Source organism: Epinephelus moara, chromosome 8, assembly GCF_006386435.1.
Source record: "Epinephelus moara isolate mb chromosome 8, YSFRI_EMoa_1.0, whole genome shotgun sequence".
Lineage (NCBI taxonomy): Eukaryota > Metazoa > Chordata > Actinopteri > Perciformes > Serranidae > Epinephelus > Epinephelus moara.
Genome location: NC_065513.1, coordinates 30,096,310 through 30,213,712, shown reverse-complemented (window position 1 = coordinate 30,213,712; position 117,403 = coordinate 30,096,310). Strand labels below are relative to the sequence as shown.

Below are 117,403 nucleotides of genomic sequence, written 5' to 3'. Positions count from 1 at the left end.
AAATAATACTTTTTTAAATCTGTGTCAATGTGCAGACTTTCAGAGCCTATTTTTCTTCTGTAGGGGAGAACGGGGTTGATTGTCACATTTAGGTCTTATCCCCTAGAGGGCGCTGTTAAAAAATCTTGGTGCTGAAACTTTTAAAAATAGGATCAGAGTTCACCCACAGGGTCATTTCCGGGCTGCATTCAGCCCCGTCAAAATGTAGCAAAACATTGATTCAAATAAAAATGGCGACACATTCTCACTCCCACCTGGCCAAAGACTTTCCACGTCCAGATACAGCGTGCAAGGTACCCTGTGTGCGTTGGTTGTTGACATTCTGGGATGTCATGTCAAGTTCTGCCTGTTACATGCATTGTCTTATTTCAAAATACACTTCTGTTTTCACAGGAAATTTAACATTTACATACAGTCTCTCTCAAAATAAAAGAGCTACATCAGTACAATAACACAAATTGGTGTTTTTCCTCCATCAGCTAACGCACTTGGTTGGGTTCAGGCTACAAACGCATGTGGTTAGGTTTAGGAAAAAAGAACAAGGTTTGGCTTTACAATCTTACAGGACACGAACACCACTCTTCCAGGTGGAAGTCAGTGTTTGTTGGACCCATCCACCACCGCCCCTGCCCACCCTACTTGGACTTTTGCTGCCTTAACTTTCGTTCTTGTCCCGCCACGTTTCCCCCTAAAGCTGCTAAGCGCCTTTAAACTCTAATGGTGACTGGCAACATATCATGCTGACGTGAAAGCACAGTGTCTGACACCGCAAGTCACTGCGTATGCGCTGGATTTCGACAACCTCAGAGTGAAAACGGGCTGAAAATGGTGGTGCATTTGGCTGTCGGTGGCTTAGTGGATAGAGCAGGCGCCCCATGTACAAGGCTGCTGCTGCTGCAGCGGCCGGGGTTCGACTCCAGCCTGTGGCCCTTTGCTGCATGTCATTACCCCTCTCTCTCTCTCTCCCCCTTCACACTTTACTGTCCTGTCTATAAAGGCAAAATGCCTTTAACACCTCTGAAGCACCCACCAAATGAGAGAAAATGTACCCAAAATCACGTTGTACACTGTTTCATACCATTTAAAGGAACATGTCATTCAAAATAGATGCAAAACATTTTGAGATTGAACGTGCCCCAGGAGTAGGGTCATTTCAGTCACTTTTCAGACACTTGACATTGAGGCCAGAGGATTTTTCTGTTTCTGATGTCAGAATGTACATATCGGGGTGCCCACTAGCTCACCTGGTAGAGCAGGCGCCCTATGTACAAAGGCTGTGTGTTTAGTCTTATGTCTTAGTAAGACATAAGTCACAACCAGGAATTGACTTCCTAAAGACTTTGTTTGAGTCTTGAAAGGCAAAAACTTTGAATATATCAAGTTTTCGGTTCAAAAGCTGTAATTTCAATCTGGTTTTTGTTAAGATAGAACCAGGAACATTTAACATGTTTATTAGTGAGCTTGAGAGGTGCTGGTTGGTGGATATTGTTACCTTAGGACAGAGCAAGGCTGGCGGTTTACCACTGTTTACAGCCTTTATGCTAAGCTAAGCTAACTGGCTGCTGGTTGTCACTTCATATTTACCGACATGCAAGGTTTCAATCGACAAACCCTTTGCAAGAATTCAAAAAAGCATATTAACCAAAATACTGAACTCTATATAAGTAGGTTATTGAGACTTAACTTTAACTTGACAGCTCTGATTCTTGGCTGTGGACTCACTGTTGTTTCACCAGGCTGCATTAAAGATAATCACCTTCTCTGTTTTGTTCACTGAGGCTCCAGAAAAGGTTTGAGATCATAAGCTTGCCTCTGCACGCTGCGTCTCCTCCTGCAGAGAAGAAACTGTTCTTTCCTCTCTCTTCACTACAGACATAAACCACACTTATTACATTGTGGTCAGTGGAACTGTGACAACCCAGGGACTGACTGTCACACTGGGACCATATGAAAATTCTAGGCAGGGCAAATACATTGTAGCAGGGAACAGTGAATGACGCTGGGCCCCAACTGCATGTTTGGAAGGATTTGTGTGGCTTGTAAGCAATGTTAAATGTTGACGGTGATAAACTGCTGGAGGAAGTCCATGTAGATTGACGTAGGCCCTGCACAGCTCTGTTTAGAGTCACTTGAGTGGTGAGTAACAGTGGTATTATGCACAGGCAGGTTTGAAAAACATGTTCATGTTTTTATTTTATGTAGGATGGAAACAAATGTCTTTTCTCAGCTGACTTCTGGTGTGTTTAGGAATCATGTTTAAAATATTCCTGTTAGTCTAAGTCTGCTTTAAATCATGTAGCAGTCGGCTAACAGCTCCAAGAGTCCGTTTATCATGTTCTCTGTATGCCTTAAAGCACTGTGAGCTGCCTTTATGTATGAAATGTCCCATATTAGGTCTTGCACGCTGTAAATGTTGAACGCAAGATCGATAAAAATTGATGATCATTTAACTTGCTGTATTCAGTGACTTTTGTTCAGCTTCAATGGGATGCCTCTTTCCCAAATTCCTACACCAGGAGAGAGTAGTCTGTTTGGAGGGATCCTCGAGCCTTGTCTTTGTGAGGCCTTGCACATGTTCAGCTTCATGTCTTCAGTCTCTTTGTTTTAGATACTCTGACAGGGAACATGCATCCAAATCTGATAAAGATGCTTCAGTGAGTGGAGGAGCTGTGATGTTGAAAAAACATCCTACTGTGACTACTCTGCTCCATCCAGCCATCTTTTTTCGTGTGCTTATCTGGGGCCGGGTCACGGGGGCAGCAGGCTGAGCAAAGCACCCCAAACGTCCCTCTCCACAGCAACACTGTCCAGCTCCTCCTGGGGGACTCCAAGGCGTTCCCAGGCCAGATCAGATATGTAATCCCTCCAGAGTGTTCTGGGTCTGCCCCGGGGCCTCCTACCAGTGAGACGTGCCCAGAGCACTTCCAACAGCAGGCGCCCAGGAGGCATCCTGATCAGATGCCCCAACCACCTCAACTGACCCCTTTTGACGCAAAGGAGCAGCGGCTCTACTCCGAACCCCAACAATAAATATAAATACCACCAATGAAACAGATAAGCAATGTTGGCAACAAACTGCGCTCAAGATTGCACTGAGGCAAATAACAAACGTCAAATGTCTCCTTGATGCAGTTTCCAGTCTTTTTTAGCACAGCGTCAGTTTGGTGAGCTTGTTATGTGATTATTTGGACGTCTTTGTCATTCACTGGACCTTTTTCAGGGCCCTGCCATTTCTTTGTGTGGGCCTGGCGGTAAATAGCAGTTTGATAAAGTTCATCCAGTGCAGTTTCTGTCAAGGCTGTCAGAAATAATGGTGAGCAAAGTTCCCATAAAGTGTCAGCGTTGTTTAGGGTCTAATTGTGACCACCTATGTGTTTGACATGCGTCATCATGGCTTTTCAGGCTTTTCCCCCATGTTTTGCAGTGATTGTGACTGTGCAGCTCAAACATTATGAGTTTCACCACACTGGTATTTACTGCATTCCCACAGCATGCTTTTTCTGTTATTTTCTATACAAACCTTAAAAAAAAACAGCAACAACTCCTCTTCGCAGCCTGTTAACACCAGCTCTCGTTTCCTCCTTGGGATGCTGCAGTGGGAGTTTGTTGAGTGCAGCTCTTCACGCTGCCCTCCTGACATTCTTCACAGCCTCAAACTTCATACCCTACAGTTTGTCTCCTCGCTCACACGGTGCCTCTGTGCTCCACCACGGCCGAGCCACTGTGTCATTTGGTCGGCCCTGCCTTCAGCACTTCCTCTTTCCACACCAGATCTGTCTGTGTGTGTGTCGTCCTGGTGAGAACACTGTGGGAGGCAAAGAAGTCTGTAAATAGATAAGTGTGGTCAGGACAGCGCTCTGGTCTCAGGAGTAGGAAGATGTTCTTAGCTGCAGGGCAACTCCATGGGACTGAAGAGACACTGGGAAAGATGATTGGGTTTAATGGTTAGTGGCTGTGGGGAGGAAGTTACGCTGTCTTTGCAGAAATGATGCCATGATGCCATTTCTGGTGCGTGTGTGTACAGATATGTGTGTATGTGTGTGAAAATAAGAGCTGGTATAATTGTGTTAATTGCAGTAGGGCTTGAGAAATACAGCTGCACTGATTCTAAAACTAACAACAGATAAATCGTGTAGTATATATATATATACATATATATATATATATATATATATTTACCCAAAGAATAGGTTTATTGAGTTTTCAGAACTAAGTCAAAAACAAATCATACTCATAAATTCTAGTTTCACACATACAAATCTTAGCAGCCTAAAACCTTCCACATAAACAAATAAACATGGATAACAAACAACAACATAAAGTGCCTTAATAAGGTTTCGGGCCACCACACACCATCAGAAGAGGTTCAGTGCTTTTTAGCATTGATTCTTCAAGTCTCTGAACTCTACAGGAGGGATGAACACCATCCTTCCAACAGATATTCCCACATTTCAGTCAGGAACACTTTAGTCAAATAAAACTTTATTTCCATTTGTGGTATTATATTTGGTAGTATTGCTCTGTTCTGGGGCCTCTGCCTTTCCTAGGCCCACGCAGAAAGCCTGAGGCCTCTCCAACATTTCCACATGTCTACGTGGAAAGTCTTAAGGCAACAGCAAACCTCCCTGCCCTTCCATGCGCCTACATGGAAAGCCTAATGCAGGGAGAGCAGCAGCAAAGACCCCCCCAGTAACAGAACAGAGCAGCATCAATGACAAACAGAAATGACACCGATAAATCAGATACAGCATGAAAAGGAGGAGCTGGGGTGGAGGCAGGTTGCAAAGCATCTTGCAGAGGAAGTAGTAGGCAGGCCAGAGCAGTTTAAATAGGGCGCCCTGAATGAGATCTGCCAAATGGTTGCATAGAAAGGAATCATGTGATCTATCAGCTGACTCCCTTCCATCAATCAGCTGCTCCATCAGTTGATTGGGCTGTTTGAGATCAGCTGATGTAGCTGGGATGTGAGCTGAATTTGACATTGTGTCCTGCCTGAACTAACGCTATGCTCATTTTGGTGTTTTGCTGATGGTGGTGAGGAGTGTTGTCTGGGGCCGTCACATACCAAGGTGACAGTTGGCCGTTGGACAACAGCGGGCTGTCGATGAGCATCTGTCACCCTAGTTTTTGCACTGTATCCCACACCGTTAGATGAAGTTGGCCCTTGTTGCTTGATTGTTCAGCATGTTGAATTGGCAATTGGGTCAGTGGAGCCCCAATCTGATTAGCACTTCAGTTCCATTTATGAGAAGAGAAACATCTTGAATCTGTCCCACTAGTATTTAGGTCTCCCCTTTTTGAGTGAGAGATACAGACTACTGCTGCCTCCTGCTAAGGTGAGTTATTTCCTCTCATGCAGGCGTAGAACATATGTGCTTGTTGACTGTTGGCTGTAGTCTTTGCCATGTATTGAAGTTATTTGATGTCAGTTTGGTACATTTGGGCCTTCAGGGCCCTGATACACCAAGCTAAGTGTGTGCCATTGGTCAGTGTCTGGCCAGCAGTAAATGTCCGTCACCCTAGCTCCTGCAGTGTGCCCAGCAGCATTGGCACTTGTTTTTTGGCCAGTTCTGCATGTTAAATTGCTGTCGCGGGCCATCAGTGAGTGAAATCACTGATTGGCACTTGAGCTCAGTACACGAGCATTTTGAGCTCCTTAGCAGAAACAGTTTGTAATTGTTTGTGTTATTGTTCATTAGGTCTTTAATGTGCTAACTGGCTAACTAGCGCTTGAATCTGTCCTGTTGATTATCTGTTTTCCTTTTTTTGAATGACGAATACAGACTACCATCGCCTGCTGGTATGAAGAGTTACTTCCTGTCATGCAGGCCTTTAACAAAGTAACATTCAATAATGCCAAACAGATTCATTTTCATCCAGTCATTGCAAACCTAATGCAACTATTTTCTGTTAGAATACCTTAGCTCATGTTCTTCTTTCACACACGTTCTGCCAGTCCTTGAAAGAATCCAGTTAATCAGGGGTTAAAATGCTTCAGTCCGGTGAGGTAAACATAAACACACAGTAGGCAGCAGTGTGGTGAGAGACCTGGCATTTAGAAAAATAAAGGAGAATCCATCATTTCCATTTTTGTTTGGGGGGAATTCCCAGCAGTATCTAGTTTGATGTTGACAATGAAGTCACAGCGGGACACATGAGACACAAATAAAGTGTGACATAAAGGTGACACAAGACTTTGTACCACAAAAACAAAAACACAGGAAAGAAGAGCGTAACAGATGAGTTAGGTCACTCAGTCAGAGCGCACAGATCCTGCTGGGACAAGCCAACCATGATTAAAGGCTTTCGAAATAAAGACGATATATCATCAGGTTGCATTTAATTTAATCTAATAAACAAAAAACAGCAGGGCGGCTTGATCTGTGTGTGACTCATCAGCGAGCACACAAATACGTAAACTAGAGATGATCTTATATGGTGATTTTGAAGAGTGCGTTTGGCTCACCGTGTGCTTTACAAACAATTTGACTCTTTGCTTATCCGAGTTTTATTTATCTGACAAACCCTCTTATACTAATCTCAACATATTAATCAACCTGCACACACCAGGAATGATCCACAGCATCCCCTGACTCATTCCCCAAAAATCACATTAAGCATTCGAACCTGACTCACATCAACAGTGATACACTGCTGTTTGTTTCGCCAAAATAAACACAACTGTTGGATGCAGGTGACTCTGTGAATTGTGTTTGGACAACACGTCTGTGGTTGCTAACAAACAAAAGAGAAACAACACACACCAGCTAACTCAGTCTGACATTTGAAGACGGTTGTTCCTCGAGAATGTTGTTCACAATCATACAGCCGTAAAATATAGAAAGTGTACCTGAGGATATCAAGAGAGCATTGTTATGTGATCAAGTTGGACTTTATTGGACTTGTCTAATATTTGACAATATATTCTCCTGCTGATTATCTCTTTTAGCACATTCAAGGAGTGGCAGGCTGTAGCTGTCCCGCTTTCTGTACAGTCATGCTGGTAAACTTTACTGTGACATTAGAAGCAGCAGTTAAAAGACGAGTTACTGTAAACCTTCTATACAGTTCCGCATCTTTACAGTCACTTCTTAGCAGTGATAAAAAGAAGAAGGTAATGAAAAGCTATGCCGCTGCTTTATTACAGTGAACTACAGGTTTGTTGAATCAAACCATCCCTCTCTTTACTTTATGTGTGTTCACCTGTTGTGAAGCAGCTGCTGTAGCTGTACAAATAAATCTGTGTTATATACCAAAGCTGATGTGCATTTAAGAAACATGAAAATGCGGAGAGGTGAAAATGCATTTTTATATACTTTACACACTTGCTACCCTGGAAATCCAGAGTTCTCGAGAGAGCACAATTTGAATTTGCTCAGCGAGTCACTCTGGCAATCAGTAATGATGCTCATTACCCATGCCGTTGGAGCCGAGCTGCACCAATCACATCGGTGTATCTGATATAGGCGGGCCAGAGGTGAGCTAAACAGATGACGACAGCGCTGCGACGACGAAGTCCAGAATCAGTCGGTAAACATTGCAAGATGGCTACGGATGAACACAAGTTATTTGAAACGGCGTTGGTCGCTACAACGAACGAGTTAGACTTGGCTTTTTCTCTAAAAGAGGAACAGAAGACGGCGCTTGAATCTTTCCTTTGCAAGAAGGACGTTTTTGCTGTTTTGCCGACCAGATACATCTAATCTACCAGTTAGTTCTGCTGGTAGCTAAGCGCTAAGTATTGTTCTGATTGGTCGTAGTGTTATCCAATAGTGTGCAGTGATATTTTCAAATGCATGCGTGGTGCCGCCCTCGAGTTGGGCCATTTTCATTACTCATAGCCAGACCCTAAATCTTTCTAGATTTGGGTCTGGATTTCCAGGCTACACACTTGCATTAACATTTTGATATTCTGACAGGTTGCCAGTGAAGGCCTTTTGTGGTCCTTTTGCCTTTAAGTGCCTGTGCACAAACTAATACTACGCTAATATTAAAGGAGTTATGTACAACATTCAGCTCATACGACCTTGGAGTGAGACTGGTTTGGTCAGCACTGTTGGCATTGTTAGCACCGTTAGCTGCTAGCCGGCAACTCAGCCACCTCCCTGTTGAGAACCGTGTGCAAACAACCTGCATCAGGATCTGAATCACAGATATGCTTGTGTGTGTATGCCAGTGGGTAGGATTTAGGACCATCTGTTGTTATATCTACATGAGGAGCTGCTTCTCTCTCACATATCCACCATGTTGTTTCTACAGTAGCTGAGAACGGACAAACTGGCTCTAGATAGGACCATTTGAGTTTTCGTCTCAGCCCCCGTAGTGCTCCTACACGCTTGGCTAACGGGAGAAGTTCAAGTTCTGCGCCCTCACCCCTAGATGCCCCTAAATTTTACACACTAGACCAGTGGTTCTCAAGTGGTGTGCCATAGCACATTGGTGTGCCCTGATGCCAGGCCCAGTGTGCCATGGAACTTTGTAATAACCATACATTATTACTGCAATATTCAACTGGGCCTACACAAAGAGTTATGAGTGAAATTTTAATTGACTGTGTCGGTATGTTATGGGCACCCATATCCTAATAAAGAGGCAAACTTAAAAACCTTAAAAAATGTAATTTGATTTAAAAAACCTTCACAGGGAACCTATTTGTGACACATCAAAAGCCCTAATTAACAGCCAGTGTGAGGGATGATAACATTTAACAAGACTGCTTTATTCTACGGAGCAAATGACAACAAAGCACTGATGAAGATGACCTTCCACCGAAGAAAAAAAAACTGTCAGTAGACAGTATCAGGAAAGCTACCGGTCTTCTTTTTTCTTATTTTTATTGTCTCATGTCTTGATAAGGGTGTTTTGATGGTGGAGGTTGAGAGTACAAACACCTCAACACCTCACCTCAGTTTCCACTGGATTGAGATTTGACTCCAACGGCCTTAACATGTCATTGAAATCTTTTAGTGCTGATCAAACCATTCAGTGAGCTCTTGTTCCCTGTATGAAAGCATCTGAATTATGTTTCTTCTCTCCTGTATGCGGGTTTCAAGTTTCACGTCTGTGCATGAGAGAAAAACACTTACTGAGTGGTGCACTGTTGTGCCCTCCTGTGTCTGAAAGTAGTATTACATTGTATGATTTTTACTACTTTTTTAAATGTAGTAAATCTAAAACATTTTTAAAAAGTTTAGAAGAAGTAGGTCATGATGAGTGGCCGTGACATTTGATTTCTCCACCAGTGTTTATGAATCACAGGAGAAATAATTAACACATCTATAAAGACTACAGCGAGTTTATAGGTCACAGAGTGCTCTCTCTCTCCTCCTCCTCCTCCTCCTCCTCCTCCTCCTCCTCTCACTCAGTGTCTCTCTCCCTATCTGTCTTCCTGTGGCCTACAAATCCACAAAGAATGGACGGTTTCAGCAGAATGTCTTCTTCGGCTTCAGCTGTGATTGGACCAGAGGCGGGGGTGGAGGTAAACGGGGGGCTGCAGTGGCACAGGGAGTCCCTCTATAACAGGGAGAGGAGAGTGAAGCAACACAGAAAAACAACATGTGTGAAGGTTGTATAGGGGGAAATGGCACCGAGAGGTGGGGTAGTGTTGGCTTTTCATGCTCTTATACATGTTTTCATTTTCTGATTGAGGGTTCATTGCATTCAACACGTGGGGAACTTTTACAAACTCTGCACACACACAGAAACACATGCATGTGCAATGATGTAAAGCTGCAGAGAAACCGGTCAATAATCAGCACACAGCAACATTACCATAACTTGCAATGCAGTTTTCAATGCAAAAACATAATCTAAAGAACAATTTTCAGTGCTCTACCTGTGTTGCCACATGGCCAGAGGAGCATGTGACAAGTCCAACACTTTATCAGTTCATCAGGAGTTAATAGTTAACGACAACTTTATCAGTGTCAGCCCAGGTCATTCACATTACAAATGTGTCTCCCCACAGAAAGAGCCGTGCTTGCAAACTTCTAACTTTGCGCAGCCTCTTCCCCCCCACTCTCATGCCTCAAATGTGGCCTTTTTCCCAGCCCGATCCTCACCCCTTCAACCATTCCAGCCCCAGCCCACTGTGAAGTGAGTGAGTTCCTCCTCCCCCGCCCAATCAGCCATCACTCCTTCTCCTTTCACCGTCTGCTTCAGCCTTTGGTCCCTTTGTAACTTCATGGACAGCCCCAGTTCCAGCTTCAGCCTGCGACAACTAGTTGTGGCTGCAAAGAGAAAACATTTTTCAGTACAGCTGCTGGTCAGCGCCTGATACTCTAACTGGAATAGCTGGAATAACTCCAATGAAATGAGATATGGTAGACATAGACCATGTAAATAGATTTCATACAACTGAACCACGGTGCAAAACCACATGGCCTTACATGTAAGAACTCTGAAGAACAAAGAAGACTTGTTACAAAAGGGGCAAAGTTCTAAAATAAAAAAACAGGCAATCATATCCCTTTCTGAAAACTCCTGATCACTCCAAGCCTTCTTGGTCTCTTCATCGCGTGTTGCATAAGCCATTGGGTCAGTCAACATGATGTAATGTGGGCATGGTGAGCAGAGCTCCCTGGGGTGCATTTCATTGCTCTTCTCAGAACAGACTCGTGGTTCAATGTGCTCTTGGAATTTGGGGGTCTCCTCCATTGTGGAGATCTGCCACCTGACGCAGCACCTCAGTGACACTCGACACATCAGAGCTATTTCTGCTCTTACACACTCGCAAACATGTGGACAAACGCTCACTGAAAACACCATGTGCACCACACATGCACACTTTAACCCCTGTGCCTGGGGGAAGACGTTCAGAAGGTTCCTTTTGGTGCCTCTGCAAGTGAAACTACTACACCTTGTAGTAAACAGACCACTCCTCTCTAAATGCAGCCAGTACAAAAAAGTTTCAGTTGCCTGTGAGGACAAACTATTTTTTCCTGTTGGATGAATGACTGAGTGGTGCGCTTACAGTCGTCACCCGCCCACCAGTTTAAGGCACTGATTTTAGTAACCTTTTAACATTTTTTGGCTGCTCCGTGTGGTAACCTTTTACAAGCTAAAGGTCACAAACTCTTAATCTTTCTTGGTCATATTTCTCCTGTTTGTTTGAGAGCCTAGTTTTTATCAAGATGCGCAAAATACCTTTAAACCTTTTATTTGGCTTTGGCTTAGAGTTAGATGCAAAGATTGATATCATATTTCTCACACATGAAGCTACGACGGTTAGCTTAGTTTGCACAAGGCCTGGGAACAAGAGACAGCTAGCTTGGCTTTGTCTAAAGCTCATTAATTAAATGTTATATCTCATTTGTTTAATCTGTACAAAAAGCAAAGTGTAAAAACAACAGTTGGTGAGTTTGACTCCAGGAAGTCACCTCGCCCTTCCAAAAAATGTTTAACTACTACATCTTGCACAGATTAAACAGACAAGAGAGTAAATCTTAAGTGAACTTTAGAGGTGCTGGAGAGATTGATCATGAACAGAGGCTAGATGTTTCCCCCTGTTTCCTGTCTTTGTACTTAACTAAGCTAACCGCCTCGTGGCTTCATATTTAACAGATAGATTCAAACTATTCCTCTGGCCTGTGAAGTGAACTTTTCCCCTTTAGAGGAAATGATATTGTTCCAGCTCTTAGTTGAAGTTATATTATGTTTACACTCAGTGACATATCCAAACCCAAGATGCCATTTTATGGTTGCACCGTTCATGAAATGGAAACATTCAAAAAGTCTCAGGTCTTTGCACTCAAGCCCCAAACCCTAAACTTTTGAGTTTTGAGTCGTGAACAAGTCATAATCCATTTCACCAAATGTACAGCCATTTTAATGACCGTATAATATATTAAATTTACAAAAACCATGAATGTTCTTTCACAATTTGTACTTCTTTGTTAAAACAATTTCGTTGGACATTGTTGTGTCTCTGTCTGAAATTTTCGACCTATTCGTTTCTTTGTTGAGCACTGGCTAGTTTTTGCAAACTAAATTATCTTTTGCATAATTCTTTCAGTAACATAACTTTAGTTCTTCATGGCTTTCTCCTGCAGTTTGTTTGGATGCTGTTGGACTGGTTCAAACTAAATGGATCTGGGGAAGTAAATGCTGACTTGCTGGGAATAAAAACCATTAAAGTTAGCCAATTCAGGGAATGAAGGGAAATGAACAAATTCATGACACACATTTTTGATTAACACATGTTTTTGCTTGGGCTCGGGGGGATAGTATCAAGTATTTTCAACACAAAAGGCTCGTGTCCAAATTAAGTCACGAGTCACTGGTGTTAAAGTCCAAGCTGAGTTGCAAGGTTTTTTTGATTTTGTCGAGTCTAAAGTCATCAAATTTGTGACATGAGTCAAACCATGTGACTCGAGTCCACACATCTGAGCGATAATGCTAACAGGATGCATCGGTAGGAAAAAAAAAAAGCAATATATAAGTACGTAAAATAAGTAAACTGTACACAAACAAAGAGCAACACAATAAGCAAACAGATTAAAAACACAAAGCTGTATCATAAGAAAGCATCAAAATAAGCAGAGTGTAATAAAGACACAGACTGAATGGCTGACGTCACATTACTGACTGATGGAAGTAAAAAGCTACTGCACAGTTTAACCACAGCAACATTAGATCAGCAGAGTGATCTGTGCACCTCTGATTCAAGCTGATGAAATCCTATGTTGAACTATAGATTAGAGGCATTTTTCTGAACTTTGACTCTGTTGATAAACACCTATCTGTAACATTCCCCCTGAAACTGGATAGACCCAGAGCGGACAGAGCTACACACCAGCACTCTACTGAAGGTCAATATCCTGTATCTCTGTGTGTTGCCGTGCGTGTGTGTGTGTGTGTGTGTGTGTTTTAATGTGTGTCTGTGTGCAGTGCATTGAAAAATAAGATCAGCAGAGGACTGTGAGCAGGAGGTGTTACTGGTTAACCTGGATTAATGCAGCAAGCTACATGCAACAGTGGTTTTTAAATCCAGATTGTTGGACAAGTTAAAAAGCAGATTCCCACAAAAGAGGGGCCAGAAAGTTTTATTAACTTTAAGTAATTAAATTTTGTCAGTCACCTAATTGAGTAGTTCGCACAGATTAACATACACAAACCACAAATCTTTCCCTTCTGTTCTGAGGCCAACATAGGAGCTTCTGTCAGTCACCTCACATTGCACTGAGCCTCGAGTTGGGAGCATCGCCAGTCTTATATTTCAAGACCAACAAGAATTGGACAGAGGTGCATAATGCTGCACAAGCTTATCTCTTCAGGCCTTTGAAGATGGTTCCACTGTGAGGACACTGCAAGTTTGTAAAGTCCCTACTTGCATCAGACATTTCAAGGTCACATGAAGAAGACAAACACCAGAATGATTTGAGTTGTTGTAATCAGGCTGTATGTATCTGCAGGCGGCGGCTTTGCTTCTCCAAAGTCTGGTCTTTTAAGCTAATCCTTTTATGTGTTACTCCACTGCAGCCCACAATTTACCAGAAAGCAGTTTGCAGCACAGCACAAATGTTAAATCTAAATGTTAACGTAATCATTAAACTGGCAGATGTCTTGCTCTACAGCAGACCACATGTCCCTGTCCTACCTGAGCTGACTGCTGCCCATGCCATCCCCATTGATCTGTCAGGCAGACTCTGTTGCACAATGTCCAAACAGACATGTGGCAATTATACGTGAATTTGGCACCAAAATGAAATCCTCCCATGTTCATCCCGTAGTATAAAGCTGGCAAGGAGCATCTCTCCTCACTCTCCGGGTCAAAAGCGGGGTTCGCTGTTACCAAGTGCTTGGTGCTGCAACTGAAACTGGGAAGACGATGTCAGCTGGCAAGAAGGTAAAACAACATTGCTTGCGAGGACACTGCGTGTATACCACTTCTGTTACTCTGCAGAGAACAGAGATGTTGTCGATGCAGCATGCAAGTCTTTAACATCGTGCAATGTAATTACATACAGCAGGTCAAAGTTGTCCTGCTGGTCAATGGACTGTGCTGTTATGAGCAAGGTGTTTTCAGTGCAGGTTTTATGTGTGTGTGCATGTTGTGTGTGAAACAGCCAGACTGAAGCCGTCAGTGCTGGAGAGTCTCAGACTAGAAAACCTCTTTACCTCTGCACCTTTGCACCCATTTGCACCAACTGCAACAAACACTGCAAGGGCATACATGCATGACATTACATGTCTTATACTGTCTTTAATTCACATACATTTTGTCTGTCCTTCCTCCCTGTTGTATTTATAGCAATATTGAGTGATGTACAAATTATCAGTAAGCTTATGAACTATTCAGTGTGGAGCTCCAGTGAACAGTGTGCGTGGGTTCCTTTGCTCCCACAGGGTATCCTTGAGCGTCTGAACGCTGGCGAGGTGGTGATTGGCGATGGCGGCTTCGTGTTTGCTCTGGAGAAGAGAGGCTATGTGAAGGCCGGGCCATGGACTCCTGAGGCTTCTGTCACACACCCTGAGGCCGGTAAGACAGCGCACACACACACAAGTATTATATGCAAAACCACAGGGAGGGAAGATATGACAAATCTGTATGTTTCCATCAGTGCGTCAGCTGCACAGGGAGTTCCTGAGGGCAGGATCTAATGTCATGCAGACATTCACGTTCTACGCCAGCGATGACAAACTGGAGAACAGGGGTCAGAACTTGAAAATCACTGTGAGTACAGCCAGCTTCAGACCTCCACTTTCCTCCACACTGACTGTGGATTTATCAATAAACACGATGTGTCTGCCTCGTTCTTTCAGGGCGCAAAAATCAACGAGGCCGCCTGTGACCTGGCGAGGGAAGTAGCCAGTGAAGGAGACGCCATGGTAGCCGGTGGAGTGTGTCAGACTCCATCCTACCTGAGCTGCAAGAGCGAGACAGAAGTGAAGGCCATCTTCAAGAAACAGCTGGAGGTGTTCATGAAGAAGAACGTGGACTTCCTGATTGCTGAGGTGGATTCATGTCTAATTTCAAGTCATGTCAAAGCTGCTTCAATGTGATATATGATTACTAGAGCAAATGGGCACTCTGTGGTGACTGTGTTGTTTCTGACACGCAGTACTTTGAGCACGTTGAGGAGGCGGAGTGGGCCGTGCAGGTGCTGAAGACCAGCGGAAAGCCTGTGGCTGCTTCCCTGTGCATCGGACCGGAGGGAGACATGCACGGCGTCTCTCCTGGAGAGTGTGCTGTCAGGCTGGTGAAGGCCGGTACGTATTTAATCCACCCAGCACAATCTCACACTTTACTCTTTTGTCTTTACGCTATCTGATGCAGCTAACCATTTCCTTCTGTTATCTCAGGTGCCCAGATTATTGGAGTCAACTGCCACTTTGACCCAATGACCTGCGTGAAGGCTGTTAAGATGATGAAGGAGGGAGTGGAGAAGGCCAGGCTGAAGGCTCACTACATGGTGCAGCCCCTGGCATTCCACACCCCCGACTGCAACTGCCAGGGATTCATCGATCTGCCAGAGTTCCCCTTCGGTAATACATTTTTCTTGGACATCAGAGGTCTGGTGTGTAGGATTTAGTCGCATCTAGCAGTGCAACCAACTGAAACTTCCCCCATGTGCCAAGTGTGTAGGAGAACTACGGTGGCCGATGTAGAAAATATGAATGGGCCTGTCTAGAGCAAGAGTTTGGCTTGTCCGTTCTGAGCTACTGTAGAAACAAAATGGTGGACTCTGTGAAAGAGAACCCGCTCCGTATGTTGATACAGACAGCTCATTGTAAGGTAGCGAGAACCCATAGTTTATAATCTACCAGTATATCCCCCTAAATCCTACACTATGGACCTTTCAAAGAAAAAAAGCATCACCAGATGACAGTTGTGTACTTGGCAGCTTTTCTCAATTGTCTCCATTTTCCTTCCACAGCCCTGGAGCCCAGGATCCTGACCCGCTGGGACATGCACGCATATGCCAGAGCAGCTTACCAGGCCGGTATCCGCTTCATTGGTGGCTGCTGTGGGTTCGAGCCTTACCACATCAGGGCTATTGCAGAGGAGCTGGCCCCCGAGAGAGGGATAATGGCCGCTGCCTCAGAGAAACATGGGATGTGGGGCGCTGGTCTGGAGATGCACACCAAACCCTGGGTCAGAGCAAGGTATAACATCCACCATATTCAACACACTGACACGCACACAGTCATGTGAGTGATATTATTTTATGGATCTTTCTGCTGTGTGTAACCCGCGTCTTCACCTCCTACAGGGCCCGTCGTGATTACTGGGAGCAGCTCTCTCCCGCATCCGGTCGTCCCAAGTGCCCTTCCATGTCCACGCCAGAGGGCTGGGGTGTGACCAAGGGCCACGCTGACCTGCTGCAGCACAAAGAGGCCACCACCAGCCAGGAAATGAAGCACGTGCTGGAGATGCAGAAGAAGGCCAAGTCCACTGCATAAGCAAGGAAACCGCGGCACCCGTCCTTTCGGTTGGTCAACGAGAGAGGGACGAGGGGGAAGGAGTGAAGTCTTTCTGGGTCCAGTTTGGCGATAATAAGCACTTGTAACAGCGATGCTCCAGTTGTGGAGTATTACTTTGTAAACCCCAAACAATAAACCTGAGTTTGTCACTCAAATTTTATGACTATGTGTCGTCAGTGTTGAATGAGAGCGAGAGGGCTGCTGCAACAAACCTTTTTAAAACTTAAAAAACAGCTCACACTTTTAACATATGCATTGATTCAGAACTCAGTCCTTACAGGCATGTTCAAATTGGCTGCCCACTATCAAGTTGGACTTTACAAAATTCTTTATTCAGGGTCCAAAAAACAGAAAACCCACCCACTAGCAGGAGGACAGACAAACACACTAACAACCCCAATCAACCGGGACACTCACAATACTCTCATTCAGTTAAAGGGGGGAAGGGAATGAGTGGGCATGGCAGCTGTATAACTACTCTTGCCAATCAGAGCAGCTCCTTCTCAGACCCCTCCCCTGCTTCGGGGAGATTTATAGTGAACTTCTGCTCCGCTTCAATGTTGCTTCAACCTCTCAAAGTCCTGAGCAGTCAGGGGTCCACACAGCTGCAGGATTATGGCACCAGCAAAGAAGGTATGTGAGAACTCTTGTCCAGAGATGAGCCTGCAGAATGTCCATGTGGGGGATTCAAATGAGTCAAAATGTTAGTAATTATAATATGTTTAGTTTCTAATTGTGCAGACTCTTGAGCTCCAAATTTAAGAGAAGTGTTCAAGTTTTGAGATATTTGTGTGTGAGAATCATCTCAGTGCTCTGCAGGGGAATGGTGGAGGAGGGGAGGCAGGGGGACATTTTATGGTTGTGTTTTTGTGTTTATTCTGGGCAGAGGGATCTAGTCTTTCTAATGCATCTTCTGCACAACTGGCATATCAGGTCACATATCTGACCGCTGAACCTTTTTGAGCTGTTCATGGAGGCATAAGACCAGTAAGGCTACTATAAAGTGACTTGTAAAACATCCTGATGAAAACTCCTGGAACCCTCATTGTCACTCTCAGCAAGTCCAGTATTTATGAGGGTTTTCAGAAAGACTGTGCTCTCAAATCTGACCCTAAGTGTGGTTTAAGGTGAGGAGGATCTGGTGAGGGTTCATGACATGAGGGCACACCATGTGGAGCTTTTCACAGATTCAAATATGTGAATGAATGAGTGGATAAATAAATTAACAACTGCAAATATTTAGACAAAGCAGTGAATTCAAACTCATCACAGAGATTGCTATTTAGTCAACAGTTTACACTTTATGCCTGAATTTTGGTGTAAATGCATTTTGCAGATGCAGAATCAAATGTGAATCAAATAAACAGAACATAAGCGGAATTTTTTCAGATTTAAGTTATCGCAAAAAGTCAGATTTTTACTTTGACAGATCAAGCGTGTTGGAATCAAAAGGTTCAGGTCAATCAGTCATTAGAAGCAGTGCAGCTGTTCTCAGACGTGCAGCTGTCTTGATGACTCAGGCTCACTAAGAGAAGGGTGGCATGTGCACTGGACGAGGAAACCACTGTGGAGAAGAGGGGGAAATGTATAGATATTAGGGTTTACCTGAATACTTAGACGAAACGATTAGAGGTTACAGATAAGGTAGTTTTTACAAGGAGTATCTTATAATCTGAGTAAAGTGTTAATATCCAAACGTGAAAATTCTCATTTGAGTAGCTGTGTTTTAATCTTTTACTCTTGTAATCAAAAATTATCTGAAGCTCCTCAATTTAAGGTTTAAAATAACTTCCAGAAAGGTCCCAACCACTTTAGTATTAAGCCACACCCACCTTCGATTAAGCCACGCCCATTCCAAGTACAGATAGGAATACAGATAATGTAGTTGGTTGAGAAGAGACAGATACAGATAATGGTGTACTCGCTCATCCATAACGGATATTATTCTGCACTTAATTCTAGATTTCTAGTGTCTATATTCCTCTCGTCTAATTAGCATTCTCTAATGTAAAGCCAGGGTAGCCAGAGGTGGTTCGTAATGCTGCACAGGACCTGTTCCAAGAAGTGCTCAAAAAACTAAACCTGCAGACCCTTTGGCCTCATGGGCTCATCTTCAGCCTGCCTAGTAGTCATTCAGTCCACATCATTCTAAATATTCACTGACCCACTATCACAGGGAATTTTGGAGCGTCTTGACGCTGGGGAGATCGTGATCGGCGATGGAGGTTTTGTGTTCGCCCTGGAGAAGAGAGGCTACGTGAAGGCCGGTCCCTGGACCCCTGAGGCAGCCGCAGAGCACCCTGAAGCAGGTGAGCTCACCCTATTTCACCAACCTTAATACTCTGTTTCAACTTAAAATGGCTTATTCATTATTCTCTGAGAGTCTTCCATGCAAATGCCTTTCCTTGATGGTTTGTCTAACCATGCAAAACTGTTTGTTGGTGATTTCAGTGCGACAGCTGCACAGGGAGTTCCTGAGGGCTGGGGCCAACGTCATGCAGACCTTCACCTTCTACGCCAGTGATGACAAACTGGAGAACAGGGGCAACAAGCTCAGCTTCACTGTGAGTTAAATCACATCAAACATCTCACCCCTTTTAGAAAGCTGCGAAAGCGCTGCTCATCAGCTGTAGACCTATCTTTAAACCTGTAATCTAACTTTCCACTTACTATAGAAATGCTGATACTTGACTCCCACTTTTGTTTCACTGTAATTTGCCTTTCGTTCCACAGGGAGCTCAGATCAACGAGGCCGCCTGCGATCTGGCCCGTGAGGTCGCCAACGAGGGTGACGCTCTGGTTGCCGGAGGAGTGTGTCAGACTCCATCCTACCTGAGCTGCAAGAGTGAGACAGACGTGAAGGCCATCTTCAAGAAACAGCTGGATGTTTTCGTTAAGAAAAATGTGGACTTCCTGATTGCTGAGGTACAGATTTTAAAAAACTAACATCTCTTAACCATAGAAAACTGAATTTTTGTAGCATTTTCTGTTGAAACATTGTCCGACTGTGAGCTGATGTGTCTGTCCTGCAGTACTTTGAGCACGTTGAGGAGGCTGTGTGGGCTGTGGAGGTGCTGAAGGAGACTGGGAAGCCTGTGGCTGCTTCTCTTTGTATCGGACCAGAGGGAGACATGCACGGCATCTCTGCTGCAGAGTGTGCCGTCAGGCTGGTCAAAGCCGGTGGGTACAGCTTTCTTTGATAAACCCATGAGCATAACTTGTTACTGGAAACTGGAATCAAATGTAAGAGAAGCAGGACATGTGAGACTTAACTTTAAATGTCCATTATGTTACGTCTCCATTTGTAAATAATCACCTGAAATAAGAACTGTTGTGTTTTTTGTTACCTTAGCACTAGCTGTTTACATACACAGTGGATCTTCTTCCACAGAGTCCGCCATTTTGTTTCTACAGTAGCCCAGAATGGACATATCAGACGCTGGGTCTAGATATTTTTGCATCTGCCACCATAGTTCTCCTACTTCTCACTGCTAAATGCCACTTAATCCTACACACTAGACAAGGGATGTCAGTTAACCTTAACCACAGAGAATATTTTTGACCAGTTACACATGTTAGTTTATGGTTTAATTTTTACTTTTATTTTAAAATTAACTGGCTATCGTGAGCAAAATTAACAGAAACTGACACCCCTACACTCAGTCTTTTAAACTTGATGAACCCCTGTCCTCACATAACCTCTGGTGTGACTGCAGTGCTCTCCAAGTTGGTAAGGGCAAGATTTCTAACCAGTAGACATGAGATAAGACACATCTGTTCATAGTCTACTGGTATCATAAATGAATAAATACATTCCAACACTGTTTCCAGCTGTTATCAATGCCAAAATGTCGACCATTAAACGGAATCAGTGTCTTATAGATTCAACCCGAACCTCTTGTGTTTGTGCTATGCTTATCTGTAACAGTCAGCTCACACTGACGCATGTTGTCGTAGGTGCCCAGATTGTTGGAGTCAACTGCCACTTTGACCCAATGACCTGTGTGAACGCTGTCAAGTTGATGAAGGAGGGAGTGGAGAAGGCCGGGCTGAAGGCTCACTACATGGTGCAGCCCCTGGCATACCACACCCCCGACTGCAACTGCCAGGGATTCATCGATCTGCCAGAGTTCCCCTTCGGTAATAATACACTGCGCTAAATGTAAAATTTACCATTGCAGCAAGGTCAAGCATTTAATTAATAATATTAATAATATTTAATAATATACAACTGATTTCTAAATCTTCTTTCAGGTCTGGAGCCCAGAATCCTGTCCCGCTGGGACATGCACAAGTACGCCAGAGAGGCCTACAACGCTGGCATCCACTTCATTGGTGGCTGCTGTGGCTTTGAGCCCTATCACATCAGGGCTGTTGCTGAGGAGCTGGCCCCCGAGAGAGGCTTCCTCCCAGTTGCATCAGAGAAACACGGCAACTGGGGTGCTGGTCTGGAGATGCACACCAAGCCTTGGGTCAGAGCCAGGTCAGAGGCAACTTTTAATCTGTCGCTGAATATTAAAAATATGCACCTCAACTCAGTCATGTGAAACATCAGCTCCTCAGCACCAGTGACTAACTGGTTTGACTTTGCCTTTTCTAGAGCCCGTCGTGACTACTGGGAGAACCTGAAGCCAGCCTCTGGTCGTCCTCTGTGCCCCTCCATGTCCACCCCCGATAGCTGGGGTGTTACCAAGGGCCACACTGACCTCATGCAGCAGAAAGAAGCCACCTCTCAGGACCAACTCAAGCAGCTGTTTGACAGGACAAAGAGCCACTGAATCCGTATGTGTCTTTCAGACAGCTGGCAGCAGACCTGAGTCGTACAGCCGTGCCGTGCAGCTGCTGACGCTTCAGTGGTGGGCGCTATCTGTATACAGTGCTGCAGCAAACGTAATGTCAGGGGCCGAATCTTGACTTGAGACTGTTGCTGTTCTGTGCAATCTGTTGATTGTGAGCCTGTCTTTTGTATGTAGCCACAGGGGCATCTCAAGTCAGGAGTCGGCCCGTGTTAAGATCGGGACCTTTTTGTTTTCCATGAGTCTGGACCAGTTTGTTAAAAAACACCTAATAAAATGTGAATTGGCCACTTGACTGTTGATGTGTTTTCTTGCTGTGAATCATCTGTATTGGACATTGGACAGAGCTATTCAACCTCTGTTTTATTTGTCGCAGATATGTTGATACTTTACATTTCAATTTTCAGTTTTGGTAAATGTGTCACTATATAGGCACAGAAACAACTTGGTTAGGGTGAGGAAAACATCATGTTTTGGCTTAAAATACACGGTTTTGTCCAACAAACATGGCTGGAAATGTCCCGATGCCTCGTTAAAAAGTTCCTGTTGTTGCTACAAACACAGCTGGACATTTTTCTGAAAACTGTATCGTTATACTGACGTTGGCTCACAGAACATCTGATGATGAGGTGCACATTTAAACAGGATCCAGGAAGTAAACTTTATTGTAGTCATGGTAGGTGAAATGTTCTAAGGTGATTGTCGGATGTTTGGTTGTTGTTTTTTTTTCTATAAAAAGGAATATTAAGCAATGTTAGTAAGGTTACCATTTTTAACTCACGTCATTAATGCATCCACTATGGCATTACTCTTAGTAACAACAGTTAAAACTCAGGAAACTTAAAACAATAAACACAAAACAATCCGTCAGCTTTAAATGATACATACAGGATCAACAGAGTAAAACATCATAAAGGTGCAAAGTCCATATACCACTCACGTCAGTCCCCTCTTTATCCTGCCTGGTATGTTTAAAGATAAAAAGTCCCAGATCTGAAGGGCGCTGTTATGTAATCTTGGGTTGAGTGGTCTAGTCAGGAGTGACAGTCTGATGCAGGTGGGGTGGAGACTGGTGATTTACCAGTTCCAATCTCTCATTAAGAAATACAAGGTTTAGTCTCCCAAAACACGGCCTGCTTGGCAGGTAACTTGCCAAGGTCTCATGCCAGCCACCATCCCTGCCTCCATCTGATGGGAAACTCAGCTCATATACATGCAATCTAAACTACGTCACTTTAGAAATGTTGATATGATTCGTTTGAAACATAAAAATGTAACATATGTGTGGTTTGCAGACATCTTGTATAATGTCAGCTTTTTATTCTGGCGACTGGGCTGAACTATTATGCAGGGACATACGCAACATAGACTTGAAAATGTCAAAATAGAGCAAAGCTTTAATGAAATAAAATCTATCATTTAACTAAGCCCATATTAGTGACAGAACATTAAACAGCATGCACATATTAACACCAAGGTTTCTCTCTGCAGTCTGCACTATATATCATACAATGAACATGTCATAAATGTTTTGACATTATCTCATCTCACACATTAGGTCAGGGGCTGGGGATTAGCTTTATTGTTTATAAGTGTTGAATTACACATGAGTAAAAAAAGACATTAAACATTATAAGGCTTTAGAGAACCATGCAATAAATAATGGATCCAGTAGATGGCGGTGTTGCGCCTGACCGCACTTACAAAGAGCCTTTTTAAAAAAGATGCTCCACCAGCTTGCAGTAGTGGTAACACGTTGGTTTTATTATTGGGTGCAATAATTCAGCTGCTGGAATATTCTGTGTAGTTTTCAACTGTGGAATATTTTTCTGTATAGCCTACGACTTTATCATGCGCATAACTGTATATATTTCTTATGTTTAATATTATTCTACTCTTGTTTGTTTTATTGATGCATGTGTTGTATTTAAATTTCACACTTAAAGCCTCGGTCCAGCGATGATATATATATATATATTTTTTTTTTTTAATATCCTAAGCACTAGTGTTAAACGCAGAAGCATAATGCACATTTTTATTTATACTTTTATTTCATACTCTTATTCTTAGTTTTTATAAGTCTCTGTTCTTTACATCTGAGTGACTGCATTTTCTCCTCAGGGATCAATAAAGTATTTCTGATTCTGATTTTGAAGTCAGGATATCCTGCTTCTGCTGCTTTGATTTTGAGCACCCAGTTTTGTTTTGTTTTGTTTTGTAATCTGTTTAATGTCATGTGATTCCTATTATGTATTATGTAGGGCCAATAATTGCTTTTATTTAGGTTGTAAATATATAGCAGGGTGACTGATGTCTGTCTCTATTCTAGTATATGTAAATAGTATGTCTATGTGCAATGCAGCATGACAGATTCGTGCTTTAATCTGTGTAAAGCGCACTGTGAGTTTACTTCTGGTGACACATCTTCTCTCATAAACGATCTCTGCTGATTTCCTCGCCTCTGATTGGACGAGCCTTGGCCATTTGACCTGCTATCGATTTTTTCTTTCTCCAAGGCGGAGTGAAATTAAAGATAGGGGTATGATATTTGTCTTTGACCTAGCGCAGTACTCTTATATTGACATTTTAAGGTATCACAGAGACAATTTTAGTGCTCTGTAGTAGTTTTAAAGGGGATAAAAGCCTCTGGAGCCTCACCTGACCTCGGCTGGTTGTGCTTTACAGCGGATTAAGGTGTTTTATTGGTCTATTTCTGTATGTCCTTTTTGACAGGAAGCTAATTTACAGCCGGGAGTGACAGCAGGCTGCAGTAACGTTATGGCCTGAGGATTTGACCTCGCAGGGACAACCACAGGGTCAACATATCTATCTGCAGCCTGCCATAACCGCCAAAGAGATAAGGACAAAGAGGTAAAGTATCGCTAATAACAGACTCAAAATGTAGCTTTATTGTTAACCATATACTTACCGTATAGTCACACGTTAATACGATTAATATTATTGCTGTATTGTCTAAATACCAGTCTCCTATTGATGCTATTCATGTGTGTACTGTGAGAGGCACCTTACCCTCTCTGCAGCATTACCATGAACCGCATCCTCTGGACCACTTATGGTATAGACGCCACTGTTTGTAGTGACGGGGGCGCCATCTTGTGGTGTGTTTCCGCAGCTGCAACGAGCTGTTATACCGGAAGTGAACCCGTGAGGTCATCATGGGAAGCAAAGTCAGCTCCAAAATGGCAGCCCCCGCCGCCCGAGTTATCCAGGTAATGCTGCTCCTGATGTTTTTCATGACTGTAGACATCAGTGTGTTGAGCCCAGATTATTGTTGTGGAGTAAACATATCATTTTTCTGTTGTTTGGATCAAGTCGGTTGTTTTTGTTGAGGCCTTTTTAAGTGACAAATCCCGTCGTACCCTTGTTGGTGTCCTTGTTTAACCGCAAAACACACAGAGAAATGTTATGTACAGCGACAGAAAAGCTTTTCCCTGACTGAATTATTATCAGTGGTTATTGATATTTACCCTGTTATCCCGGTCTGTTAGTGCTATTTTACAGAGTCAGATCTACCCAGGATATAGGCTAACCTTAGCTAACTTTGTCCATACATGAGGTTTAGCTAAAAGCAGCTGTCAGTTAGGATAGAAACTCATTATTCACTATTATTCAGTCACTTAATAGTTGGTTATTTTGTGATGTTCTCTCACATAAACATGCCTGACAGCCTTTTTACTTGTAACAAATGTTAAATTCACAGCCTAGCAAGCATGTAAACAATGTTCGTATGGATTAGGACAGCATCTAATGATTATTTTTATATGTCATCAATTAAGTTTTTGATTATTTTTTGGTTGCTTGATGAATTTTAAAACAGTTTATAAGAGTACCTCTCTTTATTTTCCAGAGCAATGTTTTTTATTTTCATCTCTAAATTTGCTTTGTTTTGTTTAGTCCAGTCCCATTTCAGGATTTAAAGTCTTGTCATTTATAGATGAGCAGTTGCTGGTAATGAAACTCACTCCAATAATGCTACTATAAAATGTATAAAAGAAACACACGCAAGCTAAAATGAGGATTCCAAGACATGAGACACAACACACAAGATAGTGCAGAAGTCAAAATATTGAATGAAAATATGACATATATAAAATAAAAGACTTTGCTAGGCTGCTGGACAGCAGCGATAAAATGAATAAATTGTGATACAGTCAAGATAAAGAAGACAATATTCTCGTGAATCCCTGAGGGGAAATTCAAATTTTTTCACTCTGTTGTCATATACACACACATTCACAAACAGGACCTATACATGCATTAAATGGAGAGATGTCAAAGCGAGGGAGCTGCCTAGAACAAGGGCCAGAGCAGTGGGGGGTTCAGTGTCTTGCTCAAGTGCACCTCGGCAAACAGGCACCTCTCCAGCTACCTGTCCACGCGCCATACTTTCGCACAGGAACGTTACCATTAGCCATAGAGACTGGATGGTTTAACGCCACCCCAGAGGAGGACAGAATTTGTTTGTTGTGTAATTTAGGTGTTCATCACCATTGTAAATCGTTCTCAGAGGCAGATACCTCAAATATTCCACAGATGTTTGGGGTCACCTGACCCTTTATCTTACACAGTTCACACAGCTGCTTGTTTTTATGTGTGTTCGCAGGCTGTTCGGCCTCACGCTCCTCTGATCAAGTTCCCCAACAGACATGACATGGCACGGCCCAATGGTAAGTATGATGAAAGTAACTAATGGTCAGACAGTGGACATAGTCTTCCTCTTTTATTGTTTCACATTGAATTTGTTCTGTCTGTGCCCAGCATGCCAGATGTTAACATCACTTCAGGTTGAGATCATGTGTGTACAGTAAATCTGCAGTGTGGTTAGAAATGATTGATTTGAAACAGTGTAAGGGTAACTAGAATTTGACCCAACACATGAACTGTTATTGTTTTATGTTTTCTTAACTGATTATGTGTAATGTCTCCTCAATGCTTCTTGAGCTACTCTTATCAATACTGACTTTTTTCTTTCCATTTCTAGTCCTAGAGGCATTGAAAACGTTAGCAGTTGATTTACCACCGCACAACAATCCAGCGCCGCCTCCGTTATCAAGACCTCATGTACCTTTGACCCCCATCTCTGGCACGCCAGACACCTTGGCCTCTATTCAGCTACTACCTGCAAGGTACCGCAGGAGACCGGTGGCAGTGGAGGAAATGGAATTCATCCAGGTGAGGGGTCAAACAGAACACCTACAGCTTGAGGCCCAAACACACCAAGCCGATAGCAAAGAATTAGTGGCGATGGAGGCCAAATTGTTGCGTCGCCTCACGTTGCCTGTGTCTAAGCCAAAAAGTTGTACTTGAACACACCACAAGGACTACAGCCAACGATCAACTAGCATTTATGTTCTGCGCCTGTGTGAGAGGAAATAACTCAGCAGTAGTCTGAATCTGTCGTTCAAAAAGAAAACCGGAAGATCAACTGCATGGATTCAAGAAGCTACCTTTTAGCTATAAGCTACCTTATATTTACCTTGGGCTAGCAAACAGTAACACAAACCAATACAAACTGTTTCCACTAAAGAGCTCAAAGGTTAAAAGAAACAATTTTACCTAATATAACAAGATTGTTTTTTTAATCTCACTCCCTCTTAACATAAGCCGTTTGTTCGCTTTTCTCACTTCCGTTTCTCTTCTTGTGCACTGAGTTGAACTGCCAATCAAGAGTGATTTCATTCACCCACAGCCTCTTCTGTCTCTGATGCCGAATGATCACGCTAAATCAGCCGGAAAAAAGGCCGACAAAGGCTGATATGGGCCGACTAGTGCCAGCAGTGCAAGACATACCACAATAAGTAGGGCAAGAGATGCTCACCAACAACCTGACATTGACTAAGGGCTGATTATTGGCTTGGTGCGTCAGTGCCGTTAGACTGTACCCAGAGCATTTCACTCTGACAAGTTGGCCTTTTAACTTTGGTATCAGTGAGAACAATATAACCTTTGTCTTAGAGTCAAGATAAACCTGCATAGTTTTCTTTGGCCTTAAAGCACCCATAGAGTTCAACTGTTGTCTGCATTGATACTGTAGTAGGTGGTGTGATGTTTTACGATTTACAGCACCTTACAATAATTTTACAACTAGTTGGATAACTTGAAAATGTAAACTTAAACCTGTGCAGTCTCATGCCATGTTCCTTATTTATAGAAGTGTTTTTTCTTACAAATTTGTGTTCTTTCTGTCTTTCTTGGCAGCGTGGTGGACCAGAGTGACACGAAGCGACTCATTCACTGCAACCAAAGTCCTTACTTGTTGGAGATCAGTGTGTGTCTTTAACTTTGTTCCTCAGCACAAGACAACCTAATGCCACATGAGACATGATGTAGAATAAAGTATTGGATAAATCCTGTTAAAATGTACATACTTTTATTTTCTAGATGTTAAATCTTAATTGTATTTAAACGGATATCTTGGTTGTTATAACGCACAGCAAAGCCATAACCAATAGCGTCCAGGTTTTTCATACTCACTGTACTGTCACTACAGCTATTCCTCCAGGTTTCTTGTTTTTGTTCAACATTATATCCGCTTGGTTTTTCTTAATTTTGTCATTATTTTATTGAGCTTTACTTGCACTACCACCACACTTCAATCCAAGCACAAGGCTCTGGTGCATAGAATAAAATGATTTCATGCCTTTCACTGCAATCCACTAACTCGTCTGTTTGTTGGACCTAAACAAGGCTGAAGAGATGCTGGAAATCAAGTTGAATTATGACTAAGTGGAATGGTGTTCATGTGAACTACTGCTGGATTTAAATGATTAAAAGCATATTGTATTTTGAATGTGGTGTTCTTATCATGCTTGGCGTAAACGCTTAGACACAAAACAAGCAGAAGATAAGGACGTGAACATATTTAGGATTAATCTCAAGTATTTATTGTTGTTACGGTTGCTGGCATGCTCTATATGGTAAACATTAACAACATTGAAATTTCACAACAGTGCAGTATGACCAGCCACCATCCATGTGTCACAGGTTTTCTAACTATGAGATCAGTAAGCTGTTTAGCACTCGGATGAATATTGGCACAAGTAGCACAGACGTGACAGAAAGGCCAAAAGTGATTATACACTTCACCTGTCCATCTGCCTGGCAGATTGTCATTTTCACCAGAGCTGAGAGAAGCTCGTACAGTTTCAGTTTTTAATCATCTCCTCTTGCCGTGAGTTCATCGAGGAGAAGTCACACCCAGGTAAACACATATGAGAAAACAAAGCTGCATTAGTAAGCACATGTCTGTCTTCTGGCTAAAGTAAAAGAAAACCAGCTCCTAAACACATGAATGCCGTTAGAGAGCAATTCATGGCTTTACAAAAATACCTCTGGATGTTTAAAACCCAAATATCAAACACCAGCTATGAACTCTGAAGAAGGAAGTGCAGTATATTCATATATCATATAAACACTTACAGCAACAAGAACTGTCAGGTCACAAATGGGCACAACACTAGAAACACTGAGGTATGCACTGGATTACTCTGATTATTTCGGGAGAATATTCTGTCAGCGCCGTGTTACTGAGGAGTGGAACTTTTTTTTTTGTTAGTTTTTTTTTTTGCCAGACTAAACATTGCACTTGAAACGCAGTAGAAGCAATCTGTGCTCCGTACTGGAGGCGAAAGGACTCATCAATTGCTCTGTTCATCCAGTTCCTCAAAAGCGGGTAAGAAATCAGCGATGGTGTCCACCACGTAGTCGGGCACCAGGCCCGACTTGGTGGTCAGCTCACTATTCCTGTACTCCTGGGCCTCCTCGATCTGAGACACGCCGGTGAGAGTGAGCATGGTGTCGAGGCCGCAGTTGGACCCAAACAGCATGTCCGTCTCTAGGCGGTCCCCGATCATCAGGCACTGGGCGGGGTCCACCCCGCTGAACTGACTGGAGATACACTCGAACATGAAGCGGCTGGGCTTTCCAATCACAGTGGCTTTGCGGCCTGAGGACACCTCCAGGGCTGCGGTGAGGGACCCAGAACCTGCAGAGGGTGCAGAGGAGACAAAACATTAGATTACAGTGAATCTTAGGACACATCCTCCCCTCCATCCTCACACTCTGATTCCTCTTCTTTAAGTATGTTTGGGTGCCACTGAGATATTGTGTATCACATGTCACTTATTCACAGTGAGTAATTCGTCTGTGTGCCTGAAGGCCACAGCAACCCACACACTGTCACAAACACCAATGTAACACATAGATTAAGGCGAGCTTTATTCTGCAGTGCTGATTAATGGTTTTAATACTGCCAACTTGTTTTTGCATGTGCTAGTCTGCTCCTGTTCACGTACAGTGCAGCCTACATAGGGCCCAGTGGCTACCTGATAGTGGTATCAAATTCCTCAGATACTGCCTAAAATGCTGAATTGGGTATCGTTGATTATAGTCTATGCACCGATCCCATACTTGGCTGTAGGTGTGAATGTGAGTGTGAATGGTTGTCTGTCTCTATGTGTCAGCCCTGTGATAAGTCTGGCGACCTCTCCAGGGTGTATCCTGCCTCTCACCCAATGTCAGCTGGGATAGGCTCCAGCCCCCCACAACTCCTAACAGGATGAGCGGTTACCGAAAATAAATGAATGAATGAATGAATAAATATTGTTACGTTAGCTGTTAGCAAAATGTAAAATTAGATAACAAAATAAAGTTAGATGGTGTCATCCTCTGTGTTTATCTCAAGGCAATTGAATCGAACGCAACTGGACTTGGTTTTGTCTTAGAAGACGTTTCACCTCTTATCCAAGAGGCTTCATCAGTTCATGCTTGTCTGACTAGGCTGGAACTAGTCTGACAAACTGGTGTGGAAGCACCCAGGTATTTAACCTCTGGGGAGGTCTTCACAAGGCCAATGATGTCACTGGTTCGTTAGTGCTCCAATGGTGTGTCAACGACAGTCGTTGAAACTCCTGCTGCAACGCTGCAATTGGAGTCGTTAGACTGGGTGCTTCCACACCAGTTTGTCAGACTAGTTCCAGCCTAGTCAGACAAGCATGAACTGATGAAGCCTCTTGGATAAGAGGTGAAACGTCTTCTAAGACAAAACCAAGTCCAGTTGCGTTCGATTCAATTGCCTTGAGATAACTATGACCTGGATGAATGAGAATATCCACAGGCATCTTCTGTGTTTGTTCATCTTTTACCTCAGGGTTTAACCTGAGCCATGTCATACAACAATGATAGCAATCATTTCACAGCCATAAAAGGCCAGTAGTGTAAAGTTGCATTTATTTTTTTAATGTAATAGTAATAGCAAGTTCAGGTTATCAGAATTGTAACGGAGATGCTATTTTACAGGGAGACATTGGTTTCAGTTCATTTCAGTGCAACATGCAAATTAGAGTCCAGGTTCTAGAACCTTTAACTGGATTAGGCCCTGAAGCCTCACATTTCCTGGGGCCCTGAAAGACTCAGGTTCTGCATCATGACCTCACTTTCGTATAGTTTCAGGAGCATTTTCGTCTTTATAGTGACAGTAGGGCAGAGGCAGGAAATGAGGGGACAGAGGAGGGGTGACATGCAGCAGAAGCACCAGGCTGGACTGGAATCGGCATCATTGCAATGAAATGGTGGGCATCTTGAAAACTTGGGCCACCAGGCCTCTCTATTATCACCTGATCTTGAGGCCCTGCAGAATGGTTTCAGTACCTTTAATGTAACAGTTCATGCTGCACTTATATGATGTATGTTCATTCCTAAATAAATGTGTGTTTAATCAAACTGGGAGCATGAGAGCACTGGACAGTCACAGATAAACGTACTTGATAAATGTACAGATAAATTGAGACATTTCTGCAACAATGGGGCTTCCACAGACCAGTTTAAAGCATGATTCGTGTAATTTAGGGAGTGTATAAAGAACAGGGTGTACTGGGTGTTTCTGCAACAAAAAATCTAATTCATTTTCAGATAATTTCTGTTCATCTACAGCTTCACTGAGAAAGCTGTCTATCTCTTCGGCCATATACCTACCTTTATCTCAGCTTTGTGTCTGTTTATTTTGTCCACATTAAAAACGTAAATCTATCTGTTTGTTTTTGGATCCTCACCACAACCGCGCACCTCTATATATTGTTTACCTTTTTGGAGTTGTGCACACTGCTGTTTTTCAACAGTACTGGACAGTAGGGTAAATATACTGTAGTGAAACTGCCACGTGTCGTCTGTTGTGTGCACTTTACATGGTGGGCTACACAACCAAAGCACAAAGAGCAAGAAGAATGGCAGTCAATGGGGGGCCCCCTATTCAGCCATGGGTAATCCATCACAGTAAACACCATGTGTATTTGTATTTTATACTAAATAAGTGTGCACTGCGGCAGAAATGAAGCTGGAATTTGCAGGATTAGCCTTAATATATCAGGTCATGTTGCATTTACATGATGCATATTTATTCCTAGATAAATATGTGTTTATTCAAACTGACCTATATTTACCCTTTGGTGTTCGAGTAAATACACTGTAATGAAGCTGACACGTGTGGTCTGTTGTGTGTGCTGTACATGGTGGGATACATGAACAAAGCGCAGTGAGAAGAAAGGCAGTCAATGGGGACCCCTTCCTATTCAGCCATGGGTCCATCACAGTAAACACCATGTGTGTTTGTATGTTAGACAAAATAAGTGTGTAGTGCAGCAGAGATGCAGCGAGAATGTGCAGGTTTGATCCTGAACAATAACTCTACAGTTCTGTTGTTGGTTGGAAACAATTTTGTTCATGCTGGAAATAAACAGAGGCTGTCTAAGTCTGCTACAAACCTCCATGTTACAGTGGATACACAGAGTCACTCCTCTCCACAGATATCATACAGAACACCACAGCTGATATTCTGCTGTCTCACATTTTAAGTGCTTTACCAACTTATATATTTACTGGAGCTTAAGTCTGCAATGTGAAGAAGCTTATAGTGAAGATTGGCTTTTATTTTAGACATAAGACTCGTTTTACTGTCAGTGCTACGAAAAAACTTGTGGAGGCCACTTTTCTGTCTGTGGCTGATTATAATGACACATTGTATGCCTCCATTTTACATGGCCTTGATTCAGTGTACCATGTATCTCTGCGTTTAATTACACATGCAAAGTCACATACTCACCTCTGCACTCTATGATTTGGTGGGTTGGACATCTTTGACAATTCGCAGACAACAGCACTGGTATATTTTTTATCTATAAAGCAATATTGGGTAAACCTCCAGCGTACCTCTGCACCTTTCTGTGTGTTTTAACAGATCTAGGGAAAACTGCATTCTCCTACTCTGCACCCGGGACATGAAATAATCCTCAAAAAGATCTAAAATTAGAAACATTTCTATCCACTGATGAATTTAAGGGCATCATTAAGAATGTGGTGAGACATGTGCTCATTTTTCTTGAGAGACCATTATGTTTGAATAGTTGTCTTTTACTGTGGATTTTTGTATTTTATGTTGTGTTTATTGCATTTTAAATGTATTTTGATTGGCTGCTACTTCGGCCAGGTCTCTCTTGTAAAAGACATTTTCAATCTTAATGGGAATTCCTGGATAAATAAAGGTAAAATAAAAAACAAAAAAAATAATAAAATACAAATAGACATACTGTTCACTGTGACGGACCCATGGCTAATTAAGGGGGGTCCCCATTTACAGCCATTCTTCTCACTCTCTGTGTATTGTTTATGTGCCTCATCACCCTTTGGGCCCACCATGTACTGTGCATTGCACACAACAGACTACAGGTCAGCTTCATTACAGTTAATTTACCCTGACACCCAAGGGTAAATATACATATCTTTGAATAAACACAGATTTAAAATGTGTTTTGATTGGCTGCTACCTTGGCCAGGTCCCAGGTTTCAAGCTTAATGGGACTCCCTGGTTAAATAAAGGTTAAATAAAATAAAATGTGCAGCTGTATGGAGGAAAAAAGAACAATATAATAAAAATCTGTGAGGAATGCTTAAAATAGTTCCTACAAATTGAGGATCTAGCTGTAGCTGACCTCCTGGGCTGCTGGACCTGTGCCCAATGTCAGTAATCTATGCATGCTTGGCACTGACACAAAGATCATCACCACCATACCTGGCAGTATCCTTCCACTTGACAGAGGGTGCCAGGGGTCGTTGTCGGTGGCCAGGAACAGACAGTCCGGGTCCCTCAGGTAGCACGAGGCTTTGGCCAGTTTGAGAAAAGTCAGTTTGTCATCATGTCCCACCAGCACCGCCTTGACGTCCGGAGCCAGGGTGCAGTTATAGATGGTGGCGTCCGGGTCGTCCGCCTCCTCCACGCAGGGGATGCCCGCCTCCTGCAGCTCTCTGCGCAGTCCGTCGCAGCCCATGACGAACACCTGGCCGCGGACCTTGACGACGTCTCTCAGGTAGAGAGCCGAGCAGTAGGACGAGCTGAAGATCTGCTCCAGCATCACGTCGGTGAAGCCGAGCCGGGAGAACTTGTGCACATAATTCTCCCGGGGCCTGGTGCAGTTGTTGGTGACGAACACTACGTTTTTGCCGTGCCGTATCAGCGAACTCACCACCTTCGCCGCGCCCGTGATCGCCTTCTCTCCGTGCCATATGACCCCGTCGCAGTCGAAGAGGATGAAGTCCTTCGCTTCGAGCAGACTTCGGATCTGCGGACCTCGAATTTTCTGGCAGCCTTTGAACCCAAAGGCGCCTGCCATTCCGGCTTTTCCCTCGGTCTCTTCCGTCTTTCACCTGCTAGTGGTCCCCCATGGCAACGGCTGGTGCATAATGTGGCGAAGACGGCGGGTGAAACGATATGAAAACAAATCAATGTCAGGAAATCACATTGCAGAGTCCTTGGTGCGGTTACATACACGGACAGCGGGCTACATAAACATTGACGTATAGCCACGCCCACGTTGTCAGCACCGACCAATCAAACGGCAGCGCTTCAACCAATCAGGTTCGAGTGTGTCACAAGACTTATATGAGCAGCATCATGAAAATTACATTGCGCCCTCTTTGTAGCTGATGGACGCTTTTACATTGCATTTTATTTTTATTTTATTTGTGTTCACAACCTGTAAATAACAGAGCTACATAAATAAATAAATTATAAATAATAATAATAATAATAATAATAATGATAATAAAATGTATTTGATATATCACCTTTCACAGAAATGTAATTCACAAATTGCTTCATAAAATACAATAAAACATGCAATCAATAAAAACAAAGGCAATATAACAAATAAAACAAAGCAACAAAATAAAGTTAAACATAAAGCAAATACAGGCTACTGAGGCCCCAACACACCAGGGAAACAAGTACGAGACAATTTAGGGTGGGACAGAGGCCATTTTGAAAAGATGGGTCCTCAGTTGTTTTTAAAAATTTCTAAGGACACCGCAGACCATAAACCTAATGGAAGAGAGTTCAAAAGTGTTGGAGCCACCACTTCAAAGGCTCGATCACCCCTCATTTTGAGTCTGGAGCGGAGGACAGCCAGTGGGTCCTGTTCTGAAGACCTAAGGGACCTACTGATGATATACTGTATGAATGGAGGAGATCACTGATGTATGCAGGTGCCTGACCATGGAGGGCTCTATACGTGAGAACAAGAAACTTGAAGTGAATCCTGACCCTGATAGGAAGCCAGAATAAAGACACTAAACGTCGATTCAGAGAGGATTTGTTTAGATAAGTAAAAGGAGAGTTGCAGTATTCCAGTTTCTCTTGGGTTGGACCCCCCCCCCCAACACACACACACACACACACACTAAAATGACTCTATTCCAAGTAAAAGTTCTGCTATCATTATGCACAGTGGCCCCTCTCTTTGCCTCCCAGAATGTTATATATAATGCCTATATTACTTTACTGGATTATTGCTATTGAGACTATAATGTGTAAACAGCATTTTAATCTTGTAGCCAGTTCAGTTGGAGCTAATAAGTTCATATATATTATGTTGGGTAGATTAATGTATAAAATGTACACACAAGTAGCCTAAATCAGTGGTTCCCAACTCATGGATTGTGGTCCAAAAGTAGGTCGTAGGTCCATTCTGAATGGACGGCAAGTGACTCACAAACATGTCAAGTTTGGGGAAAAAAACCACTTTATTTTGAAGTACAGTGAATTTTTGGCACGGCGTTTATATTTTGAAGTGCTGTTTCTTGCTACAGAGTGAGTGAACAACGGACAGCTACTTGACAGAGCTTGACAACATGGCTGAAGTATGATGCTGAATGTATTCAACCATGTGGACCTTGAACTAGTGACTAAGGAGAAATCTGGATCCTGTGGTTGGACCAGTTGGGGACCAGTGAACCACTGGCCTGGGTATGCTGGGTCGAACATTGTATGTAATAGGTACTGAGTAATATGTTGCACTGCATCCACTCTTTGTAGTGTCTGTTGTAATTTGTATTGTTGTGTGATTTTGTTGTTTGGTTAAATGTTGTATTGTATTTTTATAGTTGATGTTCTGGGATGCAAGACAAATGTCAGAATCTTATTCTGACAGTAAGGTGAAATCAAATAAAAAATGACATATTTTACAAGATTACAGTATTTTTTAATATACAATTTTATTTCTAATATAATGACTATATGTGAGATAAATGTAGTGGAGTAAAAGAATAAAGTAGCATAAAATAATACTCAAATACGGTACGAGTAGCTCCAAACAAATAGATGTGTTGCATGTATCACCTAGACATGTAACCAATAGCAAGAATCATAAAGTTTTCAACTTCATCATACTCTCAGTTGACTGTTTATTATTATCACAACAAATGCAATCTAGTTGGGATGTGGCTCAGGAGGTACAGTGGATTGCCTACTATTGCTCTAATCGAAAGATTGGTGGTTTGATCACCAGCTCCTTCTCCAGTCTGCATGTCGAAGCATCCTTGTACAAGATACTGAACCTTAAACAGCTTCTGCGGAAGCATATTTTGTTATAAATCAGTTCAAGGAGGACCTACATGCAGACTAACAAGCAGGTTGAAGTTTTTAACAAAAAGCGAGCTTTAATGCAGCTGATAAAAATACATCCAGAACAGGCAAGTAGGTAAAAGTCCAAATGAAAGCAGAACCAAAGCTAAACTGAAAAACCACCAAGAAAAATACAATGAACTCGGGCAAAAAAACCAAACAGAAGACAGCACAGGGAACAACACCAAGAAACACAGGGATGAATGCAGGACAAAGACCAAAGGGGAAACACACAGGAATATATACACAGAAAACTAATGACAAGAACGAGACACAGCTGGAGTAGGAGGACACTGGCAAAAGGAGGGAGATGGGGATTGGCTTACAACAAGGGTGTGGAGTGGAACACTAGGGTGGAGCAAACAAGACTAATACAGAACAGGTGTGAAGGGAAGACTGTGGGAACAGGGAAGGACTAACGAGACAGGTGTGACAAAAAACAGGCGGGAAAACATACAAAGACAGGAAGTAAAACCAGACAAGAAGCAGATTAAACATGAATGAATAACATGAAAGAAGGAACACAAACAGAACACTCCAAAACAAAGTCCTTAGGATAACTGAATATTAACAAACCCAGGATCATGACATATTAATGTAGAAACAGAGTAGCAGGTGGCACCTTGTATGGCTGCCTTGACTAGCACTGTATGAATGTCTGTGTGGATGTAACTCTGTATTGTAAAAGTGCTTTGACTGGTCAGAAGACAAGAAAGGTGTCATTTATCACTTTCAATACCCCTTCAATAAATCTTGCCTTTAGGACTCTAAGAGGCATTTCTAATTTTTTGGCCAACCAATATATATAAATGAGGTTAGATTAAATATTAGAAACACCTCCTGGTAGAATGCAATACAATTCCACTACAAAGTACATCCTCTAAAAGGATCACACAGTTGAAAAAAGAACATTATAACCTTCACGAAGGAAACATTTATTGCAGGACTGATTCTGTGTATGGTTTTGTAAAATATTTATCTAGAAGGTAGCCAAGTAAAGCCATCAGAAAAAAATGTAATGGAGTAAATCTAGTGGAGCAGTAGTGTAAAGTTGCGCAAAATTAACAGTAACAGTAATTAACAGCAATACATTGGTGGTCATGAACCAGATACTGAACACTGCCCCTTTACCAAGAGTATCTGAACACATTTAATTGCTTTGTTTTCTAGAATTGGTTAATTCCTGTCCAGAAAGCCATGATTTATTTAGACACACGTCTCACTCTCAGTTAAGTCGTCTTCTCAGGTCACTAGATGGGGCTCTAACCAACAAATCTGAGCTTCAAAACATCCACTCAGAATAACCACCGTCACTGCTGAATACCAGCTCAAACCATGTTTAATCAAAATTGACATTAGAGCTGCGACATCTCTGTCTGACACCTGTAGTGAAAGTGTCCTGGTTGTAAATAAGATGTAGACAATTGCAATTCCATCTTAAATTAAAAATGAGAAACAGCACAGTAAATTAAATGCAGCTACAGTATCAAAACAGCCAAAAGTGGCAGTTTATTACTTTTTGGAAAGTTGTCTGTTTTATTCTGGTCACTACTGCTTCTATCTTCTTATTCTGGCAGCTATGTTTTTCTGTTTCCTCCCTTGAACCATGATTTTCCTGTATTCTATTTTCCATTCATGTATTCTTCTTCTGCTTCATTAATGTTTGCTCTTTTTTGCCCCGTAATGCTTTGGCTGCTCTGCCCTGCCTGTTTTGGATAGCGTGCGAGACAGGGGAAGACTCACTGGCACTTGCAACTGCCAGACAAATAGACAAATGAAATGCAGGGAAGGAATGGACAGCTGAATGGACAGGGAACAAGCTGTCCTAATTGGTCATTATTTCCTTGCTAATCTATATTTTCCTCCCTGCTAACCCCCAACACAGATGTGAAGAGTGGAAGGGAGGACAGGACAGAGAGGGGGGGGGTCCTCCAAGGCCTGGTCTACCCTCAACAGTGGCTTGAGCGCTGACCGTGAACATTGCTGTTCGCTTTTGTGTCTTGTTTAGAAAGAGGAAGGGGACTCAGTGGAAACCAGAAGAGGAGGGTGTGGGGGTCAGAGTTGAGACTTGCAGGTGGTTAATCATTGAAGAGCCAGTAGACCATAACGCTACCCCAAACACACACGTGCATACACATACACACATGCATACACAAACTTTGCAGGTAGAGCATAATTCAGGTACATTCTGTGACATACTTTGTCTACATTAAACCAGTCAAGCAAATCAACACAAAAACATTCTTAACATTCATACACTAAATTTGGACAAATGCAACGACACAAAAGCCCATCAGTGTTGCTTAGTTAACGGTGTATGTGCATGTTTGCCTGAGTACTGTCAACCACCCCTGCTTGCAGCACAGCCAGGTCAAAGCAGCACGGAGGTGTTGGACAACATGGCGCTGCAGTACAAATGAGACGTCTGGTAGACATGACGGCGCTGGGAGGGGAGAGGGCAGGACACTTGGCATTAGGGATATTCCACTGGAGTGAAACTTGAAATACAGAAAGTGAAAATCTTTCAGGGTAGAGAAAGGACTCAAAATGAAAGGCAAAGTTGAACAACATTATTGATGGCATCAGCAGTTTTTTTTGCACACTAATGTTGTTACCACTTTTAAACTTGTGTAATTTTTCAGCTTTGCAGTAGTTTGCAGCTTTCATTTTGATAATGAAAGGGAATGTTCTGGGAAAAAAACACCTTTTTCTAAGTTATGCTTTTGTCCTTGGTCCAGTGTGTAAGATTCAGAGGCATTTAGCAGTGAGGACTGCAGACTGCAACCAGATGAAACTTCACACATGTGCCAAGTGTGAACTCCTAGTTAGGATTCCCTCAGTGTTCATTGTTCAGGAGATTTTTACCAGGAGTCAAATTATATGCGGAGGTCTCGTCCTCTCCAAAACAAATCGACCCAGTGATTTAAACTGGTATAAACACTGAATAAAGCAGTTTCACATTAAAAATCTGTGTTTTTCCGACGCTGTTTGGCTTGTCGCAGTGTTTGGTTTGTTGACTCTGGGCCACTGTAGAAACATGGCAGTGGTACATGGCAGACTCCATGGACAAGGACCTGCTCCATGTGTAGACATAAGCACTCATTTTGAGGTTACAAAAAACCCAGCAATTCATATATGTAAGGTGATTTTACACTAAAGAAAACATAGATGTTATATTCAATTTTTGCCAATATATCCACCTAAATCATACACACTGGATCTTTAAGAGATATCTTTTCTGGGCCTGGTAGGGCTACAGGGGTAAAGGAGTTTGAGTTCATCACTTGGCCAACGCAAACATCTCCTAGGTTAACATGAAGGTCTGTTATCACTTATCTAATTTTTGTATTTAAAGGTGTACTTGTATAAAACAGTTACAGCACGTACTGTTTATTTATTGAACATTTGCAGTATTTTAGAGTAGCAGGAATTCATTTTTTAAAAGTTCCCATATTGGTTCAACTTTGAAGTCCAAGATAAACAAGTAACACAGAGCTGAGGTATCAATCTGGAGTGTCCCAGAGGAAACACTAAGTACAGCTATTGTGTTTTTTTGTGTTTGTCCCTGCTGTTCTTGTTCTTACAGAAAGTCCAGCAGAGAACGACAGGTCCAAGAAGCCCCAGGAAGAGAACAAGCACCAAGTCCAACAGGTATCTCTGGTACCATGGTTGCATCAGTGACGCCGGCCTTAAATGAGTTCCACCTCCGCTGTGCAGGATGTGCTCCACCCACTGAATGAATCGAAGGGCTGGAGGGACAGGATGGGATTTGTGGATCCTGCTCAGGAACAACGCTGAAGACTTGAACCTAGAAGAGGAGAAATGATTGGGAGAAATAAAGAGAGAGAAAGGGAGGAGTATAGTTAGACATCTCTGTTCTCTACTGGCATCACAAATTTTGCCCAGCCATCGAACCACAAACCTGATGTCCTGTATGAGTGTTTGAATAGTGGAGCTGAGCAGTTCCCTGGTGACGTGAGTGGGGTTGATGGCGAGGCCAAGTCCCTTTGTTTCAGCCCTCACCACATTATCAAACTGGTCTCCAAACAGAGGGATTCCCAGCACAGGAACAGCATGGTACACTGCCTGAAGCAGACTGTTTTGTCCACCATGGGTGATAAACAGACGTGCTTTTTTGTGGCCTGGGGTAAACAGAAAATAGAGAAAGCTTCAGTATTGAGTAAAGGAAGTTAGAGTGTTTGGGTGCAGTGCAGGCTCATAAAACCTCAAGATGAGAACAGGCTGTCCTAGGGTTTAAACAACATGGGGATGTGCATACACAAAATGGTCGATTTCATTGCTGTGATGCGGCCGTATTTGTATCTCACTCTGTTTATAGTCTTCATGATGAAACAACGTTACTGTACATTTAAAGCAAGCACTTGGGTCTTGTAGTATGTCTTTGAATATGAAGGGATTAAATGGGAAGAACGGATCTGCAGTGCAGCAGTGACCCAGTCTCTATCTGCTGCAGTCTCGGCAGGAATCTGTCTTGAAATTTACTATTTTAGTCTTTTTTCAGATAGCCCACAATGCCTTCAATAAACAAGGCTAATGACAGTCTATCATACTGCAACGCACCATTATGTTTGTAACACAGGGTTAGGGTAAGAAACTGTTCCTACCGAGCAGGTCATTTAGAGGGAGCCAGTCCAACAGCCTGACATTGGGAGGTCTGTCCAGGTAAGATGGCCATCGTTTGGGGTCGTACCTTCAAGCAAAACACAGCAGGTTCAGGCCATTTCCCTAAATATCCTGACATTACTGGAAAATACCAGTTTTTTGTGTCAATTGTGTCATGCTTTTACCTCCACAGCACCCCTTGAGGGATCCTCGAGAAGCCAGCCACCAGCTCTACAAGCAGAGGGTCCACTGAGACGGAAGAGACCATTGATCCCAGAGTCACTACAATGAAACCTGCTTCTCCAAAATTAGAGATCCACAACTCCAGATCCTGAGGATTGAAAGAGTAGGGGTACGGGCAATGGAAGGAATGTGCAAAGAAAAATTTGCAGTGTTGAGTAAGCCAGACAGAGAGACAGATGGAGAGAAGTTAGAGTGAGAAAGACAAAGACAGGGAAATAAATTAGAAATTTGAAAAGCTCAGTCTCATTAATCTATCTAAATATGTGTATCAAGGGGTGAAACCTGTTCTGGAGGCTTCGCAGGTTTATTCAGCAGACCTCCCACCAGCACAGTGTAGGGCATAAGAGGCTGGGGGAACTCCAGTGAGAAGTCAGTGTTGAAGGCCCAGAGTTCAGCTCCTCGATGTAACTCCTCCAGACCACCAAGCAGTGAACCTGACTCAAGGTGGCGTTCAGCTACTTCCCTAAACACTGACCATACGAGTTCCTGGCCTTTGATATACAACACAAGACACAATCAAAAAACACCAACCGTGTATGATAAACATTTGTTGAAAGCCAATCAGATTTATTATCATAACTAGTGTCTTAACTAATCAGCTAGATCCCTTCCTGGCTCACTGCAAACACAGAACAGTCTTTCAGTAAGAAATTTAGAGTAGATGGTGATACAAGAAAATACCATTGCCAAAGGGGATAGTCTGGATCTTTTGAAGTGGGGTTGTATGAGATACTCGTCCAGAGTCAGTGTATTACATACAGTAGATGTTAGTTGGCATTCTCCCAGTTTGGAGAAGCAGCACAAGTGCCAACTTGGAAGCTGAAGGCAGAAGCACTCAGATGGAAGCTAAGCAATGTACTGCTGTGGACGGGGGCAGCAGCTCCTGTGTTCAGCAGCTCCTGTGTTCAGCGAGCCAAAGTTACACTTTTGTCAGTGGAATTGGGTGGCTTTGAGCATAGATGGGGAACTCAGGCTGTTAATGGCTGTCTGATGGCAAGGTGAAGCAGTAGAAATATTCTTCGGTGGGACTTTTTTTGGTGGCTAAAAACGTTTGGCTGCTTCCCTCCATCCACAGCAGTACTTTGCTTAGCTTCTGAGTCAGCACTCCTGCCGCTTCTCCAACCTGTGGGCATGCCGACAGACATCTACTGTAAGAAATACATTGACTATGGATAAGTACCTCATACAACCCCACTTCAAAAAATCTGAACTATCCCTTTGAGATGAGAAAATATCTCATTGCATGCAAACAAAGTTAGAATGGAGCAAAGCAGGCAGATTTTAATTTAAGAAGAATTAATGTAAATATTCTCACTACATGTACAATCATTTTACACAGAATATTAGCCAGTCATGAATGGAGGAAATTAAGATGTTTAAAAAAGTATGGATTACTATATTTAGATGATGTGCTAACAGCAGCGGAAAAGGAAGATGTGTGAAATGTGAGATTTAAAAGTACTAATATAGAGACAGCACATTACAAATGAGAAGACAATGAGGTATGAGTATGTAAAAACCTATATTCATAATATCTAAAAAGGCACTCATTTAAAATTCTTCTGCATTACAGTGTGTATTAAAGATAATAGATAGATAATCCCCTTGACACTATGTGATCTCTTATTTAACACCATCCTTACCTACAGGAGCCAAGACAGAATAAAAGAGGTTCTTCGCACGACCCCAGAGGCTCATGTGGTCGGACAGCTGGGAGCCGAAGACTGGGATGTAGGAGACTGGGCTGGGGAGATCGATGGACAGAGGACCATTCAGAGTGCCAGGATAGAAAGCTATGTAGCTGACACCTGGGGCAAATCAAGTAGGAAGTGCATGGAAATGTAGTAATGTTAAGATCTAAAGGATAATGGTAATTATGACATAATCCAGAGTGATATGAGCAGCAGATGTACCAAGTTTGTGTGCCAGGATGAAGGAGCAGGGGTTAAAAGCATCAAGGATGGCGATGTGGTAGCGTTCCCTCTGGAGGAAAGTTATTATCTCTTTATCCCCTAACAGCTTGTCGCACTGATAGGACAGGTGCCCCATGAAGTTGAGAAAGTTATTAAAGGTATCCCTTGAAGACAGAGAGAGGAAGAAAAAGAGACAGAGTAAGAGAAAGACAAACAGAGAGGCCACGGGAGTGAGAAAGAATTTAAATCTGATATAAGCCAATGCTGTTGATAATTCACTGTAATACAGGAGGGTTCAAAAGTCTAAAACAGAAACATATTGGGGATCAGTGTTTAGACAAAGTCAAGAGCCTTAAAAACACTGATGGAAAACCAGACCTAAGAAAACAAGATTAGGTATCTTATGAGAGCTTGTCTCCTAAAAATCTGTGTGATACCTTCCCAGTAAAAACAGTCTCTGTTGCTCCAGGAACCAGTTATTGTATTCTTTGATGTATTTCTCCCCTAAGGACCAGGTGCTTGTCTGGTAACTGTCTGCACGGCCTGTGTAGGAAAAACCTGTGAGGACAGTCAACAGAAATTTGCAGTTATAAACATGGAAATTAGAGTGACTACATCAGAGAAAAGATGAAAAAAATGGTGTCAAATATTTCTCTGTGTATGTATATTTGTGTGTATAGTGTATGACCTGTAATCACAGGGTTGCCCAGCTGCAGGAGCATGCGGACCTCATGGCCATGCTGATGTAAGTTGTGAGAAATTTCATCTAGTAACAAGTAGTGGCTTCCTCCTGGATCAGAGGAGAGGAGACAACATGAAATAACCGTGCTGTCTGAACATGTGTCTCACTGTTTGCAACATACTACATGAATCATACACACTTACTTTCTTCACTCACCAGTCATAATATCCCTAATACTACTCATAAAGGACACTTTAACAACCACTGCTCCACTACTCACCAATTAGACAGACAGTCAGGATCTTGGCAGACTGAAGGACTGGAAGAGCCAGAAGAGAAAACATCCAAAATACAATTCCCATGTTGTTCTTAGAATACCGCACGCTGACCTGCAGCCAAGGTCCTCTTAAAATAGTCCTCCAATTCAAACATAAACTGTAATGAAAACTTTGATGCGCGAACAAGAATTCCTTATGAGAAAGAAAGTTGGATCCAGTGAGTAACTGGGGCAAACAGGCTCGAAAACAGAAATTTGATCTGCACAAAATTTTCCACAAGACATAAGAAGGAAAAAAACACAGGATTACCAGCATAAAACAGAAAATTTACATCGTCTTTTCAGAGCACCACGTAAAGTCCTGAAAGTCTTCTTTCTGATCTCACTGTTTGCGCAGGAGTAAAGACTCTCTTAGACACTCTGCAGTGTCAAGTCGATACGAGGGAAATCCAAAATCCTTACACAGTAAACAAAGACTGTATCCAGTACGCTTTATCTTGCAACAAATGTAAAACGTCCGAAATAAGGCCCTGATTTATTCCGTATTATTCAGGTTATAGATGCAAGTCTGCAAGTATGATTCTGTCTGTATGACATAATGTGAGTGGCTCTGTTTTCTCTAAAAGTCAGACACTGAGACGTCCAAGAGCCTTGGACCTGCAGCGGTAATGAAAGGGAGGGAAAAAGAGACAGGGAGGTGGGTCAGAGGGGTGGGGTGTTGGGGTTCCCCGAGCCTTGTTGTATCAAATTAGACAAACGGAAATGTTAACAGGACTTACATTCTCTCAAGGCTGCTGACAGAATGAAATCCCCTCAATCAATGAGTACATGAAGGAACTTATTGATGATAATGATGATATTTATTGTCACACCTGTATCTAACTAAATTAATGAAGCAGAGAAACGTTGCCATATCTGCTGTAATGTGAAAAGTTAGCAAACAGCACTGATTACATATCTATACATGCCCCTATTTTTACACATTCAGTAATTCACAAACAGCATGCACAGTAACTTGACTGGCAAACAGGCAGCAGTGGCTGCTAAGTAGAGTAGCTACCGTAACACATCATCACTGCTGAATGGACGTTGGTAGAGTTGTGGGTGCCCTGGCAGGCAGTTGCTGGTAAGTCAGGCTTGACATGTAGGTTATCCTGGACAATGCACTCATTGTAGCCACAACCAATGCTTTTCTGTGTCAGAGAGGTCATTAGAAAAACAAGTCAGTCAGAAAAACTGCTGGAGTGTATCAGGGGAAAAAAAGGGAATAAGAGAGGTCAATCCTGCCGTCGTTGATGTTATTGTTGTGATTCCACCCTGCATCAGGCACAGACATTTCTACATACTGACCGCAAGATGTGGCTGCAGACGTATTTATTTAATACTGAAACAAGCGATACATTTCAGCAAACGTCAAATGTAAAAGTAATGAGAACGCTTCAACATCTTTTGCATTTCCTTAGTGAAAGAGTTCTTTGTGATGCAGACACCAGTGTGTGTGTATGTACGGTATATGTATGTCTTATACTTTAGGAAACTGCCAAGCTGTTAGCCTCTGCTTCATCCTGATGGGCCAGCAGCACTCTGTGAATGTTCTGAGAGACAGAGAGAGAAGTTTGAGAGATGAAGATTTAAAAAAAAGGAATACAAAAGGTGGTGAGGGAGAGAAAGATGGGAGATGAAGGTGAATCCTCATGTGGGTTTGACTATGTTAAAACACATGATGGTGGACACTCTGGATGATAAGCATGTGTGACTGATCGCAGCAGCAGAGGACAGAAGGTGTACTGTTTTTGGATTCTCATCTAACACACACTGACAGATGAGTCTACACAGGGACTTACTACAAGCTGGTATTGTGTTGAGGTCTCCATCAGGCCCTGGATGAAAGGATGCTGGGAGAGAACAGAGAAGGGGATGCAGTCCTCAGGCTTGTAGCCCAGCTCTCTGAACATATGCACCAGGTGCTAGAGACCAGAAGGGATAAAGAGTATTACCATGAGAGACAAGAATTGTTATAATGAATTGGTTAATAATTCTGCTTAAGAAAATCAATTTTTAAGGATAAGAGCATACCCATTAAAACGCACATTGATATTCTGCCAACCCACAGAATCAGTAAGTTAAAACTATTAAAAGCTTTAGTTTATTTTTTATTTCTTTGCCTGTATTTTACCCCCATCCTGAAAAAAAATGTGTAGCCTCATTTATTTTAAGTTAATTACATAAATGAGGGTGTGGACTGTTCCCTAAATATCCAAATTATGGGAGCATTAATAATCCTTGTGGGCTGTCACTGACACTGTCCCTGTAAAATCCACACTGCTGTAATAAGTTACCTTTTAAAAGTGACTCTCCTACAAAACCACAAAGGTTTGCTACTCCTCCCTACTAGCTGTCAAAACCAAGTGAAGCGTCTCATGTTTGCCAAGTGTGTGGGAGAACTATGGTGGTCCGTTCAAAACACGAAAATGCAAAAGGCCCTCTCAAGGTGACAAAAACACAACAATTCTTATTTTCAGGTGATTATAAACTAATAAAAAACAATATTATCAATATTATATTCACTTTGCCAATAACCTTAGTCGTACACACTAGACCTTTAATGAGTTCATCCATTCACTTGCCAAGCCCAGTTTTAATCAGTACATGTAAGGGACGGTCATCTTTATTTCAGATATAAAGGGTATCATTGTAAAGCGATGTTTGCCCTATATGTCGCTACTATTGGATTGTGAATAGCAGCCATATGTTCAGTAATACTTGCCCCTGGTTGTTACTATCATGTTGATATAAGAGGTACAGTTATACTGACCATGTCTACTATCATTACAGTGGTATGTTTTATTTTACTTCAATTTATTCATTGTCTTTGTTTTGTGTGATGTTACGTCTTTTGAAAAGCAATGAAAATGCATAATTTAAAAAAGTTTGAACATTTGTACCTCGTTGTGCTCCTCCTGACTCCTGAAGCAGCCTGGAGGAAGGAGGCTGTCGTCTTTCATCTTAGTGACTTTGTGGCAGATGACGGCAAGGAGAGCAGGGATGGACACTTCCTGTTCCCCCAACGAAGTGCTTGATGCGCACTGAGTCTCTTCTTCCTTGTGGTCTCCATCAAGTTCTGAGGAGCTGAGCTCTGCAGCCTCATCTATACTGGGCATTGACTGTACACACAACAATACAGATACTGCTCCGTTAGTGTGCAATAGTTTGTATCGAAGACAAACATTAACACCCCACAACCACTAAAAAAACTGACACATGCTGTTACAAAACCACTATTTCACTATTATAATTCTGGACCACCTGAAGACACTGGTGACACAACATAATATTTATAAGACAGAGGGAAAAGAAGAAGTGCTCTAGGAATGACTTTCAAGCACAAATTTCATTCACTTTACTTTGTACATTAATTTACTCACCTTGACAAGATGGCCGGGTGAGGAGTGCCTGAGATGTTTGCCCAGCACTACACTAAGTGCTCTGATGAAGCCCTGTCTGGGGTTAGGGTCGGCTGCAAAGTACTGCAGCATGGACACATAGTCCAGTCGAGGGGGAGAGACAGAGCAGTCCGCAAACAACTGGAAAAAGAACTAAGAAGAAGAACAGAGACAAATGTTACTGTTAATTTATTTTATTTATTACATCAAAGGCAGTTAATCTGGGTGCACAGTAAACACAGGATGTTCAGGTTTGATCTCTTTGAGGCTTAAAACAAAGTGGATAGCATTGTGATGACTGTACCCTTTATAAGTTTGTGTTTTATATTCATTTCTGTCATAGACATAACTGAAATTAGCAGAAAAGTCTTCTTACAGTAATAAAGAGTTGAGTAATGCTTCATTACTCTTCTTTGTTCATTATTTTTATTCCTTTAGATGTTTGTGTATCATGACCACTTGAAGTTCCCATTTCAGGTTTAATAAAAGTTTACGTTAACCTGGACTTAAGTAGGCTTTGCAGGTAGTTACCTTGCGTAGGTTAGCCAGACGATCATAAGGTAGCAGCTCAGAGGGGTCTTCAGGGATGGGCTGGATGCTCTCACTGGTGAACCACAACTCTGTCTGGTGAAAAAGTTGGCAAAATGAGTAACTCAGACATTTATATATATATATATATATATATAAATATATATATATATATGTATATTCAAGGAGCTACAGTTTTCACTTTATAATATGCTTAGTATACAAGTCTCTGTCTCAGTGCATATTAGTAATGCCACAAGAGCAAAGATGGGCCATGGGGTGTGTGAGTGGATAGATAACTTGTCGATATAGGTTTATCCAGAGTGGAAGGACATAATGTCCTGAATTCATAGTGCACATCTGAGTTTGTGTGTGTAGAGACCTGTAGGTACTGATCTTTGTTTATATAGCCTGTGTTGCCAGTATCTGCTGCCTTGAAACCACGTAGCACGCCCAGCAGCTGTGATAAGGACGGAAACGTCCACGGGAGGGCAGCGCTGAGCAGAAACTGACGCCAGTCTATCAGCTCATTGTCATCCATTAGCAGAGATACAAGCTCCATCAACTGTGGACAGCAGAGAAAATGACAATGCTCCTGTAAGACATGTGATGTGTCTTTTATGGTAAGTGGAAGGTATGGAGCAGGAATATTTTGTGTCTAATAAAGTGTTCATAAATTTTCTTCCTAGTAGACTTTGGTGCTATGAGGCAAGGGAAGAAAGGAGTCTGTGAAATACTTTGAAGAGTACCTGTGTTTCATTCATGTTGATCCAGGGCTGAGGCAAGGTGTCTCTGCCCATGTTAACAGAGATTAAATCCCTGACCAAACTGGAGAACTCAGAACTGGACATGAGGCCTGAAGGTCAGATCGGAGTGAAAAGGATAAATGCATGGATGGATAGGTGGATTAATAGACCCAAGAACACTGCAACTTGTCTCCCTTACACTAACCTGATGGGGCAATGTTGCATAGTGCTCGGTGGAGTGACTCTAGCTGAATGATGGTCGGGGTGGACCGTGTGGGTTTCTCCAGAGGCGGTGGACGAGGAGGGGGAGCCGGGGGGCTTGCCACCATGTGGCAGTCTCCATTCAGGTAGAAGTCAGTACATTCCTGGAGAAGAGAATATAGAGAATCTTAAAATGGGAGGACTGAGGTAAAGGAGACTGTGGCGGTCGCACGCTGGGAGAACAACTGAGATTTCATCCTGCAGTCGCTAATCTGTAACTAGTGTATGCCACACTGTACCTTCCTGGGGTAGACATCAAAGGTGTGTTTAAAAAAAAAAAAACAATTAACACAATCATAAAGTCATTACGTACCAAAACCAGCTCATTCTGCATCTTAGCACCAGCCTCTATGTGGTGGCGAACCACCTCTGATAGTTGGTCAATACTAGAGGAAAGGAGACAGATACAGATGAAACATCAACTATGTCTTCTGTGTTTAATTTGTAACAAACTAACTGACTCAAATGAGTTAGAAATGGTTTGTTCTTAGCAGAGACTAAAACCTAGTTTTTAGAGGGCTTTCATTAATTTGGATATGCTTTATGTTACATGACTTTTTGCAAATCTTTTTTGTTTAAAAAACAGTTACACACAAGTCCAACAATTCAACTCTGGGGGCTCACATACATGCACACATAAAGCATAATGACATGACTTGGAGATAAAACATAAAGCATTTATAACACACTAATCAAAAACAGCAACATTGATAAAACAGGGACAGCGGGGCAGTGCTTCATTCACATTAATGCACACATGGCCCACCCTGTGCTGTACCATACCTTTTCATTTCTGCAAGGTAGTGTGCCTCTAACCACCTCTTCATGCTGCTTAATGCCTCCTCTGCTCTGCTTTGCAGGGAGTGCACCATCACCAGACCATGACCTTTTAACAGCGCAATGCGCACCTTTGCTGCATTTGCTGGAAAACACACGAGCAGACAGGAAGAAAGAAGAACACAACTACATAAGCATATTGATCTTGTACACACATTCATGCATGTGTGTGTGCACATAGGAAAATACACAAAGGAATACTCATAATAACAGACAACCCTGCACGTATATGTTATATATATATGTTAATATGAAAATTAAATATACTTTATATGATTTAAATAAACTACTGAATCTCTGTGCATGCATACCCTCATGATCCAGTGCAGCTGCATATTCTTTATGTAATTTGTTTGTGAGTAGTTGATTATGAGTCTTCTCTGAGTTTTTGTCATCAGCCGGTGCAGGGCTGGGTGCTGGATTTAATGATGATGGACCTGGAGGAACAAGATTTTGGAGGAAGATAATGATAAAGGGGACCTTCTGAAACACACAGTGCTTGTCAGAAGGCACCTCTGTGCTCCTTTTTCTTAATACCTTCCAAAAGATATACCTCTCTGTTTTTTTGATGACTGCTTCCCTTTTTCCCTTTTGTGTGCACTTGCAGATGCCTTCGCCCTCTCCTTCTCTTGTTGTCCCTCCTTCTGCTCTTGCGTCTCCCCCTGGTGGCCTTCTGCTGACACCTACATGCATGTATTATCCATACATCAGGAATTAAAAATATGTATTCATACCGTCACAATATGCTCATGCAAGCTCTCAGACGCAAAGCATTACCAATTTGCTCATGGCTGTGAGTGCCTCCTCATAGTCGGAAATCAGTTTCTCATGGGGTGGCTGGAGTTAATAATAAAAAGGGTTAATATCTCTTTCTATAGGACTGTATTAGTAGAACGTAGATTCTAAAATGACAAAAGGATTTGAATTCACCTTGTCAGATTCTGTCTGACTCTGGTCTTTCATCTTGGAGTCAGGACGCCTGGGGAGGAGTTGAGCAAATTGTTTATGCGTGTTCATGTTTGTGCTGAGGAGCATTTGGACTGTGAGGAAATGACAAAATCCATTTCATGTTTCAAACACAATGCAGAAAACTTAAAGGAAATACTATGTGCTGTTGTGCCTCTCCCTTACAGCTTAGTTTTCCTCTTGTCCTTTCTGACATCCATCTGGCTACACATACTTGGTGACTTGGTCACCGCTGACCTGGTACTAGTGAAGCAGAATAAATCATTCACTTTCTGCACTCATGAGCTGTATAAACTATTCACATTTAGCTTTTCATGTCAGTTTAATATCTTGTAGTAACATGATTAGGTTGCTATCAACAGTGCGTTACTTGCCTCTCGTCCTGATCCTTAATTTCTGGGGTGTTCAGCAGGGGGATACGATCCAACTTGGAGGGTAGCTCAGGAGGCTCCTGTCTCTGCAAGCTCAAATAGTAAACTCTGAGAATATACAGTGTGTCCTGGAAACGGTCCATCTCTACCTATACAACACAAATAATCCCACATTATGGTTCTGCCAGTCAAACTGAAGAGATACAGAAGAGACATGTGTGCCTATACACCATAAACAAGACAAGGCCCAAAAAGAAGCAAAAGAACAGGTTCAAAACACAAAGAATAAAGGAAACTATACCATGAAATTATAAACTATAGCCACCACAACACTGAAATGTTTGTTCAGTCAGATGCTTTCACAGAAACAGAAAAGTACCTGCATGAGCACAGAGTGATGGTTGATGAGGACGGCAGTGTGTTCCTCCAACCAGCCATTATCCATGAGAGCAGCCTTCTCTTGCTCGTCCTCCTCTTTACGCTTGTCACTAATGTCCCACAAACGTTCACGCAGTTCCTGAGCACACATCAGGATAAACAGTATTTTCGAGATCAGTTTAACAACATATGTGTTGTATTATCTTATAAATTGTTCTCACATCCAGTCTCAGGTGCAGCTCTGCTTTGGTGTCCTCGTCTTCTCTCATATCATCAGGTACGTTGTTGAAGTCCTTCTGCCAATGAGACACTAACTCTTGCTTCAAGTCTGGACGCCCCAGGTAATGTTTATACTCCTCTCTGCAGATACAGGAAACCAGGTGATACTTCGATAGTAATACATGTAATATTAATCAGAGATACTTCTTTTAAATACATAAATGTCTTCTTTTATTTGTAATTATTTCATTTAGGTCACATCCAATTGTACCCCAAGATAACGGTACTCAGTTGTTCAACTGTATCTAGCTGTATCTGCAGCTCAAATACATAAATGGAGAAAAGACTGGCATAGAAAGGTGCCCATGATACAAATGCTTAGTTACGTGCCCATCTGTACTTAATGTACTTTTTAAAGGCCTGGCAGATTACCTGATGTTGAAAAGGTGACGGTCAATAACAGTGCGTTGTGAGCGCAGCTGCTGCATCACTGTCTTTACATTGTTCACATAGGAATCACACACTGTGTCCCAATGTTGACACAGGTACTCTGGGATCTCCTTCAGATAGAGATGGGAAGGGGAAGAGATGAACAAAGCCGGGGGAAAGGGAGAATTGAGGACGATTAAATAAAACAAGACATAATGTAATGCAACAGATTTCACAATGGTATCGCCTGACATGCAATTCCATACAAGTGAAACAGACTTGAAAGTGCAATACAGCTGGGAGAACAAAGAACCAAAGGCTGAATCATGTTAGATGGCCACCTTGTGGTAACGCCCAGTGAGTGCATCTGAATGTCATGACACTGACAAAACCAGATTTTTCAGGGTAGAAAGAGATTAGGAGTAAACATCCAACTCTGAAAGACAAACAGACATAAAGGTGTATCCTACTGGAGGAAGGGGATCATCCACATAGACCCAGCTGGATGAACCAGGGCAGGGAGAGGCAGACTCAGGTGAGTTCTTGGGGACTCCCTGAGAGTCCTCATTGGTCACTGAGGACATTGATGCCTTCCTAGAGTGCCCTATTGATTAACCAGAAGAAACGTTTATAACTCATCACTATAATAAAGTTAAATTAATCATGTTCATGGTCAGTAGATGAAATTTACAAATCATCTCTTTGATGCAGAATTTCTTTTAAGACTTTGAAACAGTAATGAAACTGTGCAATCCACAGACTATTGATCAAATCACCTCTGGGAGAGTGTGTGTTGGATTTGGAGAGTGACTTCACACTTTGAACTTTTTCCTCTTTAAGGCTGGAGTAAGAATCTGTAGGACCAGGGACACTGTCTGTGAGGGCCTGAGGTTGATCTATAGGTGGAGATGTGGCTGTAAAGGAGTCCAGAACTTTCCCACTGTTCAACACAAAATCTTCACCAGGAGGAGAGGCAAGAGCTGATGAGGGAATATACCAGAATACTGTCAGTAAATATTTTGTTTCTTTCAGGATTGACATACTGTATTTGCTAATACACATAATTTAGTCTAGCAAGAGACAGATCTCATCATAATCATCATGATAAAAATAACTTTTAACCCCTTTTTAACCTAATCTTACAGAATAATGCAGAAATTTATTCTGAGTGGGATATTGAAGTTATTACTTAAATGAGTTACCTTCCTGTTTTTGCATCATAACGTGCAGCAGGGCAGACTCCACCCTTTTGTAAAGCTCCTCCTCGTCTACCTCTGCATCAACACGAACCAAAATGTTTTGCTTTCCACCATACCATTTCTCTAGTTTTGACCAAGTGTCCTGAAAAGCTTTGATCCTTGAGGGGGAAAAGGATATAAGATATTAGACACACAGTCATGCAGTAGCAGCAATGTGTTAACTTCATTTTAGCTTTCCATTTCTTTTTTGTTTTTTACCTGTGTGGAATCTGTGCTACATACACGTTCCTGTCTGTGGGATGGGAGGTTGTAGCAGCAGCATTATCTATATCTGCACCAAGTTTGGGGAGCAAGAGAATCACATAAACACACAGACATACAATTAACATTTAACTGGTTATTGTGTATATGTATACATACACATACCATCTATCAGATAATGTGTGGGTGCACACAGAGGCGTGTCATTAGTTCCCACCAGTATAACATACCCGTCTGACTGAATGGACGTCTGACCACACACTCATCAGGGATATCCAGCAGCAGAGCCACATCCAGAACAGGAGGTGGGGGTGTTGGAGGTCTGGGTGGGTTAGGATCAGCAGCAAGGTTCGTCCTGCTGCTTACAGCACTATTCCCTTCATCTACAGACCCACCCAGGGCTTTCTCTAGCAGGTGAGCCTGGGTGATATCCGCTGGAAAGCCATCCAGGATCCAACCTGACTGAGCTGGAATCTGCCTAGTAAGGACACAACAAATATAACACTGTCTACAGAGAGCTTGTGGAGTTGTTGTTTATTTTGTCCACACTGTATACAAAATTAAGACTGTATCATTGAGATTTCTCTTAACTGCAATAATACATAGACTAAATCCCATGTACAATATTTTATAGCAATACAGGTTATGTGCTTACCTGATAGCCTCTACTATGATCTCCACTAACAGCTCATTAGGGATGGCATTGCCTTTCCTTAGCTCTTTTTCAGCAGCTGCGCCCTGCAAGCCCTGGGTAGACAGCTGGAATGAGGGACACATGTAAGCAGGAAGAGAAATTTCATTTCAGTTAGGTACACATCAATTATGGAAAAAATGTTTATTACTCAATATTTCAAATTAATACAATCCCATAAAAGTCATTATTTATCAGCAAGGAAAAATGTCTCAGGTTGGTTGGTGATATAAATTGAATACAGGTCAGATTTTGCGTAGGCAAATACAAAATAGAGTCAGAAGATCATAAACTACACTTACTCTTATGTTGCTGTCTTTACTTTCCTCTTGAGTGTCACGATCTGAAAAGCATTGAATTATGAGTAAACACCTACCTCAATAAGCAACTGGGCGATATTCCTTAAAGGTCCAGTGTGTAGGATTTAGGGGGATATATTGGCAGAAATGGAATATAATATAGTTTTTTACTAACGTGAAACTAAGGATCATCATGTTTTCCACTGAGTTCACCATGTTATTTTACAGTAGCCCAGCTCAGACAAACCACACACTGGCTCAACTAAATCTTTTAAGATTTAAATAGCACATTATTGCGCGATTATAATGAGCACCGCTTACATTGTGCTTTCAATAAATACTACTGCACTGTTCAAAAATTATTAATTGTGTCTCAAATTATTCTAGGGGGGGATAGCTTTACTGAAGGGGGAGTCATGCCCCCCCGTCCCCCCGGGATTTCCGCCCCTGAGATGTCACTGAATCCTAGACACTAGACCTTTAATATCCAGTTCATATTTTATCACAAGCATAGAGACATACTGAAATGTATAATATAAACCAGCACAGAATAGAGTCATGCTGGCTTCAGTAACCCACCAGGCTTCAGTGATGTGGAGGATGTGACTGGTTGCTCATTGTCTTTCTCTCCCTGCGGCTCTGTGACCTTTAACTTCTGTCCAAAGATTTTTGTTTGAGAAAGTGAAATATTTAAGATCACTGAAGACATTTGAAGGCCACACATTTACAAGTTTATACATTTTTTTTTTTGGCACCGGCAGGAGAGACTAGTGAGGTTTTATGGTCCTGACATTAAAATGTTTTTCTGTTAATCTGACTCACCTCCTCTCTGTTACGGTAAGCATTCAACGCCTCCTCAATCAGTGTGTCAGCTGATAAGACATAAATGCCACGGGCTAAAGCAGGAAAGAACATACCCAGCAACAAATAAGTCATACAGTCTCACTCCACACATTTCATTTCAGTAAGTACATAAATAATTTTTGTGATTTTTTTTGTGTTTCATCTGACTTGCTATGTACCTTCAGCAAACTTGGCTAGGCAGGTGGTCTTGCCAGAGCAAAACTTGCCAAGGACACAGGCCTTCAGGGTAAAGTGAGGGAATGAAGATGACAAGGGTTCTACGATGGCCGGATGAACAATGTTCCTCAGTCGAACGACAATATGCCCGAGAATACTGTTGTTGGTCAGGGGTAATTTGGACTCCCCTGCTTCCTCCAGCCATGCCCACTCACCAACCATGTTCTGACAAACATGACATATGGAGGATCTTCAGCATTCAGTCAGTTCAAGTGCAAACACGTGTACACACGATTTGAAACTCACAGTGTATTCATCATAGTCCTGGTTTTTGAGTATGTCCTGCTTCTTAAGCTCTGTGGGATCTAGTGGTGTAGAGAACTCAAACCCTGGCTGCTGGCACTTAATCGGCTCATAGAGAGGCAGACCACTGAGCAGCAATTCCTTCCACTCTCTCATCGGCTTTGCTGGAACCAGACTGGACATGACAATAGAAAAAAATAACAGAAGGGAAATCTAGATTTAATGAGTGAATGTGTCCAAATAGATTCAAAATAAATCAAATTGTTCTTTAATTGAGCCTGAAAAATATTAATCTTTACTGTATTTCAAGACATGTAAAACCTCGGTATCAAGATATATACAAGGTGAATATTGAGCAGAGATGTGTGGGCAGTGCAAATCTGTGCATAGTGCATAGTGGGAATTATTTATTTGATCACGAGAGGAAGCAGACAGGATGTTGACATCTCCGGATTTTATTTGACCACTGGTCAGCTGTGCAAGAACGTTTCCAATATTGGTAATGTTTTAACAGGCTTTTGACTCGCACCTGAATTAGCACTGTGCTACAATGCTTCAGTTTTTATACAATACATAAAAGATTTCAGTCAGATTTCAGTTTGTGAATACTTTCCTAATACACCTTTTTAATGTTTTCATGTAAAAAAGAAAGAAAAACAATGAAACAATGATGAAAAATAGCAACAAACAAATACTTAAAGGGCAATTTTGTCACAACCCTTGTCAAGTCTTGGTTTATTTCTTTATCTTTTCTGTTTTCATGCCATATCACTAACTCTTTTGTCTGTCATACCCGGTCACTCCCTTCTGCTCTTCAGTCCCTCAGTACTCACACCCGCCAGATTTGATTTGATCCCTGTTTTGCCTGACCTGCCTGTCTGAAATTTTTTCTTTATTCTTGGACTTGAGATTCCCTTGCCTACCTTTCGTCAGATTTGTTTGCCTGTTTGCCTGATCTCTCCTGACCCTTGCCTGTCTTGAGCTAAGTCAAGCTGAACTTACACTGATTACTTATGTGTCATGCTCTGGTGTTCTAGTCCGCCACTCATCCAGTGTTATTACACATTTGCCCATATTTCCTTCAGTTGAAGGAATATGGGTTTATTTTACCAACTCTGACCCTGAGTCTTTCTCTTTTAAAAGAAAAAAGCTGCATATTCTACTCTGAAAATTAAGAAAAACCTTTGATATGATGTTTGAATAAAAACTTTGTTCAAGCATAAATAAATAAATAAAATTAGCAGACATAGCAGTGGACTTGTGCCATCACTCCCTCTGTGGCAAAAGTTTAAATGTCTTTACAGCCAGAGTACATTCAGCTCTTAAAACTAACCTTTACAATCATTTGTGATAATACTTGGTAACTACCAAAAGACACAATGTTCACAACACATTTTGGAATTTCCACATTTATCAGCTGACTCACCAAGAGTCACTTTGGAGGTTTCAAACCCAAATACCATGTACATATTTCTACTGCACCATTAAAAGCAACTGTGTTACGTACTTCCCAGTGAGCAGTCGATACTCTCCAACCTTGGTGGCCAAGTCCACTATCTGTTCCAAAATGTCCTTGCAGATATTAAAGTGCTTCTTGTATCTGCTCTGAGCTTGCTCAGCAGCAATCCTGTTACAGAATTCAAGCTCCTTTCTGATCTCTTCGGCGAGCTCCAACTTATCCTGCTGAGCCAAAGCCTAGACCAGGCCCCAGTCAGAAAGATGGAGTGAGTGGAGAAGGCATCACAGAAATGTTCCTGCTAATCACACAGTTCTAATAAACTAAGGAGATTAAAGATGATACATAGGTCATTTATTATTCACTACGGTATACTGAATATTTAACACTGAAACCTTGATGAACCATGGCTGTTATCCTTTGCAAGGAATATATCAAAGTATCTACCTTCTTTTTAGCTAAATCAGCCAGATAGTGTGACAGATACAGTTGTTGCTTGTATACATAACAGATACATTATTCATTTGGTCAAAATCTATCCTTTCCTTCTCTCTGCCTATGACAGTACTCAACCTATCACTGACACAGCCTATTACGAAGCAACATTATAGAGAGTATCATTCTTCTTCCTTATTCATCCTATCTCACCGCCTCCCTCTCCAGAGCCTCCTGGAAGTCCCGCTCTCTCCGCTGCTTGTACTGCTGCTCTCTGAACAGGCGGTTCTCCCGGATCCGGTCCTTCTGCACACGAATCTGGAGGAGTTGAGTTGCCAAACGCTGCTCCTGCTGAGTCTGACACGTCAGATGCTTCACCAGCTGGTCCTCTCGCCGTGCCTCCTGCAAGGTGAGGCAGAGAGGGCTCATCAGTTAAATGATTTTAGGTCAAAATGACAAATCACAAATAACCGACTCTCTACAGTGAAAGATTTCGAACATGTTTTCATATGGTTTACAAAAACTGGAAGTTTCACCTCTTGAGCTTCATGGGCCTTGAGCCGCTCCACCAACAATCTGTTTCGCATTTTCTCTCTCTGCTCGCGAGTCACAGCACTCTTCTCCAGCCTCTGCCTGACATCCTGTATATACTTGCTATTGGATTGCAATATCAGCTTGGTTCCACCTCCAGGGACCTCACAGCCCTGGCTGCTGCCATTGCGAGGAAAATCTCCAGAGAAGGACTGACCACTAGAGTTGAAATGGGCCAAATCACTTATGAAGTCGTTGTCTTAAAATATATTGGTGAATATCTTATGTTGTCATAAAACATTCATACAAACATTAACACTAGATGATAATACCGCACAATACAAAATCAATTTAGTGAATGTTTCCTTTTCTCTCACCTTAACGAGGACGCAAAACCACAAGTAACCAGTTTCTTCCTTGTCTCAAACTGGGCTAATTCAGTCTGGACCCTCTGCAGACAAAATGAACAGAAATTGCAATAACACGAGAGAGACAAACAAACCCATATAATTCATTTGTTGTCTGCGTGTGCTGTGACAAATTGTTGTCGAACTTGTGGCATAGCAATGGCCTTAGAGGCAGTGCTGTATACAGAAGGTCATTAACTGAAATTCCTAATAAATCTGAAAAATCCCAGGGAGAACCTTGGCAGAGATATTAAATTAGAATTAATCCCCCCTCTCAGCTGTTGAGCATTAACAGGTTATGGTTTTTAGAGGACCTGGGAACATACGGCAAACTTAAAAACAAACACAAAGTTCTTAGCCTGGATTTCTGTAAAGGAAAGGATATTTTTGAGGGGACTGCTATTTATATTCATGGCCCATTATCACAAGCAACAGCCTCTATGGGCACCACACTATAGCTGAGCTTGTGTCAGCAAGCCAAAACTGAAATTATCACATCATCATTTAATCTAGATCACACCTGCGCCTGTTGTTCTCGGCAATGCTTCTGCTGTTGTCTCCTCTTTAGGTTGAGCTGTGACGTGTACGGAGGTGGCTTAGGCACTTGGACAAAAGTGGCCTGGGTATGAGTCATGATGCCATTGTGCTTCTCATGACACACACGCTGCTGCAACATAAAGAGTTCCCCAATGTCATTAGCATGAGCTTTTTTTTTTTTTTTTTAATTCAAGTGTAGGTTTTTCACTTATTACTGGTATAGTATTACAGTAATGTCCAGCACCAAAATACAGCAAAGAATTGCAACTGTGTGATATTTGAAAGTGAGAATCAATACGTAAAAAGGTGATAAAGATGTAAACCATAGACTGTCTTAAAGCCTAGTTATAAATTGTGACAGGGGGATGTATTACAACACTGCCTTGTACTTTCCATGGTCTCCAATACCTTCTCAATATTCTTCACTCTCTTCTGATCCTGGTCTCTGAGTTGTCTCTTCTGCGGGATGGGATGGGTCACAAACGTGTCATTCGGTTGCAGGCATTTCTTCTCATAGTGTTGAGTAATTTTCTGTAGCTTTAGCTCTGCATCGCGTTTCACCACCTGATGCAGTCGCTATGCAAAAAGAAAGACAGGAAAATGCTTGCAAATACAAGTTTTGTAGATATTATGTGACATTAAACTAATGATGTGAACTTAAAACATAAAACCACTGACTGACTGAAAGACTTCAGAGACAGTCAGAGTTGCCATTCTTCACTGTACAGTTATTCAATGTACTGTTACTTAAGAACCACATGCACATTCTACACATAAATCTATACAACCCCCCTTACGTCAGAGTAGATCTCATGTTCTTTTTTGTGCAGGCCAGCAGTGGCTGCAGGCTGCATGATTTCCATCAGTCTGCTGCTGATTTCTGCTTTCTTCTTCTTTTCAAGTGAGACATAGAGTTGGTAAAGGAGACGCATGGCAACACCCTGCTTCTCCTGCATCAGGTCCTGGGCTGTGTTTATGTCAAAGGAGATCCCCAGTAACCGGAGAGTAGGCTCGACACGGGTAAAATTATTCAGCCTGGAGATGGAGGTGCTATGAAAAAAAGGGTGCAAGTAACTTTAATACTTATGAACACCTTTAATGAGCTGGAGAATTGCAAAAGAAAGCTATATGTTAGTAAGGGATAATGGACAGATAGCTAGAGAAAGAAAGAGGGCAACTTACTCCTTCTTCATAAACATACTGAAGTCATTCTGCAGCTGGTATTTATGCAGAACCTCCCCTATTAGATAACCACTGGAGAAATCCTTGGCAAAGGTCTTTGGCTCTGTGAAGATGACAAATGGATGTCATTTACGTAAACTGACATTTACAACATGATATTTTTTAATTTTGCTCACAGCTGAAAACATATTGGACAACAGTAGGTTATCAAAGACATCTAAAATGACTAGTCTGAGCACCTGTCAGGACTTTACAAACCTAGCTATGAAGCCAGCTAATGTGAGTCGACAGGTTTTTAAGGTTTTCTAAGTTAAAAAACGTCGCTCATTTCCTATCCCATTCAATATCCCATACCTGTGTTAGTAAGTTTACAACTGTTTATCAACTTTGATATATAGTTTCTAGCTCAGTTTTTCTTAATTCACATGCATTTAGCGTGCCAAAATAGTCACAGTCAACACTGACTAGTTAGCTTAATTAAGCTAGCAGGTAGCTAGTTAGATACGCTGTGACTTCAGTAACTTACCAACAGCTTTTGACAGACGGAGCTCCTCGTTCAGCCACCTGCACAATATGTCCGACATCTTCTTTCTTTAAAGTTCAACTCGGACTGAATACTACCTAATAATTGCCATCTTACTGGGTAATAGTAAGACTCTTTAGCTCGCTAATAACACGACTGGAAAACAGGCAAGCGCGTAGGATATCCCAGAGGTGCACTGTTGCCATGGTGACGCGTCAACAGGGTCGCCCTGCGTGCTCCAGGAGGGGCACTCGTGGGAGCGGGCGCGCCCAGCTGGCCCTGGATCAGTTTTCTTACCCGCAGTGACATTAAACCAGGAATGTAATGACTTGAAACTGGTCCAGAACCAGTTTAATTCCACTCTTGAGAGTCAGCAGGGACAATTGTATTTTTAGCAACACTTCACCGCTGTTGTCCTTCAGTAATTACGGAGGGAAAGAAAAGAATAACTTAAATTTATTGCACTAATGATGTTAAAATGTTGAGCAAATTGATTAGAGCAAATAGCTAAAGACAGTTGTTTACATTTCTGCACTGTATTAAAATTGACAAGTAAAAAAAAAAAACACTGACAAACTGTTAAGTGGCCAGACAAATAACTTTATTGCCTTTAAACAAGAAGCATTTCAATGTGTTATTAGTGTTAACATTTATTTATTCACTCAGAAGCGCTTCACTGTCTCTTTTCATTCAATCAATAGTAAAATAGTCTGCAGTATCATGAATTTTAAAGCATTTTCAGAAAGGTGCACAATACTTCTGTCATGTTGTCGTGCACAACATTAGTCAGTGTTAGTGTTTTAAAGCCATAGAGAAACATAAACATGATGTTTAAAGGATTTACAAGCCACTGTTTTGTAGTAATAGTTTAAACAACATGCATTGATTTTGCAAAAACATCTAAGGCCAGAGATGAGGATGTGTAAGGCAGCGAGTGTGCCCTGCTGTGTAAAGCACAAAATGTTCTTAAAGGAAACACAGGCTCCAATTTAGAAATGTGGATGGACAGTTGAAAAAAAAGGTAATGGACTGAATGGAAAATTTGATGTCAGCAGATGCCATGTACGAGTCTGCATGGTGAGCACTCTTGTCCTACTTACAATGATTCTGGCAAAGTAACACTGCAGTGATAAGATAGGAATGCAGTGCAAGCTAAACTATAATAAGTCTAATTCAGTTTACATGACTTTTCAGACACACTTTCATGTGTCTGAGTGCACAACAAATATACAGTCAAAGTGTGATACCTTTATATTTCATATGACTTTATATATCTGGCGTCAACACAAACAATTGCCTTTATTCTCTTTAGATAGATGGTTAGTCAACTTCAACTCTGCCTGTTGTAGTATAATTGGGAGTATAATTTTATATCATAAGAAATAAACAAATTAAAGAAAATTACAGTTATGTACAGTCAGTCATATAAAACAAGGATTCAGAAGAAAATAAAAAGGTGCCATTTTGTTGATCCAAATCAACAAAGCATGTAACACATAGCGTTCATAGGTTAGTCTCCAAAGCCGTGCTTGTTTGAGGAAGCAGGCTTCAAAGGAAAACAATCTGCAGCCATGTTTAAATACTCAAAACTATATCCACCCTTTCCCACGGCCTTAAAATGATCACTGATCTTACGATGTAGCTGGTTGGTTCACTCTTTACCCCAATTTGATTTGACCAATTCTTCCAACCATTTTTCCCATTAATCAAGATAAAATTCAGATCAGTGTCACAAGACAAAGAGAAAGACGTGATACATTTTTCTCAGTAGTCAAAGAGGTCTGCCTGCCTGTCATCAGTTCATCAGTGAAGCCATCCATTATATTTAGTCGAACTCATCGCTCATTTCACAGTAGTTTTACATAAAGCTTGTTGGCTGGAGGCACTGAGAAATAACAGACCGCAGGCTGCCACACAGGCAAGCGAGGGGCCTGGCTCTGAAAAATATGATAAAATAAACATCCCGGTTCCCACTGGACGAGAATATCAAAAAATAATCTTTGCATAATGATGCTTTTGGGAAGCCTGGCCAATGGTGCATCCTTAACACCCACACTGTACACGAGTGGAGAGCAAATGGAGTATGTGGAGTCTACTTGGGCAATTAGTGGCCTGTGTTTGACACCACAATGGAGATGCCAAAGTGCTGTCGAGCTACCGATATTCACAAGGTCGTTTCCACACATTTTTGTCAGAAAGAGCTAAGTGATAGCATTTCTGGAAATTCTATATAATTTCCAAATACATGTTTTCCCCGTGGTCCCTTTTTCCAGTCACAAAATGTACAAGGACACTCCAGGAAAAAACAAATGAAAAGATAAATACTCACATTACAAAAGAAAAAATAAAAGTATTTCTAAAAATAAACAAGCTTTCAAGCACAGCAAATCAACATCAAATGCATTATTGACCACCTCTCTGGGCTTGAAGATAAAGCAACCAAAAAAAAATACTAAAAAGGGCTGAGAATAACATCATGTCAATTATAATATAAGCTTCTAAAATCATTTGAAGCGGACATCCTTCGTACGTTACGCTCTGTGCCAGTGGAATCTGTAAGTGCATTACATTTCTGATTTGTTCTGTACTGCATTACTGTAACATTTTCTTATTTAATATACGTAACATTTAGGAGCAAGGCGGTGTATGAAATGTGATATGGTGCAAATGACTGGAAGCATTACATTTATCAAGGCAATTTTAACACTGCGGTAAACCATCAAAGCTAATTCCCATCATTTGTTCAATCCCAATAATTAAATTGAGGATAACACACAGCAACATTACAAAATGGACACTGGCCTTACTGTGAAATGCATTTCTTGACAAGGGGAAAAAACGAATGTATTAAAAACTCGATTAAGGAAGACAAAACAACAAAAAACACGAGAAAGTAACATACATTATAGTGTTTTTGTTAATTAAATTACATCAGTTTGTATCATGTTCTAGCTTATATCTGTGTATATATCCATGGGGCTCGTTACCCACACAATTCCAGACCATAACAGACAGCACCACTCCTGTATCTGTGTAAAATAATGACTGTTCTCGTTCATAAGTGCATTTTTCAATCAACATCTCACTGGTCTGACAGTAAATTCTGAAAAATAGATCACGTCTGTAAGGATAGGAGCTACCTTGGTTCTGATCCAGAAGAGTGCCATCTTTACATACCTTTAAAATCATTTCTATTTACAACCAAATGCCTCTTTTCCTTTCAGTAGCTCATCAGCTGTCATAAAACAGGCAAGATAATCCCAATGGCGGACCAGCAGAAAACATAGATGTTGTAAACAGAGGTGTTCTGTCTACTTAGCTACCTTCTATTGAAACTGTTCTTTTGTAGTGTTCTTCCAAAAATGTCCTTTGCTTTTATTGTGCTGTCATTTGCTTTTGCATCTTTCTTGCTTTCAGTTTTCTTCTGTAGTGTAGTAAAGTTCACAACACGAAAAATAAAAACATCTGAAATGCAAGCCGAACACTGGATATACTCAACTGAAACACATGATATGACGTTGCTAAATGCCCATCATAGGAAGTCACAGACAAGGCAGTGAGGGGACGTAGCAGCCACCAGGCTGCCGGGGGGGCGCAATAAATATGGTCGAAGAGAGGCACGAGGAAATCATTTGAGAGATTTCTTGTCAGAATAAAATTGTTTTGGTCCATAAATATACAGATTTATGGTATGTATGGCAGAAAAAATTAACTATTTATCTATTTCTGTATGTTTGAAAGAAACACCTTAAACAGCATTATTAACCTGCTCTCAAAGTGCAAGACTGTAGTGCTGCATCAAAGGGGATATTTACATTGACCATATGGGTTAGGCTTGTTTCACGCATGACACTGGTAACAGTAATGAATCATAAAGTTTGATGTTACCCGCCCCTGGCCTGGCTGCGAGTAACAAGACAGAGATGACATCACGGTTTTGTGGATGACAGCAGATTGGTGAACCAGGTTGCTGCCGACGATGACAGCGGTCGCTTCTCCTCTGCGTGTTCCTCTCCATCAGGGAGGAGGAACTGAGTGGAAGCAATTGAGGTGGGGGATCCAAGAGACGGTGCCAGGCCACCGTTTTCCCTAGCTTCCCCAGGGGAGTCCAAATGCCAGGAGCTCTGGGGTTTGTAGCCCCCAGCACTGGCAGCCTGGGGCTCGAGGAAAGGCTCGGGAGAAATGAGGCCCACGTCATCACTTGGGGCTATAGACTGCATCTGAGGCCGGTACCCTCCTCCACCGATGCAGACAGACAGATCAGCCTGCGGTTGGTGGCCCTCAGAGGAGCCCTGTGGATCCAGCTGGAAGACCAAAGAAGATCCCGAGGTCTGGATCCCTGTGTACGTCACATCAGTGCGTGCTGAATCCAAAGAGGACGCAGACGAAGCAGAGGAGTCTGGGTAACGCGGCCTGATGGGTCGCTCATCTACCACTTGGTTGTAGTAGCGTAATGACGTTGGCTCATCTGTGTCGACTGGCTCATCTCCTATCCCCTCCCCGTCTTCATCCTCATCTTCTTCAGGAATGACGACGAGTGCTTCTTTACTAGAATCCCACTCGGGCCTTTCAACCATGTGGACCAAACTGTGGGGAGATGGCTTCACATCCAATGGCCCCTGTCACACACAGAGAGTGTTTAAACATTTACTCAGTCAGTTTAAATGGGAGCTAACCGCCTCATAGTCTTCTCACAACAAGGACGACCAAAAAAACAAAAATAGGGAATGGTTCTATACATATATTTAGCAATGAGTTTTGTCTACCTGTGGCCTGGACCAATCTCCAGGCAACTTGGGCTCAGGTATGTCTGGATAAAACGCCTTCTTCACCCTGGTGACAAAGCAAAATGACACTTAAAAATACATTATCAAAAGGAAATGTTGCCTTGTTGCTGCTTGTGTCTACATTCTTCATGGGAACACACACGAGAGACACAGGATAGAGCATAACCGTCTCACCATTTCCTTTTCTTGTAGCAAATCAAGGTGACAATGGCCAGGAATAAGGCTGTGATTCCCAGGGAAGCCAAGATCTCCAGGATCAACCAATCAGCTGTCAGGACAAGATAGTAGAGATATTAGACTTGAAGCAAGACAGTTATTTTTACTGCTTTTGAATTAGCTGTAATTATCTACATATTTATACTTTTTTACTTTTATTTTGATTATATTTATACTTTACTTTTACAGCCTCACATAATGGTAATAGTTGTAGAACATAACCAGTCGAAGCTATACACATGTAACTAAACATTCACGTACTGTATGGCTCCAACGTTATGGAGGCAGTGGCGCCTGTGTCCTCGCCTGCTGACGTGAAGGCCTTGACAGTGAATTTATAGGAGCCTTCAGAGAGACCTTCTACTGTGTAGCTCCTGCTGTCTAGTTCTGTCAGATTGGCTGTTCAACAGGAAGGGTGAAAAGCAAGAGAGGCATGGAAAGGAAAGACGGAGGGAGAAAAATGGAGAGAGCAACGAGGAAGAAAGTGTGTGAGTTGAACAGGTTACAAAATGCACTTTCTACCACATATTTCGATCAACGTGGTCATGAATTATAGATGCATTTATATACATGTACCTAAAAGTATGAGCTGGGAGCCATTGCTGACATAAATATTGTAGCCCAGGAGGAAGCCTCGTATGTTGGCCAGCGGGATCTCCCCCCAGGTCAGAAGAACATCAGAGTTCTGCTGACTGGCTGACAGAGGGACAGAACTGGAGGGGACTGTGGAAGCCGCAAAGGAAGGGAAGAAAAAAAAACGGAGGCATAACAATCAGAATGAGAACAAAGATACAAAAATTAAAACAAAGAGTGTGATTTCTGAGGTCATTGCTTTTCACATGCAGTACTATCCTTACCCAGCTCCTGCATGTATCCCTGCCAGCGCTGCAGCAGCTCTGGGGCCTCTGAGGAGCAGCTGTACAGGGAAATATTGTACCTCACACCTGGCTGGAAGTTGTCTGATGGCAGAGAAACACATTATTATGATATATATTATAAATATAAAGTATACAGTACAAATTCAATTTAACCTCCTTTTGGCAGACATTAAAGACAAAAGTTATGTTTGAGTATGTTGTAAAGTGAAAATTTTGTTTAGTTTTTAAATTCTAAACACTGTCCATTGTCCAGAACCTCTAGAGCAATAAATAAAGCCACTGCGTACGTTTTTTTTGTACTCACTCATTTACATTTTATTAAGAGTTAAAGTTATGCAAGTGGGTGCTGCCTGTTAACACGTTGACAATGTTAGTTAGGCAACATAACCATGGTGTAACCCCAGGTTCTCAATCAAAGAGCATTGGCATAGCTTAAGCTGTCTCTATTTCAGTGTGTTTTCAGTTCAAGAAAAAAAATTGCAACGTTTAAGTTGCTTAAAAAAGTCTTGCTAGGTGTTTGGTTGTAGTAAAAGACCCTCTAAGGAGTCAGATGTTCAGTTTTTCTGGTGAGTACATGTTGTTGGAATGGTTTTAAGCCTGTTTTTTGCTAGCAAAAATTAGCATTGCGTTATCACAGTTATCCATAGACTGTAAATGCACTGTGCTAACAAAGATAGCGGCTAGCATTAGGGTTAGCTACACCCTCTCGTCCAAATATGGTCATTTCTTATCACCCCTGGTTGTAAAAATTCAATATGGCTCTGGTCAAAATGCAAAAATTTAAGCATCACAAACGGATGTCACAGCATCTTTGTCTATTATTTTTTCACAGTTTATGTCCATAGCCAATAAGCACAGGGTACAAAGACACTTGAGTTTTTAGACTTCACTGTCTGCAGAAACACAAACCGTACATTTGAAATATCCTGAAAACAATTTTTCAGACTTGGTTAGCAGGCATTAAGGGTGGCATACCTGACTCAATGGAGACATTAGTGCTTCCAGCAGCCACTTTGATCCACTCCACAGGGCAGTCCCTCTTACAGGAAGCATCATACCATTCTACCACATAACCACAGGTGGCGTTGGCATCGCTCTGCCAGAACAGAGGGAAACCTCTGTCTGTATAAACTGCCCTGGACACAGCAAGGGGTTCCACATCTGGAAAGAAGAAAATATGTATACTGCAATGCAAAAACCACATGGCTTTATTTTCTCCTTTTATAACTAAGTAACTGCTGCTTTCAAATTAGACAACTGGGTCAAGACGGTGGAGCCAAACTGTGGAAATTAATCCAGATGCTCTCAGTAACTAAAAACTTCACATGAACTGAAACTTGTGCCTCAGAGGAAACAAGCTAATCACTTTTTGCCTTCTCACTTCTTATATACTACAACATCCCAAACACACTCTATTTCCACATACCTGTCAAACGTAGAGGTATAAGTACACTTGCAGGCTGCGACGCCCAAGCAACGTTCTTTGCAATGACGGTTGCTATATACTTGTCGTCACCGCTGAGGGTAGTGATCTGTGTGAGGTTGATTGATACAGCAGAAGTGTCTGGTGGAACGTTTTTGGTGTGCTGTAAATTTTCTTCAGGGCTCCAGAGAGTAATTTCATAACCTGTGATCAGACCATGGCTCTGTCTTCGTGTCAGAGGCTAAAAGATATCAGGTGGAAGAAAGGAAGGGGGAGAGAGGAAGACAGAGACAATTTTAAATCCCATTTTACTCACAATTTCAGACATTCCTGGTATATATTCACAACAGGTCAAGCTTCTTTGTGTCAGAATGGAGAAAGGGAGTGAAAGGAGGAAGAAAACCAAGGACAAAAGATATAGACTACAACAAAAACACCCTGACAAGTAATGCACTTGGCTTATGTGAACATACTGCACATCAGTGCTCTCTGCAGTTAAAATAACAAAATATAAATTATAAATCTAAAACCAAATCGAAGACAATTCTATTCAAAGATGAAAAACAAAAGATACCTTCCAAATGACCTGCCCAGTGTGGTCTTTGTTCATCCACATCCACACATCAGGAGCATCTGGAGCTGAGAGAAGACACAAAAATACAACTGAATTAGGCAAATGGTACTGCTGCTGCTGTTTTGTAATTGTAAAGTGACAATTCTGCTACTGAAAACACAAACGATGACGACTAAAAGTAAAAACTAAATCTTTTGAGTTTGAAAGTTCATTATTGATTTTGAAAATAGGAGCTTGACAAAAGACTCTAGCACAAGGTCTACTTTGAAATTATTATTGGTTGCAGCTGGACTTTACTGAAATCTCTGCTAAAATAAAGAGATACCACTAATGAACCCTTTACCATAAGATTTGGTTTTGAAGGAAAGTGGTTCGCTCCAGTTTCCCCACTTCCAGAAATTCTGCTGGGCACCGCAGCGGACTTGAACACTGTGATCCTCATAAGGATACACGTCGGATATAACCACTGACCGCAGACCTACACCAGAGAAGGTACGCTGGACAAAAACACATGCATTAGACATCATTACTGTCTGGAACATTGATGGTCACACAAATGGAGAGAACATGCTGATAAGAGCTTGCATTTGTAGAAAGTAATGTGGTAGGTCATTGGTTGTAGAACAGTGGAAGTGATGTGGCCTACTGGGCGAATGGGCAAAAAACAGAGGGAAGGTTTTGCACATTGAGACAGAGCAAACAAATACAAAGAAACGGACATGTGGTCTTACTCTGCAACACACACACACACACACACACACACACACACACACACACACACACACACACATACACACACACAACTCACCTTTGTTTTGATCCCAAGGGAGGTGACTTCTACCTGGCAGACCAGAGCCAGAGAGGAATAGCTCTCATACTTCCACTGCCACATTACAGTGGCATTCCAGGCATTGACAATACAGTCTAGGTTAGATGGTGCTACTGGACGCACTGAGGAGAAAGGGTGAAACAACAATCAATTACTTTTTTTTGGATGTGTTTCATGTCTATATTTACCTCTATTTAGAAAAAAAGGGAAGGTAAGGGTGATATACTTACCTCTGTGACTGAGCTCAGCAGAGTCAGTGAGGCTGTACTGGCCAAGAGTATTCACAGCTACCAGTGTCCAGTTACCGTCCCACTGAGCCACGCTACACTCTATCTGCTTTCCCGGCAGTTGTTTCAGAGTACAGTCCCTACAAAAAAACAAAACAACAAAACAAATTACCAGCAGATTCACCGAGAATGTGAGAATCAAAACAAACCAAATTAAAGACAGACAACTTTCAACTTGTCCCCCTTTGGTATTTCCAAGTGGTATTATTTTTGGCAGCACTATAGCAAAGACAACCAGATCACTTTCCACTTTCCTCAAAGACTGGGGACTATCAGCAACACAGGACGCACTGCAGTTTGTTTTTCAGTTACTTCAGTCGTTCCACCGTCCACCATTCATGCTACTGGAACAGTAACTGCAGGGAACTTACATTGATACTCTTTAGTAACTGAGGATAGTTAAGTTTGGGTGGCATCACTTTCTTACAATATACCAAGGTACTTAGAAATCCAGATACCATGATTTTCAATAGAGTGCTGCAGGGCTGATGTTTATTTCTGGGCCAAGAAGGAAATTAACATCACTCTGGTTCCCTCAACAAAAAGCAAACAGGATTTTTCTATTGGATTTTGGATTACTGCAGAAAATAAGCTCTGTGGTTAACAAAAGTTTGTGATACATGTTTTGTTCAGCAAGATAATCTTTCAAGTGTAAAATGCAATCGCAACATAAGGCTACAAACAAACTACACCACAGTTGCATGACTTTAACACCGCCAAAGTCCCTTAAGCTTGGGTTCAACACAGACCTTATTTCATTTATAAAACAACTGACTTTGAGACCAGGAAACCACGAGTGCTACGAATCATTTCCGTATTTTAGGACTCATTCCTGCACTACTCTGTATCGACGCTCCATGGCACAAGATAGATAGTGCTGCACACAATACCGTCCTTCACCGTATACCCTGGTGAAATTTCATAATGGTATGAAGGTATGAAAAAAAGATACCGACCAAGCTGACTAACAGCAGCTACTAGGGATATAAAAAATGCACTTCCTTTGCGTCATAAATTGAGATGTCTTTTTTTCTGGGAGATTGATCCCGGTGGCAGACAGACCTGCATAGTGAAAGCAAGGCTCATAGGGAACCAGTCTTAACACTGATGGTGTCCTTATTCAATTCCCATTATATTATTCAATCAACATTCACTTCATAATAAGTTAAAAACTTGTCTATTTCCACTTTAAATCAAAATACAATAAAATCACTTCGGCTACTTAGTCTCACCTACAGATGCAGACAGACAGCAGACCCAAACACATTCATAATGTGACTTCTCCTCAAGCCAGCCTTCAGACAATTCCTGTAAAAGCTCTGGCAGACAGCCAATCCAGTATCAATGTTAAATGGACACACAGAAGCAGTAAGTGCTTACTTAGACTAAGTGCCTTATATTTCTTGTCATCCTCTCTCTGTTGGTGGATTTTTTTTTGGGCAGAAAACACTTTTTAGAGAAAGGCCTGGGGGGAACAATCATAAATAATGCACGGATCAGTTCTCAGAAACAAAGTGACATTGTACCACATCCTGGCTCGTCCACGAATTGCTGTAAAACTAGCCAAAAAAAAAAGAAAGGCCACATCATTCCATTATTGCCACCTCTGTCCTGGACCATCATGACTTTCTGCTGTGAGTTGCCAAAATACTGTGTCTTTGCTTCTTCCTCTCTTATAGCTTTGTGGATCAGATCCAGATACTGTTGTATGATTATAGGCTTTTTTGTGTGTCTTAAGGTACTTTCACAGCTAACCTGTTTGGTTGGTGTTTGATTAGGTTTAGGTGGTGATTCAGGTGATGTGATCGCTGTCAATTAAACCTAATTGCAGACTATACAATCATACCCAGACAGCCACCAAAGGTCAGCCTGTTTCCAACTAACTCTGGTGCAGTTGGTTTATGGTGTCAAAGCAAAGCAGATCAACCACAGGATTTTGGGATTTCGGGATTTCAAAGTAGATATTGAAAGCTGCATCCATATTAAATCCTTTTGCTGATTGACTGATTATGGAACTGGTAAGAAACCAGTCTCCAGTAGGCAATTTGAGGGGGGAAGAGGTGGGTGCCATCGGTCTTGTTAGCAAAAAGGCCAAAATGCATCCCCCTTGTTAACCTGCCATACCTCTCCATCCCCCAGGTGTGGACCCAGATGCCATCCTATCCAGACCCACACCTACAGCCGCTAAATTATTGACAATTATTAAATTTTGATGGCGCGCTTCTATTTTAACCAGCACAGTATTTGTAGCACTGGGATGGCACACTTGCAGACCAACTGCATGCATAAAAATCCACAGAAATAATCATCTATTTCTATAATCATCTATTTCTATGGTTAAATCGTTTCAAGTGATGCTCCTCAGCCATCTCATGAGCCGATCAAATCTTTGATTTCTGATAAGCACTGCTGCCGGAGTCAGTGGGGGTGTTCCCCGTTAAAAATTAAAAAATTGCCTACTGCCAATTTCCAAGCCTGGCAGTGTCGAGGTTGTGTCCTACTCCATATATCTTAGAATCTGTAGTCTGCTTTTTGTGAATGAGCGAGTGTGTACATTTCTGCCACCCGACCCAAGCCCTGCGGTTTCCGACACAGTATGAGGTTACAGATCAGGTTACAGCCATTTTCATTGGTACATGTCATGCGTGAGCCCAGATGAGGTTTGGCTGTTTTCAAGAGTAATTGTGTTTGCGAGTGTGACTGTGGTACCTATTGTTCAGGGTGTAGCGTGTTCCTCGTTTGCGATACAAGTTTGTGTCTCGTCCTTCGTTCCACTGGCACACAGCTGAGATCAAGTCATTGGTCTCACACACAAAATCCCTGGGCAGTGGTGGATCTGGGGAAGAGGACAAGAAGTAGAATCTTACTTTACCTACAGGAACTTACTGATTTACTTGGTGCTGACTCCCTCTTTATGCTATTCTGAGCACAATTACCCATCCTGAATAAAACAACCTTTCACACTTCAGCTTATCTCCATCCACTTACATCCAACAAACACCACCGCTCCGGTCAGTTTTTGCTCAGGGGTTTCGTAACAGATGACGTTGGTTCCCGTCTGGCCAGACAGTCTCTGATTAACTGCTGTAGTGGCATAAGTTCGCCTACTGAGCCGCGTCGTGTTCATGAACATGCTGCGGTAGCGGATACTACCAAATTGCTTCCCCTCTTCCACAATGCAACAGAAGGTGGTGTTGGCCCCCACTGGTACAATTCTGTCTTGGGGGTACATCTGGAATTTCTCATTGCTGGGGATATCGTTTCCTGAAAAGAAGAAGTGAGGAAGAACAAAGAAAGCCTTTAAATTTTCAGACAAAATGGGAGAGGGAGATATAAATAGAGATCTATGTTTAGGTACAAAGGATGTCATTTGTTTGGCTAAAGAGACAGATCCCAGAGAGAAAAGAATTTGAGTAAGAAATGGTCTTAACGTCCCCTGAAGGAATTAATTCATCATGTTAATCCGAAATTGACACGTCAGGCAAAGCAGTATTTATGTCTCTCTAATTATTGCTATCCTACGTGTATGGGTGTAATTACTCCGCCTCTGACCTTGAAGTATCTGAGTGTCGCTCCATTCGCTTGTTGTTTGTCCGTCTCTTGAGCGGATTTTGATCGAAAGCGAGGTACACTCCAGAGGTTCGACTGAGGTCCAGTTCCACTGGTGCCGACCACTCGCCTGACTCACCGTCACAGGCACCGTCTCCTACAGACAATTTACAGAAAACACAGTGAGAAAACAAAAAGTCCGATCATATCAGCCAACATTAACTCATTGCATACATGTCTGTATCGATGTATACGTCAGCCAAAGCATGACAAGAAATTAAAGTACAGAAATGCCGATAGAGTCACTCTTCTACAGTTTCTTAAGGGCATTTTCCCATTGTAAAATGTTCTTCCCAATACATTTCTTGGTCGCAGTTGTTTAAAAACACAAATNTATATATATATATATATACACATATATATGTGTATATATATATATATATATGTAAAGGTCAGGCTACCTCCTTTCGCATCAAAATGTTGCCAATTTGAGCATAACTGTACAATAAGACAAGCATAAGAAAAGCTCTTACGTAGAAAACAGTTTCATTGAGTTCAGTTCTTAGAATCATGAGGTCAAAGGTTGTGGCTGCTCCTCCCAGCCAGGATATGGACAGTTGCTGTGTATACATGTCAGCTGACAGGCTCACCTGCTGGGGTACAGTGAGAACTGAAAAGAAAACAACATGGGGACAATATTAGGTGAATTAAATAGCAATGTATACAGACTCAAGCTTAAATCAGCAAACATAGTTTTAGTGTCAGCCCCATAGAACTAAAGAGCAAACCTTTCCAGATGGACCTGCTATAGTACATAAATATTTAACACTTAAAACATCATGTGCATTAAGCTTTGCAGATCATTGATTTATCAGAGTGTCGACGGTGGGATTTCCCTGTAATGGAGTTTGGTTCTTACCATCTTTGGCATACAAATGTGTAGCTGAGAGTCCCAGGAGAACACAGATGAGCCAAGCCAGCTTACAGCTAGCATTTGAGCTGGGACTGACACTTAAGCGAAGCATGGTGTTCAACTGGCCGAGTCACTATTTGTAGATGGTTCTCTCCACTACAGCAGCACCATGCTAGACATCCTGAGAGGCAAGACACAGACACAGGGTGCCCTGTGGGAAAAGACAGCAGAAGAGAGAAAAATGGTAAATATACAATAGAGATCTGCTAAAAAAAAACCCCGAACATAACAAGAATAAAGACAGATAGCACCAAAGCCGCAAGGACATTCCACCCAATTCATGGTGAGAAAGTCACCACTGTGGAAACCTATTTTGTTTAAATAAAACCCCTGAGGACTATGCTGTGAAGGTGGTGTTGAGATGAGGACAGCTGTTGCGAAACTGTGAAGTTGGAGTCATGCAAACATAATGTCTTTATTCATGGAATATCCTGGCATATTATTCTAGCAGTTCCCTAAAATGTCTCTCAAGGTTTGGCTTGTTTGCCCTTGTCCCTTATAGGTTCTGGGGAAGAGCTGCAATCCATTGCAGCATTTTTTTTATTTCTGCAATGATTCCCCATTAACTGTGTTTGATGTGTGAATGTATGCCAAAGCCAAAAGCTCCACTGTCAGGAAAAGCCAAATCTTACATCAACACAAGAAAACACGTCACAGAACACTGTATTTATACAACTTGCCGTCTTTGCTTATCCCGTTCACCTCTCATAATCTCAATTTGTGTAGTTTTTGAATACTGAAGGTTTTTTGCTGCCTATCCACTAACAATCTGCAAGCCACTAGTAGTGTGAATAGCCAGATGGAGATCAGGCAGACACGGACAGTACAGCTGAGGACAGGTGACAGCTGTGGGTCCAGCATGACGAACCCAGGCATTATGCCTTACATAAAGCACTTGGAATTGCCTTTTTTGAACAGATGCTGTACAAATAAGACTGCCTTACATGTTGCGACACATTTAACTACTACTTTCCTTTCAGTGTTATTTCAATCAGATATGCAGTCAAACGTGCCAAAGCAAACATACACAGTGCTGCAGAAACTCAACGCAAGAGAAAAGTTACCATAGAAATGAGTAGGACGCATAAGTTCTCTGGAGAAAACTATCTCCAGCTACAATCCAAAAACATAGGAGCTTTTTACTTGTACTACATGCATGACAGACGCACAGTCACAAACACATCTGCTTAAAGGCAGCTGGAAGCAATGAAGCTACAGCTGAAGATACAAGTGCAACTGTATGGAACCACTTTTTCCAGGAAAATATTCAAACATCAGCATAATCTGGTTTACACTGAATGGAAGGTCACAGGGTATTCATTTCTACACACCTCCTTCCAAAAGGGGCCTTCAGCCAGAAAACTGCACTGCCACAACTTGTTCAATAGCTGTTGCTGGCTCTCCACTATACTGTAACCAGAGACTTTCTTAATTGTGAGGATTTTCTGCGTTTTTCTTTGCCTTATGTTTTCGCTATTTTCTGACATTTTCTAGACTTGTCTATAATGAAACAAGTGCAATTTTGCAAAAGCTGTGACAACATACATTCACAGCACACACACTGCCCCTTTTTGCCAATGTCATTGAGTTTATCAGCTGTCCTTTGGCTCATGACCTACCTTTCCACAAAGTCTTGGCCAAGGCTGTGAATCCATGTGGAAGTTATAGGCCTTTTTGCAAAAGGCCACTCCCATTGCCCCCCCCCCCCCTCTCTATTTTAGCCAATAGCCATGGACACAAACACACCTTGACAGTCACACACACACTTGACCTCCAGGCCAAATTTCAGCCTCTTGGGGCGAAAACTGTGACCACCAGAAGATAGGGAAACTTTTGTGGACCAACTGGTTGACCGACAAACTGACAGAGTTGACTACAGAGCTGTTGGTCGCAGGTAATAATTGTTAGGTGCAGCCTTAATTAAGATTATAGTCAAATACTTGCAATGCAATAATTGCGTAAGGATGGATTTAATGAAACCTCTTAAATAATACTGCAACACGAAGGTGCACATACAAAGGGACCAGAACAAGATACAAAGTGTTTCTGATTGCCATGGTGAAAAAGCCCAGCCTTTACGTTATGTAAATGCTGCTCTCTGTACAAATAAAAAAACAAGATCAACATAAAGCACAAAAGAGGATGTTGCAATAATTTCGTTATGAGGCCTTGATAAGCCTGGGTGTGTGTGTTTGTGAATGTAATTCTCTGTTATTTTGTGTTTAACCGTCATGGAGAAGCTGCGGTGCCGTTGGTCTGGTTTTGCAAGAAACAGGCAGGGACATGCCTCAAACAGCATGGTAGCTTGATAAAACAATGCTCTCAAGTACTGCCAAGCCCGTCACAGCAACAACATGATCTGAACACAAACTACACAGACACAAACACACATGCAAAGCCCTTTTGGATGACTGAACAAAAGAGCCCAACCCTGATCATCTTTGTCAAGCAAAAAGTCACAGAGCATGCACTGCAGACAGTAAGACAGTATGGTGTGACTGTAATGTAATTTTAGCAGGTTATCTCATTTGATTTGTATTTGACTCCTGCAAACCTTATGCAGCAAATGAGGAGACATTTTTTCTGCATCTGGTTTCGTAACTCACCAATGTCTGCTAATAGATAAATTGGTGGGGAAAAAAAAGGCCAGAAATTGATTTTAAAAAAAGAAAAAACAGACAGTTAGATGGATATCTTTGCCAACAGCTATCTTCAGACTGTTTGCCAAAAAACTTGATGCATGATTTACAGTTGTTTTGCTTCACAATACTAAACAAGCTGCTACAGGTGCCAAACACTTCCAGTATGTGAGGCTACACCAAAAAAATACACACTGATGTCAGAAGAAAAAGCTTGCATTAAGGAAAAGGAGAATGGGAACACTCTTTTAGCCTGCTTATTATTTTTTATCTAGACTCCAGTGACAGATAGAATACTAATACAGAGATAAAATGCAAAAATAAAAACAAGAGGACACTGAAGAAAAATGTGTGAAGGTCAGATAAAAAATATTGCTTTTAGTACAGCAAGAAAAGTATTATAAAGAAATAAACAAAAATACCTTAAATTAATAAAAATGACACCAGTAAACTGAGTAATAGTTAAATGACAGCAAAACACAGATTGCTTACCATTGTGGAGACTAAAGGAATCTTACGGACCCCTAAAGGTCCCTTAGCTTGTGCACAAAAGACAATAACTTGCATACAAGATAATCATCTAGTGCAAACAAGTTATTATCTTGTGGGTAAAAGATATCTTGTGCACCTAAGATTTAAGAAAAATCTTCTTTCGAGATTTTAGGGCTTAATGGCATCTATACAGAACATCTTAAAAATCATTTACGTGGCCCACTGTGACATTTTCTTTCCTTTAGATGATTTGGCAGCAGCAGAAGTAAGAGAGGAATTTCAAATCTGGAATGTGTTTTTACCACTGGCTTCCAAAATGGGTTTCACATATGGTTTTAAAAGAGCTCCTACTCAGAAATGAAACCTATATGGGTGAACTTTAAGGTGACCCAGTAATTGATTTTACCATGCATTTTCTTTACCATGATGGAGGCCTGCAGCTGCCATGTAAATACTGCAACTATTTCTGTCGCCAAAAAAAACCACTCACTCTTGGTGTGATTTTTTTAGTTTGACTTGGTTAACAAGGAAATCTGAACACTTGTGATTATATTAACCCAAATGTGCGGCGGAGGCATTCCACATTTGGCTGGGATTATACAAGCCTTCTAGTGTGTTCCTGGCTTTAAAAACATCACCTCAAGACGAAATTCAGAGGCATGGCTCAACATAAATACAGCTGTGTGCAGTCGGTGTTTCACATACTTCTGTGCTTGAACCAAAAATGGCTTCTGAGCCTGTTTCAGGTCAAGTGGGTCTCCACATGAAAAGAGCAGTTGTATGTTTAAAGGGTCTTGGATCCTAAAGGTTTTTCCAACTTCAGCACCAGGCTGAAATATTTCACAACATCCAATATATTCTATGACCATCTGAGCCATGGAAAAAAACAACAACAACATAGTGCGCTGATGGGAAGCGGGAAAAACAGCGATAGATTCTGGGAAATCTAACCAAGAAACTGATAGCTCCAAATGCACAGCAACACACAAATCAATACTTCTCTGATGGGCTCTGGTCCTTGTCCTTGTAGCAGTAATAAATGTGACCATAAACTATAACCACAAGGATATTACTGTTACTTAAAAACCAAGCCTAAACCTCATCTATGCCTGCAGCGGTCCTATTTTAGGAAAGAAAAGACGCGCCTAACATCAACATCATGATTTAGAGTCCTCTTTTCACACTGGACTTTGCCACTGTTCTGTTTGACCATTCAGCTGTGTAAGGCAGCCTTTTGGAGGAAGCCGTCCAAGTATACTCGCACACATATACTGCGCAGGCCTGACCACCCTGTGATGCAATCGTTTCTCGGAACCCAGATTTGCACAGTGCAAAAGGTCTAGTTTGTCCCCACTATTTCCCGTCGCTAAACACAAGTTGGTGGTAATACAGAATGAACTCAGGCAAGTACGATGTCAATACACCATCACCTCGTTTCCAAGTCAGTAAATATATACAGTTACTGGCATCTGCAAAATTATGCATGTTTGCTTGCTGTGTATGTGTGTTGGTTGGGGCACTTTACTTAACATATTAAGCAGCCTGTTTTTGTGTTTCAGCTGCTGTTGCCCTGGAATTAATGGTTAATTATCAATTAATCTATTGATATGTTTGAGAAAAGGGTCACTGATTAACTTGTGGTCAACCTATCTATTGATATCTCAACCATTGTAACACTAGCTTCAGTCTAAAGTACATCCCTAAGAACAAAGTGGATTGTTATCCCAGCTGGAGCCAAAACCAGGACAAAAAAATGAACTGGAGCCACAGCTAAAATTATTCCAAACTACCACAGCTTGGAGAGAGAAGAGCTACTCATGGAAAACACTACACAAGCTTAAAAAGGTTTCATCTCCATCTTAGCAGACGTCAGACTGTGATGAAACCTTTCATATGAAGCTTTGTTTTCCATGCATTGTCCTGACAGTAGCATGTATGGTCTAAGCATATCTATATCCATTTGTACAGTACACAGCTTACAGCACCTTACTATCACAACCACATTTTAAAACAAAGGACAAAACCTCTGCTACTATTCTCGTCACTTAAACTGTGTAGGCTGGCAGCTGAAGCCAAACTTAGGAAAACCTGTGTGTCTGTTCTCAGCCTACACTCGGCAACGCTGTCATTACGCTGTCATATGATGACCACCGGGACCAAAGAAATAAGCACACAGTGCCTCCAGTGTACTATATAAGTGTGGTGACATTTTGAAACACGAGCTAAAGCTGCTGCTAATTATGTTTGACCTTCGAATGGGACTGGGAGGAAGACCGGATGCAAGCGAGAGAAAAAGTGAAAAACAGAGAGAGTAAGTGACCAGATGAGTGTGTCTGTGTGAAATGTCTGTGCTCTGACCTCAGTCGAGAAGGGACATTCAGTCCTGTGTGTGTGCGTGTAGCTTTTGGACCTCAACCAACAGTTTCCTTCCTTCCTTCCCTTTCCCTGTAATCCTTAATGAATGTAAACGTAAATCTTGTAAGTAAGCAACAGGACGTGAGTAAAAAAAATAAAAAATAAAAAAAGCTTTTAGAAATACACAATTTGTTTTTGGATCCTTGCTTCTAAATTACAGTCTTAATATAATTAAACACATCCACTGCGAGTCAAAAGCATGCCAGTCTAAATATACAAACTAGTTTAATCTTTTTTTTAGCTCAGACAAAACCAAGCAACAAAGAAAACACACACAGAGGGTGGCTATTGTCCTGCCAGGTACAAGTAGGCGCCTTAGAATCGTCAATTGCTATGGTGACTAATGTTGAGTGTTTTCTTGTATTGAGTAATACTAGAACAGTGTGTAGCATGAAACTCAGCACCTGTTTATACAGTGGCAGATTTATTCCATTGAAAAACTGATACAACATAGTATCGCAGTATTTTTGTGTGGCAATACTGTCTCATCACACAGTGCCAAGTTTCTTTTTTTTATATTATATAAATTATTAATATTACAAATACAAATTAAACTTTAGATAGCCTACATGAATAATGAAATACAATAGTGAAAACTTAATCTTATTAGATAATACAAATGTTGGCAAAGTTTTCCTTTAGGGGACATAATTTACAGATGAAAAAGGGTAATAAATCGCAATATATTTTATCGCAATACTCAGCATATTGCGAGTGGACACTATGGCCTGAAATGATGTCACTATATTTTAGGGTATTTGTGTGATAACAATAATCTTGGCGATACAACAGACTAATAAAGAAAATGCTTCATTAATAATTTAGGAACACAGAATTGCAACAAAATAAGTGATATAGTTTTACAACAGTTTGCCTTCAAATATCCAGTAAAAACTAAACAAAAGTTATCTATCATTTCTTTAGTTTGTAAAAATACAACATCAACTCAGAGTGAGATTCAGATATTTGATATTAACAGTTCAACAAAATGATTCTAAAAGCTGCTCCTCTTTTTGGAACCATCGTTTAATCGATAATAATTTCACTTTTAGCCATGCTTGTTGTTGCCATTGTACCAGTATGACTACAATATGTCAACAAGTCGAAATATCATGAGTATCGTGAATGATATGATATGGCACACTGACTTAAGTATCGTGATAATATCATATCGTGGAGCCTTTGGTAATCCCCACCCCTGAGAAATAGTAGGAATAGAGTGCATAAACAGATCTTGTTCCTTACTGCTACAAAAAAAAGTAGTATTAAAAGCATCAAGGTAATACAGATATGTTTGACTTCTATGGAAATGCATGTAAATGTTATAAACAGGATATCCCCTACTATAACACCTGTGAATGAATGACTGCTTTTCTACCACATCTCCTATTGAACAACTTTCTATATTTCCATCTTTCAAAAGTGTTACAGTTCTTAATTGAAATGAAATGAAAAAACATTATAATCTGAATGCAGTGTAGCCAACTACTTAGTAGAGTATGCTATTACACAATATTAGGACTGGGTGATATGAAGAAAACCAATTATCAATTTTTTTTCCCACTAAATATCAATACCTCAATATCATATTGCGACAACATTGTAAGGTTGACAAATTTAATTTAATTTATTTTTAATTTAATTTTTATTTAATTTAATTGAATTTTAATTCAGCTAAGTAATATCGATGTAATAAATACATCGGTAAAGAAAAATAATAAAACAGCTAGAACAGTCTAGTAAGTTCTGAAAATTATACTTCACTGTAATGAGGCCTTAAAAACCAGAAGAAGAAAACATTTTCAGTATTACAATATCCAAAATCTAAGACAATATCTAGTCTTGTATCAGGATATTTATTGATATACTGCCCAGCCCTACATGATATAAATAAAAAGAGATAATTTCCCAACCCAATTTCCTGTGGAAAAATACAAAGATTTCAGATGGAAAACAAATCCTTTTCTGTGCATGCAGACCGCATTTGAGCAACACAGACTTATTTACACCTTGCTGATTTTTCTTACTTCATATTTGCACACTGTATTTGCACTATTCCAAATTTGCATTGCACTACTGCACAACAATTCATCTCGAGAAAATAACGTTTTATCTTATCTACACTATATTTATTCACAATCTGGTATGTCAAAGAGCCTATAATCCATTCAGTAATCCATACTGAGTCATGAAAATATCTTTTAAAATGGTCATAAAAGATTTGGTGATCTATGAGCAAAAATAACAATGATGACGAAATGATCATGCTCATACTGTTCATCACACATTTGGGGTCCCAACTACACAAAAAGAAAACTAATAATGTGCCCGCTCACTCAACACTTAGCAGGATCATGTGCAATAGCTATTTTTGCTCCTCTAAGAAAAAGAGGCTAATACAGCAGGTATCCCAAACTGCATCATCACAGGACGGTTTGCATCATTAGCGTTAGCAACTTGGGCAGCGTGATAGGTACCGTTACAAGTCCCATCATAAACAACGGACAGACGGTGATTTACCTTTATAACTTTACTCAGCTATCATTTTAACAACATTTTAACATGAGAGACAGTGTATGTGAATTAAACAAAATGTGTTAAATGGCATTTTAAATTCACTTAGCAGCCAGCACCCCACCACACACGCGCAGAAGAGGCCACTGATGTTTGGAAAAAACACAGCTAGCTACAGTAGCTGCCATCTAACGTTACAAACTAACGTCTAACGGTTGGTATGAGATCACATATAACACCAACATTACCTTTGTTGTAGCGAGGTGTCCTTTTAAGTGCTGTTTTTATATCGGCTGGTTAAATATTATCCAATAATTCAGCTTCTTCAAAACCCTGCCACCGCGCTGTGTAGTTGAACCATTTCCACTGACTCCAGAGAAGGTCGGGATTACTGGAATAGGGCAAACCAGGGCGTTTGATTGACAGCTGTACCGACCAATGAGATTCCAGTAAAGTGTTTTTTCACGGGAGAGAGGGCGTTGTCCTGCTGCGTTAGAGTGACACGGGAAAACGGGGCGACGGTTGGGACCCTGTGATCACGACTGTGGTCACGACGCGCATCAAATTATTGTCAGGAGCCTGCCCTGAATTATTTTTTACCGATTTTCTGGATTCCAGTACGAGAGTCGTTAACGAGGGTGATATGACAAGGGAGGGATCAATGTTCATTTCAAATACGGTGATCCCTTGTATTGATTTTCATCATGTGATGTCAACTTTTCCATGCCATAATAACATGTTACGCAACTATACTTTGGAGGACTTTATTGTGGGACGCAAACGCACCACATGGGGTTCTTGTTGACTGCAAAAAAATAAATTAATTTTTTTTTTTAAAAGAATAAAATAAAATAAAAATAACAAAATAAAAATAAAATAATATATTTTTTAATTATAAAAATAGCTTATTAGAGTAACAATAATGAATAAATTTTGAAAAAAGAGAAATGTGGTAACGCAAACCCAGTAGGCTTATTTAATGATAATCTGTAAAAACCTGATAATAGAACTCCGAGTCCAAAACATTGGACGCAAATTTAAAAAAGAAAATCAATGATTTGTAAATCTTTTTTTGACCTTTATATAAAATTAATTACTCTGACAATAAAAGAAATATACTGCTTCACCTTTATAAAATACTTGAAACCAAATTCTTACCACTTTTACACTAGTGGTCACTTATTTAAACGTCATTTTCTTGTATATGCATTGGTTTTGATCGGTTTTGATGCTATAGTTGCATGTAAGCAACTGCAGTGGATCCCAGTGCGTCTTGTCATACACTGCCACCCAGTGGCCAGGTGTTGTAAGTGCAACACAAATCTCGGAAAACCAAGATGGCCGATATGCAGCTCACGGATTTATTGCCAATCCTACTATAATAGGAGAGCCCTGCAGGTAAATGAAATTTGTAAACATCAGGTAGCATCTAAGAAGTAATACAGTTGTCAAAATTTCCAAGCTTATGTTGGCAAGAAATGACAGTTAATCATCTGTCCACTAAAATGGACATCATGCAACAATGGCTATATTTTAACTACAATTAGCATTACTCTAACCTTGTACTTGTTATCAGAATGTAATTTGCAATTTTTGTGACAAAATTTTTTGTAGAGAACGTTCATTGAAAAAAATGTATATAGTGTAACAGGGGGAGGTAAGTGGGGGGCTGAGGAATGAGCTGAATGAGGGTTTACATTATTATGGGATAATGTGGTGTTTGGTTTCCTCAAGTTCTCAAAAACACTTTTTTATGATTACCTTGGTAATGATTTTGGCAAAATAGTTTATCCAGAAATGTAAGTTTAGCAATAATAAACCTCATATTGTTCCTTTTTTATTTTTTTTCTGAAGGATGTTGAAGACTAAATGAAACTGCTTTTTGATTTCGACCAACAAAAAGGCTATTAAGACACCTGACATCTGTAGGTCTCATAATATTTTTGTGTAATATGTTATACCATGCCCTGTGCGCTCACATAAGGACATTACATTTTGGGTTTACTGGACCTTGTACTTCATTCTGCTTAATTTAGACCTGTTGTCCTCACTCGTGGACACTTTTATGTGCCATCTAGTGGCAATGAGACCACATTACACTAATCAATGTAAAAACAAGATGGCAGCCATCTCTGCCAGCCTTAGTAGCCTTAGTAAATAACCTCAGTAGTTTGATACGCCCTACAAATTTTTACCAGTTTTAGTAATGTAACAAGCTAAGACACTGTTAATTGAAAGTACTCATTTGAAGACATAAGGAATTTATCATCAGCTCATTGAAGGACATTGGGACATTATTATCGTTGACAGTGTTTAGTTTTTTTAAACTTATCATGTCCTACTAATCTCAAATAGCAAGGAGAAATTAAAAACCAAACAAAAGCTGGGGTCTCAGGAGGTCCTCATAAAGTTAATTAACAATAATAAAAGACATCTGTTCCTCACCAGTAAGGGTTATAGGTTGTTTTATTTTGTTGTTTTTTTACAAAGCACCTATTTAGTAAACCTGTTGCCTTTTTGTTCTTAAGATGTTAATATATCCTTCAAATTAATTTCAAGTAATGCTTTTACTGTTCAAATCAATCAATTTCTATCAATCAATTTTATTTATAAAGCCCAATATCACAAATCACAATTTGCCTCACAGGGCTTTACAGCATATGACATCCCTCTGTCCTTAGGACCCTCGCAGCGGATAAGGAAAAACTCCCCCAAAAAAAAACACGTTAACAGGGGGCAAAAAACAGTAGAAAAATCAGGAAGAGCAACTGAGGAGGGATCCCTCTTCCAGGACGGACAGACGTGCAATAGATGTCGTACAGAACAGATCAACATGATAAATTAACAGTAATCCGTATGACACAATGAGACAGAGAGAGAGAGAGAGAGATGCAGGACAGACGGTAATGACAGTAGCTTACAACAACATTAATGAAAGTAATAATATAATAATTATAATTACGGCTATTGTGGTACAATATGTTGAAAGTATATATTAATATCTGATAGTATACATATGTGACAATAATCATATGTGTATAATAACAGTAGAAGTATGACTAATGATAACAGCAGCAGGAGGCGGCATCTGGCAGGACCAGCAGCACCATAGACATATATACATATATATATATATACGTATATATGTCTATCAGCAGCACAACCACACACGTCACACTATAAATAAATTGCATATAGGTTTAGCATATAATAAAATCTACTGTACACCTTCTCCCCACACTGATTATGGGAGAGTTCACTTCCGCCTTCGCTCCGGTAGGTGGCAGCAGAGCTCTGCATAGACTCACACAGGACACAGTGAGGAAGAGCTGTGGGCGAGGCTTTACTGGCACAACAGCGCCACTTTTGAGCGCTTATCTACATCTCCAACAATAACAGACTGTTGAAGTTGTCAAAAAGTGGTCAAGGAAAACCAAGAGAAGAGTGCCAAAACCATAAAGCCTTCAGTCATATGTGTAAGGTACGTTATATCGTGTTAGTTCTCTTAAATGCTATTTAATAATGCGTGAAAGTGCAGCTAAAAACATGACCATTCACAGCTCGTTAGCAGAGTCCGTACCAACGGTTGCTAGGAGCTTAGCTTGCTAACGCCACTGGATCAACCAATTTACTACACTGTAGCTAGATTCAGTTCTTTAACGCCAATACGAGCTAACTAGAAAGTCTTTCAGCCTTCAAGTTACTTTGAGGTTTAACGTTGACATTTAGGTGTTACACTGAAGTCTGTGAGCCGTTATGTTTTACTGTAGGTCAGCTATGGAGGAATAGCTGTCAGGTTGATAGTGACAGGAGAGATGTTGACTCTGCAGACAGAACTAGCTAGTACTGGTCATCTTTTTCTGATACCAGAGGAAATATACAATGACAGCAATCAAACTGTGTTACCTTATGGCAATCATGACTTCATGGTATTTACTTACAGCACCAGAATAAAACCTATGTTAGAGTCAGTATACTGTTGCTGAAATTTCTAATCAACCTTTATATAGTTTTATCATCAATGTCAGAGGACAATATAAGTAGTTGAAGCAGTATTGACAGCTATCATACTGCGTATAGAAGAAAAACATGTAACTGGATGAAGAATCTCACCATTATCTTAGTTATTTTCAAAAGGGAGACTTTTTACACATACTTTCATTTAAAAAAAATGGTTTCAATTATAGTTATAAAACAGTTGTTTAACTAAAAACAAAAGCCCTTGTGTTTTCATTCCTGTAAGGGTCATTGTAACTGATAGAAATAACAATCATATAACACCATGATACCATGGCACCAGGGTATTTCCTGAGATGGTTATCATACCGTTGCAACCCTAATCTCATGGTGTTGTTAACCTTGAACTACTCTGTCTTAAATGGCTTCTAAAAAATATTTTTTGTTCTCCAGGTCAAAGATGGTTCAAGACAGTGCCCACATTCGGCAGCGGGGTGCCCAGGACTTTATGACATACTATGACTTTGCCTGTGCCAGACAGGAGTCAGTCCCTCTCCCTGCTGTCAAGATGAACCTTGACAAAGGGATGCTGGACTTTAATGGAGACAGGGTCAAACTCACAGACTGGCCGCCCATTCTCAGCTCCATCAGCATCAACAAACACCTGCACCACATTGCAATAAGTAGCACATATCAGGCTAGTCTGGCTTCTGGAGACGCAGGTAAGGTGGAAAACAAACCTGGTACATCAAGTAACAGTGGGAGGGGGGGGGGGGTTAAACAAAAAATGTATACCCTTCTAATTATTTATGTTGCTGAAACATGCACAAGATGAATTAAATTAGGAACTTGAATTACCTGCCAATTTTGGATATAAACATTAATCATATCACCACCAATTTCAGACAGAAGGTACTTTAAGTCTAGCCTCAGGAAGAGGATCCCAGCCATTCGCTCTAAGGATATGACATTTAAGTTGTGCAAGGCCCTGAGAGAGTGTCTGACTGTCTCCCACAACCTCAAGACTCTGCAGCTTAATGGACTTCCACTGAGAGAGAGGGATCTCATCACTTTAACAAAGGTAAAACCAGAATGAGAATATGATTTGCACAAAGGGATTTTATTGTTGTTGTTGTTTTTTTTCTTTTTACGTATTTGGAGAGACTGGCACAGAATCACAAGTTCATTTGCATTCATCCCTACTTTTCTCTTCACTTTCTGAGCTGTGTATGTTGAGTTGTAAACCCTGTTTACTATAATCTATGGTGAATATTCTCATCTTGGAGGAGGAAACAACTTTTGAGTGTTTGGGACGTAAAGCAGATGATCTGTGAAAGAGTGAAATTTGATAAAACCTAAATATATTTTATTTTTTATTCCAGGGTTTTGCAAAAAGTGTTTCCTTGGAAAACCTGTCTCTGGCCAACTGTCCAATCTCTGACGAGGGCTTAGAGAGTAGGTTTATTCACAGTTTTCGTTCCCTTTATTGTTTAGAAAGCCTTAGCAGGATTGTACTGTATGTAAGCATTTTGTCTTTGTAAATATCATTTTCTTGTGTTTCAGTCATTTGCCAAAGTGTTAAGTACTCTACAAGCATCAGGACAGTAGATTTTACAGGATGCAATCTCACCTGGAGAGGGGCAGAACATATGGCCAACATCATCAAGGTACAATACATCCATGTTATGGATTATTATAGTGTAAACCCAGACCCTAATTCAAAATGACCTGTATTTAAAAAAATAAATATTTTAAGTGTGCATTTTTTCTCAGCATCAGGGAATGCAGAGGCATGGTACTGCATGGGCAGAGTCTCTGAGGTATCGGCAGCCACAGTTTGAGGGAATGGGAGGTCTCCGCCGTGTCACCCTGAACTGTAACACTTTGATTGGGGATCGGGGTGCTGCTGCTCTCGCGCATGAACTGGCCGAGGACCTCTGGGTTAAAGGTCAGTAGGTGTGTGTGGGTTTGAGAGATAAAATGAGACAAAGAGATACTTATTTTTTTGTTGCTGTGGAATTTTGCTCAGGTTTTTTGTTTCTGTTTTGTGAACAGCTGTGGACTTACAGAGGTGTGGTCTGTCCAATGAAGGAGCTCGCCGTTTGCTCGAAGCCTTGAAAACGAACTCTGCTCTTTGTGTGCTGGATATACGAAGTAACCCTTTAGTTGGTAAGAAAGTATCCCAACCAAATCCTTACATTTTCTAGATTGTTTTCACACTGCATAGAGCTTTAGTTAGTATGATAAATTATTGGTATGTTGTTTGTTCCATACATAGATTGTGTATAAAGGTGGGCGACGCACCTCCACTTCCTCCGTCTGTATAAAAGTGAGGCCAAATTATTCTGATTAGTTCAGGTCATTTCGAGCCAGAGTCTGCAAATCAGCGATGGACAAGTGGAGCTGTGGTATTGAGTTACTGCTCATACACCCTCTGACCCACACAGCTGTCAATCATGACGTCACACCCCCTTTTTATAGCATCAAATAACTAATTAAAACCAAACTTATCAGAAAAAACAGACACAAATTTATTTGACATGTCCTTTGATTTTTTTTATTTTGGGCCAAGTCCCATTTGTAAACATTGAGGGGGGAAGGTTTATGACCTTAACTGCAGCCAGCCACCAGGGGGTGTTTGCAGTGTTGTGACTTCACTTTTGGGGAGCTGTCATCAGAGACCGCGTTGATAAACGAGACTGCTTACTTTCGAGTCATTTACTGTACCTGTGTTTCGTAGGTTTCACCACTGCCCTGTCAATTTAGGAGACTAGTGACAGGTCCGGAGTCTATTCATTTTAATATGAGGAGCGAACGTGAGCACAGATTATGACCGATTCTTTAGCGGCACACTCACTGAAGTAAATGCTGGAACTGTTTTTCACAAGCTACATATTTCCTGAACACTCGAACAGCATTTTTCAGACAGACAAATCAGGAGAAAATTTGTTTGAGACCTGTCTCAGCAACACACTCTCAAAAGATACAGCAACAACTGATATGAGCTTGTACTAAGTTGATATCAGATATTAAGCTAGCTGATAAATGCCAGCAGCAAAACAAGGCACTAACATTAAATTTGTACAGTATATAGTGTTGTATTGTTTTAAATCTGCTTGTGTCCATCCACACAACATTTACAACACTTCAAAACATGGTGAAGGGATATAAGGGAGAGGCGGCCGCGCCCATTTAGGAGACCAGAAGTGTGTACCATTTCTTACCATCTTTTGTTGTAGAGCATCTTCGCTGTCATGCTGTCCATCATTATATATACAATCACTGGTTCCACAAAGCATTTTTGTATTGTTAGCGTAATAAAGATTGCAGCCTCTAGGTGCAGCTAGCGCACTGTTAGATTTTTATTTAGCTGTGTTCCCAGTGCATACTCATTATAACCACGTTTTGAGTAAGTAGTGTTTTCATACAACAAATTTTTTTTTTACATTTTTAGACATATATTTTTCCTTGGTAAATGTTTCTTTTCCCTTTACAGACAAGGTCCTAATTAAAACTATACTAGAGAAAGTACTGATGAATGCTGATGCACAGTCACCAGAGGTGAGTGTCTGGGGCTAATGTTATTATTGAAAGTCTAAGTGATAGAGTGGTGTCTTTGCTTCATATTTGTAACCAAACTGTGCCCATGTCTTGTGTTTTCCTGATGTTGTGCTGCAGTACTACTGGATCAAGCCTGCAGCCTCAGAGCCACAGAGAGCTTCTGGTCCAAAGAGGCGAGCTCTACCCAGTACAGTCAGAGGAAAAACTACATTCAGGATAGGTATATGCATACATTTTTTTCTTCAAGGTCACTGTATCCCTAGTCAGATAAAACATAATGCAGATATTTGATCAGTCCATAAAAACATAACTTTTATCTTTTATTAACATTTGGAGAGGGTTTTATGACAAAAAAGTGTTTAGTTTTCCCATACTGACCTTAACTGTCTAAGTTGCTAGTGTCAAATAATTTCAGATTTTCCGACTCTCAAACTTCTAATTTGGCATTTAGACATAGTTGATACGCAAATTTGCCCCGTCTTCAAACTGCATAAGTGCCTAACCTTCAGTGTTGGATCTCTTTGAGTCTATTTAAGATAGTGTCTATTATCAAATACTCATATTGTCTCTTTCTGACTTCTCACCCTTTGGCTTTTAAGTCATCTGGAGACATGGTAAGACCGTCATGTTGTTCTCCCCTTGTTACTACAGGCAGCTCTGCGGACCAGAGCAAAAAATAAGTCCACATTTATTTATATGACAAAATCCTGTAACACTTTTAGATACTTTTATTTGTATACCCTGTAGTAAATATCAAAAGCAAAAGATGAGGAGTGCCATGCTGTCTCATAACTGATACAGTACAGTTCCTGGACTCATCAGTGTCTATTTGCTTTTGCTTGTGATGTTAAGACCCTGCTTTTTAGATGTAAAGTACCTTATGGATCCACACAGTATATCACCCACTTAGTGCCAGAGTCTGTGTCCTCGTTCTACACCACAGCCTAATAGCCAGTGCTCCCAGAGGAAAACCTTGTAGCCCAAAGCTCTCCATTTCCAGTCCTTTACATGCTCTCTCTCTCTCTCTCTGGTGCAGCCCCTCGTAAAGGATCATCTCCTTCAGGACGGAGTTCAGGCATTGCTCAGACACAGAAACCCTATTCCCGCTCCAGCTGTGTGCCTTGGCGTGCTGCTGCACGAGCTGGACGCCAGAGGTGAGGAGATGTTGGCAAACCAATTTACTTTTAGTTAATTTTTAGATTGAAGACAGCCTATTGCTAGAACAGTTTCTGGCTTCATTACGGAACATGTCTCCTCAAAAAACTAGAATAGAACATACTGTAAGTTTTATGTCCCTCAATTACAGTACACCTCCTTTATTTAGAAAACAATCACCAGGTATAACTGTGATGGTGCTCAGTGAATCTTAGACTAATGTTATGTTGCCTTTGTTGCAGAGGTATGCCTCCTGGAGTTTGTGTGATAGATCAAAGCTTTGAGGTGAGTTTTCTTTTGTTTATGTGCAGTGTATTACTATTAAAAATGACCAAAAGTTGAAAACGGATCAGAACTCTGACAAGATCTGTCAAAAAAAAACAACTTCCCCTGTTAAAACATATGGTTTTCATCAGGGTGCAGCTACCGTAAAGGTTACTGTGGAGTCGGAATCAGAGCAAGAGGAGGGTGAGGAGGAGGAAGAAGTGGTGGTGGAAGTGGAGCAGGGACCATCTTCTCTTAGTCTCCAGGACCGAATCACTGAACGGCAGTTTAAACACATACAGGTAGGTCACATATGGCTAGTTCCCAAACTGGAACTTTTTAAGTGTTGAGGACAAGACAAAGCTTTTTGGACTTCATCAGTTTGCTTTGAAGAACTTAGAGCATGCTGTGTATGTGTGTGTGTGTTGTTATGCACGCCCTGCAGATGGAGCTAAAGGAGTGTCGTCTGAGGCTGGCAGAGGAGCGCAGAGCCAGACTGAAAGCTGAGTCAAGGCTCATGGAGGTAATGATGATCTCAGCAGTGCTGACATATGATTTTTTTGTCTGTAATCTATTTTTATTTTGTTTTCCTTCTGTGCAGCAGTAGCCGGTTTGCATTTTCTTGTAGTTTGTGGACATTGCTATAGCATTAGTTAGTTCTAGAGATCGTGTCAATGCCATACTTGATGTAATGACACAGCAGGATCTTTATTCCATGCTAACATTAGATAGCTTGAGGGTCAGCCAAGATGGAGTGGGTTTTGGATAATTATGGTCATTATACCTCTAGATTAAGTGCTGATTGTTAAATCTGAGACTGGGAGAAAGTTCCTTTGATGATCCCGCAATTATATCTCAACAGACAGTCCAAAGTTTTAAGTTACAGCTCTGTATTATGTTCAAAAATGGTTTTGTAAATGAAAAGCTCAAGAGACTGGCTTTTATTCTTTCTTTTTCTTATGCATATACAGTTTGAGTTGGAGAATGCCCGTCTTCGTGACACCAACCTCTCCCTGTCAGAGGCACTTGCAGCCACCGGCTCTGCATCAGCACCACCTGCTCTCGGTGCTCTTGAAGATGAGGCAGTTCTGGAGAGCATTGAAAGTTCATTTACAAAGTTCCATGCTTTCCTGGATCTGCTCAAGGATGCAGGGTGGGTATTCGTTACACTGTCCAAAACAGCATCTGTCTTTTGACTTGGACTGGTGCCTATTTGGCTCTAGGGTCGAGGTGATTTAAAGAAAGTCTTAATTTAGCTATACAACTTTCAGTTTCATTTTGCAACACTGGGTGTTCCATTCTTAGGTCATTTGTTTGGTTCAAGTTTCCACACCCAGGATCTGTTACATACCCTGCGTCAAAGTGGAGTTCTGTTCTGACAGAATCCCCACAGAGAGTTGTTTTGATTTCATTTAACTATTCCTGTTTCTCCTTGTCATATATTTCTTTTATCTAAGGTTGTTTTCGGTGCATTTCTTTTAGGACCACTATAGCAGTTGTTAGTATTGAACTGTTTACTTTTTTAGTTAAATGTGATGCCTTAAAATTGCTTATTGTGTCAACCAACAGCACAAAACCTTTTTTGCATTATATAAGTAGCACATGTTTGATATTTTTTTCAAAGTACTGCAAACATTGCATGGTTGACTCCCAGCAGCTCTCCCTACACTCCCAGTATGAAACCCTAGGCAGGTTTAAGTAAATAAAACAAGCCAAGTATGCACTACTTGCCCGACACAAATGAGCAAACGTGAAGACCAATGACAGATGAGAGTTAGACATTTTGCACAAGTCCAATGTAATACTTGTATTGCTCTGTGTGCTAGTTTTCTAAGTTGGCTAACCTGTCAGCCATAAGCTGATAATATTGTCTGTCAAGGCTTTGTTGCAAGATAAAGATTGCGGCACGCAGCTTTAATATTTATTGATCAAGTACTTGGTTAATTTACTTATCATTTTAGTTCAAATTTTGTTGATGGTGCAACTACAGATGTAGTAGTACAGAAAAAGAGGACATCTGATATTGATACATCATGAAACTTGCTTATGTATGGAAAACCACATCAAGTTGTATAACTGATGTCCATCATACTGGATTGCCTGATAATCATAAGTCAAAGAGGAACCGTCAAGTAATTCAAGACCTGTTTTGGATTCATCCTTTCATGTGACTGAGGGTTTGATGGGGGCTGGGCTGCTTTCTGCAAACTAACCTTTTACTGTAGATGTGTGTTGGATTTCTGTTTCATTCTGAGGTGTCCCTAAATAACACAGGTCTGTTTGTTCTGGTCTTGTTGGTTTCCTGGAACTGAGCGTAGTTCAGAGAAGAGTTTCACGTTGACAGGATGAGTTTCACTGTGACAGAACCAATAGTTTGTTTATGTAAGCCTGTCATTTTTGACATCTTCTTTGATTGTTTCATTGATTCATCCTCAAGGGCCATTAAAGGATGCTGAGTTGTTCTGAAATTAGGGCCATAAGGTGCAGTAAATAGGTGGGGACCAGAATTTGCCCAGTATTGTTTTACTATGCTGCCGTCTTTGCTGCTTACATTTATGCATCAGCAGTGTATCCTGCATTGATGCAAACATTGCATGGTTGACTCCCAGCAGCTCTCCTTGAACTCCCAGTACAAAACCATAGGTAGATGTTTAAAGTTAATAAGCTCAGACCAGTATGCACTACCTGCCCAGCATAGAGTAAGGGTTAATGACATATAAGCGTCAAATATCTTAAAAGAGACCCAAATATTTTATGCCTCTGTTTGGCAGTATGTCTTCAGGTTGTCTGTCCGTACGTCCCATTCTCGTGAAGGCGATATCTGAAGAAGGCCTCGAGGGAATTTCTTCAAATTTGGCACAAACATCCACTTGGACATGAGGATGAACTGATTAGATTGACATTCATGATCACTGTTTCTGTTTTTGGCCATAAGTCAAGAATTAATACACTAACTGTGACAAAATTTTACACAGATGTCCAACAAGACAAAATGATGAAGTGATTGTGACATCATAATGTTCTGTAAAACACTTCTCTGGCTGTTATTCAACATCATATCTTAGGAATAGAAGGGGAGACATTTAGTTAGGTACTAACTACTTTGATGTGCACCTTGAAATTGTGGTGATTGTCTGCTGCCAAATTGGTAATGTGTGTGAAACATACATGGTATAGAATTTGTAGCTTTGCAGCAACATCCATATTTAAAGCATTGTCTGCTGTCATGACTGCATATGAGCCTGACAGACATAGATAACTGCAACTTGACTGGTTGGTGGTAATTCTAGTTTTTCAGGAGTTGGTGATCCAAGCAAGGGCTACGATACGAGGAATAAGTGGACTTTTTATAAAGGACATATTGCACAACTCCAGTGCTGCTTGGTGTCATGTAGTTTTCTGACTTGGCAAACATGTCAGTCATAAGCTGATAACACTGTCTGTCAAAGCTTTGGTGCATGACAAACATCGCTTAATGCAGCTTTAATATTTGTTGAAAAGCTACTTGATCAACTTATCATTTTAGTTCTGATTTCTTCGATGGTGCAACAGTAGATGAATTTTGTAATATTTGTTCCAAACTAGTGCTGATTGGTTCAGAAAAATACTTAATCAGTTCCTACTCCCATTATTACTCTCTGTTTGACTGGTCGTTTGTCACTTGAATTTGTTTAGTTTTAGTTAGTTTAGTTTATTTACTTTATTAATCCCCCTGAGGGGAAATTCAATGTTTTCACTCTTGCTTGTCAATTACACACAGGTCCGAAAGACACACACATGCACAAACAGGACCTATACATGCACAAAGTGGAGAGATGTCAGAGTGAGGGGGCTGCCCTTGGTGAGGCGCCCCGAGCGGTTGGGGGGTTCGGTGCCTTGCTCAAGGGCACCTCGGCAGTGCCCAGGAGGTGAACTGGCACCTCTCCAGCCACCAGTCCACGCTCCATATTTTGGTCCGGACGGGGACTCGAACAGGCGACCCTCCGGTTCCCAACTCAAGTCCCTACGGACTGAGCCACTGCCGCCCCACAATTTGCTGCTGTCCAGCACTGTGGCATCTGTCAGCTGTCAGTGAGCTGTCGAACTGTTATCTATCTGCTGCTCAGTTGATGTGACACATCGTCTGCTGCGCAGAGGGTGAGAGTGGCCAGAAAAGAAAAGCATGCTTGCTTGCATACTGTTAAATGTGATCGAATCACATGGACAAATACAGAATACAATCGGTATTTTTGGCATGCTGCATTTGACATACTGTGTATCAGGAGTGACACACTAAATCGTTTTCTGACATACTACATAGTATGGTAGTGTGTGCAATGGAACTCACAGCTTTTGTGGATTCATTAAAGGGGAACTAAAAAAAATTTCAACCTGGGCCCTATTTTCCGATCTACTTTTGTCTAAATGACTGATAGGATGTTCAATATTTGACATTTCTCCAGTACGACGCTAGGACTGACCTGCCTGCAGCCCGTGAGCGCGTGCTATATTAAATAATAGGGCACTCAAACAACGTCAAAATACGTCCACTTAAAGTGCTTTTTTTTTAACACAGATAGGCTCGCATTGTTAGTATAATTATCTGACAACATAACGGAAAGGAGAAATGAACGTCTGTGTTTACCTTTAGCTGGATTCGGACTAGACTCACAAGTCAGTCTTTAGACGCTTTGCTTAACTAAAGACTGATGACTTTCTCCCTGATTTTGTGTTTAGATGGGCGGATACAATTTCAGAGTTTAAAAAAACTTCCTACGTTGCAGAACCAATAGTAAATCCGCAGGGCGGTCCTTCGGTGGCTCGCTGAACTCTTGTGCTTGTAAACATAGTCCCTCTAGAAACACGTGTAGCGGTATACAAAATGGCTCAGCCGTGCTCGCAGAAAATGCCGTGAAAGTTAGTGGATGTTTGTGGCGTTTGCGGCGACACATTCTCACCAACTAAAAGAAACAAACATAATCTTTTACAAGGCCATGACTCATCCGTCTGGCCGGACTATAACGTTAGAGGGAAACGCCTTGTTCCTTACAAATACTTCCGGGTAGAAAACCAGCAGAGCTTTTAGCTATATCTATAGCCTATATATCACATTTTTCACATCACTGTATCACCGTTTAGACTAATCCGATGTTTGTAAAGTCTATAAACACAATGATTGAACAAACATTACTATTTCTGTGTGCACGTTTAGCTGGGCTGAGCTTTAGCTGTTAGCAGTTAGCGCTGTCTGTAATAGGTAATAACTCATTAAACGGTCCGTGAAAAAAATATCTTTTCCAGCGGATATCTTAGTTACAACATGATTGAGCTAGCAAAGCAGTTTTGTGTTGCTATGTGTGGTATTTATTCAGTTTTGGGAAATCACGATGTCTAGAAAGCATCAGTGGCTGCAGCTGACAGGGACAGCTAACACTAGCAGCAAAGCTAACATCAGGACGTCATCTGTTAAAAGCCTCCCGTTGTCGGATACGACATGAAACTACTCCAGTTAGCTCAATCATGTTGTAACTAAGACATCCGCTGAAAAAAATATTTTCTTCACGGATGAGCACACGTTTGATAAAATGGAGTTAAATCTCTCGGCATCCATTTTCAAGCTCTCTGTGTGTTTGTTTCCTTGCGGACGAGAAAAGGGGGAGCGCACATTTCCGAGAAGGCGTGTCCTTTTCAAAAGTGCAAGAGGCGTTGCTTTGTTGCCGGCTGTTTTCGCCGGTGTGTTAAACACACTTTAGAAAGGAGTGTCCCCAGACTATCAGAAGGCGGAGATCTCTGATTGTCTGGTGGCGAGACTAGATTCGGACATGTTCCTCTGCCTGTTGCTGCTCCCTCTTGCTCCTCGTCCGCTCTTCAGTTTCAATGAGTAGAGTCCGTGTACGTCTGTGTACTCCGTGTTTAAATAAATACGGCCGGTCATCAAATTCAAATGGCTCATCCATATCCAGTTGGTCAAAATCGGGTAAAAATTCAGACATGTTTGTTGTGGCAAGTCAAAACACTCACTCAGAGAGTGAAAGCCTGGCTCTGAAATCTCACGTCTCACGAGATTTGAGTTGTTGCAGGAAGTTACCGCTGGAGTGGCCTTATAAACGCGAGGAGTTACTCTGTTTGGAGTAGTCATAGCCATTTGAATTTGATGACCGCCCATATTTATTAGAACACGGAGTACATGGACGCAGAGCCGGACGAGCAGAGAGAGGGAGCAGCAACAGGCAGAGGAACATGTCCGAATCCAGCTAAAGGCAGTGTTGTAGTGGAAGGTATACACAGGCATACAGGGTATGCCCACTTCTTTTTCTGGCCATTTACAGTATTACCACCTATCAGCCAAAAAGTCATTGTAATATATAAGAGAGTATACCCACTTCCTCCACACTAACCTACCCGTCTACATAGTAGTATACCCACCTCATCAACTACCACTACACCACTGGCTAAAGGTAAACACAGACATTCATTTCTCCGAGCCTATCTGTGTGAAAAAAATGCACTTTTAGTGGACATATTTTGATGTTGTTTGACACTGTCTGAGTGCCCTATCTTACTAAATAATGACGAAAACTCTGTCTGTGTGTGTGTCTGTGTGTCTCTTCCACGTTTTTCTCCTCACTGACTTCGTCAATCCATGTGAAATTTGGCACAGTGGTAGAGGGTCATGGGAGGATGCGAATGAAGCAATATTACATCAATTGGCCAAAGGGGGGCGCTATAGCAACCGATTGAAATTGCAAACTTTGAATGGGCATATCTCATGCCCCGTATGTCGTAGAGACATGAAACTTTGCACAGAGATGCCTCTCCTCATGAGGAACAAATTTGCCTCAAGAACCCATAACTTCTGGTTATATAGATTTTCCACCATTTTGAATTTTTTGAAAAACACTTCAAATCGATCTCTTTCTACGAAGTTTGACTGATTTGCATGAAACTTGGTGAACATAATCTAGGGACCAATATCTAAAGTTCCCTCTTGGCAAAAGTCAGAAAACTTACTAAAACTGAGCTTCTATAAGGCAATGAATATTGTGGCGGACGTGGCTCATCACATAAAGGTGTATGGTGTAAGGTGTAAGGTGTATGCTTGTGTTCTCTTTTTTTCTCTCTCCATTTAGCCATGTTTAATGTGTGTTTAATGTGTTTAATGTGTGTTTTGAATCAACTAAACTTTACAGCACTTCACAGAAACCCCGCCGACGACTAGCGTTTTGGAAGTGTAACTGCAGAGTGACACAGACACACCACTGTACAAATATAAATGCTCACAACGGCGCAGTTGACTTGCATAAGCTACAGCGTAGGGTCTGCCGCACAACTATAAATCCTGCTTAAAAGGGCCGTCCGGACCAAAAAAAATATGGAGCGTGGACTGGTGGCTGGAGAGGTGCCAGTTCACCTCCTGGGCACTGCCGAGGTGCCCTTGAGCAAGGCACCGAACCCCCCAACCGCTTGGGCCGCCTCACCAAGGGCAGCCCCCTCACTCTGACATCTCTCCACTTTGTGCATGTATAGGTCCTGTTTGTGCATGTGTGTGTCTTTCGGACCTGTGTGTAATTGACAAGCAAGAGTGAAAACATTGAATTTCCCCTCAGGGGGATTAATAAAGTAAATAAACTAAACTAACTAAAACTAAACAAATTCAAGTAACAAACGACCAGTCAAACAGAGAGTAATAATGGGAGTAGGAACTGATTAAGTATTTTTCTGAACCAATCAGCACTAGTTTGGAACAAATATTACAAAATTCATCTACTGTTGCACCATCGAAGAAATCAGAACTAAAATGATAAGTTGATCAAGTAGCTTTTCAACAAATATTAAAGCTGCATTAAGCGATGTTTGTCATGCACCAAAGCTTTGACAGACAGTGTTATCAGCTTATGGCTGACATGTTTGCCAAGTCAGAAAACTACATGACACCAAGCAGCACTGGAGTTGTGCAAAATGTCCATTACAATAAGTCCACTTATTCCTCGTATAGTAGCCCTTGCTTGGATCACCAACTCCTGAAAAACTAGAATTACCGCCAACCAGTCAAGTTGCAGTTATCTATGTCTGTCAGGCTCATATGCAGTCATGACAGCAGACAATGCTTGAAATATGGATGTTGCTGCAAAGCTACAAATTCTATACCATGTATGTTTCACACACATTACCAATTTGGCAGCAGAGAAGAACTATACAATCACCACAATTTCAAGGTGCACATCAAAGATCAGTGTCACCAATTCAGTACCTGACTAAATGTCTCCCCTTCTATTCCTAAGATATGATGTTGAATAACAGCCAGAGAAGTGTTTTACAGAACATTATGGTGTCACAATCACTTCATCATTTTGTCTTGTTGGACATCTGTGTAAAATTTTGTCACAATTAGTGTATTAATTCTTGACTTATGGCCAAAATCAATCACAGTGATCATGAACTTCAACCACCAAAATCTAATCAGTTCATCCTCATGTCCAAGTGGATGTTGCTAGCAGCAAAGACGGCAGCAAAGTAAAACAAGACTGGGCAAATTCTAGTCCCCACCTATTTAATGTACCTTATGGCCCTAGTTTCAGAACAACACAGCATCCTTTAATGGCCCTTGAGGATGAATCAAGGGAACAACTGAAGAAATAAATTCAAATAAAAAGTAGATAATAATAAATCATCTATTTGTTCTGTCACTGTGAAACTCATCCTGTCACTGTGAAACTCATTCTGTCACTGTGAAACTCCTCCTGTCACTGTGAATTTCTTCTTTGAACTAGGCTCAGCAACAGGTTTCCAAATACAGGAAACCAGCAAGAACTGAGCAAACAAACTTGTGTCATTATGGGGCACCGCAGAACGAAACAGAAATCCAGCACACATCTACCATAAAAAGTCAATTTACAAAAAGCAGCCCAGCTTTGTCAGCTTCTACCTATGCCAATCCCCAATGCCTGTGTGCAGTTTCACAAAGATTGACCACGTCAGTGAGTTGAAAAACGTGGGGCAGACAGAATGATTGACTGACAGAATGACACACTGACAGTTTCTGTGATTATGTACAGCATACCATACCATGACTTAGTCATACCAAAAATTTGGGGAAAAAAAACAAAAAAAACAAACATTGGGCCACAGGGAGAGCCACAGCGATCAGTCACATTTTAGACATTTGTAAGCATTTTTCTGTTGTTATAGCGCCACCCAGTTGCCAATTAGAATTAAATTTCTCCAGTCACCTTGAGGTGTCCTGTATCGTGTCCCATACCTACCAAGTTTAGTAAAAGTCGATATAGCGGTTAGGCCTAGATAAGAAATTAGCTCTCTAGCGCCCCCATTTTGTTTGATGGGGTCAATAATTGGGGGGGGTTCCCCTCAGATTATGTGTGGTCATATGCCTACAAAGTTGTGTGGTGATCGGTGAAACCCTTGAGATGTTTTTTTTTTTTGTTTTTGTTTTTTTATTTACTTTATTTATTTATTTATTTATTTACTTTCCCTGAGGGGAAATTCAATGTTTTCACTCTTGCTTGTCAATTACACACAGGTCCGAAAGACACACACATGCACAAAGTGGAGAGATGTCAGAGTGAGGGGGCTGCCCTTGGTGAGGCGGCCCGAGCGGTTGGGGGGATCGGTGCCTTGCTCAAGGGCACCTCGGCAGTGCCCAGGAGGTGAACTGGCACCTCTCCAGCCACCAGTCCACGCTCCATATTTTTTGAGGTCCGGACGGGGACTCGAACAGGCGACCCTCCGGTTCCCAACTCAAGTCCCTACGGACTGAGCCACTGCCGCCCCACAATTTGCTGCTGTCCAGCACTGTGGCATCTGTCAGCTGTCAGTGAGCTGTCGAACTGTTATCTATCTGCTGCTCAGTTGATGTGACGCATCGTCTGCTGCGCAGAGGGTGAGAGTGGCCAGAAAAGAAAAGCATGCTTGCTTGCATACTGTTAAATGTGATCAGATACACAAGGACAAATACAGAATACAATCGGTATTTTTGGCATGCTGCATTTGACATACTGTGTATCAGGAGTGACACACTAAATTGTTTTCTGACATACTACATAGTATGGTAGTGTGTGCAATGGAGTGCCAATGGAGCTTTTGTGGATTCATTAAGATGAAATGGGTATCCTCTCATGTGACTGAGGGTTTGTTGGCAATGGGCAGGGCTACTTTCTGGAGACTGACCTTTTACTGTAAACGTGTGTTGGATTTCATTTTCGTTCTGAGGTGCCCTTAAATAACAGGTCAGTTTGTTCTGCTCGTGCTGGTTTCCTGTATTTGTAAACCTGGATGAGTCAGGATGAGTTTCACTTTGACAGAACCAATAGTTGATTTATTTAAGCCTTTAATTTTTTTGTCATAAATTCCTTATCTACTTTTGATTTGAATTTATTTCTTCAGTTGTTTCCTTGATTCATCCTCAAGGGCCATTAAAGGATGCTGTGTTGGTTTGACGCCAGGGCCATAAGGTGCAGTAAATAGGTGCATACCAGAATTTGCCAGTATTGTCCTTAAACATGGGCTAGGTCTAAACTTTGCTGCTATGTTTGTTTCCTGCTTTCACTTTGCATCATCAGCAGTGTACAGCTGATTTCCCAGGGTTTTCTGTATTGATAAAACAACCGACATTCCTTTCTTCTTTTGGAGTTTTGAGAAATCATTCTGACTCATTTGTTCCTCATGTTCCCCTTACTGTTTTACCCTTTTACTCAGCGAATAGAATTAAACCAGTATACCTGCAGTTTGGCCCTTTTAAGCAGGATTTATAGTTGTGCGGCAGACCCTATGCTGTAGCTTATGCAAGTCGACTACGCCGTTCTGAGCATTTATATTTGTACAGTGGTGTGTCTGTGTCACTCTGCAGTTACACTTCTAAAACGCTAGTCGTCGGCGGGGTTTCTGTGAAGTGCTGTAAAGTTTAGCTGATTCAAAACACACATTAAACACACATTAAACATGGCTAAATGGAGAGAGAAAAAAAAGAACACAAGCACACAAATCAGCTTCACTATAACTCGCAGCATTCACAGACAAACACTTGTCTTTATCTGGACACATTTTCCCCACAAATATAACATGCTAATGTTTTTAGCACAAGCCTATGGCATTTTACATTGTATAAATTAGCCGAGCAGCTAGCAAACTTTCCCTCTTTTCATATGAAGCCAGGGACAACAGCAACATTTAACAAAGGCAACATTACAAAATTCGGCTACATTACAACTCACAAGGTTCACCAACAAAACAACTGTCCTATACTGAACACGTTTTCCAAACAAATATAACATGCTAACATTATTAGCACAAGCCTATGGCATTTTACATTGTAGAAATTTGCCACGTGATGAGCAGAGATTCCCTCCTCAATGCTTTGTTTCGACTGAGGGAAATGGTTTCAGCTTACAAACATAGACAGGAGGTCAGCGTCGCCAAGATGTGTGGTTACAAATCTGGGGATTTGCACATCAGGCTATGGCGTAGGTTACAGCGTCGATTCGAAGCAGAAGTATGAATTCTGCCTTACTCTGCATCGTATATTCTCCATTGTTACCTTGTTGTGACTCCTTTTTGAAACACATTGAAAGATTGAGGTCTACACAGCAGAAGATATTAGTAAAAGTATTTGTACAAAATTGCTTTATAATCCTGGAATATTACAGTATGAGCAAGCCACAAGCGCAAAGACAGTTGTTGCTATGGATGCTGTTTAGCAGCAGGATGCATTTTACCAGCACATTTACTACCAATTAATTACATCTTCAGTTAATTGTAATGGATGTGGTATCTCAGTGACATTTGTTTGCATTTGCTGTGGAAAAAGGCAGCTCATATTCATTAACTTTTACCAATTCAGTATCTCAGATGAAGAAATGTTTTTGCCCTTTAAGTTTCATTGATTTTTTTTTTTTTCTGTAGCCTCGGTCGGCTAGCTTCGATGGCTGGAATTGACAAGTCAGATTTCCACCCTCTGGGAAGACCTCAGCTTTCATCTACGGTGGGACCATATTTGGATGGTGCAGCATCACTGACTGGAGGGCAGTATCAGGATGTTTGGGCAAAGACTGATGCGTCATCTTTGGTAAAGGTACGCAAAGCAATGTTTGAGATACGTTTGCCCCGATGTCGTTGTGTTATACCCTCAGTTTTATCTTTCCATTTAGTTTGTAGCTTGTAGTTTCAAGACCACAAATCCATAATTTTGCAAATGTTGCATTTTGGTTTAAGGATGATTTATTTCACAGCACCATAAAAGTACAAAACAAACTGATAAGCGCCATCCTTAATCTCAGACTGAGAACCCATATAAGCCCAAACTATTTTTAATTTATTATGGTCTGCAAGATTTTAGTGTTGTCAAAAATGTCATCCCACAAAGTGTTGTCCCGCAATGTCACTCATTTCACTAAAAGAACTGGAGTTACACAAATAACCTCAAGTTTTGACTGATGCCTCTGTTATCATGTCTTCTGTTGATTTGTTATAGTTCCTGAGTGTCTCTCTGTCTTAAGTAGAAGCACTAAATTCATGGGCTGTATCCAATCAATAACTTGAAAAGGTTAATTTAATAATTTGTCCTTTACTCCATTTTTCTCATCAAAACCTCCAATTTCATTCTTTAGGTAGGCAGCGTCCTGCCTGCTCCCCCTGATAGACCGGTGGACATCACCACACCAAGATCTTCATCTTCTGTCAAGGAGTTTTTGCGTGAAGACAGGCCGCTAGATGTGACCTTCAATCGAGCTTCCGGACCTGCGGGAGACCCTGGTGTGGTTGGAGAAGAGGAACCAGATAAATATTCAAAGCCTGAGACCCAGCATGACTCAGGTTCTGAGAAATCCTTTAAGGTTTCCTTCAATAAAACTTTCCAGACTCAGTCAAGTCACCCTAAGAGCAACAGCAACTCCCACCGAAGCAACGGTTCTCATGGATACAGCTTCAACAACAGCTATGCCAACAGTCATGCTTCCCGGTCATGCAACGGGTCTCATGGTGGATCGTCGGTAAGGTCGAGTGTTAGCGACATTATCAGTGACAAGGCAGAGTCTTTGGGATCAGTAAGGTCAAGGAACAGGGGAGAGGGAAGGCTGGTGACAGCAGGTCAGTCAGGGTCAGAGGGGTTGGAGAGGAGAGCGTATCCTGGGAGGGAGACTCTGGAGCAGATCAGGTCTCTGGGCTCTCTGGGACGGCAGTCAGATGATGAATCCTTCTGACCTACTGACCAGTAGAATATGAAGAACTCCGATCTCTGTGCCTTCTCAAAGGTTTTTCTGTTATTTTGTATGTATGATGTAGATTTTATACATCTCTTTTTAAGGTACAGATTTATTTTTAAATATTCAAAGAAAGAAAGACCAGAAAGTTTTTTAATTTTAAAGAGAGAGGACATGGGAAGTCAATGAAACATCTTGTTGCATTGAAGTCAAAGTAGACGTAGAGTTGAATGTCCTACCAAATAGACTGTTATAGACTGAGACGTGAAAAATGTAATGTGACCGAAAAGCAATGTATGATGCATCTTGCACTCGTACAGTGCGTACAGTGATTAATTCAGCAAAGTGTAATAGTAAATATTTGGGTCTCCATGGTAACTCCACCTCAGTCAATCTGCAAATCAAGTTCTTCCCGATGTGACACCGTTTCATGTGGGAATGCATCAGACCTCAGGGGAAAATGATCTCAAGCCATTTCAAAGGAGTTTTTAGAGTTTTGACAGATATTTGATTTGTCCATTTCTAAAAAATCTATGATGTAGAATTGTAACACTTGTTGTTCCTGTTAGGATATTCAGCACCTTAGAATTTATATTTTTTTAATAAACATGTCAGCAGTTTGACAGTGTGTTTCTGATTTTCAAAATTCAAAATTTAAGAACTGTACTGACAATCTAAAGTCAGAAATATTAGAAATGCACCATCAAAGTACATCATGAGCCTGGTATTGCACTAATTTACTAGTAAATTTCACACTTTGACAAGTTTTAAAATATGCCCCAATGTACCAGGGTGTCTGCAAGACCTTAAAATATCTTAAATGCCTTAAAATATTATACTTAAAGTCATTAGTCTGAAATTTGAATTTGTGAGGTCTCAATTGCCACAAATATTTTATTGAATTTTATTTATTCATCTTTTAGTTTCATTTTGAGTCAAACTCTTGTGTGAAAGCCCACATTTTTGACGTTACAAACCTTTAAACCTGCCACTGAATCTAAAACTGTCTTTCACTTGATACTGTCACTCACCTGTTAGCAAAATGTAGATTAACCTAAGTCACTCTAATAACCATATTCCTACATAAAACCTACCTCTACATGGCAACACACATTTACCTGCAATGCTTGAATAAGAAAAGATGAATTCCCCAAAAAACAGTCTTAAATTTAGTTATAAATTATCTTGAAAAAGTCTCAAAGGCATTAAATTTAAGTGACTGATACCTGTAGTAGACACTCTGTATGCCATGTATATGTCATTAACACTTGCAATACTGAAAACCAATCCTGCAGTAGATGTTCAGTGTGCTGCGACACAGATCCTGGCAGGCTGCCCACTGAAAGTATGTTTTTACTTCCAGTGTTGCATGTTTGGCTCAAATTTTCCCATTCCCACTTTTACTTGTTTATCCCATGCTCTCTGTAGGAAAGGTTTAGGCTCTGTGTCTCGTAGCTTTCTAGATGCAGCAAACTTTGGAGAATGTGTAAAAGCTCCTTTAACAGGACCAAAATCTGTTTACTGCATTTTGTGGTTTACACTCTCTTTTGGTGCTGCGTCCTGAGAGACGGAGAAATGGGACCAAGGCATGATTTTTGTGGGCTGGAGTAGGACACTGTGTTCTCCTGGATTATGTGTGTTTTCCATTACAAGGGAGCAGCACATACACACACACACACACACACACACACACACACACACACACACACACAAAGTGAAAGCCAGAAGTGCAGCTCTTTGCGAAGGTGAAGAGGAGTGCATAAAGTGCTTCATTTGTAATGTCTTTCCAATGTTACCTTATCTTTTATTCTCTTTGTGGTATTTTCTCCCCAGACATCTGTTTTTGCAAATACTGGTCTGATATAGAGATTTGTTGTAGAAAAAATATTTTTAGATGGAAATGCTTTGCTTCTGTCTTTTGATTTGCTTTTGTTAATGTGATGTTTATGTACAACAGTCGGTAAGATTATGGAAAAAACAAAGATCAAGACGTGCAAAGTTTCTCAGTTACGTGCCCTTGAGAGAACATCTGCCGCGGGATGGACTGTGTTGTTCTGTGTGTGTGTGTGCCAGCCAGCTGTAATGTATGAGGGTGTATAAGGAAACAATTTCACAGTTAATGCACAGTTGCTAGCAAGCTGGGCCTCTGCTGTGACTAGGCCTGTCCTTTACCTAATGCTGCAGCGGTTTCCCTAAAGTAAAATTAGGTAAAACCACTCGTCAATGTAGGTGTGGCACTTGTGCAACGAGGCATAATGCTTTTTTATCACTTTATTCAAATAAAAGCTGGACTGTGTAACTTTTTAATGAAAAAAACACTGTCCTCTTACAAATTAAATGTTATTTATAAACAAATATACCTTTGTTCACTTCACTACACTCAGGGAGTTTGCTGCTACAGCTGTGCTTGGTCTGGTATGATCACTAACTTTAGGTGGCTAATTGTAAGCAAACTTAAGCTAGATATTGCTCTGTAACAGACATTTGAGGTAGCCAACTGCTTGGCAACCAGACCAGGTGTCTAATTGAGACAGGCCTTTATTTGTCAAAATGTGTAGCCACACCAGGATAGTAAAAGGGACTAGACTTTTAATTGAATTTTTACATTATATACTATTTCTGCCTATAGATGCCCCTAAATCCTACACACTTGACCTTTAACAAGGGCAAAAACTGAGTCAGAACGAAAGGGAAATTAAGTGAAGTACTAAGATGTCAAATCAAAACTTGGGAGATGCAGGACCTGTTTACAGGAACACAGGAAGGTAAAGTCATTAATTGCTGGCAGCAAGCCAGGGTGTGGTGCTCAAGTGGTCAAATGAAGTTCCTCCTTTCAGTTTCTTGACCTTTGTGGGGGTGATGAATGACTGACACTTATGGAGTTTAGAGTGTAGATGCTCAGTTTAGTTTAGATCTAATGACATTGTTCCCACGGTCGTGACATTCATGGAAAAGCTATGGAATTAAAAGAAGCGTGCTGCACTCAGCCCAGACAAAACGTCGCCAAACGTTTAAATAAACGGAAACGGTCCATTGAACACCCTGTGGTGTCACGCAAGCACACTGTGGGGTTTAATTAATTAAGCGCTTTGGGGTTGCATTTTTGATGTATGAAAGGTGCTATATAAATAAAGTTTGATTGATTGATTGAATTTAATTCAAAGGACCTTTATTGGCAAGGAAAACATACATTTACAATGCCAAAACAAAAATTGTGGGTGCAATAAATGCAGATCTACCAGAATCTGGTTTATATACACATCAGTGCTGATTGGGTACACCTCGGACATACCCACCAAATGAGAGAAAATTGCCTCAAATCCCATTGCATACCATTTTACACCACTTCAAAGAAACGTCATTCAACCATTGCAAAACAATGCTCACCATTTTGAGACTAAACGTGCCCTTGATTTTCAGGCTTGGAAATGCTTCGGAATTAACACAATGGGTTTTTTTTGTTCTGAATATTCATTTCTTTGGGGTAATGTTTGAAAAATGTTCATAAAAATCATGTCTAACATTACGCGAAATAAATTCCTTGTGACCGTTGACACATCACTGGTATCACATGATACACATTGGCATATGCAGCTAGTTGGCGTTGGGAATAGAGCGCCCTAGCAAGGGGAGCCGGAGTGGTAAAATGCTCAATCATTCCTGGCATTAGGACTCAAAAAAGCCCTTGACTCAGAAAAGGGAGCCATAAGTTCTCACTTATTTCCTGAGTCAAGGGCTTTTTTGAGTCCTAATGCCAGGAATGATTGAGCATTTTACCACTCCGGCTCCCTTTTCTTACGGTCAATGGCTTTCTGGTTAGATGCCTGAAATAAGGTCTGTGATTCTCACAAGCACAGAACGTCATCTCGCCACAGCGAACACAGCTTTACAGTCTTGTTAAGGTGGAGACGATAGGTCATGTGATCATAGTGTAGTTCGTTTATAGCCCTAACGTTAGCTTTTTACTTCTTGCTTTAACAATCACAAAAGTGGTGTTCATTTGTGAAGATCAGCTTGCTGAACAAAATGTGTAGGTATCATAAATGTTTGTTTGCCACAGAGTTTATTTTCTGCAATAATCCAAAATTCAACGGAAACGGCTTTTTGACGAGGCAACCAGTGCGATGCTAACTTCCGTGTTGGCCTACAGGAAAACGTCTGGGGGGCTCTATCTTTAACAAGGGAGCAAAGTTAGCAAGCGCTAACAGTTTGCTTATTCACAAATGCCTGGAAAGTGCATATTTATTAATGTGTGACTTTTGATTGACAAATATAATACATGATTCAGCTGCAGTGGATGTAGGTAAAACCTTCCTGATCATCTGGGGCCGTATTCACAAACAAATTTTTTTAGTACTGATTCTTAGCTTAGGAGTGATTTAGGGAAGTTCTCAGAGCAACTGTGAGCAAGAAAGGGACAGAAACTTTTATCTTAGTGAGGAAGTGTGGTCGACACTATTGTTAGGAATGATGCATTCTTTTAACAGATGTGAGTGGTTGTCACAGACACGCCCTTTTGTGAGCCTGCATGGTGTGGACACCCAGTAGAAATGAAATGACCTGTAGACTGTGATAGTGTTGTCATTGTTAGTGATCACTCTGCTGATGGAAAGTTGAGACTGACCCAGGTCATCACTAATACACTCATTTTCCAGTTTTTCACATATCTCAGTGTTGTAATCATTTTATTTCTGGCATTATAACATTATTGCGTTATGAGATCGACCACAGATATTATGCCTGTATGAGCTAATCTGTGTCATTTCATGTACTCACTGTCATGCAGTGTTTGGAGAGAATTTCTCATAACTCTTGTTTTTCCACCATTTTCTCTTCTGATTAAGAAACTCTTAAGGGCTAAGATGGTTTGTGAATAACTTTTATCTTTACAAGGACTTAGTCTTAACTTTGAAGTGAAATTCTAAGAAAACGTCACAACTCTAAGAGGAGGAGCAACTCTTAGCACTGGGACGCTTTGTGAATATGGCCCTGGATCTTAAGTTAAAGAGAAAACAGGTGAACACAGATAAGCAGGTGCTTGGTTAGCGGCCCATCTAGGACATGGTGAACAGCATCGGAGAAACACTGATTTGTAATGTTAAACTGTGTCATTCAGTGTTTTTACCGGAGTAACTCGCCGTGTCCATTTGTTCAGACCTCTGCAAATAATTAGGCTCACAGTAAAAACCTCCTCAACAATTAACACTGAAGGAAATCTGAACAGTAATTTCAGCTGGTTTCAATCTGCAATCCTCACCACTAGTTACCACTAAATCCCTCTAAATCTCACACACTGCTCCTTTAAATAAAGTGATGCCACTGAGGTAAGTCAATTTTAATGTTTAAGTTTGATTAATTCACTTCTATGGAAAACATGCAAATGAAATAAATGTGAAATATACAAATGTTTAGGCCTATGAATGCATTGTTAATAGAACTGAAAAGGTAAAAGAACAAGAGGTAAAGAACGGCGGCTTTATCACTTTCATGTGGTAAAACAATGGGCTGTCATGCCACGCGACGTCGACAGTACAGCCTATGCACTGTCTGCTGCATGAATGAGTTTTTCACTATCAATGTACTGAAGCCGCGTCGATAAGTAAATTATCAAAGCTATTCCGCTTCCTTCGGTGTCCTAGAAGATTCTACAACACTGGCTTATTGTTATCATCAGTCGCAGACTCTACTTTGCACTTTCAAATCACCGCACTGCCAGAACAAAGTAAAAGGTTAGGGAAACAGTGTGAAAATTGCTGTTATGTTTTATGATCTCTACCATAATTATAGCCTCTCCACAGATATGGAGACTACCGGAGCAGCACAAACACAGTACAGTGTGTGAGGAGGTGAGAAAAAGGGGACAAAGAGTAACAAATCAAAGTGGAGACAGTGTGACAAAGCTGAGAAACCACAGGAAAAACAACACAGAAACTGAAACACGTCCCAATAATTCAACACAACAAAATCTGTAGATTATTGTGGCTACTTCATGCCAAGCGCACTACTATCTGGGGCCGGCAAAAGATATCATCCAAGGTCAACATGTACACAGAGAAAACTGCATTCAGTCTGCAATCGCTTTTACCAAAATAACTAAGTAAGTAAATACAGAACTCCATACAAACAAAGATGTAAAATAAAATGAATAAATACATGAAATATGACACAAAAATGAAACTTATGATGTAACATTATACCGGTGAGTTATATTAGCGGTATGCACATGTGTGCGCTTAACCCTCCCGGTGTTACAGTCAAAATTAACCCGTTTCAAGTTAAAATATTTAATAAATATTGTCCTTTTTTACAACAGCAAGTCTTAAAACAGATTTATTAATGTAACAGAACCAATTTGATTTTGAAGATCTCTAAAAAATTGTTACATCTGTGGTGTTGCAGGTTAAATCTGTCCTGGCAGAGAATATTAAAGAGTCTGGGTGGATCTGTGGCTTAAGTTTTTGGGTCTTGATCCACAAAGCTACCTTCAATGTTTCATTTATCCATTCCATATTATTAACTAATGTCCTCTGCGTGTCAGATTTTACCCTATTTTTGAAGAGTTGGTTTTATCAGATTTCAACAGCAAGGTAAATGTAGCCTTTCAACCACAGAGTAAAAAAAAAGTAAATGTATATTTTGTGGTTATAAATGGATAAAAAATTAGTTATGAGGTAAAAAACTATAATGGGTGAAAAATAAAAAATTTTGAGTGTAAAAATGACCTGCAACAGCAAGAGGTACGTGCCCCTGTCCAGCACAATCCAAGGGTTAAAAAAGGTCTGACTGCGTCCGTTCAGAGTTCCAGTGATTTCATTTGATCAGTGCATTGACCTGCAAGAGCACTGGTCAAATGACAGCAAATAATTAAAAGGAACAGGTCACGTACCCATGAAAATTATAGTTGCACACATCAGTTGAAACGAATAAAGTCAAGTAATCGACAAAAAAGACGCAGTAAGTAAAAGCAGCAAGTTTGCGGTTTCAAAGTATCAACCACAGTCATCATCACTAAAACAGGAATCATGCCCCTTAGTTGTCTAAGACTGTCTAACAGCATGTCACACTGTTCGGTATCTTATCTCTTCAACACTCCTGAAAACACTTGGTTTGTCATTTCACATCGCCCTGTGAAATAAAAAGATTAAAAAGATAGTACTTTATTGAAAAGGGCATCAATGATGCAGCTCTCTTACATAACAGAAGCTCCACCCTGCATTATTCTCAAGCATCAAGGACATCTCGATTGTCCCTGAGGGGCAATTTGTTGTACAGCCAGCAGTAACCTGATAACTATCAGACTAAGAATGAGCAATAAATACAATATAAAGATCACACTGAGTTATTCAAACGGCAGCAGCAGGGACAAATGGGTTCTTTAGTCTATTGATCTTGCATCATGGGATAGGAGCACGAACTCCTTAGACCGGGTTTGTCTAGGATCAGCCAGGACTGACTCCTCAAAGTCCTAACATTACCTTGTTTAGACGAGGAAGCTCATTCAAGGTAGTGCCTGCAATTTTGCTGCACACTTTGACGATACCCTGCAATTTGTTTCTATATTTGAGGCTAAGTAACCAATAACAGCTGACAAAGGAGGTTGATGTTTACATACAGATGATATCATAATCTAACACTGAAAGAAAGGCTGCGCTCACAAGTCTTCATCTGCAGAATCTCTGAAAATACATCTCATTTCAGTACTAAAACTTCGACGTACTGTTTGTCCTTCATGTCGATGAATCAACACTCAGCAATGTTCTGACACAGATTGTTTTATTGAAGGGTTAATCTTCTGAAAAGATGGACAATTATCATTAAATTCACGAGCCAAACATCAGATCAAGATAAAGGTCTTCTGGACGAGCCTCCATCCGGCCCCAGCACATGGCAGTCATGTCCTCTTATAAAACAGGTGCCTCTCTGGGGCAATCAAGGCTATTGCTTCATTATTACGTAACACTGGCTGCAGGCCATCCCATGGTTGACCTGGTACAGAGAAAACCTGGAGGAGATGCATTTATCAAACTCACCTCTCCGACACACTGTGTGCTCTCAGCAAAGGCAAATAATGATGAAATGTGTCTAATGACGTTTGTTTGTTGTTTGTCCAAACTGTCCATTTTTGTCATGAGTCAACAAGAGACTGGTTGGGGGACACGTCACCAAGAGGGGAGAGAAGTGAAATCCAAGGGTGTAGAGAGTTTAGATTTTAAATGCCCAACTAATGCGTGTGAATGATCAATTTTGATTGAGGCGATATTCCTTGTCCACTTTTAGCTGGAAAGACTTAATGTCCTGGCTTGTGGTCAATGCAGAATTTATTTTCTATTGCTGGAAACAACAATCAAGGAGATCTGTTCACCAACTATATTTGCCACTTGAAATGTACAGGCAAACCACAGACTACACCCTTTATTTCCCCCTCTTCACATGACAAATGGCATCAGGACAGCATAAAATAGAAACACTGCAATTGAAAAGGCCAAGAGGCCATTGGTGTATACAGTAGACCCCTTAAAACACAATGTAAAGGAATTAACATTGCAACAGTCTAGCTGGATATGAGCAACTAACACGAGGAACCAATATCAATACTTATAGTCACTTTAGCTTCAACCATTATGTGTTCTTTGTACAGGTAAATGGAGCTTTGCACGCACTCTCACCTGTTTTCGATTGCACCTTATCTTTCAAATTCACCTACACAGACACACTTTAACACTTGTTTGTCTGCCAAGGAGAAGCAACTGTGCACAGACTACGCACAGAATATCTGGTACTTTAATACTATTATCAGGGCACCATTAACATAATCTGTTTATTGGTCAGGTTGATGACCAGCCAGTATTTCCTTGGTATCAAAATAAAGAGGGCGGCCCACGCATTCGTTTGCTCTCCAGGCTGATGCCAGACTGAGGCCTATCTGTTGATGAATTGCTGCAATTTCCTCAATTACTGTAATATAGTTTTATGTGACTATTAATTAACCATTAGGGCAGTGATACTCAACTTATGGCCTTCAGGCCAAATCTGGCCAGCGATAGGGTGCCAGCTTGCACCACCCATCTTTTAAATCACTGATTTTTTTGTACTTTGCGCTCAAATCAGTTGCCAGAGAGCATAAAAACCATAAATATAGAGCTTGTTATATATAAAGGAAAAAGTACCGGGGCTCAATCACAAGGACACCCTGAGAAAGGTCCAGGCTAAGCCCCGAATGTCCTCAAAACATAGACTGTATAAAATAATGGACGTAGCTACCATGAACTCCCATTTCGAAGCCTCAAGACACATTACGTCCGTTGCCTTCTTGGTTTTTTGGAACCAGAGGTGACCATATTTGGACAAGAACGTGGAGCTGTGGAGAAGCGAGGGGCTGATCTGACTCATAGACTGTTGCAGGGTATTTTAACATAGGGGGTGACTGGCTTCTGGAGCCAGCCTCAAGTGGCTATTCAAAGAACTGCAGTTTTTAACACTTCCATGTTGGCTTTATTTTTCAGCCGTGGTGGTTGCCGCTTGCCTCAAAGGCTCGAAACACCCCTGTGCACCTGCAATTTGCCTCATTTTGTCATTTTATTTTATATTTATTAATATTTGTTTCTTAAGTGGCCCTTGGAGTCTGGTTATTTTGCAAAAGTGACTTCATGGCAAACAGGTTGAGTATCCCTGCGTTAGCAGTTGCTTGCAAACACTGACTACATCAGTAGAGCTACAGAAGCTAACAAATGTAGGTGTTTACATCCAGCATCCTCCATCACAAGACACACATGTATCAGGTGTTATTTTGGTGTTTGACACTGAAGCTTTCGCACTGGTCTTCCAAACAAGCTCTATGCATTGTATGTGCTTACTGCAAACAGTGTGAGACACTTAGAATTAATTACAAAAACATATAAACGTAAAATGAAATGAAAATGACTCAAAACAAAGCTCTGTGAAAGGGTAATGGTGTTTATTGGTCTACAGTTATGGCCAGATTTATCATTTACTGCATCACAGAAATCATCCATGCATGTGACAGTGCTATGAGAGGTGCTACGCTGTAAAAACTACACACTATATAAATACAGCTACAATTAAAATATGCCAAAATCCTGAGTTTTATCTAAAAATATTGTCTGCTAATAATACAAAAGATTCTCTTGGTCAAAACTCGAGTATGAATACATTTAAGAGTAACACAGAAGCTTTCTCTTTTTTTTTTACACTCTTTTCCCTGCAAATAAATTACCATCGCACTTTTAAAAACAACACAACTCTAAAGCTTTACATTTCCTTTTCCAAATGCAAATGGAACAAACTTTGTTTAATTAGATTATACAAACAATGTTACATCTTTACAATTTTTACGAGTGGTATACGCTGACAGCAAATACAGCTATAAAAGTGCTCCATTGATAACAAAACTGTTGATTGCAAAACTGTTTTCCTCTTCTTGAGATATAAAATTAAAACACTATAACAGCAATATTTTCCCCCCCTTTTTTTAAAAAAAAAAAAACGCTAAAGCTCTAATCTTTGACTATGGGCCATAACTTTACAAAAGTGTGGTTGCACAGGTCGTGGATAGACAGGAATGTTGTTATTGGAAATGGGTCTCCTCAGGCCCAGCAAACAAAAGGGAGATTCAATCCATGTCCAAGCCTATTCATGCATTCGTCCTGTGCTCATCAGTATTTGCCAAGCTCACACTGGGCAGCGATAAAGCCATTCTAATTACTGGGTTGTCCTTTTGAACCGGCCCGCTCCTGATTTTTAAATGGGTTGCTTAGTCATAGTAGTTCCACATTTCACTTTCCCAGCAATTTCCCTTGAATCATTTTCACAACATTGTCATTTTAAATGCAACTGTCTTCATCATGGGCAGCCTCCTTTGGTGACCCTTAGTTGTTCTCTTGTGAGACTGTGGTTTCCTGAGAAAAGAGTGAAAAACAGAACTAGTTAGAGCTTGGGGTCAGATCATAAGTCACTGAGTTAAACATGTATGTCCTGCCATAACCTAGACCAGGATCATTCAAAGCCAGGTTTCTAATTTAGATGTAACTTAAGTTCTCCAATGTAACTCAGCACCTAATTGGTCATCCATCCCCAAAAAACAAGCTCAGACCACAACAACTGTTGAGAGTCATGGGCATGTAGTGAGTTAAGTTCATCGTGTGCTCACACTTACGTGCTTCCACTATCTTATCTCCTCTGTTTGGTGTCGCAATCTAACGCACTAACTTGACAGTGTTATGGTCAAGGTGTGCTTATACAACTTGTAAATTTCAGATAAGGCCACTGTTGTTGGCAGGGTGGCCGAAGCATGTAGAGGGTGCACTTACATTTACATCTTTGCGCTATTTTCATTCGTATGTAATTTATTTTATTAAGCGCAGGACTTTGGATTACACCTTTAAAGGAAAAATTATGTATAAGAGGTCGATTCTTCTCTCCCTGAGCATAAAAAACTGCCCTCATATGTTCAACAAATAACATTTCTTGCCTGCTAGAGGAACATTTTTGTTGAAACAGCAGTAACTGGAAACATGTAATGGATATGAAATGGAAACTTTCTATTAAATCCCAGAAGCTTCAAGGGGTGCTGCTTTAATTGCTTGAATGCTGTGCCTAATGAGAGGAGCAAGACACTATAAAAACTTCCCACTTCCTGCTCCTAAGGCAGCAGGGTGAAGAAGTCTGTGTGTGTTCAATTAACTGTTTGTAGTGATCCTGTGTGTGGTGGTAATATGTGGATACATTTAAAAAGTGACATTAACAAGTGTGTACTTGTAGTTATGCATTTAAATCTTTGTGTCTTCTATAGTATTTTTTATGAATAAAGTCAATTGTCTTCAACAAAAGGGGTCAATATTTGTCTCTGTTCAGTTGTTGCTGACATCTGTAGTGGTATTACTTTGGGCTGTTAGTGTTTTGCAAAATATGCTATGATGCTATTTGACTGTCCACAGTTAGAGTTTCATAAATTCTGTCTACAGAATTTGACTTTGCAAAGTTTGGGTATCCAAAGACAAAGAACACTCCTTGCTTTGTGTATTTTCTCATTAAATGTGTTTGTATTAAAGGTCCACTGTGTAGGGTTTGGGGGAACATATTGTCAGGAATGGAATATAATGTAATAAGTATGTTTTATTTAGTGTATAATCACCTGAAAATGTTTTCTTAGAATGAGCCGTTTATATCTACATAGGGAGCAGGTCCCCGTCTATGGAGGTTGCCATGTTGCACTGTCATGTTTCTACAGTAGCCTAGAGCGTACAAACCAAACACTGGCTCTAGATAGGAGCATTCACAGTGGATAATTTGGCTCCCAGTTAAAACCTCTTGAATGTCTGGATCCTAAGTTATTTGAGAAAATAGGTGAGCTCACATTAGCAGGCGCCGAGCTAGCGGCCCATCTGCGACGTGCCAAACAGCATCGGAGAAATACTTATTTGTAGCGTGAAACTGCTTTATTCTGTGTTTGTCTCGGTTTATATCACCAGGTCCGTTTGTTTTGGAGAGTAAGACCTCTGCGCATAATTCGGCTCCTGGTGAAAACCTGAATGATGACCGCCAAAGGACTTCTAACTAGAAGTATCAGCTGGTTGCAACCTGCAATCCTCACTGCTAGATGCCACTAAATCCCCTTAACTCTTACACACTATTCCTTTAAAGACAAAAAAATATCCCTTACATATGGAGTCCTCTCTCCGTATTTGCTCCAGAAGGTCATCTTGACTGTGTTCCTGTGCCCCGTCCGCTGGTC

The 117,403-nt window shown here is 41.1% G+C and overlaps 9 protein-coding genes across 14 annotated transcripts in view; 4 read left to right on the top strand and 5 right to left on the bottom strand.

The window, feature by feature from the left end:
• Positions 1 to 13,730: 13,730 nt before the first annotated feature.
• On the top strand, positions 13,731 to 16,580 carry LOC126393696 (betaine--homocysteine S-methyltransferase 1-like). Its single transcript, XM_050049982.1, has 8 exons — positions 13,731 to 13,846; positions 14,347 to 14,479; positions 14,562 to 14,674; positions 14,764 to 14,955; positions 15,063 to 15,210; positions 15,304 to 15,486; positions 15,879 to 16,107; positions 16,215 to 16,580. Exons 1-8 carry the CDS (start codon positions 13,829 to 13,831, stop codon positions 16,402 to 16,404), a joined length of 1,206 nt encoding a protein of 401 aa, XP_049905939.1. The 5' UTR covers positions 13,731 to 13,828; the 3' UTR covers positions 16,405 to 16,580.
• A 326-nt stretch (positions 16,581 to 16,906) lies between these two features.
• On the top strand, positions 16,907 to 21,509 carry LOC126393697 (betaine--homocysteine S-methyltransferase 1-like). Its single transcript, XM_050049984.1, has 8 exons — positions 16,907 to 17,058; positions 18,602 to 18,734; positions 18,877 to 18,989; positions 19,159 to 19,350; positions 19,458 to 19,605; positions 20,383 to 20,565; positions 20,680 to 20,908; positions 21,026 to 21,509. Exons 1-8 carry the CDS (start codon positions 17,041 to 17,043, stop codon positions 21,201 to 21,203), a joined length of 1,194 nt encoding a protein of 397 aa, XP_049905941.1. The 5' UTR covers positions 16,907 to 17,040; the 3' UTR covers positions 21,204 to 21,509.
• A 2,203-nt stretch (positions 21,510 to 23,712) lies between these two features.
• On the top strand, positions 23,713 to 27,894 carry mrps36 (mitochondrial ribosomal protein S36). 2 transcript variants are annotated; one of them, XM_050049987.1, is made up of 6 exons: positions 23,713 to 23,760; positions 23,955 to 24,092; positions 24,355 to 24,451; positions 25,846 to 25,909; positions 26,224 to 26,414; positions 27,441 to 27,894. In XM_050049987.1, exons 3-6 carry the CDS (start codon positions 24,398 to 24,400, stop codon positions 27,456 to 27,458), a joined length of 327 nt encoding a protein of 108 aa, XP_049905944.1. In that variant the 5' UTR covers positions 23,713 to 23,760; positions 23,955 to 24,092; positions 24,355 to 24,397; the 3' UTR covers positions 27,459 to 27,894. The 2 variants fall into 2 exon arrangements, with proteins under 2 accessions (XP_049905944.1, XP_049905943.1); XM_050049986.1 differs by lacking the exon at positions 23,713 to 23,760 and having other exon boundaries at positions 23,768 to 24,092.
• A 195-nt stretch (positions 27,895 to 28,089) lies between these two features.
• pdxp (pyridoxal (pyridoxine, vitamin B6) phosphatase) lies at positions 28,090 to 34,104 on the bottom strand. The gene is made up of 2 exons (XM_050049985.1): positions 33,304 to 34,104; positions 28,090 to 29,226 (listed from the first exon to the last, which is right to left on the bottom strand). The coding sequence occupies exons 1-2, from the start codon at positions 33,899 to 33,901 to the stop codon at positions 28,880 to 28,882; spliced, it is 945 nt and encodes a 314-aa protein (XP_049905942.1). The 5' UTR covers positions 33,902 to 34,104; the 3' UTR covers positions 28,090 to 28,879.
• Positions 34,105 to 39,729: 5,625 nt separating this feature from the next.
• Positions 39,730 to 43,873, bottom strand: LOC126394247 (UDP-glucuronosyltransferase 3A1-like). The gene is made up of 10 exons (XM_050050954.1): positions 43,867 to 43,873; positions 43,657 to 43,758; positions 43,406 to 43,526; positions 42,969 to 43,132; positions 42,699 to 42,863; positions 41,338 to 41,546; positions 40,998 to 41,143; positions 40,815 to 40,900; positions 40,112 to 40,331; positions 39,730 to 39,997 (listed from the first exon to the last, which is right to left on the bottom strand). Exons 1-10 carry the CDS (start codon positions 43,871 to 43,873, stop codon positions 39,730 to 39,732), a joined length of 1,488 nt encoding a protein of 495 aa, XP_049906911.1.
• Positions 43,661 to 61,141, bottom strand: spef2 (sperm flagellar 2). Of its 2 annotated transcripts, XM_050051345.1 has the most exons (39): positions 60,953 to 61,141; positions 60,427 to 60,529; positions 60,042 to 60,294; positions 59,653 to 59,820; positions 59,228 to 59,374; positions 58,678 to 58,751; positions 58,306 to 58,519; positions 57,983 to 58,171; positions 57,386 to 57,573; positions 55,882 to 56,053; positions 55,578 to 55,800; positions 55,378 to 55,451; positions 55,135 to 55,210; positions 54,559 to 54,599; positions 54,221 to 54,324; positions 53,796 to 54,043; positions 53,563 to 53,635; positions 53,308 to 53,462; positions 52,882 to 53,085; positions 52,576 to 52,709; positions 52,109 to 52,236; positions 51,679 to 51,817; positions 51,459 to 51,596; positions 51,083 to 51,228; positions 50,673 to 50,721; positions 50,520 to 50,579; positions 50,296 to 50,425; positions 50,054 to 50,179; positions 49,689 to 49,827; positions 49,219 to 49,291; positions 48,850 to 49,009; positions 48,648 to 48,754; positions 48,281 to 48,463; positions 47,902 to 47,994; positions 47,353 to 47,523; positions 46,873 to 47,091; positions 45,772 to 45,894; positions 43,931 to 45,522; positions 43,661 to 43,758 (listed from the first exon to the last, which is right to left on the bottom strand). In XM_050051345.1, the coding sequence occupies exons 1-38, from the start codon at positions 61,008 to 61,010 to the stop codon at positions 45,457 to 45,459; spliced, it is 5,148 nt and encodes a 1,715-aa protein (XP_049907302.1). In that variant the 5' UTR covers positions 61,011 to 61,141; the 3' UTR covers positions 43,661 to 43,758; positions 43,931 to 45,456. The 2 variants fall into 2 exon arrangements, with proteins under 2 accessions (XP_049907302.1, XP_049907303.1); XM_050051346.1 differs by lacking the exon at positions 59,228 to 59,374.
• A 387-nt stretch (positions 61,142 to 61,528) lies between these two features.
• Positions 61,529 to 82,930, bottom strand: lifra (LIF receptor subunit alpha a). Of its 2 annotated transcripts, none has more exons than XM_050050073.1 (18): positions 82,774 to 82,930; positions 74,412 to 74,616; positions 74,026 to 74,162; positions 73,496 to 73,649; positions 72,932 to 73,207; positions 72,653 to 72,779; positions 69,887 to 70,023; positions 69,636 to 69,778; positions 69,171 to 69,324; positions 68,828 to 68,892; positions 68,257 to 68,494; positions 67,806 to 67,991; positions 66,810 to 66,911; positions 66,529 to 66,675; positions 66,214 to 66,351; positions 65,911 to 66,004; positions 65,716 to 65,782; positions 61,529 to 65,568 (listed from the first exon to the last, which is right to left on the bottom strand). In XM_050050073.1, the coding sequence occupies exons 2-18, from the start codon at positions 74,515 to 74,517 to the stop codon at positions 64,879 to 64,881; spliced, it is 2,961 nt and encodes a 986-aa protein (XP_049906030.1). In that variant the 5' UTR covers positions 74,518 to 74,616; positions 82,774 to 82,930; the 3' UTR covers positions 61,529 to 64,878. The 2 variants fall into 2 exon arrangements, with proteins under 2 accessions (XP_049906030.1, XP_049906031.1); XM_050050074.1 differs by lacking the exon at positions 82,774 to 82,930 and adding an exon at positions 79,955 to 79,978.
• cep78 (centrosomal protein 78) lies at positions 79,550 to 105,272 on the top strand. Of its 3 annotated transcripts, none has more exons than XM_050050075.1 (16): positions 79,550 to 79,907; positions 86,936 to 87,204; positions 87,388 to 87,563; positions 87,865 to 87,937; positions 88,046 to 88,149; positions 88,256 to 88,430; positions 88,538 to 88,651; positions 89,979 to 90,043; positions 90,161 to 90,263; positions 91,080 to 91,197; positions 91,441 to 91,483; positions 91,615 to 91,764; positions 91,908 to 91,985; positions 92,434 to 92,615; positions 103,358 to 103,526; positions 104,062 to 105,272. In XM_050050075.1, the coding sequence occupies exons 1-16, from the start codon at positions 79,837 to 79,839 to the stop codon at positions 104,650 to 104,652; spliced, it is 2,481 nt and encodes an 826-aa protein (XP_049906032.1). In that variant the 5' UTR covers positions 79,550 to 79,836; the 3' UTR covers positions 104,653 to 105,272. The 3 variants fall into 3 exon arrangements, with proteins under 3 accessions (XP_049906032.1, XP_049906034.1, XP_049906033.1); XM_050050077.1 differs by lacking the exon at positions 79,550 to 79,907 and adding an exon at positions 85,843 to 86,001; XM_050050076.1 differs by lacking the exon at positions 79,550 to 79,907 and adding an exon at positions 85,846 to 86,006.
• A 9,877-nt stretch (positions 105,273 to 115,149) lies between these two features.
• cdo1 (cysteine dioxygenase, type I) overlaps positions 115,150 to 117,403 on the bottom strand; it is a 5,596-nt gene continuing 3,342 nt past the window's right edge. Inside the window, exons 4-5 of the mRNA XM_050050774.1 lie at positions 117,332 to 117,403; positions 115,150 to 115,568 (exon numbers count right to left, since the gene is read on the bottom strand). The exon at positions 117,332 to 117,403 is cut by the window's right edge and continues 98 nt beyond it. Of these exons, the coding sequence (XP_049906731.1) occupies positions 115,539 to 115,568; positions 117,332 to 117,403 (102 nt within the window). The 3' untranslated portion in view covers positions 115,150 to 115,538. The remainder of the gene's footprint in view (positions 115,569 to 117,331) is intronic.

Coding starts and splice junctions, on each gene's coding strand:
- LOC126393696 (XM_050049982.1), top strand. Junction 14,480..14,561: donor TGTCACACACCCTGAGGCCG/GTAAGACAGCGC, acceptor TGTTTCCATCAG/TGCGTCAGCTGCACAGGGAG. Junction 16,108..16,214: donor AAACCCTGGGTCAGAGCAAG/GTATAACATCCA, acceptor CACCTCCTACAG/GGCCCGTCGTGATTACTGGG.
- LOC126393697 (XM_050049984.1), top strand. Junction 18,990..19,158: donor GCAACAAGCTCAGCTTCACT/GTGAGTTAAATC, acceptor TTCGTTCCACAG/GGAGCTCAGATCAACGAGGC. Junction 19,606..20,382: donor CGTCAGGCTGGTCAAAGCCG/GTGGGTACAGCT, acceptor ATGTTGTCGTAG/GTGCCCAGATTGTTGGAGTC.
- mrps36 (XM_050049987.1), top strand. CDS start 24,398: ATGGGAAGCAAAGTCAGCTCCAAAATGGCAGCCCCCGCCGCCCGAGTT. Junction 24,452..25,845: donor CCGCCGCCCGAGTTATCCAG/GTAATGCTGCTC, acceptor GTGTGTTCGCAG/GCTGTTCGGCCTCACGCTCC. Junction 25,910..26,223: donor TGACATGGCACGGCCCAATG/GTAAGTATGATG, acceptor TTCCATTTCTAG/TCCTAGAGGCATTGAAAACG.
- pdxp (XM_050049985.1), bottom strand. CDS start 33,901: ATGGCAGGCGCCTTTGGGTTCAAAGGCTGCCAGAAAATTCGAGGTCCG. Junction 29,227..33,303: donor AAGTGGAAGGATACTGCCAG/GTATGGTGGTGA, acceptor CACCCTCTGCAG/GTTCTGGGTCCCTCACCGCA.
- LOC126394247 (XM_050050954.1), bottom strand. Junction 40,332..40,814: donor CCCTCTAAATGACCTGCTCG/GTAGGAACAGTT, acceptor TGTTTACCCCAG/GCCACAAAAAAGCACGTCTG. Junction 39,998..40,111: donor ACACTCATACAGGACATCAG/GTTTGTGGTTCG, acceptor CTCCTCTTCTAG/GTTCAAGTCTTCAGCGTTGT.
- spef2 (XM_050051345.1), bottom strand. CDS start 61,010: ATGTCGGACATATTGTGCAGGTGGCTGAACGAGGAGCTCCGTCTGTCA. Junction 58,172..58,305: donor AGGCCCATGAAGCTCAAGAG/GTGAAACTTCCA, acceptor CTCACCTTGCAG/GAGGCACGGCGAGAGGACCA. Junction 54,325..54,558: donor GTAAAGACAGCAACATAAGA/GTAAGTGTAGTT, acceptor CCCTCATTCCAG/CTGTCTACCCAGGGCTTGCA.
- lifra (XM_050050073.1), bottom strand. CDS start 74,517: ATGCTTCGCTTAAGTGTCAGTCCCAGCTCAAATGCTAGCTGTAAGCTG. Junction 68,495..68,827: donor CTGGGCAGGTCATTTGGAAG/GTATCTTTTGTT, acceptor GATATCTTTTAG/CCTCTGACACGAAGACAGAG. Junction 65,783..65,910: donor TGCTACAAGAAAAGGAAATG/GTGAGACGGTTA, acceptor CTTTGTCACCAG/GGTGAAGAAGGCGTTTTATC.
- cep78 (XM_050050075.1), top strand. CDS start 79,837: ATGTTTGACCTTCGAATGGGACTGGGAGGAAGACCGGATGCAAGCGAG. Junction 87,205..87,387: donor TCTGGCTTCTGGAGACGCAG/GTAAGGTGGAAA, acceptor CACCAATTTCAG/ACAGAAGGTACTTTAAGTCT. Junction 92,616..103,357: donor GATCTGCTCAAGGATGCAGG/GTGGGTATTCGT, acceptor TTTTTTCTGTAG/CCTCGGTCGGCTAGCTTCGA.